Source organism: Ambystoma mexicanum, chromosome 6q (assembly GCF_040938575.1).
Source record: "Ambystoma mexicanum isolate Mex_15411 chromosome 6q, UKY_AmexF1_1, whole genome shotgun sequence".
Taxonomy (NCBI): Eukaryota; Metazoa; Chordata; class Amphibia; order Caudata; family Ambystomatidae; genus Ambystoma; species Ambystoma mexicanum.
The window spans coordinates 259,485,961-259,630,139 of NC_090937.1; positions in this window are offsets into that span (position 1 = coordinate 259,485,961).

The following is a 144,179-nucleotide window of genomic DNA, read 5'->3' on the forward strand; positions in this document are numbered from 1 at the left end:
AGACAGAGCAATCAAGTCTCCAGAGGACGAGGAGAGCAAAAGCACCTAATATAATTGAATCAAATAGCACTAAATATAAGGACAGAATGGACAAATTATGGTCTCCTCACACTGATGCAAGATCAAAAAACAAGGCCTATTTATAATGCCCCAGAGGAAGATAGCAATGTACCTTTGATCCCTTTAAATGTCTGTGGAAGAGATTGTTCAGCAAGATCAAATACAAGGACAGAGCCTTGGTTTAGGGCCCAACTGAAGACAGATGGTAGGCTAATTAGTCAAGTGGGCAGTTGTCTGACATTGTTCCCTGCACCTGGGTTTAGTTTTGCTTACATGCTGCTAACAAGTTGAATGTTCAAGGTTGGAGGAGAGTGCCAACCAACCAGGATGGCCTATTTAATGATGGACTACACATTGTTGCAGAAGCCAGTCTGCTGCTGCTATTCTGGTATTATCTGTATTTTAGGTAGTTAGAGGTGGTTCAATGCATACCTAATAGATACGGTGCAGCCAATTATGTTACTAATACCTAAATGAACTATCAGTATATATGTTCCCTTAACCAATCTCTCCACTCTATTGAGGTTTTTATTGTTTGCCACGTAGGATGACATCATAGCTGACGTGCATCGAGGTATAAAGCATTTTGTGTAATGCAAATACTCTGAGCTGAGATTTGTTATGCTCACCAGGTTTCGCTACTTTGTTGAACTGCTAATAAAGTAGTAATTTGCCATATTCTTTGAGTCTGTCCGTTTATTTATTTGGGCCTGATATCATTTATTTGGTAATCCCATTCAGCACTTGGAACGCTCCAGGTGCTACTGCACACCTGCGTCACAGAGGACTACTCAACATTTATGCACCAGGCCATACCAACATATTACAAGAATAATCTCACTAAAAAGTACAAACAACAGAGGGAGAGAATTCCACGGATACATCAAGACTTTATTGATGTTAAACTGTCTCTTTCTGACAACACCCTGGGTTGCAAATAGCTTTCACAGATAACCTGGCCGATTTGATCACTAACATTTCAGTAGACACCCAACACCTCACTATACTGGTTAATTTCAATCTCTGGCAGGAGAAGGTGGACAGCACAGCTAGAAAAGCATTTGCTGCAAACCTTGGTGTTTTGTACATCAATCAAGGTCACCCTGGTTCACTCGCAGTCCTCTTTCCTAAGTGAGACCACCTCTCCATCCCTTTCAAAAACCATTTCTGACAATGTCGATTGAAGCCCCACAGCATTAACCAGCCCTGCATAGAGATCTAATTGGGCATGCTCCTTGAAAATCTTGAAGCCTCCAAACCCATGCCCATCAACTGAAAACCATTTGTCAACATCGGATGAGCTACAAAAAGGCATTCCCACCAGGGTAGAAAACCCCTTCAATGTTATAGCTCTTTATTATTTGTACAAATGAAACCAGTCACCAAAGGTTTCACACCCAAACATAATCACCTCTCAAACAACTCCTGATCTACATATTGCCACGGTCAAAGTAAACAAAACATCTTGATACACATTCTGAAAACAGTTCGCTCAACATGGCCAGACAGAGTTAAGAATTATCCATAAATTCAAAAACCCTGCAGTCTGTATCACAGCCTGACTTTGATCTTAAGGACGGTGCAACTCCATTGCAACTCATGTTAAATCCAACATTTGATAAATCAAGGACCATCTTGTTAAAAAAGGATGAAAAACACTTATTTTTCCAGAAATAGAAACGGTGCAGAGGAAACCAGGTATTCCAACACTGACAGCCTTTTGTCCCTTCCAATTTCAGGACTTCTTAACCACAGTCAATGCAAGCAAACCAGCAAACTCTCCAGAAGAACCATGCCCCACCAGAATACTTCAATTCACTAATGAAACAACCCATATGTACACTCTCTTTCTCAGCCCTCCTCAATGTCTCCAATGAACAAAGCATCACCAGTTGCACTTTCAAAACAGCCTTTTTCATGCACAAAAACACATGACTGATCCACACAACCCAGAAACCTACTGACTAATTTCCAACACCCTTGACCCCTTGCTAAAATTCTTGAGATGTTTATTTACCAACAGCTATGGGAACAAGTTGAAAGTAGCAGCCTCCTGAACAAGACACATCACAGCTTTCTACCAAAGGGAGGAACTTAATCCACATTTTATGCATGGCAAAAACTAAAAAAAACAAAGTGGACACCAATTACTCATCCTACTAAATATCTCTGCTGCCTTCAATTTTATCAGCCACATAGTCCTGCTAAAATGATTACTGGCCATCAGATTAAAAGGAACTCCTTTACACTGGATCGCATATTTTCTCACTAACATGACTAAAAAAACAGATTGCATCCTTGAGATAATTTCCCTGTAAACACCTATGTTGAGTATCTAAGGATCCAGTCTTTCACCTCTTCTTTTCAATATATGCATGACCCTGCATCTGAATCATATCAATAACTCAGGCCTCCCATGCTTTATTTACACAGACCATACTCAAATCATCTACAAGCTCAAAATCAACATCAATCGCACAGTAACTTTTCATATGCTTCACAGAATGACGTCTCCATGATGACAGAACCTACTCAGGTCGATGCGATCTCTTCTTGATGAAGCACACTCACAAAGTGTCCAGGCCACTGGAATCATTGAGACAAGGCCTGCGACCAGGCCGTGTCAGGGGAGGGAGCGAGGAACAAAGAGAGGGTGGCAAGGAGGGAGGGAGAGAGAAAGGGATAGAGAACAGGACCCCCAACCAACATGTGGTGCCCAAGCGAGTGAGGGCAGGCCTCCTCCCCACCTTGCCTACATGGAGGGTAGTGTCTCTGATGCAGGAGAAGCTGGAACGAGGGCAGCCACTAGCAGACGCTGGTGTGGGCCTTAGGGAGCCCCACTGCAATCAGGAAGATTATGCCGCAAGGGAGGCCGGGCTGCGTAGGAAGGCCTGGCCAAACAACATCACCCTGTGGCATGCAGTGGGGTGCGTTGGCCAGCACCGCACTGGCTGTTGATGAAGCAACAGCCCAGGATACAGTGGCCATCATAACACTGGCTGCCATAGACAGAAACAACGTGTCTAGCTGGCAGTATCAGCTGGAGCCCTCGCATATTGTGAATAAGCCACTAGCCCACCAGGGAAGTGATGTAGCAAATAAAGACCTTTGGGAAGGTCTTGGTTATCCCTCTACCCACCAGGGATATCAATGAAATGTCAAAACTATGGGGTAAGACAGCTTCATATGGGTCTGTGTGTCAGGAACGCAGCAGCAGCATGGTGCAAGGAGGGAGCGGGGCTTACACAACTTTTTGAATTCTTCCCCAGGCCTTCTCCAGTCACACTCTCTGGAGACAGGTAGGTGATTTGCCAGGTTGAGTAACCAGTCTGGGGAGGGGGCAGGGTATTTAACGAGGTGTCTGAGAATGACTGAGTGTGGGTTAGTTGGGTGAGGGCAGGATGTGGGGAGGATATTCGAGAGATCAGAGGAGGTGAGAGCGACAGGAGTGCAGAGGCTGTTGGACAGAGGGGTTCAGTGAAGTGTTTGTCTGGGACAGTGGAGAGTGTGAGGAGTAGATATAGAGTAGGAGTAGCAGAGTTGCAGTGGCAGTAAGTGTAGAGGTAGTAGTATTTGGGAGTAGAGATAGCTGGTAGTGGGAGAACCAGAATACTGAATAAGAGAGCGAGAGGTAATAAGTAGTAGTAGTTGTAACATAAGACTAGAGGGAAGACAGGTAGTAGAGTGAGAGTGTTAATAATGGAGTAAGGAATAGTAGTAGAGGGAGAGTAGCAAGAGCGACCGGGAGTGGGGGAATAGGAGTGGTGGTGGGAGCAGAGAGAGAGAGAGAGAAGGAGAGATTATAACAGAAGAACAGCAAGAGGCAGATAAGTAGGAGGAAAAAGAAGATAACAGCAGAGGTAGATGTAGAGGGGTAGCTTGAGGTAAGATCGATAGTAAGAACAGGAGTATGAAGAGAGGTGAGATGAAAGGATGGAGGTGGAAAGGGGGAGTGAGAGATCAAACAGGGAGTAACGTGGTGGGTGGAGACCCAGTGTAGAGAGGGTCAGGTGAGACTGTATGTGCAAGGAGAGCAAGTGGCACAGAGCAGAAGAAAGCACCATCCCTATTTCCCTAGAACACAAAGCTGGATAATCCTGGGAAAGACTAGAAGGCTCCTAGGGAGCCGGCAATTTTGGGAAACCACCATCATCCTTAGGCAGAGTATCAGACAGATAGGTGTGTCCTTTGGCGAGCTACTAACATCCTGTTAGGGATTCCTGGTATAGGGAGGGTTAAGCCAAAGGAAATAGATAGGGAGTGATGGCGCTATCACCAATTCCCCTTATGAACCTGGCAGCCCCTAAAGGACCCTGTTAAGAACCTACAGTCAATCTGTCTGCACTACTCCAATAAACATCCTTGGACTTGCCTTAAGAGTCAACATGGTTATTTGATTCCAACACTCATGACTTGGACACTTCAAGCCTCCAAGCATCACAACACAGATATGCATATGACTTTCCCCACTATCCCTCTAACAGTGCCCTCTCATTCTTTTCTGCAAGACCACACACAGTGAGGCCACAGAATTGCAGACGTGTGCTAAACAAGACATTTCCACATCACATTACATTACCTCATGAATCCCAGCATTCTCACATCAGTAGCAAAGGTTTACCCATCAAGGATGCAATTCAATAGTTGTTAGATAGAACTTATGAGAATTGAGATGCACTACAGCTGAACAAGCCAGTAAATACTCGAAACTAAATCTGGGACAGAGCTGAACCTCTCAGGATATCAGAGTATTGTTCCTCTTTATTCCCATGTAACTATGGAGCCCTTGTTGTTTTCCAGTGCCACGCTGTGGTGCATATCCAATGCAGATATCCATATTTCCACCTAGCCAGCATTATCACTGGTGTGTTTTTTGAGTGGACCAGAAGATCTGCACCACATAAACACATTGCTGAACAATACTACTCTGTGGCTTGCGAGTCACATTTACACCTGACATAACTCCCTTGTCAACCTTATGCCAGCAATTACACTTAGGAATGCTGTCTATGGCAAAGTCCTGCACTATCAGAGTCTTTAGGATCTGGAGCATGGGACAATGACTGTCCCTTACTGTAAAGAACCGAGCATTTGACAGCTGAAGACTGAAGGCAACTGAAGAAACCTTACAGTGAGGAGTTGACATGAAGATTTGAAAGTTGGAGTCTGACAGAAGCAGGGGGATTGCCCGATGGCAAGATAACATCTATTTTGGTGTGCTGCTTTTGGTACAATCTCAACTACTTTTTGCTCAAAGCGTTACAACTGAGTTGTACACAAGACGGCCATGTAGAAATACACTGTGGGAGACCAGACCTCCCAGAACTTGCTGTAAAGTATACCTGCACATGCTTCTATAGACTATCTTTTTACGAAGGCAGAGCATCAGGATCAACTCCTGCCTAGCTAATGAGCCAATTTTTTATTTAAACCCTGGAATCCAAGGTAGACTATTAAAATATTTGGACCAAGACTTGTTTATTTATCATTGGGGTAACGCGGTGATCGCCAAATGGCAACATCACCAAATACATGTTTACTGCATGGTTTGCTGGATTTTCTAACAGGTAGATGGCAATGTTTAGGTAAGGGGGTGAGGGTGAAAGGGAGTGTTGTTGATCTGCCCCTGCTGTGGTAGAAAGAAAGTGCCAAAATCATCAAAAGAAACCTCAGCAAACCTTCATGGAACTGTGATCGTGGCTGCACATTTCTGAGTCTGTCTCAATGACAATCTTTGTAGCCTTCACCGACAGACTTGGTGTTTTTAAGTTAAATATCATACGGATTCAATTTATTTAGAAACAAAATGCTCTTTAATTATAAAATGTAACTTTTGCTGAACGGCTCCAATAGATTGTCAAACTGATTGGAAGATGCATTTGTTTCTAAAACAAGTAAAATACCTGTTGAAGGATTCAAATAAATTAGCATAATTGAACTCTGAATGTCCTTCTCATCTACTCCTAAACAATGATGCATCTAACTTAATTCTTAAGGTCATTTTAGGATTGACAATTGTTATAAATCTACGCAGGGTATGTGTTGAACAATCAAGTTAGCATCATGTATATTGATTCGTTCACAGGTTGTGCTGCGCTGCTACAATGATACAAAGCAATTAGTAAGCTTAAAATCGACTGTCTAAGAATAAAATAATTTAAAATGGTTCTGTAGAAGCACATTTATTTGGTGATTAAATCCCACCTGTGTACAAAATACGTATTAGTCATATAATGACATGGTCACTCCTTGATCAAAGGTTAAGCAATGACTAGATAATTTACACACCAACGCTAAGTTGGCATTAGGTTACTTCATGAGTAATAGAGCACTATATATACACAGAAAATAGTGAATCATAAGTAAAACCTTTTAAATGTTATTAATTAGAAATTCCTCAATTCGATCCAGCGAACAATAATTTGTCCCTAGTAACAGATGAGCTCACAATTTTCTGTAAACAGAGAAAAAAGCATGAACTCATTTTATTAAGCATTGTTAAACACCAAAGAATAGTTGGCATTGTTATACAAAGAATATTTGATAAATTAGTTATTTTCAGATTTGTTTCAGAAGTTTTGGTTGTGGCACCATAAGAACTTCTCCCAAGGTCCTGGATTCATGATATATTCCTTGGATGTGTCTTTTTGTGTCTTCTAGGCCCAGAAGTAGTGGGGTTCTGTCCGCTCCACCCCCACAGTGTTTAACCATTGACCTTCATTGGTTTGAATCCTGCTCTGCATCCATCCTTCATTGCCTGGCTGGCTCTCAAACCTGGAGCGCAAACTGTTCAAGAGACCCCCTCTGCCCTCTATTGTTTTCTGGTCTGATTGTTTCTTTAAATTCACAAAACGTTCTGGTAGCCCCTCTACCGAGAATGAACAGGGCCAAATAATCTGTTCTTTGGGAAGGTGGCAACTCAGGGGGGTCTACAACCACCTTTTTATCTCTGTACCTTTCACAGAGGAGAAATATCCATTTGCATATCAGTCTGGTCCCACCCACTTAGGCAGTCCAGCACAAAATGCTAGGAAATTCTCTTCTGAATCAGTCCCAGGCAGCTTTCAAAGCAGCAAGTTTAGGATATTTGGAAAGGCTTCATAACCTGAAGTGCAGTTAGAGTAGTGAGGGAAGGGAGAAGTTGTGAGTGACTGGACCAAGCCGGAGAATGAGATTTAGGGTTGATTTTGCTTACTCAGTACAGAGATATTCAGTGAAGGGTAAATCCGGTGGTCGGTTCACCTTAAACAGTACATAGCAGATAATATCAATCTCTTGAAGTGAGTGGACAAAGCATGTGCCATGGGTGATGTCTCGGAGGAGGAATGGGAGAAACTGGGTAATCCTCAGGACAAATTGTAGGAGAGGAAGGTTTGCCTGATATTGCTGGGATGCAGAGATTGAGGGATCACGGTCACAGACCATCCATTGCCATCTTTTGAATCAAGTGGAGACACGCCATTGGATGATACCTGTGAGAAGGAGTGGAAGGAGCCACAAAACATTGAGTGGAGCCTGTGAGAGAGTCACACTAACCTAATGGTGCTGGTAGAGAGCAGCAGAGACTATGGCTGTCTGGTGACACACCAGTCAGTGTCTGTCTTATAAAGCACGTGGATCAGACTCGTGCCATCAGGTAACACCTGAGAGGAGTGGGAAGAGCTTGTGAGAGAGGCATTTTCATATTATTTTGCTGAATGGGACTGGTAGAGATTTGGGAAGACATGTGATACACATGTATACGTATTAGTATCAACATGTCAGCAATAATATGAGTCAGAGGCAGGGAGGGATGTGATATGCTTGGTCTTTTGGCTCCTGTGGAAGAACTTTCTGTATGCAATGGGGAGGCCAGAATTACATGTGGTAAATTGGAGGTATCATCCAATTTACATGCCATCCCCCCCATCAGAGGATGGTTTGGGGATATATACGCTAGTACAAGAAAACACATGGGTATTACACCACAACAATGGACATTCACCAGGAGGCGATTGCACTTTCAGTTCCATCCACTATCTCATGGGGAAAAGGGGGAGGGTATGCAAATCTTATTTAAGAAAGATCAGGGAAAAGCAACAGATGGGGTACCTTAACAGTGGGAAGAGATTGAAAAAAACAGGTCTCTATCTCCCCCACCCCATTTACTAGTTTAGAACTTTATTGATGATGAGATTAATAATAGTGAAGACCAGCATTATGCTCCATGAGAGTCCAGATGCAAACAAGCATTGTTGTTGGGAAGCACTGATCTAGAGGAGGAAGAGGTGAACAATACCACACATGCAGGGGCTGCAGCATTAATTGAAAGTGTGCCCACAACCTGCATAGATTCTCTTTTAGGAGCGGCCTTCCTGATGCAGATTAGAAAGCAAATCCTATCATTGTGTGGCATCCCGAACACTGCCAGCACCAATACCAGGCAGCACCATCACACCAATGTGAACCCTGCACACTACAAAAGTCAAAATTGTGGCAGCACATTACAGAAAATAAACAGCAACTGAATCTGGCCACTTGCACAATCTGCCTGAAAAGGGTGTGCCGATGGAAGTCAGGGACCAATGGCAACTATTTGGTCCAATATGTACTGGCGACAAAGAGACATGGGAAGAAATCCAAAGATCTGAGGGCAACCCTTTCCATCCCATAAGACAAACAGTATACCTCTATCACCATCAATTCTGGATGTCCTCAAACGTCTAACTTTTAAACCTGAGGTCCTTTTTTTACCTGCTTCTACTTTTCTTCTTCGCTGTCCCCAACCCACATTTCCTTTCCCCGTGCTTCCCTCTCACCACTTCTGCTCAAATTCTAGGTGTACATTTCGAACCCTCACTGTCTTTTTGCTCTCACATTTCCTCAAACTCTTGCTCCTGTCACTTCCAGTTTTTTACCATTTGGGGGGCTTGTCGGTTTCTTAATTTCCATGCCACTAAACTCCTGATCACTTCTTTAGTCTTTTCTCACTTGTCTTCTCCAGAGTCTCCCACTGTGTCGTCTTGCCCCTCTACGTTCCATCTATTCTTCCTCCATTCGTACTCTTTGTTCTCTCTCTACCAGGGACTCTATCTCCACTGCCCTGCACCACCAGTGGTTGTCTTTAGATGGTTGCCTTCTTTTTAATTCCCTATGTCTTGTCTTCAAATACCTTCATGGACTCCCTATGCCTCGTCACTTGTTCCTTTCTGTTCTTCTCCGTGGGCTCTTCTCTCACAATTCCTCTTTCTCCTAACTGTTCCTTGCCCCCCTCCCGTTCCCCATCTCATTTCCGTTCTCTATCCCTGCTGACCCCTAATCACTGGAACTCTCGCGCTCTGTCTCTTCGGCCTTTACCCATTCTCCCTCTTTTAATATCCAGACTTAAAGGCCACCTGCTTTCTCTCTAATCTTTCGTCCTCGATTTCACTGGACTTTGATTTTGACTGAGTTTCACGTTTGTGTACTGTTTCATTCTATGCAAAGTGCTTAGGCGTTAGGCGCTATATAAATATAAATACAATACAAAAAAATACAAATATCACAATTACCAGTTCTTAGGAGTGCAATACCAATCTCTAACCCCTGTGCCCCATCGGTCTACAGCAGTGATCCCCCATTGCATTACATCGGTCTACAGCAGTGATCCCCCATTGCATTACATCGGTCTACAGCAGTGATCACCCATTGCATTAGTGTTAAGGAAGTGTCTGAGCATGAGCAAAAATATTTTGAGTTCCATTATAAATGATCTGCAATAAAAGCCCAAGTGAATAAATAAGTGAATAAACATTCCTACTTCTAAAAGTACTACTAAAACAAATCCACTACTGTACTACACTGTTACACTAATACGAAACTACTGCAATACTATAGCAAACAGTAAAAAAACAAAACACAGGGAAACTAGGAAAGTTTAAACTTTTTGTGTTTTTTGAGGAATACAAAGAGATGTAGAACACTTTGTTGGGGTCTTTTTAAAATGTATAAGAGGGCACACAAGGGGAAAGGCACAAGAGGAAAAGGTAACTTGTCTTCTTTTTGTACGTAGAAACTAAGACAACACACTCTCATATATTGAACAAACACTTAGAAAAAGAGGTGCAAATTGGCCACAAAATCACACTAAACACCAATAAAGAGCACATAAGACCAACACCAAATAGATACAACTCCTCCAAATGCTTAAAAACTGTGCTCCAAAGCCCAAGACTCCCTCCAAACAACCTCCAATTGTGAGCTGGCCCTGTGCACCAACTTCCCTCGCAGCCTAGCGAAACCCAAAAAGAATGGAAGTGAGCTGGGACTTGCATAAGTGTACACAATTCTTGGGCTCAGATTGGCTGGACAAACTTCAATAAACTGGACGATTCTGATTAGTTATACAAACCCAACTAATAAGCACATTATCTGTCACGTGATCTAAGGCTCTTGATTGAATAAGTAATCATTGCGAGAGACCCAGAAGCCCACTACAAATTTGTCCGGGTTCTTCAGCAACAAAAAACAATCCCATTCTCACAGGAATCGTAACTAAAAGAATTGTCATACTTGCATATTATTTGTTTATTAATATGAAGTTACATTGTTATTTTTGTAAATGGTTTGCATATATTTTATGTATTTTTATTTTTGATGTGTTTGCATTTTATTTACTTTATATTCAGTACGCTTTTTTGATAATGAAATGAAATGTTCATGTTCCAAAACTATGCGCAAATAAGCCAAACACTAGGTTTTTATAGAAACAGAAGTGGCATTGTAGACAGTTGTCAACAGAGTTCATCACAGAAAGTGACTTGATATGACCTGCCATGACACTTTGACAGAATACAGCTTTTGCAGGGGAACATTGTCACAAACATGCAAGCCTAAAAAGCAACTAAAAAGCAGATTAGATGTCTAGAAAAGAGTTGCAGCCGAGTAGCAGAGGGGTTTCAGTTAGAATCTGGGGTGCACCATGATTCAAGCCGCTGCCCACATTTGCTTACCCACAAATGGCCTGACCAGCAGATCAGTTCTAGTTCCTGCAGTGTGGTTTTGTTATCCTAATCCTTTCAGCTGATTGAAGCTCCTAAGCAATCTTGGAGCCGCAAATGTATAGAGGTTAGTATGGGAAGCATACGGGTTGCAAATGCACTCCAGCATGAGCCCTTAATGACATACTTTGCATTTTGGACTAACCCATGTAATGTCCAATGCTCCTGCAGGCACATAAATACCCCGCTAGTTGTTCCTCTTTAATGCTCTGTAATTCCCCCCCCCGCCTATTCTGTGTGCACTGCACAACCCGTTTCTGACTTTCCCTTCCAGCTTAAAATTTGCATCAGAGAATTTGCTCCTTACTGGTGGATGGATGGATACACAATGGTTCCACTCTACGCAGCTCTCTCTATATATATCCACACAATTGCTAACACTGAGATTACAGCAGATGATCTCAAAGAGTGCTCCATTAGCAACAAAGGGTACTGTGGGTTGATACTAGAATTATTTTTATTTGACTAAAAAATTAGATCATTGTGTTGTACTGCGGTGGTCACAAAAATGTCACACATGTTTCCAAACCTTGTATGAATCTTTTTTGAAACAGAGATTCTTTGCACAAGGATCCTTACAATGTCAAGTAGTATGTACAGGTCTGCTTTGTCAATGCTGTGACTCCACGCTCATTTGGCCTACTGAGAGGTCTACTTTGCCGATACTGTTAGCACTGACACATGTGGACCACTGTGAGACCTGTTTTGCCAATGCTGTTGACACGTACACATGCAGCCTGCTGGGAGACCTGCTTGACCAATGTGATGCAAACATAATTGTGAGGCATTCTTTCTCAGACATTATACCAACTTGTGTAAAATTGGTAAATATAAAAGCACTATTCAGTCAGTCCCTCTTTCTGCAGAAAAGCAACTCCTCTGCCCTTTCCTCTCTTTTATATTGTAAATATCCATAACTAGGTGAGGCGGTACCTTCCTGTCCCAGGAGAAACCCTGCAGGGTGCGGCTCGCAACTTGTGCATCCCACACAGCCCCTCCCTGCCATGGGAAGGATAGCCCTTAATATCTGGATAAATAAAGGATGGCAGTTTTTGCTCTGACTCCATCATTTAGCTGTGGCGCAGAACTTTGCAGGGATATCGGCCAGAGACCCTTACCAGGAAAGAAGCCTGAGTGAATACACGAACAATATCGCAGTGTTTTGGACTGTCCTTCCTATCCCCTCTACTCCTGCCAAAACCCCCTTTATGTCACTGCCAGCATGCTGCTCTTCTCGTTCCCGCATCCACGCCAACCTCTTTAGGCATAGGTATTGCACCTATGAGGATTACACGCTCCACTTTCTATCTTTTCTGTTCCTTGTTTTATTATGAAGAAACGCCTGCAGGGCTGCCCTACTCTGAAGATGCAGCCTCAAAACCTGCTGATTTATGGCATTAAGGGGCAAAAGGAATGCCATTTTGGCCTGGGTGGGAAGAGATGTTGGGCCTGTGGGAGACAGCAAGGTAGACCACTAGGAGGAAAGGGCAATGCCCGACAAATGCCTCAATTCCCGGCCCAAAACGGCCCTGCCCTTGACAAGTAGTATTCTTAGTTGGCCACAGAGCACAGCATGCTAGAGTCAGGTTTGAGGCCTCCCTCGGCCTGCCAAGCAGCTTACTAAGAAATGGCTGACTGAGGTCCCATATTTCAAGTAGCCCTTTCTCTGAACCAAAGGTGTTTGCCTCCTATAACTCTTAGCATGCAGCCTATGGTAATTGAGGAGAGTTTCCAGATTGCTCCCTCACACTCATCTGCCAACTGGCAGTCTGTTGGATTGCACACAGGATACATTGGGCCTCATCACGACTTGGGCGATAACGATAACGCTATTAGCGTGGGCGGTATTAGCCCTACCGCGAACTCTCTGGAGCTAATAGCGCCGAATCACGAGTTCGGCAGTAATGTAAGTCCCCATTCCCCACTGAGCCCATTCGGGAATGCCCCATTCCCCATTGGGCTCAATGGGGAATCTTCGCGCCGATACCGCCGGCGGATTTCTAGCCGGCGGTAATAGCGTGAATTTTTGGCAGATTTCCCCCCAGCTCAGAGCTGGGGTGAAATCCGCCGAAGCCCTGATTCGGCGGACCCTTAAATCTGGCAGTAATAGCACTACCACCGGATTTAAGGGTTACCACCGAAGTCGTGATGAGGCCCAGTGTATTGATTTGAGAGAGAGAAAGGGAGAGAGCGATTGAGAGTGGAAATGTGAACTAGTGAAAGAATCAGCCTTGTTTGAAAGAGGCCAGTGGTGGTAGTGCCGGGTTGCTTTTGCCTTTTAAGGCCTACTTCACCTTTCCCCTCACTAACCAACTCCCCTCTAAGATCTCCTACCTCCACTCACTACATACCCCCTCCCTACACCCACAGATGGCCAGCACAGGTCTATCCATTAGCACATTAACACTAACCAGACCATGACTAATCTATCCTCATTAGCCCTATCACACTCTTGCACATCAGCAGCTAAACGGACCCACACCATTGTAGTTCATCAGATCTTGGGCTCTTCCCTATAGATACCATACTTCCAAGTTTCTCCTCCAAAACCACAGAAAGCCGAATCGTGCACAGGAACTAGGTAGTTCCGACCTGCCCCCTTCACCCCCACAGGAATTGCATCTATCTCACCCACTGTCCCACTAATGTCCACCTACCACTTTGTCTTACAGAGCAAAGCACAGCGAGGCCACCAATAGTGGCAGAATGGTGATATGGAAGACAATTTACAATACTGTTAACACAGGCACATGTGTCCCACTGTTAGGCCTGCCTTAACAATACAGTTAACACATGTGCATGTGGAGTACTCTGAGACCTGCTGTGTCAATACTGTTGACACATGTGAGGCTGCTTTGTCAATTCTGTTAACACACATGCATGTGGCCTGCTGTGAGGCCTGTGTTGCCAATACACAATAAGGGGTGCCGATATAGCTCGCTGAGTCAAGGTAAGAGATCTGCTCAATCCGTTTCTATTGCATGTGATAGCATATCTTTCACTGTAAAAGTGCACTGCATCTAGCACTCCACTCGATACAAACCATTTGGTCCAGCTGTCACATAGTCCCTACCACATAGGCATGTATAATGCACGTAAAAGTGGAGCAAATCCCTTAACTGTAGACAGTTGCCCTAAGAGTTCATACACTTTTAATTCCTGCTGCATTCCTCTTGTAGCACTGCGCCCCATAGCATACAGCTGAGCCCTGCATTTGGTCCAGCTGTCAAAAAGATTCTATCATCTGTAATACACTTATTTCCTCTTCTCTATCCTCTCATCAGCTTCCAACATCTCCACACAAGAATGTTCTGTTTTCCTTCGAGTTCCTGAACTGCAATTTCTGTTGAATGCATGCCACTACTCCTCTCGCTTGTCTTTTCAGACTGGCTGCTTATATGCCCATGCTTCCTAAAGTGATTAGAGGCCTTGACATATGGCAGGTGACGCTATACAAATGTAACATGCCATACCATATCATATCTATTAGGGAGGAAACACCCATGGTCAACTGTTCCTATAAACGAGAGTGAACACCAACTCCTACAATTACCTCTATTATAACAGTGACAATGATAACATTCAGTTCAGAGTACATTGCAGTCCTATCAATATCCTTTCCTGGATTTGAAATGACATAAAACATATTGTTAACTACTACCAAGCGATTCCACGAGAAAACGGCCACTAACACATTCCTACATGTTAGCAGTGGACTCCCCCAGAAAACAATCCATAATTTCTTGACAAGGGGACTATTCTAGGAAACACATGCGTGCAGCCTCGACATGCAATTCTACAAAGTGGCTATTAATAGATTCAAAAACGAAAGACCATCCAATGCCTACCAAGAGACCATTACATTGAAAGAACAACATTCTGAAGTATGTACATGAATAGCACACAGCGGCAGACCATCTCTTCTTCCTCGTCTCCAGAGAAAGATCAGTTCCCTTGCATCTGAGCAGTCATGCCCCCGAAGCCACTCTTCCCCATATCGGGAGGTGATTGTCCTGACCTATATAAAAAAGGCAACACCTGTGTATGAGCGTGATACCAATAAAATATCATATATCACATGACTGGCCTGAGGGTCCCCAGAAGAACATCGCTGGAAATATAGGCCACAGAGATAAACTACTTACTGTTTTTCATCTGGGACATCTGCCATCAACACAGAGATTCAGGGTATCTCCTCTGCCTGGCACCTAGAGGAAGATCAGAACCCCAGTGGCATCCCAACCTCGCCCAACAATGGCACAATAGCGTAAAACAAGTGGATTGGCCTTCTCAGAGCCACATGGCCAGCTATAATGGTCTTAAAGCTTTTGGTACCAGGGTAGCCTCGCCCCAAGGTTGGCACTTGGTAGACCTCGAAGAGCTCGCCCTCCATTCTATTTTAACTATTCATCTATGTGCTGTGCCCTAGCAAACAACTACTGTGTTGTAGAATGCTTGCTCAGGGAGTACTTTAATTGGTTTGATGAGGACAGAAAGTGATCGATGCCACTGTTCCTTAGTTTGAGACTAGATTATGGTCCCACTGTCACCAGACAAAGATCCAGGCTGCAGTGTATGACGAACCAATTGTGAACAACAGTAAAAGCATTACACAGGCAAATCTCTTTTTAACTCTTGTCACATTTTGAACATTTCCAGCAATGAATTAGCGAGTAAGGTAGGTCCTGCAGATAGTGGCATTCAAGATTCTACCTATGTTATCAAGTATTAAGCCTCTCATTGTAAAGGATGTCAGTAGTTATAAGAGACATTTGTTGTTAAATTGTGGTTCCCAATGATTTGTCCACTGCTCCAAATCGATTAACAGAGCTCTTCTTAAAGCGTTGAGGGACCGCTTGATAGATTAAAATACATTGGCATTTTTCTAATTTGTTTTATTTAATGTGTTTCAGTTCAACGAACTTTTCACATCATACAAAAAGTAAATATCAACATTATACAGCATTATTCAAATTAAAATATACCAGTTAATCATTATAAAAACATGACATCATACATTAATATACAATTTACCATATACATTGTTTTTCTCTCACTCATCTCCTTTATCTAATAGTAGATAAGCTATTATCTGCATCTAGTCATTCATTTTTTTTCTCTCCCCTTTAACCACACATGATATATAGCTGTATGGACAAATTTCTTTTCGGAGTTCACACAATACCACCAGAATTCATCAATGTTTATACTGTCCAAGTTTTTAACATACTTTCCCAAAATACTCATATAGAGGGGGGCCATTTACTGAGCATTGTGTGAGGGCACGTTGAGGTGTTTCTATAACGTTCTTAAATTTGCACATACAGCAGATTCTTTCTTCACAGGGGATGTCCAATCCTGGACCTATATCACTTAGGACCGGTCATTTATTTACTCTTTGTAATAATATAAATCTCTGCAATGCGGGGTTATAGCATCATTTCACATAATCTTGCAGGAATTTAAATTTGTGGATGGTTTCTCTCCCTTGTTTCAACTTGGAGAGATGATCAAAGTTTGGCACGCAGTCCCAGGCCTCAAATGTTTTAGTAATATTTTTTTCCTGGGTGTAGATTCCTCCTCCGAGTTGGGGGTCAATTATATCTCTTTAAAGGAGGCCTGTACCAGTTTAGCAAATGGATCCTCGCTTTCGCGGGATGATAATGTTCACAACAAGTTCCAGGCTGGGCACTGGGGGTTGGTCCAAGATTTTATATATAGAAGACCTCTTCTTTTTAAGGCCATGGCAGGAAGAGAGATCAATCTGAATTCCAATCTAATTAACTCAATGGGGACACAAGTTGGAAGCCCCAATATTCTGTTCCAAAACGTCCCTTCCACAGCCACCAGCCATAATCTTGCATACAAATAGCCTCTAAGCCATACAACATGGTGGTACATATAACAATAGTGTCCCACAATAGCTGTAATCTGCATATCCCTGTACATGTTTAACAATCATAGATGTAAGTGCAATTGCTTTCCGTTCTTTATCAGCTATTATGCAAGCATAGTCCTCCTTGGTGTCTATTTCTAAGCCAAGATATTTATATTGAATCACCTTTCCTATGCTGAGGCCCATTACCTTTATCTTAGTTGTTTTCAAGGCTTTGTATGCAAAATGCCTTATCTTGGTTTTTTCCACGTTTTTTCCCGGTTTTATATTGCTCATTTTTATGGGATTAGCTTCCCTAACTTCTTTATCTATTATCTACCTGCCTCCAGGTGGCACGTATTTGCTTGACCCAGGTGTATGCATTAATGGGACATGTAACTTGTTCTGCAGTATTTGTGTATCCAGGTCTTAACTTATGCCAAATTCTTGAATCTTTAGAGGAAACCGCCAACACCAAATGCTGCCATTGGGCATTTTTCTTAGATGTTCGGCACCACTTAACCCAATGTTTGTATATGTTCATGATTTCCTTTATCTGCACCAATTTTAGCCTGGAGTCCAAAACCTCTTTTCTTACTCCACCGAGCCTCTGACGCATGTCTCTCTTAGCGTCCCTCTCGCACTATTACAGGGACTCTCGTGGGCATCCCCAGAGCTGTGTACATAGTTCTCTTTAATTGCCCCAAAGTTGACATCACTTTTTTCAGCCAAGTCTCCATGTCATCTGCAGTCATCAAGTCTAGCTCACTCAGCTCTTCAATATCCTCCGTCTTTAAATATCTACCCACGGCCTCAAGACTTTTTGCATTCCACATAAGCTGATTACGTTTGTTGTTTACCAGCACATCACCAATGTGATTGTGACTGTAGGTATCCCCCATGTTATTGAACTTTACTTTTAACATAGTTTGATCACTATTTTCGTTTTCTTTTAAAGGGAACTCACGAATGTATGGGATAACATTCCCACTCACTTATATAGAATCTATTGTTGCTGTTCTTCCCATGCCTTTCCATGTTTTTTTTTTCTTCCCAGGAATGTCTCCCGTTACTCTCCCATTCATCATATAGCAGCCCACCATGTAGGAGGTCACACCAGGCAATTCCCTGTTCATTTAGACTAGTTTGCTCAATTACAAATTTGCTCTGCGCATAAGTGGTTTCAGGGCTTTCTTTATTACAAACACAGCGTCCATTTAGAGCTCCTCCTATAATGACTAGTTCAGAGTCCTCATGCGCCTCAATTTCGCACAACAGGGTTGACACCCTTTCCATTATGCTGTCTGCTATTTCCACCCCTCAAGGATTATACATATTTATTATAACCCACCTTTCGTGCTTCCTGGAAGTGTAGCCTTTACTACTAGAATATTTACATCCATACCCCTTGAAGGGACTCTTTCAACCCTGATTGTATTTTTAACCCCAATTATTAAACCCCCACTGGGGCACCCTAATTTTCCATTTCTGGCTAGAGCTTGGAACAGCTGATAGCCATCAATAATAATTTCGTAAGGAAGCCAGCCTTCCTGAACAGGAACATTTCATTGGATATTAGTTCAGATAGCAGCATTGTGCAACAAATGGTTATGAGCCCTGGAATTCCAGGAGCAAATTGACCACTCTCACTTGGGCAGCATCCCATTAGGATTTGAGGGTCCTACTAGCCACTGAAGCATGCCAGTAACATTTTCTTGAAAAGTCTGAACGTTCTTTTTTCCCGCACCTCCTGCTTCGAGATTGTCAGCATGCTGTATTAAGTTGGCAATAGTTTGTGTGGTATTTTCTGAAATATTCTCATTCACGATCATGGCATCTATTTCACAACCCAACTCCTCAAATGTCTCCCTCTGTACATGGATCATTAACGTCTCCTCCACTAATTTAAAGTATATCCTGCTCATATCCCAAACATTTTAAGGGTTCAACATATTCAAAATCATTAGTGTCAAGAATCCTCAGAGGGAATATAGAGCGTAGTATAGTCAGGAACTCGGCTCTATTGATATCTTGCTTTCCTTTATTTGTATTCACCTGTTTCCTTCTTATTTTGAATTTTAACAAATCAACTCCCTCTGTCAACTGATTTGGAAGATGGATTCTCATAGGCTCCCTTGTAGGTTTCTTAAGTTTCTTGGGATGTGGTGTGAAAACAGAATCAAAATATCGAGGCTGAGTACCCCAAAAGGAAATACACCGAACACGGGTTACAAAGGAACATACAAAGTACTTTATTTTATACTGAATTCAGTTTCGAAGAACAGAGCAAAATCAGATAGCTATCGGCCCTCAGTGCAACACAGCAAACTCCAGCGTGGTTCAGTGTGTTCAGTGAGAGGCACTGTACATTAGAATTCATGGCTCTTTTATGCTATTTGCGAACACGATGTCCAACCCTACTTCGGGTTAATATTCCTCTAATACATTAGTGATCTAGGGTTCATGCCTAGTTCGCATATCCACATGTAACTGGTTTGCTTTTAATACATATATCAACAAGCCTACACGGCAACTGTGTGTTCTGGGATTTCCCATGTAGATATTCGCAAACATTAATACAATGTAGTTAAACAAGTGTTGTATGTTCAGTATTTGAATACATTGTTCTCAACATATGCTCGCGGATTATTTTCTTTGCACGAGTAATCCTTTACACACAAGTCAACGAAGGACAAGGTCTCAGTTCACGACCTCAACAAGTGGCCCGCAGGCAAGTTACATATTAGCTACATGCAGAGGTCAAGACGGCCATGTTGTATTTCGGAATGACATTGTCCACCATTTTAACTCACAGGGTGACTTTACAAAGCAAACCTAAAATGGCGGATGATCCTAAAATGGCGGCTTACATTGATTTTAAGGTCAGGACCTTGCAACACGGATTTCTTTGCAAGCGACTTGTTAGCAGCTTGGCGTAGGCCAATATACATATATTCATTGTAATAGGAGGCACGATGTACTTTCTCATTTGACAGTGGAGCCAACAGCTGTTTCTGTTCATATGGAGTTGTATCCCAGGTTACCTCCTGCACACTCAGAGATATCCACATTGTGGGCAACAGTATTACTCAATATGTCATTTGTTTGATCATCTTTAACCAGCCAACTTGTTAGGGTTCCGTGGGATCTCGCTTTTGCCCTTTTCTTTTTTTGCCGATTCTTCCTAATTCTTTTAGGTTGCCCATTATTTTGCTTTGATTGGTCAGCAGATGGCACCTCCCTTTCAAGTTCCATTAATTCCCTTTTTTCCATGTTTGTTCTTCTCCATTTTTATAGTCTTTTCTGCCTTTGCGTGAGGTATGTACTGTCCAGCTCATTTGACTCCTCCTCCTCCAGGATCATCGGATCAGTCACCGCTAACTTAGTTGATGGTGATATTTGTGGTTGATCTTGCGTTGGCGGATTTATCTGATCAACATTTAAAGGCTCCACTTCTGTGGTTACATTTTCGGCTCTTTATGCGTATCTCTCACATTTTTATCTTTATCTTCAATCACAAATTCTAGAATCTTTCTAGTCATTTTTAATAGCACTTTCATGGCAAATTGGAGCGTAGACACTTGCGCACACATTTCATTCCCGAGGCCCACTGACACCAAAGAGTTACTATTTTGTGTATCCTCCTCGCTTCAAACAGCATATTAGATGAACCCGAAAGTCTTTGTGTGGTTGCTGTGCTAATTGTTATTGGAAGTCAAAGGCCCATATTTTTCGGAGTCCCTGACGTGTGAATCTGTGCTTGGACTACGCGAAGGGTGTTCTGAGCCTCACATTTCTCAATTAATTTCTGAAGTGAGCAGTAAAGTTCAAGCCGCGAGTTATTATCGTTGATTTCTGCCAGTGCTGGATCTGACACATTTGCCTCAATACATCTAGCCTCAGAGCTTAGTTCCTCCTCCTGCTATGTTGTTGTTGCCAGCCTTTTTTGTGCTTTCTACCCTGCATGGGCTGGGAAGAACGATGTAATACAGCCCGGCCCCTGCTGTGCTCCCTTTGCTCTTCGCGGCGAGCTTGCCACCAGCAGGTCCACAAGCACTTTTTTGTTTCCTCCCATGCTTGAGGTCTTATTTTTCTTTTGCAGAAACCTATTTTGCATGTTATATGTGTTGGGTGTGGGCGTGTTTTTCCCTGCATTTCTGTGAGAAACAGCAGTTGTCAAATGTTTGTATAAGGCCGATCCCAAAATTAGAAATTGTAATGGGTATGCACCCTTTGTGGGTGGCTAGCTACCAACAAGTGAATGGGACTTTATTGAAATATTCTTACCAATCGCAAGCATCTCATCAGTCAGCAGACTGCAGGAGACTGTCGTTGGCCAGTCCATCGCGACTGTCATTGGCCAGTCCATCGCGCCAGCGCATTGCAACCTCTGCAGTAGATAAAGGTCCTCCTACTTTCAGGATTAAAGCTGCAGTACGTGAACAATGATCACTGCAGAGAGTAAGACTCCACCAGCTCTCTTTGTAGACTGCAGGAGACTGCAGGAGACTGTCATTGGCCAGTCCTTGGCATTTTAAGTATGAAGTCAAGGTAATTGGCACTAGGGCCTATGCAAATCATATCACTCACCTTTGGTTAAAATAAAAAGAGGTTGTACATTTAAAGAACAGCAGAGAGTTTTGGTGATTGATAGCTGAGCAGTACATTCCTCGCCAAGCCCTTAAACAATATCGATTCACAAGTAGAGTGATCATTTAACTAAAGTGTATAATAATTTGAACTAAATATTCACCTTGAAATATTGATTGTCAGTGGAACCCTGTGATTAATTCAGAGAGCGAACTTGGTTAAGATGTTGCAAATATTAGCTGTGAAACTCTCCAATAAAAGATCATGCTCAGATTGTATTTTCATGGCAATGTTCAAAGAGAATGGCAATACCACTACATGGTATTTTTGGAGGATTTTATAGTATCTTCAAAACATCATAAAAGAAGTGATCTAGGGTATTGAACATTGCACACAAACCCAACAGCACTCGGAAGAAAGTATCCCCTCGATCATTGATCTGGAGAAGGGACACTGTTATATCAACATGAGATGTCTCAGTACTCCAATGAGAGCGAAACCCTGATTTACGATCGCCCAGCATCAGGTATTCTTCGATATTTAGGCAGAGCTGTAAGGTGGCTATTCTTACAAGAATCTTCAGTAAAAAGGGGCAGTGTGTTATCGGCCTGTAATCTGTAGGAACATCAGGGTCCAATGTGGGTTTCTTCAAAAGATGAGTGACCCAGGACTTTTTTAAGTACAGGCGATATTAAACATTCCTGAAAAGAAGCGTTGATAAACTTTGTGATAAAGTAACTTCAGGAACAGGTGTATTCTTTGGTGACAAAAGAGGGGCATGGGACTCCCAAGCACGATGTGGGGGGAAGCCAAGACATTATTTTATAATATCTTGCACATAAATTGGTTTAAAAGAGAACGGCTATGTGTGAATAGATGGTTGTTAATCCATACTTGGACCAGATATAATAGGAATAATCAAATTATTGTGGGCATGGGTGTGGGAATTTTGGGCGAATAAAGCAATTTTATATGGTACACAAAGGAAAACCTGGTCTGTGCTTCAGCCCCTAATGGGCCACCCGGCCTATGCCTGCTAATTAGTTTGCTGCAAACGGATACAGTTGTTAGTATTGCATTTGGCATACAAAGTGAATGTGCCAAGGCATTCCTGGTGAACAGAGGGCTCTGTCAAGGCGGCGTGCTGGCTCCTCTGCTTTTTAACCTTTATAGAAGGTCTCTATAGAGTGTACTTTGCATTTCGATATTCCAGTGGCGGGGGTCAACACATCCCTCATTTTAGCTACACAGATGATATAGTCCTAATTGGTAGGGCCACATAGGTTCTTCTGTGTTTGCTTCACACTTGCCGCCTCTATCTGCAAATCATTATTACTCCATCTAATACAGAATTAGTGGGGAAAATCAGGGTTTCTGTGAATTTGGTGGTAATGGAAAGGGTTAAATGGTTCACATATTTGGGAGTTAGTTTCTCTGAAAATCTCTGGGGGTTTTAGTGATGTTAATAAACAAATGCCCTCTATTACCGAAGCTAATGTTGATATGGTACAATCGTCCAAACACATAGTTAAACCACCTGTAGGGATTATGCTCTGTGTCCATAAAGCTAAATCACAGGATATTGCTCTGTGTGTTTTCTAACTTTGGGGGTGGGAAAATATCTAGAGCCTTCAACAGGCAGAAATGGTTTTCTCAAAAAGAGTTCATAGTTCCCCTACATCTTCTCTGAAACTATGCTGTCAAAAAAAATGAAACTAAAATGTATCCGTGATGATCTAAGTGTTACGATATTGTTGTAGATATCCTTATAGACGAATATCTCTTTATTATTGCACCATACTTTTCTTCCGGATGTTTGATCTTGGGCTTGCAAGTGTGTTCTTTTTTGGCCCTAATCAATCGCTCTACGGACTTTGAATAGCGCCGAGTCACTGTAGAAGGTGACAGGCTTGAGACCAACATATTACTGCATATGAACTCTAAGGACTATCAATCCCAATCAGATAGCATTATCTCAAGATATGGCAAGATTGAAGTATTTCTATTATGGGCACCTGAAATAACTAATAAAAAACGGTTTAAAAGATTCAGATTGAATACCTGGCCCGTTGAAATACATTAATACGATGAAACAAAGTTGAAACAGCACTTGTGTTTTGTCCTTTCTGCCATAAGCTTAAAGAAACTTTGGCACATTTCATTTTATTTCATCTGAAATACCAACACATTCATTCAAAACCAATACTACTAATTCCAAAGAGCAAGGGCTTTAGGCCTTATCTGCCAACAACGTTTTATCTCCAGCTATTGAGCGACTAGGCATGGGCATGTGTCAGCTCTGTACATTTGGCTTCCACTCTCAGGATTAGGGACAACATCTTTTATATTCTGCTGCTGGTGGAGTTTTCAATGTTTATAGATGTCTAAGCACCTAATTATTTTCATTGTATACAGTGTTTATGAATGAATTGTAGGTGGCTACTGCTCTGCAATTATTTTCCTGTATTTTCCTGTGTTTTATATCTTATTGTGTGAGCTTTATGATCTTAATGAACTAGAATAAAAAAAATCAATTTGAATTGAATACTTTACTAATGTTTCCATCAAACGAGAGGCATGACTTCCAGCTCCCACATCCCGGACGTGTACTCAGGAACCATCTAGATGCTAGACCCACCCCCTCTGAACTGTAACAGCAGATTGATTGACATTCACTCTGCGCATTGACTTACCGTGCCTCTCCATATCAATCCAATTACTATTATTGCTGCTGCCATCAGTCTCTGTTGCTCTGTAGCAGTCTGCTTGTACTTTTAATAAACCACATGTTACTTTGTTACACAGAAATTCTTTGTTGTATGTACATGTTACATTGATGTTTTGTCTTTCGCCACAGACTTCCCTCCCTTTACCTCTGTGGGTCAGGCATGAATTTCCCTAAACTTCTTCTCCTCTACCATTTTTACTCTCTCAGGATCTAGAAAATGAACTGTGGGTTTAGCTGTAAGTGCACCCTCAATGCCTCATGCCCACACTACCCCCTCTTCTCTTCCCCCTTTTTTTGTGACCAAGATCTCTAATGCAACCATGGTGATTAGCAGTGAATGCCCTCTCACCACCCCTTTTCCCTCTATGCCCCTTCCTTCTTTTGTTAGGATCTGGAAGGCAGCCCTTACGTTTAGCTGTGAGTGTCCCCTGACAAGTGTCTACCTTTACGGTTTCCTCTTTGTCCAACCCGTTATCTTTATGGGGAACTAGAATGCAGACTTGGGCTTACCAGTGAATGTGAACTGAACCCTCTCCTCTATCTTCCATGTTCTGGATTGACTTCTGATTGAATGTAGCATGTTAAAAAAACTCCAATAAATATAAGATGTAGTGTGCGTCATTATATGATGTAAGAAGATTCAATCCAGCACTACAGCCAAGTCAATGCCTAGCCTGGGATACTGAATGAAAAACCCTTATTGATATATCTTTATGTCCAGGTTCAGATTCTGGATGACAACCCCTGTATAACACCCCTCTCTTAGAATCCCCCTGACCCCACTGAGCCAAGAAGTAGATCTGTTTTGCAAGTTTAAAAGGTTTATTTGAAAAAAAATTAAACAGTATATATATATATATATCACTTTTATAATGAATTAATAATTGAATATCACACTTAATCTGAGCAGTAATCAATAATGGATAGTCTGGCACTAGCACACTTCTTTATAATCAATGATGAGTGGGTATAGGATGGATAAGATAGCAACAATACTTTTATGGTTTCAAATAGATGCAATGTGGAATGAAATGCAGTACAGAAAATAACTTGATAGGATTTCAGCAAAAGACAATGTAATCACTTTCTTGGACAATTCACCCCCCCCCCACCTTTATGCAATGTAAGGAGATGAAGAGGAGAGCACTCAGTTCTTAGGAATGCAATCAAATAGAATTCAGTTCAATTCCCCCCCAGCAGCTTATAGAACAGATAAGAGTTTTGAAACACAGGCAAAAGCAGCTATCTTTTTACAAGTAAAGAAATCGGGCCAAATCGCAAATCGTGGCAAAATTCACAAGTGCGTGAATTGTGATTACGGCAAAAGTATAAGGAGACGCAAGTCAGTTCTACACTTGTTGCAAAGCTGAGATTCTAAGCTTCCCGAGGAAAGTTAAACCAAGTTTCTAGCCCAAACGGTTCCAAAGATATGAATGATTTTGTAAAGGTCGTTTTTCGAATTTAAAGTAACTCAAATTGACAGGTGACAGCTTTTAAAAATGACAGGTGACAGCTACGCGGCTGCAGAATTGACAAGTGACAGTTAGGAGGCATTTCTACTTAGATTAAATAGATTGAATTATATCACTGGAAACTAAGAGATTTGGTTTCACACCGTCCTAGCTGTACTCACAATGTATTTGGAAGGTCTAGGTCTCACGGATCGGGTCAAGATGGCTTCGGTTCTGGTTTCGCCCCAGACGAACTCTGCGCACAGCGTCTGGTCTCTGCTCTGCTGGTCTGGTCTGACACTGCTCCTGGCCCGGCTCCTGGATCTCTGGGTACAGCGTCTGTGCACAGCTCCTGGATCTTTCTGCACAGGGTTTCAGGCCAGAATCAACAGCTGAGCCCGACTGTGAATAGTCTGCAAATGATTTTTGGGCCTGCTGACAAATACTTTTGCTTGCAGTGGGCCTTCTTGGTTCAAAGTTCTGTAGTCTCTGTTTAGCTTGGAAGTCTAAGTGTAGGATCTCTGGATGTGAAGTCGTCGGTCAGCATGCTGCGCAGCAAATGGAATTGAATGTCCCTACCTGTCCCAGCAGTCTCTTTTTATGTGTTTTGAAAGTGGGTGTGTGCCTGGGCCTAGCTAAGCCTGCCCCTTTCTACTTGTCATTGGCCCAATTCTCCCCTCTCCCATGATTGGGGGAAGGAAATGTGAGTCAGAGTGATGCTGTAGGTTTTATGGGTCAGAGGATCCTCCCCTGGTCAGTTTGCCCACAAATCTATATTTGATTCATATACATATTGCACAGATACACAGTTGTTTAAAATTACATGCACCCATCACATATCACATGAGGTATACTCTGTTCAAACTCTGCTCTTCCTGGGGGCTTGCATTCAGAAATGGCAACATTTTGCGCTTTTTAACTGGTTTTGCAATATCGGACATTAACCCAAATTTACACACATGTGTGCAAGGAGTATGGACATTAATTGATGAAGTGTCAGATTTTTAACATGCAGACATTTGGAGTGAGACCCTATTTTCCGCTAGCAACCCCCCAGATCATACCACCAGGTCCTAAGACCTCTTAAAATGTGGGCAGAAAAATCACAAGAATTATGGTATCATTTAGATAATTTTGACAAGTCCGCACCATGCGTTATACATCTTTCTTAAAATCATATTCTGGCCAACAGGGGTGTGTCTTCCCAGGTCACGTGGTGGAGAAACCAGTCTATCCACTTTCTATAAGCTCTGCCTGTCCTCAGAGGGGCTGCCCCTCCCCGTTTCTGCCAAGAGGAAGCCCCTTTTACGACGCCCCCAATATAACTTCTGCCTGAGTCAAGGAAGGGCTTTGTTCAAAAGGAAGCCATTTACGATCCCCCCAATAAACCATCTGCCTGGGCCCAGGACAGGCCTTTGTTCAACTCCCTGTAGCTGCTCCACCCCTAATCTAATCAGAGAGGTGACAACTCCTTTTGGCAAGGGGAAGAGTGGCTGAGCAGGTTTTAACTCCTGTGGGGGTAAATGTCAGGCAGAATTCAGTTTCATTAAGCCAGGTTTCAGCTAAATGTCACTTTTTGTCCCCCAGTTTAAGTCTATTACGATTTTTACATACACATTAAATAATTACTTCCTTCAAGTCATTTCAGAGTATAGTTTTACATTGTATCCACCTCTTAGCAAGTCTTTCCTTGGTCTGGTTTTGTTTCATTTGTTCAGTTTTACACAAAAGTCTGATGGTTTTAAAACGCTGGCTTTCTGATAGTGGTGAGTACTGGTAATGCAACCATTTTTGGGATTTAAGAAAATGAATTCCCCACAGTTCTAGGTTGCTTTTGGCAATCAGCATTGCCATTCCCAATGGTTTCAGGCTACTGTGTGGGTAGCCCAATGGTGGTTTTAGGCAGTGCCCTCCTGTGCTCACAACCTAGGCAAAAAGGGGTGGCAGCCTATTCTTCATGCATTTCCCTGTGCATTTTCTGGGAAGTTCTGGCCATCATGATGTTTTCCATGCCAGTACTGCACAGTTTTCCTATTCTGGCGTACATGTGGGCTTTTTGGCCATCTTGGATTTTCTAAGCCCACAGCACCAAATGTTGCAGCATGATAGCTCAAACGTGGGTCAGGACACCCAACAATGAACAGCAGTGATCTATGAACTATGCATAAAATGTATACATTTATAAAAGAAATAATGGTGCCCTATAACATAAAGAAACATGTCTGGGGCAAAAATGCATGTTTTGCTAGTTTGCATGCCCACAGTGCATTGCTCAGTGGCACTTAAGTAGAGGTGTACTTCGAGGGATAGCTACTGGCTAGCACTGCGTGGCTTGTTAGCGGAAATGGCCTATTCTACTGTCATAGTTCAAGCAGAGGTTTTTTCGTACATTTATTAAACCCACTGATGGTGTTTGCTAAGCATTACTCAATGTGCAAAGATCAAGCATTTCTGACTGTACCACAGGGGAAGATATCTCTGTAAGGACAATTAAAACTGTACATAAAATATCACTGCCAAATAATACATGGCAACTTTTTAAAGCAAACATGATTAATGTTTGGTTATTTGCATATCCACAATGAATTGCTCAGTAGCTCTGAACAAATGGAGAAGTTCTGCGAATAGCTACTAAGTGGTTCAGTGGCATGTTAGCTGATGTCGCCTGTTGCAGTGTAACATTTTAGGTGGAAGGGTTTTGTGTCATGCAGTTTTTAAACCAACATGTAATTATTTGTTAAACATGCCCCAGTGGACTAACAACAAAGATGTCACACTATGGGCCTCATTACGAGTTTGGAGGCAGCCATGCCCTTAACAAGGGCATGGCTGCCTCCAAACTCGGGTCCCGGTCTGGGTTCCTTGAATGAGGAAATACCGGGCCATTCCATCCTAGGAGGACCCGGTAATTCCTCATTCAAAAAACCCATCCCCATTCCCATTTGAGCCCCCCTAAGGTTCAATAGGGAGGGAGCTAATAACGGGCCCATTAATAATGGGCCCGTTATTAGCTCCCTGGTCCCCTTGCGGGACCCGCACAGGACGTCTGGTCTGACCAGACGTTCAGAGCGGGTCCCGCAAGGGAACCTTGTAATAGGGCAGAATGCGTTTACCGGCACCGGCACCATTACCAGCGCCGTTAAACCCATTCCGCCCACCTCGTAATGAGGTCCTATATCTTACTAATGATAACGAATGAGGGTGAAATGTGTATGTGGTTTTGTATGATATATGCTTAGTGAACACACTTTGATAAATGGATGTTATGGTCAAATTGTCCTAATAAAAACCTGTCGAATTCAGTGCAAACAACTTGTTAAAGGGACATTGGGCCTCATTACGACCCAGGCGTTAACCATGGCGCTATTAGCGCCATGGTTGACGCCGGTACCTTACCGATTCCGCCATGGTGAATGGCGGAATTACCGCCCCATTCCAAGGTGGCCGGGCGGTAATTCCCCATTCACCATTGGCCCTTCCCCATTCCCATTTTTGCCCCCATAGGGCTCAATGGAAATGGGGAAGGCGGTAATTATGGTACCGCAAATTGCGGTACCATAATTACCTCCAAGGTCCATTTGCGGGTCCCGTCCCTAACGGCTGGTAAAACCAGCCGTTAAGGAAGGACCCGCAAAGGGACCTCGGAATTGGGCAGTAAGGGATTACCGGCACCAGTGCCCTTACTGATACCGGTAATCCCTTACCGCCCGGATCGTAATGAGGCCCATTATGTTAAGGTTGCTCAGGTAAACGTCAACGAATTTCAGTGAAAAACTATGTTGAAAGGACCATATGTTAAGTTGCTCTAATAAAAAATATGTGAAATAAAATTGAAACACTTTATGAATGGGATATTATGGTTGCAGAGCAAAATCAGAAAATCAAAGAAACGTGCCATTTATGGTGAGCTGCATGATAATCTCCCATCTGTCCTTTCACAATAAGGGCAGTACATTTTCCCCATTATTAGATACCACAAAACTGGCATGCAGATTCAGATATAATGTCTTGCAGCGCTTCTAAAATGTTATTTGTAGTGTGCTTTTTCTTCTCAAATGAACGGCTGCATAACGGCTCTATTGCTGGGGAAGAGCATTTTGGAAGCAAGGCCTTAGATTAAGAGATATCTTGGTCTGTAGGCTGTAATGACACCAAATGTGCTTTGATGCACATGTAATCTTCTGCTTGTGAGCTGGTCCACATATCCATACTTAAATGGACAGTATGGCTTTTGCTGAGCCCAGGGGCACGATGAACAGTTTTTCACAATCTTTAGTACAATTGTATAAAATTAATGGTTGAAAAAAAACGGCCTGTTTTTGCCTATAAACTCTCCAATCAACTGGTTGATTTGCAGAGTTACACTGAGGTTTTCTGTTCCATTTGCTAACATGCCACTTATAGTTTGCTAATGAAATGGTGTTCTGCCACCATTCTTCTCATTTTCAACCACAAATTTCAACTAACCACAACACTTTGTGCTGCTTGTTTGGCAGTTCAGTGCCATTGGGGGACATGGCAGAAGATTGTGCGTATGAAAAGTTGTGCTCAATTACCTTGACTGCTTTCCAGGGCTCACTTTCCAGTGATGTGGCACATTGAGTGTTTTTTTTGTTGTTGTCAGGAACCGTCGATGGGATTGTACAGGAGGGCGGAGTGACCTCTGACGGGCCCATAGGATCAGAGCTCACCCTCAAGTACTTTAGGATGAGATAACTGCACCTTGAGGTGGATGGGGTGCGGGATTCTCTTACTCCAACACCAATCAATAAGGACAACTCAATGGTTTGGCAAAAGGAAGTCCGTTTTATGACAAGTACAAAAAACAGGGAAAATGGAAATCAACAGTGATGTGATCGCCTGTCTCTCTTCAACTTCCCCAAACTTCATGCAAACAGTAACTTTTTTACCTAAAACTCATCATCATTGTCGTGTAACACTCAAAAGTTTGTCGTGCAATTCTATTGGTTGGAAAAGGTAACTTTAATATAGGTGCTATATCTGTATATGGTAACAAAGTGTGAGGATTGGATAACTCTTATTGGGTGGGCATCTACGCCCATCCCTCTACATCACTCGTGTCAGACATCACTAAAAGTACGACGTCTCATTGGTTCTACTAGCTATAGAACCCTAGATTATGTGGTCCATTGGGATTGGGTCGGTTACACCCCTAGGCATAAATCTCCACTTTAATTAGCAGCATGCAGAATGATCACCCAGATGCGGTATGCCCCAAGATTCACCCTGCCTCCCTTCCATCAATCAGTACTTTAAGGCTATGTGTCAATTAGTTGGCAGAGGATGGCCTCGAAACTGTAGCTTCTTATCATGAAAAGTTATGGCATCCTCTGGTTTTGGGTGACATCAGACGTTGGTACCTCTCCGCGCCTGGCTGGTCACGTATTAGTACACCATGAATCCACTTCATTTTCCTTCTATTTGCGTATTTGATTCTCCCTTTGGCCGTGCCACCTGCCTGGGCCTCCTTATCTCGCCCTTCATGGGGCAGACTGCTATGCTCTTAAGTTTCGATTCTTCAGAGTTGCCACTCTCCTCCCTTCCTTGGGTTGACCTTGAATTCCCAGGCATGAGCTCTTCTTGCTAAGTTTTTATTCCGCTCTTTCATCTGGCTTTGTGCTGGTATACAAATCCTGGCTTGTTTGACCCCTAACAACCTGGGTTAATTCTGCTTTTGTATAAAGTGGCTTTGCACTTATATAATGTTCTTTATTGAGGTAGATATATAGTTGGCCCTTGCCGCTCTATTCTTGTACTAAGCATAGCGAAGCAGTACTGTTTCCTTAGCTTCTTGCGTTCTAAGCCTATTTACAGGCATTAGCTTAGTTGCATATTTTCATCCCGCTTTATGGTCCTGTTTCTTTATATTTCAACATCGCCTCTTCTTCTAAGTCCATTACATCTTTATCCATAAAATTTCGTCTTAGCGTGTCATCGTTTGGTTGTCATTTCGTTCATCTGTACGTCTGTCCGTGCCCTTGTGCCATCATCATTCGCATTCAATTAAGGCCCTTTGGGTCTCTTCTGGGACAGTTTGCAAGTAGTCTTCTTTTCGTGTCAGCTGCTGGTACTGTTGTCTCAATGGATACCGCACTGCCCATGGTTGTCTGATTGTTGGCACTTCAACAGGTATTGCTCTTCTGATGGGCACTCAGCAGAGCCCTAGTGCGGCTCTCTACTGGTTTATTTGCTCATCATACATCACATATCTCGGTGTGTACGTTCTTGGTACTTCAAAATGGGTGGCTAGAGTGCAGGCCATATCTGGGACCTCCTCTACACTCCCCCCTCTGGTCGGTTCATCGACCACTTCTGCTTTCTCCTTTGGATTCGTCTTACTTGGTTCTTCTGTATCCATCTTGTCCTCTTCTGGGTTTGTACATGATGGTGTGAAGGAGTGCCTTTTTGGGGTCCATATTTTTATCACTCCTTTTAAGTTTCCTGCTGTTTTCACATGATCATCTTTATTCCATGTCAATAGTTGACATTGTCCATTTGGGCTACAATAGATCCATTTTCCTTCATAATTTCTACATTTCCTGGGGTACAGGAACTTTGTTCCTTCTGGCATAAACTCGCTGGCCTTCACAAAGTCTCTTATTTCATCGTCAGTCAGGTCTCGGGGCTTCAATTGTGGCTTGACATCGATCATGATCTTCATCCCAATGGTTTCTTTGCCGTTTTTTGGCATTGCGCTATTATTATCTTGATAACACAGAATCCCAGTAGTATCATCACTAGCAGGGCTCCCAGGAACTTGAATATGTCTGCCATCCATTGTGGAACCCATGAGAATAGTGATCCAAACCAGCTGTCATCATTAACCTCGTCAGTTTCGTCTATCATTTGGTTCTGCAGGTTTGTTAGCATACCTATGGCTTCTGTTAAAGTTCCACTTTCTTTGTCATGAGAAGGTATAAATGTGCAACATGATTCTGTGATTTTTGCAAAAACTCCTCCATTCCATCGCTGTGATCATGCCAAGTACATATCTGTTCTGGAGAGTCATTAGTCTAATTGCTCTTAACTCTTCCTTGATTGCATTGAATCCCTCTACTGTCGAGTTGATGGTCTGCAGTAATTCCCATCTGGTGATTTGCAACCATTTAGTGTTTGCTCCAACTTGGAATCTTGGCATGAGGATTGTTGCAAACACTGTTGAGGTGAGGCTGAACAGCCTGTGTTCATATGGGATTGCATGAAATGCTTCTTCTGATTTGGCAGAAAATGTTTTTTCTCTCTTCACTCGTGTTGTCAGTTCCACAGATCTCCTTTTCCTCAGGTGGGCATCTGCTTTTGGGAAACTGTCAATATTCAGGTCACCATTCGGGATCGCTAGTGCTGGAACGTGGACGTTTACTATTGTGCATATGCCTCCCCAGTTTTTCGGCAGTCTTATGTATGCTGTGGATCCACATGCCTAATAATGATCCATAATTACTGCGGTTCCCTGAGTCATTCCTGGAGCTACAAAAATTTGTCCGCAGTTCTGATTCTCTCCCATCTTCCTCGTGCCATTGTTCCTGAAGCACAATTTTGGGCTTTCCAGTGCCACTATCTGCAAGGGTCCTCCTCTGTCTTAGACCCATGTTAGTAATCGTGTGAGTTTTGGCCATAGAGTTTTGTACAACCTCTGTGAGTTTTCTATTGCCTCCTTGCAGGCTCCAAGGACCATCCAAGCTCGGCAGATCACCACTCCTTCTTCCCATCCGTTGGGGGAAAGCAATGTTCCCCAAAGCTGCATCTGGCCTCTGTTCTTCCAAATTTGAGCCTCTTCTGGGGTTTTTCCTTAGACGTTTAGTCTCGGGTTTATTTCCCATCTTATTCCTGCTCCTTTAACTTCAGGCTTTTCATACCTGATCACATGATTCCTAGTATGAGCTCTATTTCTCGTGTTAATGTCCTGGACATAGTCATCTTCATCGGGGTAATCTGTTTCAGTAGCCCATATCAATGAGGCATCCCTCCCCATAAACTGGCCTCTAGTGTTGCACATTGCTACGTGTGCCAGACAGTGTGCTGTCGGGACATCAATTTCTACTGCCACGAAGATCTTGGATTTTCCCACGCTGTATGGTAGAAGTGCACAAACAAAGCATTCTCCTTCTGATTTTCTTCTTCTGACTTCTTTCATGGGCTGGTACCAAATGTTTTTTCCTAGATGTGCTGTGCTGTCCATGTAGACGTTCAGTCACTGTTATCTTCATGCAGGCTTCTCTTGATCCTTAGTGTCTTTCTGTAGTTTGCTATAACTGCATCCCTAAATGCGTCTGTATGGCTTTTTCTTACTGGAGGACTCTCGGCATTCTGGTCCATGGAGCAGGTTTCTTTATCTGCATCGATGAGGTAGGTGGAGGTTTTGAAATTCTCTCCTTCTCTTCTTGCATTCTTTTTCTGCGTCTATAAGTGCCTTTATCAACCACCAGCCTGTCACTGGCCCAGTGCATGGCTGCATCGTAGGCCTGGTACTTGTCTCTTGTTTTGGAACTTGTGTGCTTGTCAATACAGTCTCTGCGGTTTTATTTTTCAGTTCCTCATGCCATTTCTTCGCTCTAGCTATAAATGGAAACAAATGATCTATTAACATTTGTGTCCTTGCAGTGAATTCTCCTACAGCCGCTTCTGTCTTCTTAAGGGCTTTTGTTAAGTCTTCTTTCGTTGGCCTTTCTCTCGATTCTTTTCAGTCTCTCTCATTATTTTCTGGGACTGATTGTTCTGTAGGCAGTCTCATGCTCTCTGTTGCCTTTGCTTGAGGTTCTGTGGCCATTGACACATGCTTGATTCGTGTGCATTCAGTGTGTGTGTGTGTGTAGTTGTCAGTGCTATGTTTTCATTCATTCCATGCTGCCCCTGTCTTCAGCTTTTCTCTTCATTCGTTACTTCAAGTGTGTATGTGTCACTGCTAACTATATTCATTCTCAGGTCATTTACCTTACCATCAGATTTTCTCGGGACTGGAGATACTATATAGGGTCTGGGTGCTTTTGTGGGTTTCATGCGTAGATCATCAGGTGGTTGCACTGAAATTGGACCGCTTCGTGCACCAAGAAAAAATGCAGTTCTGATCGTCAATGACAGCAAAATAATGATAAACACAATGCATAAATACATGATGGTACAGTAAGTGAGGCGGCAGCATTTTCTCCCAGAGAAGCGAGAGTGCCCCTCTGCTTGTGGGAAGACCAGGTTACTGTTCTGGGCCTCCATCTCGATCATTTATTAAACGTCAATGTTATTGTTCTTCCCACTTCAATATTGTTCTTGCACAGTTTATATCATAAATTGTCTGGTGCTTCACAAGTGTCCCCCCTCTTGCGGGTGACGATTGTCTCTTGATACAGGATATAGTTCCCTTGCTAGACTATGGAAAAATAGATTACATTAACACTTCAGTACATCACTTTTACTGTGCATGTTCGAAATACATGAGTTCTCAGTCCACCCCCCCCCCCCGAATCTGCTTCAGTCCTGAGGACATGCTGGATGCTGGTCCGTGTGGAAAAAAGGGAAGAAATGTCAACAATTACAACAATTAGGGTTCTTGATTCTGTTCCCTCGATCTGTCCCTCGGCGGAAAGTTTCACCGGAATCTCCTCATATAATCTCTCTGGAAGTTAGACAGCTCCACCTGCAACATTATACCATCTGAGCGACATTAGCTGGATCTCTGATAAAGGTGAGGACGTCAACCTTGACAGGTCTCCCCACCATCTCTGGAAAGTCAGCGACTAGGTGAAAGAGGACGTTATGTGCCAGCCTGCTGTCTTCTGGTGACAGGGACATTTGTCCTGCCTTACTGAGTTTCAGGATTACAGGCTCTTTTCTTGCTGGGAACAATGTTTGCACTGTCCTGATGCATGGATTGCGACCAAATAGCTGAGTTTGTTCCACAGCTGGTTCAAATGTTCAGTGTTCGCTGGATCTCTAATGAAAGTCAATGTGTCGGTATTCCTTCCGACAATAGATGGGCACTCTTCGATTATACGAAAGAAGTGTATTGATGAGTTCATCTAGAATTGCCTGTGGTGGAAGCATTTGTGTCCTTATCACTGTATTCGGGCAGTACATTGAAGGCTTCCGTAACGACGGTAAGTAGTTGCCAGATTAATTTCTTGTTGGCAGGATCTTGGATAAAGTCTGTGACACTGGTGACCCTCCCTACCAGCGATGGATATGATACCAATATTAAATGGAAGTAGTTAAGCACGTCCTTTGTGATGTCTCTACTGGGGGACACCATAAGTGCCGCCAAACAAAGTCTTGGTGCTGGATGATTCAGGATACTGTATTTCACTCTCACTATAAAAGTCCTTGATCAACGTTTGTTACAGTCTTTTCCTTAATAAATGCTTAAGTGTGACTTGGTTCAACAGTTTGTGTTAACAAACATGCTGTGGCTTACATGCACATTTTTCTTGTTTTGTGTTTTGTGTTTTGCTGCACCCTTTTCGCCATCACTGCAGCTGGTCTGAAATTACAGTAAGGCTGGATGTCATGCAGTTCAGATATCTTTGCATTTCGGATCCCAGGACCTCTCGTTGGCTGGGCATCACATTTAGCTCTGTCTCGAAGGGTTAGGGGAGTTTTCATTCTCCTTCCTGTGACTATCTTATGTGGCGTAAGATGATGGTCGGAGCCTGGTTGGTTCTGGAGAGCATACAATGCCAATGGAAGGCAGTGCAACCATCCCTTCTTTAGAGTAAGCTTCAACTTGGCTATCCTTTCCTTTAACAAGCCGTTCAGACTCTCACAAATACCATTACCTTCTGGATGATACACCGACGAGAACTTGTGCTTTATACCAAGCAATGAGCTAATCTGTTCAAAGACTGTATTTACAAAATTAGCCCCATTGTCTGATCTCATCACTTCACACACACCCCCATCTAGGGAACACTTTCCTCACTAGGAATTTGGCCGCACAGGTAGAGTCTGGGTGTGTACATGGACCTGCTTCTATCCATCTAGAGAATGGACACACCACTACAATTAAGTATCTGTACCCGTTGCATACTTGAATCATGTCGACGTAATCGACATGCAGATTCTGAAAGGCCCATTTGGCCGGGGGATGACTCCTCTCACTACTTTTAATATGTGCCCAGCAGTGAATTGCTGGCAGATTATGCAGTTCACTATAAAGAATGCAACATGCTCTGCTAAATTCGGTATAAACCAGTTTTCCGTGAGTGTTGCTGCTAGATTTTCTTTTGACATGTGTATAGGGTAGTGTAGCTGTTCCAATGCTATTTTTAGTAGGGCTACAGGCATTACTGGTTTACCAGTGCTGTCTTGCTGACACAATCCGTCAGAGAGGTTTAAACAACACCCTCGACATTTCCAAAGGTTCTTCTCATCCTGCGGTGCCTCCCTTTGAAGCTCCATTAGTTGTGTCTGTCCCAGATTGCTGTAGGCTTCAGGCGTGGTTCGTGCCACCATCATTCTCTCATGGGTGCATGCCACTTCCGCTTCCATGACCGTCTCACTTTCGGATGCCATACAATTGGCTTCCCTGTCTGCTGCGTGATTTCTGTGTAACACGAAATCTTTCCCTTTCGTGTGGGCGGTGCATTTTATGACCACTATGCCCACTGGGAGCTGTAGTGCCTTAATCAGGCTGTTCAATAAGGCTGCGTGCTGCACTGGCGTGCTTCTGCTTGGTGGTAGCCCCTCCTTTTCCAACGCACTAATCCTGCATGCACTATGGACGTCACATAGGCGGAGTCAGTGTACACCGTTACTTCCTGGTCTGCGTGATTCTCAATGGTGAGTATCAACGCCAATAATTCTGCAGCCTGTGCTGAATAGTGAGATGGTATTCGTGCACTGACAAGTACTCGAAATTCCCCGTTTGCTATGTGTTTCATTACAGCAACGCCTGTATATCTTTGTCTGTCTTCTTGTTTGATTCTCAAAGAACCGTCAATGAAAACGATCTCCACTCCCACCAGGGCATTTTGTTTCACCCTGGGGATTTCATCATAGAATTCTTCAAAGTTTGCACAGTCATGTATTGGCTCTCTTTCAGTGACTGTCTCAGCTATGAACGTGGCTGGGTTCACTCTTTTACATCAAATGATTTGATCAATGGATCAGATATGATCACTTCTGATCAAATCATTTCATTCAAATCATTTGATCTGATCCATCTCTGGGATGTCAATGTGTCCTTTGGTTTCTCTAATATGGCAAATAATGAGTGCTCGACGTATAACGTCATGGAACATCCCATTGCAATCGTTGTCGCCTTCTCTATGGCAAACGCTGCGGCAGCTAAACTTTGTACGCATGGGAATTGGCCTTTCATTACTGGGTCCATGGGTTTGTACCCCAACAAGCTTTTTTGAGTGAGTACTGCCGTCATAACGCTGCCGTCTCTGTGTGAAAACAGGTAGAATTCCTCTGCGTAATTGGGAATACCGAGAACTGGAGCCGTACAAATTGCTCTCTTGAGTTCTGCAAACCCTTTTCCATCGCTTCAGACCATTCAATATTTTCCTTTGTCACCTGGGCCTTCTTTAGGGCCTGGAGCAAGGGCTTGGTATATGAGCTGTAATTGAAAATCCATGCTCTAACATAGTTGCACAGGCCTAGAAAGCTCTGCATTTGCTTTATCGCGTGTGGTTTAGCCGTGTTCAATATGGCTTCAGCCCTTTCTGGGGTCACCTTCTTGCCTTCATGGGAGATCAGCTGGCCTATGTATAGCACCTCCTGTTGACAATATTGTAGTTTTTCCTTGTCAATCTTATAACCTTTCTCAGCCAGTATAGTCAATAGCTGAACAGAATCACGGCTGCATTGCTCCTCTGTAGTACTGCAGATTAAGATATCGTCCACATACTGCAAGACAACACTCTCTAATGCAATATTGCTTAGGTCCATCTCTCGGAATCTTTTGAAAATGGACCGGGACTCACAGTACCCCTTTGGCAACCTTGTGCTTTTCAGACACATTTGTCTGAACGTAAATGACATCAGATCTTGTGAGTCACGGTGCAACAGGATTGAGAAAAAGGTGTTTTTCAAGTCAATCACCTTGAAATATTTTGCCTCGATGGGTATATTACATAGTATTGTAGACGGGTTAGGGACTAGAGGGAACTCGGCCTCAACAATATCGATTAATGCTCTTAAATCTTGGATTAAACGCCAAGATCCTCCCTTTGATTTCTTGACAGGATAAATCACTGTATTACATGGTGACTCTGACGTCACTAGGATGCCCTGGTCCATCATGGCGGAAATTGTCTTTGCGATCCCTTCATCTGCCTCTCTGGACATGGGATATTGTCGGGCTCTCTGTAAAATTGCTCCTGGTTTCAGTTTAATTTTCACTTCTCCCGCCCCCTTCAGGAGGCCTACGTCATAGGGTCCTGTAGTCCATACTCAGACAGGCACCTGGGCCATGTCATCATCAAAGTATTCTGGACGTATCAGAGCCAACATCATTCTCTGAGGCACTTCTCTTTTGATCATTTTTACCCAAAAGATGAGACTCACTTCCACCCTTGTCTCTTCTGAGTCTGGTTGTTCTTCAAACAGATTGTCATCGGTGACGTCCGTCACTCGATACCCTTCTTCAATGGCGATAATCGCGCACCATTGTCTGCCTTCATCATCGTAGCCTTCGACCAATGCTACTTTCCCTCGCACTGCTGCAGCATGTATCATCAAGGGAAACACTTGCCCCTCCTCTTCATGCATAGGTATTCTTGGTCTGAATAAAAGCTCATCAGGGGTTCTCAAGACCTTGTCTGCAAGTCCTGGAAATCCTGCCATAAGTACACGTATGCCATATGCGAAAATTTCTGGCTCCAGCGGTATAGTTCTCATGGCTATGTGTCCAGAATACGGTCTAATCATTTTGCACACATTTGAATAATGCATTCCTGGAGTGGAGCATACTATGCCCTCCTCCGTGAACGAGATTGTCATGTTTAATTTTGTCATTAAGTCTCGACCCAAAATGTTTACTGGGGTCTGACGCGAATACAACAAAGGTACATTAATTTCGCAAACTCCTACAGAGACTGGGAGTGCGTCTGTAAAGGGAACTTGACTGTGAGCTTGTGTAAAACTCTGAGTATCTATGGCCTTGCCGGACAAGGAAAACTTGCCTTCACGTATGCACGAGCGTGTTGCACCCGTGTCAGCTAAGAAGGAATATTCTTTACCCCCTATGACGACATTCACCCTAGGTTCCCTATTAGGGTCTGGTGTCACTGATAGCATAGAGCACATCAGGGTTCCCAGTGAATTGTCCTAGTTTATATATAAGTTTGGTCCACTGTACACTTGTGGATTTTCTCCATTCTGAGGGTTTCCTCCCCTTCCGGAGTTTGTGCCCTGAAAAGTTTGTTGTGGTGCCTGTTGGAATTTTCCTTGTGGCAAATTTCCCATGTTCGGTGGTTGAACCCCTTGTTGCGCACCTTGCCGCATGCCTGGAGTTTGCTGCTGCACCGTGTGATTCTGCGCACCACCCTGTTGTTGGATCGCAGGTGGAAATGCCCTGTCATTCCACACAGCCAACATACTGGTGGTGGTCAGAATATTTGTCCATTTGACATATCTGGGTTGCCCATTTGCACATTTTGAAAGCCTCCTTGATTACTTTGGAAACCTCCTTGGTTCCTCTGCCATCATCTTCCTCTAAATCCTCTTCCCTTCGGGTACAGTCCTACGTTACCCTGGTTGTTCTGCTGTGGATTAGCCACCTGTTGCATATTCTGTTCAGCTGGGTCAGTTAGCATGGCTCCTTCAAGCGCATACTTTCATAATTTCTTTGTACCAGTTTCGCTTCCTCACCCTTTCGAGTTGCCTCATTTTTTCGATTCTTTTCTTGCAACAATCTACAGTAATGTGCGATAGTGAACTGTATTTCAGCCCAAGGTTTAGCCTCAACTCCTACCAATTTCTTGAGCTGTTTCTGCACTGGTTCTGGCAACCCTTGGCACAATATGTGGTAAAACACGGTATAGATTTCATCCAAGATTCATGCGTTTCGAGTATCCACGCGTCTTGGAAATTCTGGATATAAATTAATGGATCTTCTGACGCCTTCATTTTTTGAGTCATTATAGCTCCCATATCGGAAGTGTCTGGGTAAAGCACTTGCAACGCTTTCCATACTGCTGCTCTGCAATTGTTAAATGGCGCTCCATTGTGTGCAGTGTTGATTGTGGTTACACCAGGGTACCCTGCCCATGTCCACACATCGTCTGCTCTCTCACCAAGTATGGCAATTAGGAGTCCTTTAATGTCCCCTATTGCGAGCGTGACTCCCCCCGTCATTTTTTCTAACTCTTGTCCCGGCTCCCGATGTCAGCATTGGAAGCTTATTTTTCAGGTTTTCTCTATCCATGTGTGGCCATGGAATATATTGTGGCATTGCTCCCCCCTTTTCTAGTAGCGGAAACTGGAATGCGCAGCCCTCTTTCTCTTCTCTCATAGTTCTCCTGTCTATCGCAGGGGTAATATTTCCGCATCGCCTACTACCTGGCAATGTTCTTAGTCTGTCTACATAGGGCGGTGACGACACCCCCCTCTGACCATGAGGTGCTCCTTCATGCTGGTCAGACTGTGTGGCAGACTCTGAGGTCCCCGGTGCAGACTTGCTAGCGTTGGACAATCACACCCCTTTTTCCCTTTGGAGCCGCTTTTCGCGCAGTCTCCCTTCTTCATTTGTCTTGCATTCCATCTCCTCTCCGGAGTCGGACATTGATCGTTCCCAATTCACACAACTCCTTGTGTCATCATCATTTTTACTGATTTCTTATCTGTCCAGGGACAGTTTCCTGCTCCCACTACTTCGGCTGACATCCTCAGTGTCATACAGCTGAGTGCTTTCCAAGCACTCGTCTTCCCCTTCTCCTTGGGATATTTGCTCCAGCCCCATTTCATCATATATTTTATCGATCATTTCCCCGATGCTTCTGGTGTCGGAGTCGTCTTCAATATTTGCCCTGGTTGTGCCTGGTACTGAGTCGTACGCAGGAAAGAATTCTTCAATGTCTTCCCAGTCTACAACGGGATCAGGTTTTTAACTTATCTCCCCAAATATTCCAGATTACGTTTCCTCACCTCTTCTCTGACCTTATCTTCTTCCCTTCTCCTTTCATTTCTACGTTCATCTGCCCTTCGAACCTCCTCATCCCTTCATCTCCTTGTCCTTTTCTCACGTACCGTTTACTCTTCTTCTAACCTTTGCTGTTTCTGCCTGTCGTGGTCATTGGCTGCTCTCTGTTTGCGATCGAGCTGTTTTTCTTGCTCTTTGCGATATAGCTGTTCTCGCCTCAGCCTATATTTCCTTCTTATCCTTTCATCCCTTAACTCCTTTTCTTTCTCCTTTCTCTGTGCCTCATCTACCCTCTCTTTAGTTCTAACGTCATCACTTCCTTTTCCATCTAGCTTCAATAATATTTATCCTCCCATCCATTCATCTTTTGCGGATGCTATCTCATCAGCTCTGTCTTCACTTCCTTTCCATTTCTTTCCCTCTCTCTCCTTATCGAGAGATGCACTTGTCTGTGCCTGATCCTTCCTTTCATCGTCGCGTTTCTCCTTGTCCCTCAGAACTGCGGAGGTAGGATTCTGGACCTGATCCTTCCCTTGATTTTCGTCACTACTCTATGTAGGTGGCTCATATGTGGGGTTGCTGTACCCTGTAGCTGCTTTAAGCTCCCTTAATGTGTAGAGTCCCTCAGGCTTACTTCCCTCGGTTTCTGTTTCTGGTGGGGCAGGTGGTGCGGTAGGCATCTCACCCCCCTCCGTGCATACATTTAATATCCAGTCTGTAGGTGGCTCTTCCTCATTCGACTGTTCGAACATTTTCAAAAGTTCTAGAACAGCAAGGCATTTCTCTAGCTTCTTGCCTGTATATGTGGCATGCAAGTAAGTCATCATATGCTGTAAGATGGCTTTAGATAAGGACCCATTTTGTGGCCACGGCATGAACATCTTGTGGGCGGTACCCTTAACCCACTCGGTGCTATATTTCTTAAGCTTGGGTGCATGCTTCGGCAGTTGCTTACATAAGTGTGCTAATGGTGTAATTTCTTCCAGGCTTAAATCTGTTCTATTTTCCTTATATACAACACTTTTCAATGCTCTCATGCAACTTTACACTGTCAAAAATATGAGCGAGCACCAAACACTGCAAGCTCCAATCCAATTTTCCCGTCAAAACTTTTATATCAGCAATTTACTCAAAACACCAATTCGCTCTTGACTAAAGAATAATGTAAAATCCTAATCAGTTCTAAACAACAAACAACAAAATTCCTTACACGTGACACACAACAGAACACGTACGACAGACACTTGACAGACTAGACAGAAACCAGCTGGACACAAATACCTCTGCCTCTAATTTGTACCCCGACATGGAGTTTAAACAAACTCCATTCAAAACGTCTTTAAACGTGGTGGTAGCCTAGTCGTCCCCTATTATGTGGGGCTCTGAGTTCACATTTCTTCTGACCGCTATATTAAAGCGCAGTAATAAGGCGTATCCTCTCTCTTTCTCAGGTGTCCGCCCTGGTATCCTCTCTTTTCTCGGGTGTCTACCCCGGTATTCTCTCTCTTCTCGGGTGTCTACCCCGGTATTCGCTATTTATTTATTCAATTATTCTTGAGTCATTATCCCCTTATATATACAGTCTTCTCTACTTCTGACTATTTTGTTTTCTCCACCTCCCTCCGTTACCTTTTCCCTTACTTGTTCTAATGCCTATGGCATTAGCCAAAGCATTACATTTTTTTGTTTCACTCATCGCTCGCATCGTTCCTCTCTGGACCCTCGGAATCACCGCCTCCATTACCGCCTGCTTCAGTCTTTATCCTGATCCGCTGCCCGTAGGAATGGAAGGGTTATGCTTTTAAAACGGGTCCCTTCAGGCCCACTGCAGTTTTGGATCCGTTTAAACTATCATTGTCCACGGGAAGCTTCACAGTCTACTCAGCCAAATGGCGAAGGACCCGTGATATTGCCGAAGACCTAGAGTTACTTTTGTCGACGGTCAATAGGTGTCTTATTTTAATCTATAATCAATAATTGATGGTCAAAACCATCCTCTGCTACCAAGTGTACAGGAGGGCGGAGTGACCTCTGACGGGCCCATAGGATCAGAACTCACCCTCAAGTACTTTAGGACGAGATAACTGCACCTTGAGGTGGATGGGGTGTGGGATTCTCTTACTCCAACACTAATCAATAAGGACAACTCAATGGTTTGGCAAAAGGAAGTCCGTTTAATGACAAGTACAAAAAACGGGGAAACATGGAAATCGACAGTGATGTGATCGCCCGTCTCGCTTCAACTTCCCCGAACTTCATGCAAACAGTAACTTTTATACCTAAAACTCGCCATCATTGACATGTAACACTCAAAACTTTGTCGTGCAATTCTATTGGTTGGAAAAGGTATCTTTAATATAGGTGCTATATCTGTATATGGTAACAGAGTATGAGGATTGGATAACTCTTATCGGGTGGGCATCTACACCCATCCCTCTACATCACTCGTGTCAGACGTCACTAAAAGTACAACATCTCATTGGTTCTACTAGCTATATGACCCTAGATTATTTGGTCCATTGTGATTGGGTTGGTTACACCCCTAGGCATAAATCTCCACTTTAATTAGCAGCATGCAGAATGATCACCCAGATGTGGTATGCCCCAAGATTCACCCTGCCTCCCTTCCATCAATCAGTACTTTAAGACTATGTGTCAATTAGTTGGCAGAGGATGGCCTCGAAACTGTAGCTTCTTATCATGAAAAGTTATGGCATCCTCTGGTTTTGGGTGACATCAGGCGTTGGTACCTCTCCATGCCTGGCTGGTCACGTGTTAGTACACCGTGAATCTGCTTCATTTTACTTCTATTTGTGTATTTGATTCTCCCTTCGGCCTTGCCACCTGCCTGGGCCTCCTTATCTCGACCTTCACGGGGCATGCTGCTATGCTCTTAAGTTTTGATTCTTCGGAGTTCCAGCTCTCCTCCCTTCCTTGGGTTTACCTCAAATTCCCAGGCATGAGCTCTTCTTGCTAAGTTTCGATTCCGCTCTTTCGTCTGGCTTTGTGCTGGTATACGAATCCTGGCTTGTTTGACCCCTAGCAACCTGGGTTAATTCTGCTTTTGTATGAAGTGGCTTTGCAATTATATAATGTGCTTTATTGAGGTAGATATATAGTTGGTGCTTGCCGCTCTATTATTCTACTAAGCATAGCAAGCAGTACTGTTTCCTTAGCTTCTTGCGTTCCAAGCCTATTTACAGGCGTTAGCTTAGTCGCATATTTTCATCCCGCCTTATTGTCATGTTTCTTTATATTTCAACATCGCCTCTTCTTCTAAGTCCATTACATCTTTATACATAACATTTTGTGTTTGCGTGTCCTCTTTTGGTTGTCATTTTGTTCATCTGTACGTCTGTCCGGGCCCTTGTGTCGTCATCATTCGCCTTCCATTAAGGCCCTTTGGGTCTCTTCTGGGACAGTTTGCAAGTAGTCTTCATTTCATGTCAGCTGCTGGTACGGTTGTCTCAATGAATACTGCAGTGCCCATGGTTGTCGGATTATTGGCACTTCAACAGGTACTGCTCTTCTGATGGGCACTGGGCAGAGCCCTAGTGCGGCTCTCTGCTGGTTTATTTGCTCATCATGCGTCACATATCTTGGTGTGTACGTTCCTGGTAGTTCAAAATGGGTGGCTGGAGTGCAGGCCATATCTGGGACCTCCTCTACAGGATCATCATCTGCAGAGTCTATATCTGAGTCCATTCCTTATGTATGTGTCTTAGATCACCTGTTTCTTCTTTTCCAAGTGGTCACTGCTCATTTGAGGAACGCTCTGGTTCAGATTATCCCTCCCTCTCTGCTATGGCGTCAGACGTTGCCACCTTTTGTTTGCAATGTATCATCAGTAGGACCTCCTTCTCTGGTCGTGAAATGTCTTGCAGCATTGGCCGGTACAGCCCTTTCATTTACAAATGCTTCAATTACTGCAGAAAGGCCATGGTCATTTACTACACTTTCACGAACATGTGAAACGCATTTGGTTTGCATGGTGGCCCTCCAGCAACTTCTGTATGCATCTGTTCTGCCTTCTGCAACATTCTATTTCCCTTCTACTTGCCAAGAGATGATTATTTTCTCAGTCAAGGTATTCCTAACTGTATTTTTTATACAGTTCTCTCTCACAGAAAAGTATCTCCCTAAAAATGGTTAGTTTTGGCTTGGCTCTCCCACAGACTCACAGAGAACAGCTGATTCCTGGAAAATTGGGGGAAGGAAATCAGCTGCCTGCTACAGAAGTTAATTAATCCTTTGACTGAAAAATGCTTGTTTCTAGAACAAGAGGAATATGCAATAAAATATGAAATATTCTGCTCCAAAACTGGACGATATTATTCACATACTAATGACTTGCACACAAACCTATCTTTTGTCTAAAACAATACAATCCACGAAAAGCTAACAAAAGACAAAATCATAACAATCAAATTAAATGGATAAATAAAATGAATTTGTAGAAAACACTTGAAGAACGCACAACTTGAAGGAGATTAAACAAAATTCTATTTACTTTTAAATTTTAAATATTCTGAAATTAAGTGTACTGCATCAGCGAAAAATGACACTGAGTATGTACCTTGCTGACAGACTACTGGCTCAATGAACCAGGCCCTGATTTATTTTATTTTATATTAAAACAAAGTAAAAATAAATGTATACCAAAATTATCCAATTTTTTCAAAACAAAAATATTTAGCTACAAAAATGAAGTTAAGATGTTCAATTAGATGGGGATTTAAAGTAAGTATGGCTTTGGAATGAAGCACACAGTGCTTAGAAGCCTGTCACTCTGCTCTATAGCGGCCTGTCTCTACAGTCAACTCACTATTGCATCATTCTCTAAGCTACCAGTATTCCAGAATTCGGTATTACCATAGACAATCACTCATGCTGAGTTGAGATACTGAATACTGGTATCTATATGAATGGCTCGAATTCCATTTTAAAGCTTTCAAACAATTTTGAGCTTTGTATCCAAATAGTTTGAATCTTCCAAGCTGATTGAAATCCCCATTGTGTAGATACTCTTCAATGTGACTCAAATTGGCTCGCCCATCCCTACTCACTTGATGTAATATTCCTCACCATTGACCACACCTTTGACTCCTCATTTCACCAGATCAAGCAATTCCTCCCATCACTCATGTCCATGGCGTGGTGATCATACGCTATATTACGTGCCTCGTCACCATCATATCACTATAAGAATGAATCCGTCTCCCTGCCCACCCCCCTCCTCACACCCTGATTTTTATTATCAGGAATACCTGACTGAACCAAAAGCCACTTTTTAATGTAGAGTCCGCATCCCGTTTCCTTTTGAGATTCTAAAAAAACATAAAAAACGAAACAAATGAAATAACTAAATACAAATATAAATTGTGCTGCCAACAAATAAAATGTGGTTTTCTACGATGTCATCATTCTAACCTGTGATAAATGTCTAGTGACGAGTTGGCATGAATGCGATAATGTTATTTAACTAAGAGACTACATCACCCCGGAATCAGGCTGTGTAGATTGGTTAGCAGTCAAATAAAGAGTTGCACTCAAAACCCTCGGCTTCACACACAACACCTAAATGCTGTATCAATCGTTTCCCTCAAAGCAACCTAACAACGTCTCTCTGATACACATCTGCTGGAGAATGAAAGCATTTCCTGACCAAGGAAAATGCCCTGCAGGAAAGAGGTGTTTGGTTCACGTCCCACATGTCTGGAACAATCTATCGCTGGATTTAAGGTAACAGGAAGAGATACTGCTAACTAGAAAAAGCATGAAAGAAGGATTTTCAAACTAGTCTTCCCAGAGTAGCTTGCGTCCCACGAAGGGACGTGTCCCAGACAGTAGCAGTACGCATCTGTTATCTGTTTTTTTAACTCATTTTCTGTCTGTTCTTACTGAGTTAATTATCTCACTCCTGGAATTCTAGGATGTGCCTGAATGCACACTAGCTCAACCCCAACTTTTACCGCTAACTGTACCCCATTTCCCCACACATGTTCTCCACGTTCCCCGTGGCCTTGAAGGGACACAGTGCAGTAAAGAAGAGAAGAAAGAAAGACATTAAGTATGAAATAAATACACAAGACTTCAGAGTACAAAAGGGTATTGCCCTAATTAATGTTTATGGTACCTATGAGAAAAAGAGTAGTGCATCAAAGATGGGGTGCTTCACTGCTCAAAAATCTGTTTAATTAGTATCATGGATCCAGGACAGTGATCTGGTTGGCCAGCACAGAATCTCCAAACCACTGTGAAGTCAAAAAAGATACCAGGGAATCCACGCTGTCACATGTACGGCATAACTACACCCACTGAGATAGTTTTGCCCACTTTCTTTGGATAACGTTGCCATCTAACATTAGAACAGGTGAGGGGCAATGATATGCATTAAGGGGTATACCACCTTCTCTCTTAGGGACCTGATAAATGACGTGGCGTGATATGCTTTCACCTATCCCTTTCACCAGAGAAATAGGAAACCGTATTGTCATAGCCTACGCACTGGACCAACGTGAGTCATATCTTGACTCCTTTCCTCTCAAGCAAGTGAAGGCCTTTTCTTCAATCATACACTGGAACCAGTTTGTTCTCAGTTCAGAGTGTGGTTCATTGGTCGCAGGTTGTAGGTGGTTTAGACTACTGTCCAGAAAACGTGCCACATCTCTCTGTGCTATGGTCTATGAGATTGCAGTAGAGTTATGATTATATGATATATATGATTGGTTATTTTTAACACGCTTAATACCCAGAGGTTTCTAAGTGCGAACCCGGGGATCAAACCTGTGTTGCTCTGTGTCATCTTGCTTCCAAGGCAAGCACATTGCCCCTGAGCAATCTCCCCGAAACGCCAGGTTCTGCTACAGGACAATTGGTCTGTAATTGGCCAGTTAATGGCATTAAATGGTCATGGTTCATCCTCTTGATATTTATGACTAATAGGGGACTCATTTTTTTAATTAAGCGATGGGTACCTGTAGCATTTACACTTTTGTGTAAACAGATCCCCTCTGCCTAACGTGTGCATTGCATAGTGCACAAGCGGAAGTTACAATGCTTGTATGCCACCCTTTTGCACTCCACCGTGCAAACTGCATAAACACGGCCTGTCATGTATGCATGGCCGGCATCGTTTACAGTAGATTCCCATGGAGTCCAACTGCTGTTTGCTGGATTAATAAGCTGGGGGGCTCCCCATTTGCGCCCCCTCCTCTCCACCATACAAATGAACGAAAATGGGCCAAGACGTAACGTAAGGCTTTTACGCCTTTCATTTATGTTACGGCCAGCTCAAAATGAGCTCCTGGGTGATTTGTGGTGTCCTGCATGCAAGCTGAAATTTCGGCGAGTTTGGTGTTAGTGGAAAAGCGTCTGGCATTTTGGAACACCGTATGTTTCAGCACTCTGACAAATCCTGAGTCTCAGACCTCAAATTCCTGCACACCACTTGTTTGATTGGCGAAGGGCTCTTCCAAACAAAAGCATCACCTCGTGTGATTTTAGTGCACGCAGTAATCTGGCATACAGTGGTCTGGCATACAGTGGTCTGGCATTTGATATGGAGTCCTTTGGGGCTTCTAGGCGGGCAATAACTGATGGGACAGCATTATTCTGAATTCATGGAAGACATTATGTGACCCTTCCCCTCATTGGATGCTGGGCGCACGCGGTTATGCTCTTTACTGGATATGCAGCATGTATGGTTTACCACAAACCTCAGGATGGCTGCCTTAGCTTTTGTCCATCTGTTGGGTCAAATGTCAGCTAAGACAGTACTGTCTCTTTCCGGTGGGAGTTGAAGATTCGTTATTACTTATATTGAGTGCTTCACTTGCCTATGATTAAAGCAATAGTGTAAGGAGCAGTGTTTCTAAGAGCACAATGCACTCTACCCATGTGCATGAGCTCGCAATAAGTGCTTTCTTATAACACATGCGCAGAGTGCACTGTGATTGCTGGGGGAGGTGGGATCAGCTCTTGACTTCCCTTGAGCACTGGAGTGCTGAATTAAGTAGCCTGAGACTGTGCCGCAAACAACCTGCCTATCCCAGACAACAAAGTGTCACGGGGGGGGGGGTGAGATTTCCACCATCTGAAAGGCATGGAGCAGCGAAGAGTGTGGGGCTGTCCCTACATGCGGAGCCGCACAGGACAGTCACAGGTGGGGACCATGAAAGGGAGTATATTTCAGATAAGTTTAAAACATACTTCATTTGACATGTGAATGTGAGAGTAGAGGGTCAGGTGAGTGTCTGTGTGTGTGTTTGCCTGTGTGTGTGATGAGGAGATGTGCAGGTGTCTGCATGTGTGTCATTGCCGGAACAGTGAGGCTGTTTGCAAGTGTATGCATGTGTGAGTGTGTGCATGGGCACGCGGGGTGCCCGGGGCAAGGTATATGTACTTGTTTATGGCACCAGCATCATGCACGTATTTTACAGTGACAATGCACCAGCGTCATGAACGTCATTTAAATGTACAATGATTGCATGCATTTGGGACGCCAGTGTCTTGAACACAATTAGAAGTTGCAACGATGACTTGTATTAGGGACAAGAATTGCTGTATGATTGGATGCTGGAGATCTCTCGCGCTGGAGCCAAGTGTGCCTTTTCAGGTTTTGCAAAGGGGGCCACCGCTCCCCAAAAAGACCCCTTAAACATGCAGGTCCAAGTGAGATTTTCAAAAAACAACTTGCACACGCCTCTTCTAATAAATTCAACTGCTGGTCGGTAAATCGTGGTGTTATAAAGTGCCTTCTCGTATTCGTTACTCTTCGCCTTGTAACCTGACAGCTCTTGAATACTAATAATACAACTGTTATAGTTTGTCTAACATAACAATTTAACTTGATAATTTGCCAACACATGTTTTGGGTTACCCCTCTTACCCAGGCAAGATGTTCTGTTCTGAGGTCACTCCTTTCATTTTGATACATTGGTGTTATAAGCTGAAAACAATAACAATTCCTACAGGCGAGTATGGACTCCCTTTTTACACCCACTGTGGGCGCATGGTTCGCCTCTCTGGCTCTTAAGCCTCACTTGGGGATAGTGTTTAGTGCACAATGGTTCCCACTGTATGCGAATGCTCATCCGCTTCGTCCAATTGGGTAATGACTTTACTTTGCACAGTAGCATTTAACTGTTGCTCCTCATATATACTGTGCAGTTCAACACAAATTAGTCTTGCCCTGAAGAGAGAGAAAGCTCGAAATATGAATTGAAAGGTCATCGATTTGCCAATGGGATGTTGGACAAACTATCAAAGTATCAAAAAAACATCATTGGTATTCATGAACTGTCCATCAGGTTACAAAGTAAAGAGTAAAGAGTAAAATATTGCAGGTTATGACACCAAGATGTACCACAATTTAGATTTTTTTTAGAAGAATTATACACACAGTGCAGTGATGGCTTAAATTTGGGAAACCAGCACCACAAATGTAATTAAAAGTGGCGGTGATGGCATATATTGGGGGTACAAGCATCAGGAAGGTAATGTAATGTCAGTCAGTAGTAACTTTATTACGGCTCACGGCCGTAAAATACACATGTAGCACAATTAAAATACAGTTACTAAAAAAAAACAATATTACAATGTTTGTTCAAATTAATTATGTCTTATAAGAAAACAACGTAACTATTAATATAAAAGAACATACGATGCTTGCTTAGTTTTGACCCAATTACCCCAACATCAAATTCATAATTACGGAATCCAGGCATGGCGAAATGAATTTCCTCTTTGCAAATAAATATATTCGCTCGGTCAAAAATGTTATTCCACCCAACATAGTTAATTATTCTTCTAAAATAAATATATTTGCTAAATAAAATGCAAAGGCATAATTATGATGTCAATCAGCAATAAACACATATATACTCTATAAAACAGTAAGAAAGTAAAAGAAAGGAGAAAAACATTCCATGGCCGGGTATAGGTTTCCAGATGCACCCCATGGCTCATCGTTGCTGCCTTCGGATGGCAGAGTATCTATGCTATGGATTTATGAAAGCTGCCTTCCCAAACATTAACGGGGACCTTCATGGATGTATTGCGTGGTAATTCAAGGAAGATGCTTTGATCTAATAATCCATGCCCTGTGCGAATAAGCAGAGACAGTAGAGATCACCAGGTCACAATGGGTGGATTTGCTGATTGTAAGGGCATCTCTGATGTTTCACATTGAGCAAAACTGCAACATGTGTTTCAGGTGACGTGCCCGCACACCTTTGTAAAGTGGTCAAATAAAAAGAAATGTAGCGATGACCCATTGAAGGGATCAGCAGCACGAATGCTACTTGAGGTGCCAAAGACCGCATACCGTGGGACTAGCAGCAGCAGGAAGTAGCATACAATTGCAATGAGGACATGTATTGTGGGCACCAGCATCACAAACATAACTTAAAGCGCCAATTATAACATTTTGGTGTCACCATCGTAATGAACATAATTTAAAGTGAAAATGATAACATAAATAGGGAAACCATTGTCATGAACATAATGTAAAGTGCCATTCATGACAAATATTGGGGTAATAGCACCAAACACATAATTTGAAGTAGAAATGTTGACATATATTTGGAAAACCGGCATCATTATTGTGATTTGGAGTGGTGATATTGGCATGTGTTGGGACCCCAGCATCATGAACTTTGTTCAAAGTGACAATGATGGCATATAGTGAGGACATCAGTGCCAGAAAAGGTTTCCACAGAGGCAATGATAACATGCAGTGTATATAAACATTTTTATACTGGCAATGGGGAGATATTGAGCAGACACCAACATCCTGAAAGTGTTTTAAATTGGCAATGATGACATATATTCGGGACACCGGGGACATGAATGTTATCTAAAGTGGCAATGATAACAGACAACATAACATATAGTGTGGTTTTGGGTGTCCTCACCCACGTTTGAGCTATCATGCTGCAACATTTGGTGCTGTGGGCTTAGAAAATCCAAGATGGCCAAAAAGCCCACATGTACGCCAGAATAGGAAAACTGTGCAGTACTGGCATGGAAAACATCATGATGGCCAGAACTTCCCAGAAAATGCACAGGGAAATGCATGAAGAATAGGCTGCCACCCATTTTTGCCTAGGTTGTGAGCACAGGAGGGCACTGCCTAAAACCACCATTGGGCTACCCACACCGTAGCCTGAAACCATTGGGAATGGCAATGCTGATTGCCAAAAGCAACCTAGAACTGTGGGGAATTCATTTTCTTAAATCCCAAAAATGGTTGCATTACCAGTACTCACCACTATCGGAAAGCCGGCGTTTTAAAACCACCAGACTTTGAACAAACTGAACAAATGAAACAAAACCAGACCAAGGAAAGACTTGCTAAGAGGTGGATACAATGTAAAACTATACTCTGAAATGACTTGAAGGAAGTAATTATTTAATCTGTATGTAAAAATCGTAAGTGATTTAAACTGGGGAACAAAAAGTGACATTTAGCTGAAACCTGGCTTAATGAAACTGAATTCTGCCTGACATCTACCCCCACAGGAGTTAAAACCTGCTCAGCCACTCTTCCCCTTGCCAAAAGGAGTTGTCACCTCTCTGATTAGATTAGGGGTGGAGCAGCTACAGGGAGTTGAACAAAGGCCTGTCCTGGGCCCAGGCAGATGGTTTATTAGGGTGGTCGTAAATGGCTTGCTTTTGAACAAAGCCCTTCCTTGACTCAGGCAGATGGTTTATAGGGGAGGTCGTAAAGTGGCTTCCTCTTGGCCGAAATGGGGAGGGGCAGCCCCTCTGTGGACAGGCTGAGCTTAAAGAAAGTGGATAGACTGGTTTCTCCACCATGTGACCTGGGAAGACACACCCCTGTAGGCAAGAATATGATTTTAAAAAAAGATGTATAACTCATGGTGCGGACTTGTCAAAATTATCTAAATGATACCATAATTCTTGTGATTTTTCTGCCCACATTTTAAGAGGTTTTCGGACCTGGTGGTATGATCTAGGGGGTTGCTAGCGGAAAATAGGGTTTCACTCCAAATGTCTGCATGTTAAAAATCTGACACTTCATCAATTAATGTCCATACTCCTTGCGCACATGTGTGTAAATTTGGGTAAATGTCCGATATTGCAAAACCAGTTAAAAAGTGCAAAATGTTGCCATTTCTGAATGCAAGCCCCCAGGAAGAGCAGAGTTTGAACAGAGTATACCTCATGTGATATGTGATGGGTGCATGTAATTTTAAACAACTGTGTATCTGTGCAATATGTATTTGAATCAAATATAGATTTGTGGGCAAACTGACCAGAGGGGGATCCTCTGACCCATAAAACCTACAGCATCACTCTGACTCACATTTCCTTCCCCCAATCATGGGAGAGGGGAGAATTGGGCAAATAACAAGTAGAGAGGGGCAGGCTTTGCTAGGCCCAGGCACACACCCATTTTCAAAACACATAAAAAGAGACTGCTGGGACAGGTAGAGAGATTCAAATCCAGTTGCTGCAACGCGCTCTGCCGGACCACACAACATCCAGAAGGTACCAGATCCAACACTTAGACTTTAAAACTCCAAAGAACTTGATTCAGAACTCAAAGCAAGGGCCTAAACCCACAAACTGAGAACTCTTCTCAGCAGGCCTCAGCATCCAGCAAACCTAACAGCGGTAGCAGCATCCAGGAGCCGTGCAGATCAGCGCTGTGTCCAGAGAAAGCTGTGCAGAAAGATCCAGGAGCTGTGCACAGACGCTGTACCCAGAGATCCAGGAGCCGGGCCAAGAGCAGTGTCAGACCAGACCAGCAGAGCAGAGACCAGGCGCTGTGCGCAGAGACCGTCCAGGGCGAAACCAGAACCGAAGCCATCTTGACCCGATCCGTGAGACCTACACCTTCCAAATACATTGTGAATACAGCTAGGACGGTGTGAAACCAAATCTCTTAGTTTCCAGTGATATAATTCAATCTATTTAATCTAAGTAGAACTGCCTCCTAACTGTCACTTGTCAATTCTGCAGCCGCATAGCTGTCACCTGTCATTTTTAAAAGCTGTCACCTGTCAATTTGAGTTACTTTAAATTTGAAAAATGACCTTTACAAAATCGTTCATATCTTTGGAACCGTTTGGGCTAGAAACTTGGTACTTCTTGTACTTTTGCCGTAATCGTGATTCACGCATTCACGAATTTTGCCGCGATTCGCGATTTGGTTAAAAATCCAGCCACGTGTGAAAACAGCAGCTTCCTTGCTTTCCTTTGCCAAAAAATCGTTTAACCTGCTAGTTACTCCTAGAGCATTGTTAAAGGGAGCCTGAGCTCATCCCAAGTATCTTTCACTCACCCTGAACCTCCTAAAGGGAATTAAAAGCATTTTCAGCATATTCCTCACTTCATTGCCAGCACATATAAAAGCATTTTGGGCCTGTGTTTCAACTTCTATCCGTAGTCTAAGCTTGCTGGGGTGAACTGAATTACATTTGATTGCATGTCTGAGAACTGTGTGCTACTCTTCATTTCCTTACATTGCATAAGGGGGGGAGTGGATTGCCAGAGAAAAGTGATTACATTGTTTTGTTGAAATCATATTGAGTATTTTCTGTACTGCATTTTCATTCAACATTGCATCCATCTGAACTTATATAAAGCATTCTCTACCACCTTATTCTTCTGTTCCTATTCACAAGTGTGCTACCTCATCCTTATACTACTCCTGGGTAACCAAATCAGTTTACTAGTAGGACATTATTCACTGTTGATCACTGCTCATGTTTTAAGTGTGATATTAATTATTAATTCATTATAAAAGTGTGATATATATATATACTGTTAATTTTTTTTTTCAAATTTTCAAATAAACCTTTTAAACTTGCAAAACAGAACTACTTCTTGGCTCAGTGGGGTCAGGGGGATTCTAAGAGAGGGGTGTTATATAGGGGTAGTCATCCAGAACTCATGAACTGGACATAAAGATATATCAATAAGGGTTTCCATTCAGTATCCCAGTCTAGGCATTGACTTAGCTGTAGTGTTGAATTGAATCTTCTTACAAAGTGGGGGCTTGAGCCGGACGTCTGGGTTAGATCTGTCACTTGTGCAGCTTAATACAGTGTGCTAACTGACAGGATACATACATCCGGTCTGATCACCATGCTGTTTTACGCTGTAAAGCACTCTTCAAAGGGACACTCTAAGGAAAAGGTCTGTTTTGCAAAAATAAAATACTAATTTCTGTAAGTCAGGACAGAGATCAATCTCTAGAATGACGACCTTGGTAGACATGAAAATAGCGAGGGAGCACCGCTTACATAAGCTATTTGTGAGAGGTGAGTGGACTCACCAGGACCAAACGGTTTGGTTGCAGGCCATCTCGCAACAGGTCACTGAAACAGGGTCAGACATATGGAGAGATCAGGGTCCATTACATGTGACCCTGAGTGAATTATATATGGCTCCTAAAGCCAAAGATGAACACAATAAGATTGCCAGGATAGCGGCATACCTGTACCTATATATGGGAGACATGCAGGATAAATGTACTGAAAGCCAAGATCTGGCAAATAAGCGACAGATGGCGTTAGAGAAGGTCCAATTTGACCTGGTCTCTTCTGAGCAGAGGCCGCAGAGGAGCCAGGAGTTAGAAAATGATAGTAGGCAGTATATCATTAAAATAAAAGAGGATATGGACATCCTGCAACAGGAAAAGGCTGACCAGGATACCAGATTTCTGGCCTTGCATAAGGAGTACCAAGAAGGTCTGGACTCCCTACTACAGAGCCAGAAAAAGCTGGAGCAACAATTAGATTTCAATAGGGTATGTGCTGAGCAGGTAGTCACCCTGCAAAGCCACCTAGATAGGGAAAAGGCAGAAAGCAATAAATTAATTCTGAAAGACCTGGATACCCAGGCAGAGTTTGATCAGGAGCGCCAGAGAGCTGGTGCCTTCCAAAGGCAAAGGGACGACCTGGCGGCACAGATGCAGACTCTTAGTCAGGAAAGGGACACCTTAGGCCAGGAAGTCTGCCATTTAAAAAGGAAAATGGAAGAAAATCACCTGGCCCTCCAGGGACTGGGTGACCTCCAAAAAGAACACCAGAACTTGTTAGAGCACACCAGGAGGGTGGAGGAGTCTCTGGCAAGAAAGGAGCAGGCCAGTAGGGAAGGGACTCAGGAGGTAACCCTCCTGCAGCAAAGACTGGCTCAGTACTCCAGGACCAATCAGGAGGCACAGACAGAAAATGAGGCTCTCTGTCAGCACAATGACAGGTAGCGATGCAGGAGAGACTGATAGAGTCTAGTAAGGCCTTAACTGAGGAACTGAAAGCGCAGGCTCTTGCATTGCAACAGGGAGCAGGGGCGGATAGAGACCAGGTTCGCTGGGAAAGGGAGACTCCTCAGCATAACCTCAGGAGCCCTAGTACCTGAGGTCTTCATATCTCTCACCCCCATGTTCCCTTGCGCACATGAGCTCAGGGCCACGGGGTTGGCAGATTACTATCCAACCAGAGGTATGGGGCCCATAGGTCAGTACCTCCCAGGAATGGAGGGGCGGGCATCCGGGTATGGGTAACCAAGCACAGTGCAATTTAGTGGGGAACCCCAGGAGAATAGGCCCATTAAGGGAATCCTGAAAACTTCTGCCAAGTTAGGTGAGTGGGGGGGGTACCCATCAAATCCTGGCAACAAGGAGGAATCTGAAGACTCCTCTGAACGGCTCAGGACACAGGAGACCAGGTCCCCACATTCTGCCAGCCATTCCCAGGCTCACAGAATCTGGGAAAACCTGGAAGATCAGACAGGAACCTCTGGGAGCAGTGCCTCTGAGTCAGAGGATGAATGGACCAGGGTTACCCGAACCAAAAAGGCCAATAAGGCAAAAAGGGCCTTGCTCAAGGACCCATTGAAGCAAATAAAGGCAATAAGGAGTGTCATCACGCCTTATCATAAGAACGCCAAGTATTCCGTTTGGGAACACTTGGAGCTCTATGAGCAAATGATGGAGACTTTCCATTTGAAGGACAGCAGTAGCTGCATCCAGTACGTCAAATGGACATTCTCCCCAGAATACTCCAGTTTCTTTGCGGGGCTGGAGGACCAAAATCATTTAAGATGGTCCACCTATAAGGCGGACATCTTGAAACATTTTTCTGTTCACAGAAATCCTCAAGAGGCTCGCAAGGCAGCCTACAATTTGCAATGTGGGGAGGATCAGGCCCCACAAGAGTTTGTGCAAGAATCAAAGCGTGCTTTTGCACAGACCACCAGAAGGGTGCGCACAGACAGCAAAGAGTTTGTCAATACATTTTTCCATGCTCTCCCTAAATATATAATGACCCAGCTCGTGAGAGATTTTCATGAGAAAAGATCTTTAGACTGGGTCATTGAACAGGCTACCCGGATCTATGAGGTGCAGAAGCCTATCGAAAATAAAAATAACGCGCCGAAAAACCCCAAAACCAACAGCACCCCTGCTGCTGCCAAGGTGGCAGAGGTAAAGGTTGCCCCCGTTTTAGATTTGGAGATGGGGGGGCCTAAAAACCTGCCTGCACCAAATAATTCACAGCCCAGAAGGCCCTCGGGCCAGTCACAGACAGGGAGTCGAGGAGGTAGTCCCACAAATGGGGTCCCCCGCACCCCTGACTATGTAAGTCCCCGCTACAAGGGAAACCGACCAATCCTGGGTTATGTGTGGACTCCTCCAGCCCAAGGGGGGGTATCCAGCCAAGCACCTGACCCTGGGAACTTCCCTCCTAACTTCCTCCAGGAGGGCAGAAATTCTCCAAATCCTGGGCAGAACTTTTTCCCCAGGTATCCACCCAATTTCCAGCCCCAAAATCATCCATCCTTCTTTCCCCAATTCCCTGAGCCCAGACAACCTAATCCGGGAGAGGGGAGGCCAAGGGTGGAGGGGTACCAAAATCTTCCCAACCAGGGGTACTACCAGAGAAGGCATAGCTACCCTTCCCGGGATCAGCCCAGGGGAGAAAATAGAGCCCCGTATCAGCCTGAGTGGGTTTCGCGCCAGGTCCAAAATATGGCACGAGATCTGGGTCACATACTGAGGGCTCAACAGAACCCTCAGATGAGCATGCCACCACAGAATGCCCCAAACCCGGGACCTGGTGCTCCAGAACAATGACGGGGGCAGCACCCCGATAACCCACCGGTTCCCAGTGAGGAGGCACAAGGGGAAGAGGGGTGTAAAGCCTTGGAGGAAGCTTCCTTCCCAACTTGTAAACAGCCCCTGGAAAACCAGGAACCGGAAACAAAATCTCCTGCCCCCGAATGCCTGCCTCCCAAGGAGCAGAGGGGGGGTAGGAGAAATAAAGGACCCAAACAGACCCACTTTGTGGAGGAAGTACAGGTCTTCCAATTTGAGGGAGAGGGATCCTCAGAAGATCCCGGGAAAAGGATCTTCACCTTCAGAGATGGGGGAACTCCTTCCAAAGAAAAATGGGTCCCAAGGGATTCCAATCCAGACTGGGGACATATGGAGACTGAGCTACCGCCGCCCATCATCTCAGCAATGTCCAAAACCAGAAAGTTAGCCCACCAGTTGTCCAAAAATGTGCATTATCTGTGCCCCCTTGAGGAGAAGGAGGGAAGATACTATGCCCCGGTACAAGTACAGGGGCAGGGTACAATTTTGGCACTGGTAGACACTGGATCCCAAGCTACCCTTATGTCCAAAAGGGCCTTTGAGGAACTAAATGCCGGAAGGGGGGAGAATTACCGTATTCCTCTCACCTCTCTTCCTGGACAACTGCAGAACTTTGACGGGAAGTAAATTCCCGTCGAGGGGACTGCAGACTTGGACATTAAAATTGGGCGACACAAGGTGAAACACCCGGTCATAGTAGTGACTCCAGAGGGCACCCCTTGTTTACTAGGGAATGACTTCCTGAGAAGGTTGTCACCCCTAATAGATTGTGTAAACAAGGTCCTCTGGACCCAGACTAGCCGACCAATAAAATTAAAACAGAGTGTCAACCATGTTAGTTTAAACGGCACCTGCCACATGGTTGAACAAAAATCTGACCAAGTAGAATTTCACTTCAGGAACAACCAAACTCCAGACGTGACAGTAATAGCAGTAGGGCAACAGACTGGTGATGGGGGGTCCTCTCTATTTCTGAAAATCAACCTTCCTTCCAGTTTAAGGTGGTATTCCACACTGGAAGGAAACACCCTGAAATTCTTTACTAATCCACAATCAGAAACTCCCACTCATATCGTCCAGAAAGATGTGAAATCAGCTCAGAGCCTGGCTGATATTCAGCAAATTGGAGAGCAGTTGTTCATCCCTGTCCAGTTAAATGATGGGAAGGACTCTGTTCTCGCTCGAGTGTGCGTGAACCACGATAAGAGCTTCATCAGCGAAGCCATGTTCCGCCAACTCCCAAAAGATCCAGCCATTCCCACATTCAAACTGATAGACAAATGGGGAATGGACCTGGAAGCACCTAATTCCAAACATCTCCTGCCAAGCAGGTGTATGCTCAAAATCTCCATTGGCAACAAGAGCATAGTCCATAATTGTTGTGTCGTGCGAGACGTCACTGCCGCCTATTACTTAGGCAGTGACATTCTCAATCGCTTTGCCATTAGTTTGGACCTAATAAACTTCAAAGCTTGGTCCCGATTAGCGGATAATCCCATGGGCTTTGATGATCCAGAAAAAGCATTTAGGTCAGCTCAATTGCTACCTTATGCAGTTGAAATTCAGATTAAAGAGGAAGTCACCATCCCAGAAAGGACCCGACAATTCTCCCTGGAAGTGAAAGTTAAAAGAGGACAACATTTGAAAAACCCTGATGCTTACATACATCTAAACGCTTCTCTCCAACAGCAAGGGTTGGGGCTAAACCCAACTCCATTAGTCAATATAGAACATGACACCATCCCAATAGAGGTGGATAACAGCGACTTAAAGAGTATTACTCTAGCCGCAGGCACCATTATTGGAATGGCGGTTGATGACCGACATTTCTCCATTGATTTAGGAAATGAACTGTTAGAACCAATCCCCAAGGACTGTTTTGACAGTGACAGTGAGGACAATACAACACCAGACAGGATTTTTACCAGGCATGGGGGGAACTTCCTGGTGTACACTTCCTGCCCCTATGGTAAGGAAGATGTGACTTGTGACTTCAGATGGGATGAGGTGATTTTCCAGGTCCATGAGGGCTGCCTTTCCCACCTGAGGCCTCCAGTCCAAATCAGCACTCTGACCAGGGACTTCTCCACCCAGCTGGAGGAGGCCGCTGAGATAGCCAAACCAGAAGTCTTTCCAGGCTTCAGGCAGATGGTGGAAGAGAGAGTCAAACTAGCTGATGCCTGTGTGACTCTGGAACAGAAGCAAAAGTTGAAACAAGTTTTCTTGGATTTCCAAGATCTCTTTGCAGTAGACTCATATGACTGTGGTTGCACCGACATCCACACCGCAACAATTCCCACGGACCCTGGAATGACTCCACTGTTTGTGAAGCAATATCGTTTGCCTCTCGCATCCATGGAGTCCCTTACTAAAATAATTAAGAACCTTGAGTCCCGGGGAATAATTTGTCCAATACACAGCACCTTCAATAATCCGGTGCTGGGAATATTGAAGCCAAACGGCCAGTGGAGACTCTGCGCCGACCTCAGGGAGCTCAACAAACGGGTCCATACTTCCCAATGGCCTCTGCCCTACATTGACCAAGGGCTGGCCCAGATCCAGGTGTCACAGGTATTCACTGCAATAGACCTGACCAATGGATACTGGACTGTGCCTGTCAGTAGGGAGGACCAATACAAGCTGGCTTTTACCTTTGGGGGCCAGCAGTACACATGGACCCGGACTCCCTTCGGATACCTCAACTCCGGCAATGAATTCAACATTTTCCTACATAAGGCCATGCCCAACCTGGGTGCGAGGGGTAACCTGGCTTATGTAGATGATGTCCTCATCAAAAGTTCATCTGTGGAGGAACACATAGCGGAGATCCGTTATGTTCTGACCCAGTTGAGGGCCGCCGGAGCAAAACTTTCCTTTCAGAAAGCACAGTGGTTTAGAACCCGTGTTAATTTCTTGGGGCATGAGATTACTCCTCGGGGTCTCTGTCCCCAGGAAAAGAAAGTGGAAGCACTTCAGAAACTGAAAGACCCCACAACTCTGCGGGAACTAAGGAGCCTCCTTGGACTGACTAATTACAGCAGAAAGTTCATTGAAGGTTACGCAGAGATCACCAGACCCCTGATTCATCTCCTGAAGGGGGGGGTCAAGCGGGAATGGGGTCCAGAACTAGCCGAGGCAGTAAGACAACTCAAAAGAAGCCTCTCACAAGCTCCTTGCCTAGCTTGCCCTGTCAGAAACAAGGAGTTCTTCCTGGAGACAGGGTTCTCTAATACGTGCTTGACGGCAGTATTATACCAAAAGCATGACAAGATCAATAAAGTAATCTCCTATGCAAGCAAAACTTTATCCTCTGTGGAGGAAAAATTCAATGATTGTGAGAAGGCACTCCTGGCAACGGTGTGGGCATTGAAGAATTACCGCCCATTTATCCAGGGGGAACACATCATAGTGGAGACTCCACACCAGCCTCTGCAATATCTCCAAAGTGACAGAATCCGGGCCGGAAATGTGAATAATTCCCAAATTACTTCCTGGATTCTGTCAATGCAAGGCTTTCCTGTGGAGGTCAGATATGGCCAAAACAAGAAGAGTCCTCTCGCGCAAGGTCTGGCTGACTTGCATGATTGTGCCAGAGAAAACTGTCTCGAGGACGAAAGTCTAAAAATCAAGGACGACATGGAGGCATAACTTAATTCCCCACACAAAGTCTTTGAAGAAGACAAGTGTGAGGGAATGCCCACTGTCTATGTGGATGGATGCTCTTACCATGTTGACAACGACGGGGAGAAAGAACTGGTGGCTGGCGTAGGGAATGCATGGGTGAAGGAGTTCCGAGAACCCTCCGCTGGATACAAAATTGGTCCCTGAAGTAGTCAGGTGGCAGAATTGATGGATGTGCATCAGGCCATCCTCACTGCTGTCCAGCATCAACTCCACAAACTGGTCATAATCACATATTCGGATTATGTACGGAACGGGTTCGTCGAGCACCTGGTTAATTGGAAAACCAGAGGCATGTTATGTGCTAATAACAAACCCTTGAAACATGGGAAGTTAATCCAAAACATTGATGATCTGGTCACATCGAATGGGATGACCATCTACTGGAAAAAGATCAAGGGTCATTCCAAAGTAGAGGGACCGGACAAAAATGGAAATGACTTAGCTGATCAGCTGGCCGAAACCGGGGCCATCCAAGGGGATCTAATCGAAATAGAGTCCCTGTTGGGGGAAATCCAGGTCACTGCTATCACTAGGTCCCAGACAAATGCTCACAATGATCTTTCAACTGCCCAATGGAGCAAGGAGACCCCTGATGCTGATTTGATTACAGATCAGAAGGGGGATCCAATTATTGGTAAGTTTTACCAACACCTTGAGGACCCTGAGAACCTTCCCCTGACGGATACTGATTACATTGGGAAAGAGGACCTAAGAGTGTTGATGAAATGTCCAAAAATGTTCCGGATCCAAGACGGTTTGTTGGTAAGGAAATCCAAAGCTGGCATGATCAGTGGGTGGTTCCTACCTCATTCCGAATCCTGATGCTAAGTCACGCCCATGATGCGGCCACCGCCGGTCATAGGGGGTTTCACACAACATTGGAAATCTTAAGAGAGGTTGCATACTGGCCACACATGGGGCAGGACCTCGACCAATACTTGAAGGGGTGTCTTGTTTGTGCACAATTTCAGCCATCATCCCTCACGCACCGTGCACCCCTCCAAAAGAGGGGGATGACACTGCCATGGTCAGATTTGCAAATCGACTTTGTAGGCCCTGTAATCCGCTCGTCCAGAGGAAACAAGTACATGTTGACTGTTACATGCCTGTTTACCAAGTGGGTGGAATGTCTCCCAGCCCCAAACTGCAAGGCAGAAACAGCAGCTGCCCTGATGATTAACCACATCTTTTCCCGTTTTGGTCTACCTCAAAGGATTGAGTCAGACAGAGGTAGCCACTTCACAAGTGAAGTAATGACAAAGATGTGGGAGATACTGGGGGTTAAAAGGAAGCTACACATTGCTTACAGGCCAGCTTCTTCTGGAGCAGTGGAGAGATATAACCGAACCATTGTGAGCATCTTAAAAATGTTTGTGGCAGATTCTGGGCCAAGTTGGGATATCCGATTACCTCTGGTCCTAATGGCCATCAGATCTACCCCTTCATCTGCAACCAAAATGTCACCATTTGAGTTGATGACTGGACGCAAGATGGTGCTTCCCCAGCATTTGCTCTACAGAACCCAAGAGAAAACGTTGATAAATGCCTCCACAACTCATGAGTATGTGGAGAATTTAAGGAAACACCTTCAACATGCTTTTGCCTATGCTCAGCGGAATCTAGAAAGATTAGCCGAGAGTATGAAGACCCACTATGACCTGAAAACTTCCAGGAAGGAATATCAGGTGGGGGATCGGGTCTATTTATACAACTTCCAAAGAAACCAAGCAAAACAGCGAAAATTCTTGCCTACATGGAAGGGACCCTTTGAGATTATAGACAAGATCTCCCCTGTGGCCTACAAGATCCGCATCCCCAAGGCGGTTTGGCAGAGGGGGAAGACAAGTGGGTCCACATAAACCAGTTGAAGTGTTGCCATCCCAGGCACACTTTGCAGCAACTGGAGGAGTCCTCTGTAATCCCAGAGGGTACCGCTCCGGAGTAATTCAATTCCAACCCTAAAATATCCTACATATAACCTATCAAATTCTGTTTTTCTCAGGTTTATGTGTTCCTGTCGCTTAATTTAAAAAAATGTGCATGTTCATATCTGTGGAGTTCTAAAATAGATATGCCACCCCACTGTATCAATGGTGGGGGATAAATGTCCATGAATAGGTATTACCGCTTTTCCTTTGTCGTCCTAGGAGAAAGAAAACCTGGAGACTGGCCAGGGAGGACGATCCAGAGACTGGGAGCAGAGACCCAAGGGGCCCGGGGTACCGCCCAATATTCCCATCAGGACCGGCGAGGAGAACCGATCGATCAGTACCTGATGGAGGAAAAGATGCTGAACTGTGCCATTTGCAGAATTGGAAGAAGATTATGCGTACATACCAGTGCGTGGGTCATAACCTTCTGTGCACCTGACTCCCCATCGACTCAAATTCAAAGTTCAGTCATGTGGGGGGGCTTGTTGGGTGTCCTGACCCACGTTTGAGCCATCATGCTGCAACATTTGGTGCTGTGGGCTTAGAAAATCCAAGATGGCCAAAAAGCCCACATGTACGCCAGAATAGGAAAACTGTGCAGTACTGGCATGGAAAACATCATGATGGCCAGAACTTCCCAGAAAATGCACAGGGAAATGCATGAAGAATAGGCTGCCACCCATTTTTGCCTAGGTTGTGAGCACAGGAGGGCACTGCCTAAAACCACCATTGGGCTACCCACACCGTAGCCTGAAACCATTGGGAATGGCAATGCTGATTGCCAAAAGCAACCTAGAACTGTGGGGAATTCATTTTCTTAAATCCCAAAAATGGTTGCATTACCAGTACTCACCACTATCGGAAAGCCGGCGTTTTAAAACCACCAGACTTTGAACAAACTGAACAAATGAAACAAAACCAGACCAAGGAAAGACTTGCTAAGAGGTGGATACAATGTAAAACTATACTCTGAAATGACTTGAAGGAAGTAATTATTTAATCTGTATGTAAAAATCGTAAGTGATTTAAACTGGGGAACAAAAAGTGACATTTAGCTGAAACCTGTCTTAATGAAACTGAATTCTGCCTGACATCTACCCCCACAGGAGTTAAAACCTGCTCAGCCACTCTTCCCCTTGCCAAAAGGAGTTGTCACCTCTCTGATTAGATTAGGGGTGGAGCAGCTACAGGGAGTTGAACAAAGGCCTGTCCTGGGCCCAGGCAGATGGTTTATTAGGGTGGTCGTAAATGGCTTCCTTTTGAACAAAGCCCTTCCTTGACTCAGGCAGATGGTTTATAGGGGAGGTCATAAAGTGGCTTCCTCTTGGCAGAAATGGGGAGGGGCAGCCCCTCTGTGGACAGGCTGAGCTTAAAGAAAGTGGATAGACTGGTTTCTCCACCATGTGACCTGGGAAGACACACCCCTGTAGGCAAGAATATGATTTTAAAAAAAGATGTATAACTCATGGTGCGGACTTGTCAAAATGATCTAAATGATACCATAATTCTTGTGATTTTTCTGCCCACATTTTAAGAGGTTTTCGGACCTGGTGGTATGATCTAGGGGGTTGCTAGCGGAAAATAGGGTTTCACTCCAAATGTCTGCATGTTAAAAATCTGACACTTCATCAATTAATGTCCATACTCCTTGCGCACATGTGTGTAAATTTGGGTAAATGTCCGATATTGCAAAACCAGTTAAAAAGTGCAAAATGTTGCCATTTCTGAATGCAAGCCCCCAGGAAGAGCAGAGTTTGAACAGAGTATACCTCATGTGATATGTGATGGGTGCATGTAATTTTAAACAACTGTGTATCTGTGCAATATGTATTTGAATCAAATATAGATTTGTGGGCAAACTGACCAGGGGGGATCCTCTGACCCATAAAACCTACAGCATCACTCTGACTCACATTTCCTTCCGCCAATCATGGGAGAGGGGAGAATTGGGCCAATGACAAGTAGAGAGGGGCAGGCTTTGCTAGGCCCAGGCACACACCCATTTTCAAAACACATAAAAAGAGACTGCTGGGACAGGTAGAGAGATTCAAATCCAGTTGCTGCAACGCGCTCTGCCGGACCACACAACATCCAGAAGGTACCAGATCCAACACTTAGACTTTAAAACTCCAAAGAACTTGATTCAGAACTCAAAGCAAGGGCCTAAACCCACAAACTGAGAATTCTTCTCAGCAGGCCTCAGCATCCAGCAAACCTAACAGTGTTAGCAGCATCCAGGAGCCGTGCAGATCAGCGCTGTGTCCAGAGAAAGCGGTGCAGAAAGATCCAGGTGCACAGACGCTGTACCCAGAGATCCAGGAGCCGGGCCAGGAGCAGTGTCAGACCAGACCAGGAGAGCAGAGACCAGACGCTGTGCGCAGAGACCGTCCGGGGTGAAACCAGAACCAAAGCCATCTTGACCCGATCCGTGAGACCTAGACCGTCCAAATACATTGCGAGTACAGCTAGGACGGTGTGAAACCAAATCTCTTAGTTTCCAGTGATATAATTCAATCTATTTAATCTAAGTAGAACTGCCTCCTAACTGTCACTTGTCAATTCTGCAGCCGCATAGCTGTCACCTGTCATTTTTAAAAGCTGTCACCTGTCAATTTGAGTTACTTTAAATTTGAAAAATGACCTTTACAAAATCGTTCATATCTTTGGAACCGTTTGGGCTAGAAACTTGGTTTAACTTTCCTCTGAAAGCTTAGAATCTTGGCTTTTCAACGAACCTAGAACTGACTTGCTACTTCTTATACTTTTGCCGTAATCGTGATTCACGCATTCACGAATTTTGCCGCGATTCGCGATTTGGTTAAAAATCCAGCCACGTGTGAAAACAGCAGCTTCCTTGCTTTCCTTTGCCAAAAATTTGTTTAACCTGCTAGTAACTCCTAGAGCATTGTTAAAGGGAGCCTGAGCTCATCCCAATTATCTTCCACTCACCCTGAACCTCCTAAAGGGAATTAAAACCATTTTCAACATATTCCTCACTTCATTGCCAGCACATATAAAAGCATTTTGGGCCTGTGTTTCAACTTCTATCCGTAGTCTAAGCTTGCTGGGGTGAACTGAATTACATTTGATTGCATGTCTGAGAACTGTGTGCTACTCTTCATTTCCTTACATTGCATAAGGGGGGGTGGATTGCCAGAGAAAAGTGATTACATTGTTTTGTTGAAATCATATTGAGTATTTTCTGTACTGCATTTTCATTCAACATTGCATCCATCTGAACTTATATAAAGCATTCTCTACCACCTTATTCTTCTGTTCCTATTCACAAGTGTGCTACCTCATCCTTATACTACTCCTGGGTAACCAAATCAGTTTACTAGTAGGACATTATTCACTGTTGATCACTGCTCATGTTTTAAGTGTGATATTAATTATTAATTCATTATAAAAGTGATATATATATATATACTGTTATTTTTTTTTCAAATAAACCTTTTAAACTTGCAAAACAGAACTACTTCTTGGCTCAGTGGGGTCAGGGGGATTCTAAGAGAGGGGTGTTATATAGGGTTAGTCATCCAGAACTCATGAACTGGACATAAAGATATATCAATAAGGGTTTCCATTCAGTATCCCAGACTAGGCATTGATTTAGCTGTAGTGTTGAATTGAATTTTCTGACAGTGGGCATCAACATCATGAAAGTATAGCAATGATGAGATGCAGTGTGGGCACAGGCATCACCCCCTGTGTTTTAGAGTAACAGTGCTGGCATATATTGGGGGCAGAGGCATCATGAAAATGTGCATCAAAATGCTTCTGTGTGCTGTTGGGGACCTGGCACCTATTTTTTCCCCATATGCTACCCTATAGAACTGATTGCAAATTGTATGGTGTTTTAATGCATGTTTAACAAACAATATGCAGTAGGATTAAACCATTTCAATGCATTGTAAAATGTTTCTCGGGAGGAGAAGCAATATGAACCACCTTACGTTGGTTTGGGCTCTTCCCATGTATGCAGTCCCGTGAACACATGCTTAGGAAATATGTATGACCCGCTAATGAAACATATCACCGCCGCCACTGGCATGAACCTCAGCCAGAGAACTGTGAAGCAGTGGTGCTCACCCTGATCATAGACTGCGATCCATGCAGGTGGCCACCATCAGGTGCTAGCTCAAACTTGGTTACCTTATCCCTTCAGTAGAAGGGCAGTTGACTTGTGCATACCCTCCTGGTGTGGGTTGTAAGTCATGGCAAAGCTTACTTACCGAGCAAGGAGCCACACGCCTGAGTTAATGTCTTTGTCATTGCCACTGAGGTTCATTCTGTCTTTCAGCTGCTTTCGCTCCCAGGGTCTAGTCCTATTTCTGTATGTGGAGAGACCTGGTCTCCAGCATTGTCCTTTCTCGAATTCTAGCTTTTCATATCAGTAAATGATCTTCGTGTGTTCTCTTTCATCGCTTTGGATAGTGCGATTCCCTTCCGGGAGGTATTCCTTAAAGGGATTTCACATGCTTCTTTGAACAGCACAGGCTGCACATCTTGTTTTAAGGCAACCCAACATAGAGTGTGGACTGCCTCGCTAAAACTTATTTTGAATAGGTCTTATTCATTTTTTGAGTCATAGTAGTATATGGTTTACTCTTTGTGGAGACCAGCGTTCTTCTGTGATTGCCGTCTAAACAGAGGTTAGCGAGAGCCCTTCGCATTTGCAGTCCATCAGTTCTTATACCAGCAGGTAAACAATAACATGTATCCATTCCTAATGCTTTGAAGCTGGATTAATAGCTCATAATGTCTTCTTCTGAATGGAAGCATCTTTCTTAAGGTAATCTCTGCATAGTTGCTAACATGGCCCATTCCAATATGTAGGTGCTTATCCAGTCTTGTTTCTTCTTTGTATTCTGGGATTTGTAGTTCTGCTTTTCCCGTCATAAAAGTCAGACTACAGGTCCCAGAATGCAAAGGAAAAAGGGTATTAGCATACATGACCTAAGCACATTTGACCTAAACATGTGATTAAATGTTTTGACATTTTTTATGGTCAAATTGAATTAAATATATAAATGAGGTGGGTAAAGATATAGATTAGGTTGAGAGGAAGTGGGGGGTTGTGGTGGGGTCTCCCCCTTCATTTTAGACTGAAAAAAGGTCAATTAAATTCGATCACATGTGATTAGGTCAAATGTTTTAGATCAAATAGACACACACCGCAGAAAGCAGGATTGGAGAAGCACCCACAGATTGGAAAGGGTCATGTTGGCAACTATGTCTCTGCCAGTTGCAGTTGTTTCTCACCATTTGCAGGAAAATACCAGGATATTCGGTCTGTTAAAGTAAACAAGTAAGGAAGACGTGTAATTAATTTTTAATTGATCTCCAGACAGAGTGGCGCTCAACATGAGACTGCATCAGCTTTAACAAAACATTCAGTACTTGCCATGGATCCCATGTTTTTTCAATAGCAGAGTCAATTGGCGATGGGTAATGCAAGTTCGCAGCTTTTCCCCAAGGCATGGAGAAATGGGGGTCATGTCCACTAAATGTGTCCTCTTCATATGCACGTTGCCTTTGGTTGCCAAGGAAACTTGCATGCAAGATAGATCTGACATGAGCCTCTGGTAAGGATGTGAGCACATGTTGGCGTTGCTGCTACACTGCTTTCCTAACCAATCATGTCACAGCAAGGTGGCCCAGAGTCATCCTCTCTGCAAGAGAGTTAAGGGGAAATGGCCCCTTCTCTTTTCTCACTAAAATTCGGTTAATCACAGTCATGGAGAATATGAACATTGGTGTAACCTGTCCCTCCTCTGTGTAGTCGTGGTGTGACACCTTAGACACTCTTCCGCAGATGACACCTACCCTCCTCCAATCTTAGCCATCACATAACAGTTTTGGACCAACACAGAGAATGTAGCCCAATGTGGGCAGGCATACTTCACAGACACTTTGCGCCCTATTCATGGAATTTTTTGCACTGTTCAAAGTGACTTTGCACTGCTACAAAGTGACTGTGCACTGCCGACACAAACCCTGATTCATGGAACTGTGAAAAATGTATTATGTTTCCAGTGCCAAGTCAGGGCAAAGTCATTTTGTATCGCAAAAAATACTGGGCCCTGACTTTGCACTGCACAAATACACTTTGCAAAGTTGCATGAATCAGGTTTTGTGTCGGCAGTGCAAAGTCCGTTTTTTTCAACAGTGCAAAGTCACTTTGAACCGTGCAAAACAATCCATGAATCCGGCCCTTTATAGTGTGAGTGATAATGGCCCTCATTACGACCCTGGCGGAAAGGTGAAAACGATGGCGGAAATGCAATTCCGCCATCGAATAGCGCTCGTTGCGACTATGACCCGTCACCGGAAAGTACGAAGCCATTAGCGACACCGTAGTGAACGCCAACGCTAACTGCACCAAGCACGCGCGCGCGCGCCATGCCAAACCGCAAACACCACCATGGCGCAAGGGTACGCCAATTCCGACCCTAGCGGACATGTACCTAACGCCATCAGGCATGGCGTAATGTACCATCCCGCCATGGCGAGAAGTACGGCATCGCGAATCAACCGTAAACGGCCCCACTGAGTGCCTGTACACCGCTCCCTGCCCACAAAGTACAACTCCCCGTAGGTGCAATGAAGTCACAATGCAACCATTGAAATGCACAAGTCACCCCTGCATGGCAACGAACAAAAGAAACACAAGAGGGGCCAATGGGAGCTGCAGGGCACAGATGGCACGAATACAGAAGCCATCCAAATGGACATGACCACAGTCCCCCACCAAGAAACGCACGCAAACACAGACACCTGTGACCAGCAATATTCCGAAAAACACATCATTCCACCAGTCCACCTGGCTGACCGGCAACTGTTACCCAAAACCCAATCCCCCGCCCCTGAGCATGACAACATTCAAACAGTCATATTGGCAGCCCCCATCCCTGACCTCACTGTGCTACGTAGGCAAACGCGCCCAGCACAGTACCACGCAACTAAACCCCGAAGCTGGAACCCAATGCAGATCTCCTCACAATACATCGCCCTCCAAATAGGCATATGCCACATCACTTGCAAAGAAAAAAGCTACACGGGCCAAATCAGAATCGAAATTTAATGCACATCAAAGTCACCAAGCCCATACAGCCATCAGGCCATGAACTACAAAACACAAATCACCATTGTGGGCTGCATCCGCAAGAAATGACCAGCCACTACCTGAGTGTCGCCCTGTTCCCCCATGGTACACAGAGCCACATTCACGTACGAAAAGGCAACATGGAAGCGCACAGAACCGCAGGGCCGACCCAATGGGGAGGCACTAGTCCAGCTGAAAGGCCGAAATGTTGCTCCGAGCCACCAGTACTGCGTAAGGGCATGTGGGCCACTGGCGATCGTCCCATAAGATCGTAATGCTGCTCCACCGATTAACACGAAGCAGCAGGTGTCGGGAGTAAAATCCATCTGCAGGAGTGGCATACAGATGGCAGTGGCAAAAGGGGAGGAGATACCTGTCAACCAAAAGAAAAGAACAAGAACAGAATGGCCATCAGAACTGCATTCGAACAACTCACTTCAATGATCACACGAAATCCACAGCCATATGCATGCTAGCCCACTCCAAAGGATCATCACCACCCCAAAGCCACTTGCGACTCATAACCATCTATATCGAGGTGTAAACACCATCACGAACGAGTGTACCTGTGCATGCGTCTGTCAAAACAGAATCCATCAGATGGGAATGTTAACGTGCATGGACACAAGTGTCTGAGGGCGCGTCGAGACAGGGAGGGCTCAACAAGGCCAGATAGACGATGGTCCCACTATGGCAGCCCTGCATCACATAGCGTAGGGGAGGCGGATAGATCCCAAGAAGCCCTGTACATGGCAAACTCTGTATCAAATCACCTGCCCATGCATCCATTCATCATTCCCTCATCCCGGGATCAAAATGCCTGAATAATTACTCACATGACATTAGAAACATCCATTGAGTCTGTGCGTAATGCAGCCTGCTAAATCCACAGTGCCCCAGCCCGTAAATCCAGTGTTGTGAAGTAACATGTATTTGGGAATGGCCGGCCTCATCGCCCACGTAGCTATTGCGCATCCCAAACTATTCATATCAATCATTGCTCCCTCGCCATGGGCCCTGTCTCAAGGACATAGAACAATAGAACGTTATATTTGCAGTCAGACCTGTGGGCATCTCCTCGCCGTTAGCTGGAAACCGAAAGCGCCGCCCTTCGAATTCCTCATTTGCAACATCACGTCGAGAAGGCATCTGTGGCCGTTTGAGATCACTAATTATTCCATCGAGTGCGGCTGTGTGTGAAAATGGCAACTGCCCTCACCCACAAATGGGAAGCCACGCCCGTCGTTGCAACTCGGTACAGTGATGCATGAGGGCCCACCGTTACTCGAGTACTACGTTCCACTGACCCTTCACAAGTCCGTTCGCGACTGCACAGATAGTATGGGAAACAATGGGACCACAGCAGAATGAACATATCAACCAATCTTACACGCCCATCGGGTACAAATACATGATTGCAATAGCAAGATACCATTACCCGATTTGCAGCGTTGTGCGCGGGACGTGCTCGGCCAAAGGGGAGAGCAGTTTGCACAGGTGGAATCAATCACCACAGGTGGAGGCCATACAGCCTGGAAACACATAAATTGCACACCCAGTCTCCTCCCACAACCACAGCGAAATGCTACCGGCAGGACTCGCGATGTTGGCCCTGGGGGACCTGATAGCACTGCAAGTGCTCCGACTCCAAGAAGAAGACGAACAACAACTACAACCAGCCGCACGGAGGAGACGCAGGAGGAGGAGGAGGCCAAGGCAGGGCCAGCAAGGCCCAGCAGCACAGCCACTACCACCACGCAGGCAGCCCGCAATCCCACGCCTCCGAGCACATCCGTTCAACCTCACTGATGAGCAGATCCACACCCTCTACCGTCTGGACCGGGACACCATAGCCGCCATTGTGGACATGACACAGGCTGACCTAGTCAGCATGATAGATAGCCCAACCGCCATCCCACCCCTACTGAAGGTGGTGTCTGTACTCCACTTCCTGGCCACAGGCACCTACCAGCACACAGTCGGACAGTTGCATGGCATTTCTCAGCCACTGTTCTCACGGACACTATTCCAAGTGCTCAATGCCCTCCTGCAGCACGCAGACGACTACATCTCTCTACCACGCTCGGAGCAGGAAATAACCAACACAAAAGTGGGATTCCATGCACTTGCCGGCATACCGGGTTGCATTGGTGCCATCGACTGCACCCATGTTGAATTGGTCGTCCCACATGCCATGGAGGCCCAGTACCGCAACCGAAAACAATTTCATTCCTTGAATGTACAAATGGTGTGTGACTCCAACAGGATCTTTACGCATTGTTGTGCCCGATTCCCAGGATCAACCCATGATTCCATGGTCTTGAGGAACTCTACAATACCACGCTACATGGAGCGACACGCAGGGAACAGATCCTGGCTACTCGGTGAGTCTCATTACATGCATGATGATGTGGGGTATGTGATTTGGCAATGTACTGGCAGGAAGGGGGGGGGTGTGCGTACGTATCAATGGCATTCCACATCATACGTTTCTCGTCCACATACAGGTGATGCTGGATATCCACTGAAGAGATGGCTCCTCACACCAGTCCGGAACCCACGGGACCAGCATGAGGAGGACTACAACCATGCCCACTCACGTACCCGTGTAGTCATTGAGCAGGCATTCTGTGTGTGTCTGGAACATGCACAATATGGACTGTACGCCTATGATGGCCTAGTACACAAAGATCAATGTCCACACATCTCATTGGTTGATCGTGCACTGTTTATGGCATATGTGATATAATGTTGAACACCCTATCGACCCGCCACCCAAGTGAGCCCAACACACCCCCTCCACCCTCCTACCTCCCACCCGAACACCAGTGTCCAAAGATGCTCATTGTCAGTGGGCTGTCGCTATTGCAAGCCCCCTCTGCGGGTATCAGGGGCACCCCTGCCTGTGGAGCGCAGGTTCCTTCCAGATCTACGTTGGGGGCTGCCCTGGACGGAACTTGCAACGGATGATGTGTCTGCCTGCTCACGTCCATGCATGTCCCTAAGGGTTTGCGAGAGCTCAGTGAGCACACGGCGCACTGCGGCAAGTTCGGCACATACGTCTTTGGACGTCGCATGCAGTTCCCCCCTCAGGCTCTCGGTGCTTCTCTCAATTTGTGCCCTTAGCGTCTCTGTGCCTCTCTCCATTTCTGCCCTAAGTGTCTCAGTTGATGTTTCTATGTCTGCCTTGGTGCCCCCACATTCATCGGCATGGTCCTTGAGGAGTGTGGCCAGTTGCTGCTGTTGTTCGATCAACTGGTCGAGGGACTGTTGCCTCTGCTGGGCCATGGCCATTTGCGGGGGTGTCGCAGAGGGGCTGTTGACCTCATGTTGCCTTGCCACAGGGCTTGGGGGGGATGGCCAGTCGTCGTCTTGTGGGTGCCCCTGCGTGGTATCCTCATGTTGTACGGGATGGGACAGACAGGGGGATTGGGACAGGTCATGGATGGATCTGACTTCGGCATCCCCGTTTTCTGTGTCGGAGCATGCTGCCATCAATGGGGTGTCGCCTATGGTGCTGCTGCCACCTGAGGCAGTGCCTTCTGTGGCATCCGTTGGGGGGACCTGTGGTGGTGGTGTTGTGGGCATGCTGGCTGCTGGGGTGCCTGTTGATGTTCCCTCCTCTGTGCTGCCACCTGATTTGTGCTGCTGCCGTGTCTTGATGCGTGCAGCTGAGGTGGAGGGTCTCTGGCCGTTGGTCTTGGCCCTCTTTGCAGGTGTGCTGGTAGGGGTGTCCTGTGGCTCGTCGTTTGGATCGGACCCTGTGGTGGAGTAAAGGAGGGCGAGGGTTATTGATGGGTCTGTGGAAATTGGAATGGCATTGTATCACATGCATTGGGGTGGTACCTGAGGGTGATTTGGGTCGGGGCCTTGGAGGTGCTTTGATTTGTGTGTGGAGTGAGGGTGCAGTTGTTTGGCAGCCTGCAGTTAGGGTGTGCCTGCTGCACGTGTAGTGCGTGTTTTAGGGGTTTTTAATTATTTATGTATTTATTGTGGGTTTTAACGTGCGCTATCAGGCCGATGTGTGTGGACGTTCTCCTGGACATGTGTTTCTGTTGCACTATGTGGACGCATGGTACTTCACATGGATGGACTGTGTGGATTTGGCATTGTTTTGTCTGGTCCACCTACCTGATTCTTCGGATGTCTGCACTCCTTTCTCCATCCCTCCGACTCCCTCTATGCTCTCCATTCCGATGGTGGAGGCACAGATTTCTTCCCAGGGGGTCAACTTGATGGGTGATTCAGGACCTCCCCCGGTGGCTGTGGCAATGTTGCGGTTGGCAGAGAGTATGCTGCGGACGCGTATCCGCAGGTCGTCCCATCGCTTGCGGCATTGCTGTGGGGTGCGGGGTGCGGTCCCCACCGCACTTACCCGCTGTGCCACCAGAGCCCATATGGCCTTCTTGTTTGCAAGTGCCGTCCTGGTCATTTGCGTGGAGAAGACGACGGCAGCATTCTCCTGGAGGGTCTCTGTTAGCACGGTGAGTTCCTCACGGGAGAAGTGGACCTGCCGCTTGCGGTCGCACGCTTTCTTCGCTACTTTTCCCATTTTTCTTGGTTTCGCTAGGGTGGTTGACGGGTTGGGGTGTGTTTCAGGGTGGTGATTTTAGTGGTTGTGTGGTTTTAGTGTTTTTATAGGTGTACGCCGGGATGTTTCCCGTTCCGGGCCCATGTTTTGACTTCCGTTTCCGTATATTTCCGGTCACCGTACTTTCCGGTAGGCGCACACTGCGGTGACCGCTGAGAGGGGTGGCGGTATTGCACCTAGGGCGCCGTACGGCGGCGGTGTGGGCCGTTTTGGGGTCATTTCCGCCATCGCGGACTTTGCACTTCCGCCGTGGCGTGGTGCTCGTGCCCGATGGGTCGGAATGGGCCGCACTTTGCTCCTTCGTGCAATGGCGGAAACGCTATTTACGCTGTGGCGCTCCGGTCAGTCGATTTCCGCAAGGGTCGTAATGAGGGCCAATGTCTTTTATGCAACCACCAATGCTTGTAATCACTTGGATGGCACTCAACACACACCAGCAGCGTGTTGCAAATGACTTCTTTCAATAGTTTGGAGATGTACATATAAAAGCTTACACACCATTTTATAAGTTCGATCGGTTCATAGAGATATTATTTTACAGTTAAACTGATCAATCGTTTCCTTTTTGGAAGAGACTGCAATTTCCAAGCGAGTGCATATTTACAACTCCTGAAACCTGTCCCAGATTGCCAAACAATTAATTGCATAAATAAATAATAGCTTGTGATTCTGAATTAATGTGTGAACACGGAAGGCGGCGAATCTCCTCTGTAGCCTGCGCTACCTAGGGAAATGCGCCTACACATTTTAATGAGGCTTCGGGCAGATCTGGCTGTGGGATTGGACGCACTATTTCTCTCGGAAGGGCACGTAATTGTGGGAAGTAAACAAGCCTCCCTGCCGGCTTGGCCGACAGCTGTCAGTCAAAGGGCCTCGCAGCTAGCCTACTGTGTCAGCCGACAGCTACTCCGCACTTTCCCAGGCATCTCTGAGCAGGGCATCCTTGCTCTGTTTTCAGATAAACAGATCCGATTTCTTCACAAACAGACCGCTGCAGCCCTTTTGATAACAATGTAATAATTCAAAACAAATGATTCCAGGCTTTGATGATAGCACTTTTATGGGTCAGGGAGAAACCCTCCCACCAACATCTGTTTGATTTTATCTACTTGAACTCTATCCCCCAGCCGAAGATTTATAAGCTGAAATCGTCCCAGCCTATTAAAGCCAGGCCAATGTTCGAGCTCCAACGCTGAGAATGAAAGGGGCAGGCAGCAGCCGTCCCTACCTTTTGAAATCTTGCGGTGAGAAATAGTTGTGGAGAGGCCTGGCCGGCGCATTGCTCGGCACCGGGCATTCCACGACCCGATAGGCAATCCAGGCTGTTCCATTATAGCAGCAGGGGCGCGCTGTTTGCAATAGGCGACTTATGCGGGAAATACAGCTTGGGACATGCAGATGTTGTTTACATTTGAAGCCTGTTTTCTTTGCGACAGAATCCCCCCACTTTGAGGAAAGGAAATGCGCTCCAGATTGTCCTTTCCTCGCCTCTAATGTTGTATACATAGCAAATAAGGAACATGGCAGTAGGTTTATTGAAATCACGTGTGGCTCATTAGCACCATCAACAAACTTCAGCTTCAATTGAGGGAGCAAATGCTTGTATACAATGTTCTGTGCTTTGCTAATTGCATGGAACAATCCGCGCACACACACCCTATGACAGGGTTGCCGAGGGCAAGAGTCCCGCTCCCAGGACATTGATAAATGCATCGGGAGACAGAAAACATGAACGCTAAGGACAGTTAGACCAAGACAGATGCCTGTGTGTGCCTTTGCTTGCAGTTTGCCCTTCTCATCCAGGGCACCTTTATTCTGTCTGGGCCTGTACAATGCGGAGACATTTGCATGTGGGGGCATGTAGAAAAAATATTCTTCTAACGGAAAAAGGGAAACTACATGTTCAAGGAAATAAAGTATTTTTGTCTAAAAACAAAAACATGGACCGATGAAAGATGATCTGATAACAAGCGGCCGGATAACAACACTGCTCACGACTACAATTCAACTCTCAAAATGGATGCACAGTGGAAAGGCGAAGCATGCGCCAATATGCAATCAGACATATCTTTACACTGATTCTGCATGGACTATTTATTTCAACATTTGTGTAACGTCCAGAGCCACAGGTCCATTTGTACATTCCATCCAGAAGCACTATGCTCCAAATACCGGAATGGTAGGGCATAGGTTTAGACATGGAGATCATAAAGGAAACTGTCAGTGGCCTTGGTAGAAAACTCTGGCCAGGAAGCATAGAGTCATGGTGTCCGACTCATGGAATTATTTGCGCATAAAAAGTGGGACTTGCGTGCGAAAACACATTAAAACATGCACGAGCACCCGTTTGACGAATCATGGAACACATTGCGTTTGGCTTACCGTAGACTTGCGCTGAATCCGCGTCTGTCCAACACGTCACTGCGACACCGCGAACGCCTTGCATGAGACTCTCAGCAAAGGGGCATACCGTCTTGCGCAGTCACCTAAATAGGGGCGGGACACGTGGAATGGGGAACAACAAGCATAAATGTGGACGTTACGTGGGACGTCCCACGGTAAAATACTCACAACGCCCACAGGCAGGCTTACAACACGTATTCATGGAATCAAACAGGGTTCACCCCCGCACAGGAAAAGACACCAAATCCGGAAACCCGTCCGCAAAGCGAAAGCTGGCGTAAGAGTCACCACGCACAAGCACAATGCATAAACAGACACGCAAAACACAAACGCGCATATACAGCGATGATGAATGTGCCATTTTTCCACCGATGAAACAGAACCCAATGCCTCTGTGTAAGATACTTTCACACACTGCATTCCTTGCAAGCCCATAGAAAGTGGAAGCAGGAGTCACATATGTGTCTGGATCCTAAGGCACAAACAAGGACTGTACCAACACGAGACAAGCCTATGGGCCTGATCACGACTTTGGCGGTAACGCCGGAGGTATTACCACCAGTGGTATTAGCCCTACTGCCAAACTCCCCGGCGCTATTAGCGCCGGATCACGAGTTCGGCGGTAATGTAATTCCTCATTCCCCATTGAGCCCATTCGGGAATGCCCCATTCTCCATTGGGCTCAATGGGGAAAATTCGCGCTCTTACCGCGAGCGGATTTCCCCCCGGCGGTAATAGCGCACATTTTCGGTGGATTTCCCCCCATCCAAGAGCTGGGGTGAAATCCGCCGAAGTCCTGATTTGGCAGACCCTTAAATCCGGTGGTAATAGCGTGACTGCTGGATTTAAGGGTTACCGCCAAAGTCGTGATGAGGCCCTATATGGGCCCAGCTGGAACCTACAGTGGTTGCCCTCGGATGCCACACAAAGCAATACACTGTCACATAAATGCACAATAGACACAAAAAGAAAAAAGAATAAAAAATGGCCATGGTGGACCAGGGGGTTTGGAGGGGCACCGAGGAAGGTGGAGGGACAAGGTGCACCTCAACACCCACATGTGTTGATGTCGAGGAAAAAAACAAAAAGCCTCCATGGGTCTGTGGTCCGCATGGCTATCATGGATCGGGAGAGCTGTCACTGCTGTCGCCACCGTCTGGTGTGGCAATTGAAGGTGTCAGTGGTAAGGGAGGTAGACCGCGTATAGCCCTGGCCTAGTCTTCCATGCCAGGGGATCAGCAACATGATGGCAAGGATGTCTGCATGCAACACCTCATGGGATGCACATAGTTCCGCTTGCACCACATCACAGGATGCACGCAGTTCTGCTTGCAACACCTCACAGAATGCACAGAGTTCCACAGAGATGGTGTGCGTCAACTGTTGCATTTGTTGTTCTGACCGTGTACTGCATGCTGCCTCAAGTGCAGTCAGTGTCACTCTGAGTGACCTAGCCTCTTCCCTCAGGGCAGCCCTGTGGGTCCGACCCTCTGCACCCATGGCTGCGTGCAGAGACCCCATTTGGAGCATGTGTGAGCGGCATGTGGACCGCAATGCCTGTTGCTGGAGCTCAATCTGTCTTTCAGGGGAGAGAATGGAATTGGCCACCCTATCCATGCCCTGAGCCAAAATCTCATATGAAGCCCCCTGTTGCAGGGCAACCGAATACATGGATTGCTCCAACACATTATCGCCTGCTGGCACACGGCCACCGCGTTGGCGGGCCCCACGCCTGCTTGGCCCAAGGGAACGTAGCCTTTGATGTGCTGGTGCTGTCTGTGGCTGCAGGACTGCATACCTCCCTTGAACAGCTGTCCCAGGAACAGGAGCCAATACTGTGGAGCGTGGCCCTGCACCCGTAACCACCACAGACTGATGTCCCAGCACTGACTGGTCCTGTGAGGGGTCTTCCCCCTTTAGATGTCTGGGATAGGCCAGCGCCCACAGTTGATGCACTCTCCTGTGACTGCAGCGAGGAATCCATGTCCAATTCACCACCAGAGCCATAGGCTTCATCAGAGGGGGACCCAGAGTGAGTCACGGCCAGGATGGCCTGTAGCACCTGTGGATTTTCATGAGCTACCACACCACATCCTACACTGGTGCCTGGTTGTGGCCCACTCTCCTGTACATCCTCCACCTACTTCTCTGCATCCAGTGCCTCATCACCTGCACATGGATAGAACAATACATAGCCATCACAATGTAGTCACAATGTAGTCATGGAACACATCAACCTGCCATGTCATTGATGTCACAAACTCTGGCACGCACGTCGTGGCAATGGAAGGGAAGGGTATCATGTAAGCAGACATGGATGTGCGTCAAAGGGTACAACACCACATGTAGTGCATGGTGCATAGCACCTACTGCACACACAAGCACCAGACTGGCATAATTGAGTCACCAGCATAACGCAAATATACAGATGTCACTAGCATGGCCATGCCTGAACTGACAAACAGCATTTGAGGGAAGGTGATGATTACTGCCACATAGCCAGGTACAATGCTTGTGACATGACATGGAAATCACAATTACAAAAAACACAAGTGTCACACGGTGTTACGATGCTAGGGTGTTGGAATGCAGTGAAGGCAGGCACACCGATTCCATGACTCCAGGTCACATTGACATCACTGGTGTTGGAAGTGTGAGGGGCCAGGGCAGTACTGGAGAACGTGCTCCATGTTGAACATAACTACATAACCAGAAAAGGCAAAGATTTGGGCAATTGCATGAATCAGGTGTCAAGCGTCATCATTGGGTTGTAGGGCTACAGGAAATACACCCCAAGTGCGGGTGGTGCCTGGGAGCCAGTGCCATCATCACAGTCCTAGGGAAATTCCTGGCCACAAAACAAAAGGAGCATTCACACATTCCAGGCCTGGGTGAGTTGCAGAGGGAATAGAGTAGAAGCACAGGAACATTGTAATAGCAGTAGGCCAGCATAGCAATGACCAGTCGCCTGGAGAGAATGAGCTGCTGGGGGAAGGAGCTGAAAGGAAGAATACCTCTGAGGAGGAACAGCTGGCAGGGTGACCTCCCTGAGACATTAAGATATGTGTCAAGAGAAGGCGAGTGTGCATAGGAAGATCATGTAACGCTCACCTGACTCCCACGGAGACGCTAACCAGGTCTGGGCTGCTGCGGCCTCTTCTAAGGTGATGCGCAGGACTCGGAACACCGACTGGGCCAGACCCCCAAACCTCGCCTGTCTGATGCGTAGGAAGATCTTTCTGTAGATGGGGAAAAGGATTTTAATCACCTGCGGAGTGACGAGTCGAACCCCTCCTTTCCCCTTTTACTCAATCTTCAAACCACTTCTGAACCTTCCATTAATTCTCACCTTAAGATTTGAAATGACGAGCTCTCCATCCTGCTTCTGGTGCAGGGGTGCGGTAGAATCCAGTTACTTCACTGGTTATCGGACGGGCATTCAGGTCCAGTTGCTTCACTGGTTTTTTGGATGAATAAGGCGCTTTCGTAAGTATATGACTTATCAAGTTCAAGGGTTGTTCTCCCTTCCTGTTTGGCCTATATTTTCAATGGACTGCTTTTAGTCTTTTAGCGCAGGTGCAGAGCGAAGATTCCACGTAGAGAAGACAATTCGCTGTGGATAATTCAGGTGAGCTTATGTTGGGGTGGTTTTTCTAATGTCTGTATGTTCACCCACTAATGCGTGTGTTCCTTTTTCCCCATAGGGGCCTGGGCGCAGTACTGCCAAAAGGAGTGCCGACCCGAGATGAGGAAGGATTCTCCCCCACCAATTGCCAGGTAAGCCTTCTGGCAAATCAGTTTTTTCCCAATGTTTTCTCTGGCTCACCTTTTGTTCTTCTCTTGTCCTTCCTAGGTGCTGGAATGTAGCGGAACGTGCGGATGGTCGTAGGAGTTCGGAATTCCTTGTGGACAGGTGAGTTGAGCGCAGCGCTGCAACGAGCAACGCGAGGAATCCAAAAATAATGTCTTTTCCTTTAGGATCGTCGGCGTGTTGGCTCCGGATCCCATGCAATATCAGGTAATGTCCTTTATTCACCTTCTCTTCCTCTCTTCTTCCTTTTAGGTGTTCCAGGACTGAAGCGGGCGTGGCTGGAGTCAGGATGCAGGAGCAGACACGGTGAGCGTCCAGCTGCTAGGAGCAGAGCAATGCGAAGCGTGAGCTGCTGTCTGGGCGTGGCTTAAATAGCCTCCAAAGAAGTCCCAGGTATGTATCCTTCCCCAACCAGGTATGTATCCTTCCCTGACCACGCCCGAGTGGCAAAATAGTCCCACAGGTAAAGTAGTTCCTTTCCGGCCTCAAAGTGGTCTGGATCTGGCAGGATGGTCTGCATCAGGTAAGTCCACCAAAAGCACTCCCTTTATGTGCCTGGCGCCTACGGCGCCACGACTGATGTCCAAAATGAGCCTGGCGCCTATGGCGCCAGGACTGTGTCCAAAGGGCCCCTATTTGGGGTTTCTGGACCTTCCCTTGGGTACCTGATGTGTGCTTCCGGGGCTGCCGGTCTTGGACTGGCTCTCCGGGAGTATGCATCATGACAGCACTCCCCCCCAAGGCCCCTCCCAAGATCATTCTCTCCGGGGGTCTCGGTTTGTTTGGGAAATTCCGGTGGAACCTTTTGACTAACCGAGGTGCGTGTACATGGTCACTAGGCTCCCAGGATCTTTCTTGAGGCCCGTATCCTTTCCAATCTATTAAATAGTACAATTTGGACTTTGACACCTTGGACTCCAAAATGTTCTTCACCTCAAACTCGGGTTCTCCATTTATTTGGATAGGTTCTGGTGGCTTGATTAGTCGGGTTCCAGGTTGCACCGGTTTCAAAAGTGATACATGAAAAACAGGATGAATACGCATAGTAGCTGGTAGGTCGAGTTTGACGGCCACTGGGTTGATGATGGCCGTAACTGAGTAGGGCCCCACATATCTTGGGTTAAAATTTTGAGGTCCCTTGAGCGATAAGTGTCTGGTAGCTAACCATACTTGGTCTCCTACTTGGTATTGAGGTGCTTCACTTCGATGTAGATCAGCATTCTGCTTGTACTTTTTCTTGGCTTGCAGTAAATGCGCAGTTGCTTCCTTGAAGGCTTGAGTTATTGTAGAATGTAGATGGTTTACGGCGGGCATTTCGAGGCTTTGAGGTAAATCAAGGTCTGAGGTCCGAGGATGATGTCCATATATGGTATAAAAAGGGCTTTGCCCAGTTCCCGAGTGTATCGAATTATTGTATGCGTATTCAGCAATCCAAAGGATATCTTTCCAATTACTTTCGGATTGATGCAACATACACCGTAGATATTGTTCAAGGGTCTGATTTGTTCTCTCAGTTTGACCATCGGTCTGAGGATGGTGACTGGTCGACAATCTTACGTCAATCTGTGCCAGCTGACAGCACTTTCTCCAAAAATGGGAAATTAATTGGCTTCCTCGGTCAGAGACTAGTATGGATGGGAATCCATGTAAACAAACAATGTTTTCCAGAAATTCCTTAGCTAGGACTGAGTCTGAAGGCAAGCCTTTTAATGGAATGAAGTGGGCCATTTTAGAAAATAAATCCACTATAACAAGGATAGAGTTATATCCACAGCAAGGAGGCAGGTCCGTAATAAAATCCAGTGACAAGGTGTGCCAAGGTGCTGGTGGAATGTCTAAGGGTTGAAGAAGACCAGCTGGTCTCCTCTTTTGTCCTTTGTTTTGGGTGCAAATACCACATGACATCACAAAAGATTTAATGTCCTTTCGCCAAGAGGGCCACCAGAATTGTCGTTTTACCTTTTCTTCCGTTTTGGCAATCCCTGGGTGTCCTTCTATCAGGGTATCATGAAAACGAGAAATAACTAGTTCTTGTAGTTCTTTGTGTGGCAAAAATAGGCGCCCTTGGAAGTAAGGTAGGTCATCCTTAACAGTAAAGTTAGATCCCTTTAAAATCCAATCTTGCAAGGCTGTAGGGTCCAGGAGTTGCTTAATTCTAGTTTGAATGTCCTCCAGAGTTTGTAAGGTAATCATACCCAGAATTTTCTGTTCGGGAATTATTGGTACTGGTTCTGCGCTTGTATCTATTTCACCCATTCCTATTCGGGAAAGGGCATCAGCTTTACCGTTCTTGCTGCCAGGACGATAGGTGATTACAAAATTGAATTCAGCAAAGAACAAAGCCCATCGGAGCTGACATGATGACTGAGCTTTGGCAGTTTTCAAATATTGCAAGTTCCGGTGGTCTGTGATCACCGTGATGGTATGTCTAGCGCCAAGAAGGTAGTGCCTCCAAACCTTAAAAGTGGATTTAATGGCCAATAACTCCTTATTGGTGATTGCATAGTTAATTTCAGATGCTAAGAATTTTCTGGACCAAAAGGCTACGGGGTGTAGTTGATTAGATTCGGGATCTCTTTGAGACAGAACAGCTCCCATGGCTAAACTGGATGCATCGGTCTCAAGTATGTATGGAAGATCCGGGCACGGGTGTTTCAGTACTGGTGCGGAGGTAAATTTGGCTTTCAGCTCCTGAAAAGCCTGTTCGGCTTCCCCAGACCATTCGAAGCGTTTATTTTTCTTCAACAGTGCAGTGGTGGGTTGAACGATCCGCGAAAATTCCGGGATAAATCTACGGTAAAAGTTGGCAAAGCCAAGCATGCTTTGTACGCCTTTCACAGAGCTAGGCGATGGCCATTGGAGGATGGCATCCACTTTTCGTGAATCCATTCGGACTCCTTTAGGTGTCAGGATGAAACCAAGAAACTCGACTTCTGTGGTATGGAAAACACACTTTTCAATTTTCGCAAATAGTTTGTGTTGGCGCAGTTTCTCTAGAACTGCCTTAACATGTCTTATATGTTCAGATTCCGAAGAGGAGTATATCAGAATGTCATCGATATATACGACGACACAAACATCTAGGAGTTCTCGAAGGACATCGTTCATGAAGTTTTGGAAGGCAGCAGGGGCGTTGCACAATCCGAAAGGCATTACTTGGTACTCGAATAGTCCATATTTGGTAAGGAAGGCGGTCTTCCATTCCTCGCCTTCTTTTATTCGCACCAGATTGTAAGCCCCCCGGAGATCTAACTTGATATATATGCAGGCCTCCTTTACTTGGTCAAGAAGTGTGGGGATCATGGGCAGAGGGTAACGGTTTTTAACAGTTATCTGGTTCAATGCGCGATAGTCGATACAAGTTCTGAGGTCGCCTTCTTTTTTTGGCATGAATAACAGGGCCAAGGATGCAGGAGACTTTGATGGGCGAATGAAACCATTGGCTAGGTACTGATCTAAATATTGTCGCAAATGAAGATTTTCAGGTTCCGTAAGAGCATAAATTCTGCTACACGGGGCCTGCGCACCCGGCATCAGATCGATTTGGCAATCGTATGACCTGTGAGGGGGTAGCGTGTTGGCCTGTTCCTTCTGGAAGACGTCTTGAAACTCCATGTACTCCGGCGGTAGCTGTAAAGTGACAGGGGTTACTGTAGCCAGGCCTATCTTTGGATAACAGGTTTGTGCGCAATCAGGAAAGGTTATCCTCTTCGCTCGCCAATCAATTCGAGGATTGTGTGTTTCTAACCAAGGGATTCCTAGAATTACTTGAAACTGCGGGGCCTTGATTACATCAAACACAACAGCCTCCCGATGCCCCGTCCTGACCTACTAGTGTCACCTCTGCAGTGGAATGTGTTACTGGCCCAGAGGTAATTTCGGATCCATCGACTGTGGTGATGACTTCTTTAGTGGTTTTTGGACGAAGAGGGAGGTTGATCCTAGAAGCCAATTCATGATCCACATAGTTCCCAATAGCTCCACTGTCGATGTATGCCTTTACAGCATGCAACTGTCCAGGCTGTTCCGGATTCACAAGGATCATTGGCATGATGAAGTGCGAGGTCTGAGAGTCAGTTTTCAGGCTCGACAAGTGGACCTCTACGCTTGTCGGGCGTGGTCTTTTCCCGAATCCGGTTCCTTATGATTCTTATCCGCGGCTCCTACCGTTTTCTTGGGTGGCTTCACCGGGCAATCTCGTAAAAAGTGTCCAGAAGCCCCACAATAAAGACACAATTGCATCTGTCGTCTTCTTTCACGTTCCTTTTGAGATACCGGTCCTTTAACCCCTCCAATTTGCATAGGTACGGTAACATCGGCATTCTTGGGGTTAACGTGGGTCTTGACTAACATGCGAGTCTCAAACTTGGACCGATCTTCTTTTCTATTTTGAAGCCTATGGTCTAATTGGACCACTAAGTCTATAGATTCCATACAGTCTTGGGGTGGATTTACAACTTAGGCTAGAACATCTTTAAGTTCCCCACGTAGACCTCGATGAAATAACGTGATTCTCTTATTCTCTGGCCACCCAGTCTCCACTATCAACCTATTGAAGGTTGCGATATAGGTTAATAGATCCTGGTTACCTTGTCGTAAGGACAGAAGTTCGTTGTCCAGGGCCTGTCCCTGAGAGTGCCAAGCAAATAATCTTTCCATGCGTGTCTGAAAACCTTGAAAGTCTCGGAGTATCGGGTCGTCTTGAGTGACCAGTGGAACCGACCAATCTGCAGCGCAGCTGCTGAGATATGATAATACGAAGGCTACTTTGGTCTGGTCGTTAGGATAGGCCCCCGGTCTGCAAAGGAAGTGTAATCGGCATTGATTCATGAATACAGCAAATCTTCTGGGGTCCCCCGCAAAAGGTTCAGGTGGGGCCAATGGCATATTTCCCGGTAGATTAATTTGCACAGGGTTGCTTGAAACCATTGGGGCGGGAATACCCCCCGAACCTGGTAGAGGAGTTTGTCCAGCTTGACCTTGCAACAACTGCCTGGCAAGGTCATCAGTTTGTTCCTTAGATACAATTAGTTCTCTCCTGAGAGCGTTTGTCTCCTGACATGCGGAATGCACTTCGGCCCGTAATTCCCCCAATAGGTGGGCCAGCTGATCGGTTTCAGAAGTCTCCATAGCGTCCGGGTGGGAAATTGTAGGAAGGCTTTGCGTTCTGTAACGCTCACCTGACTCCCACGGAGACGCTGAACAGGTCTGGGCTGCTGCGGCCTCTTCTAAGGTGATGCGCAGGACTCGGAACACCGACTGGGCCGGACCCCCAAACCTCGCCTGTCTGATGCCTAGGAAGATCTTTCTGTAGATGGGGAAAAGGATTTTAATCACCTGCGGAGTGACAAGTCGAACCCCTCCTTTCCCCTTTTACTCTCTCTTCAAACCACTTCTGAACCTTCCATTAATTCTCACCTTAAGATTTGAAATGACGAGCTCTCCATCCTGCTTCTGGTGCAGGGGTGCGGTAGAATCCAGTTACTTCACTGGTTATCGGACGGGCATTCAGGTCCATTTGCTTCACTGGTTTTTTGGATGAATAAGGCGCTTTCGTAAGTATATGACTTATCAAGTTCAAGGGTTGTTCTCCCTTCCTGTTTGGCCTTTATTTTCAATGGACTACTTTTAGTCTTTTAGCGCAGGTGCAGAGCGAAGATTCCACGTAGAGAAGACAATTTGCTGTGGATAATTCAGGTGAGCTTATGTTGGGGTGGTTTTTCTAATGTCTGTATGTTCACCCACTAATGCGTGTGTTCCTTTTTCCCCATAGGGGCCGGGGCGCGGTACTGCCAAAAGGCGTGCCGACCCGAGATGAGGAAGGATTCTCCCCCACCAAAAGCCAGGTAAGCCTTCTGGCAAATCAGTTTTTTCCCAATGTTTTCTCTGGCTCACCTTTTGTTCTTCTCTTTTCCTTCCTAGGTGCTGGAATGTAGCGGAACGTGCGGATGGTCGTAGGAGTTCGGAATTCCTTGTGGACAGGTGAGTTGAGCGCAGCGCTGCAACGAGCAACGCGAGGAATCCAAAAATAATGTCTTTTCCTTTAGGATCGTCGGCGTGTTGGCTCCGGATGCCATGCAATATCAGGTAATGTCCTTTATTCACCTTCTCTTCCTCTCTTCTTCCTTTTAGGTGTTCCAGGACTGAAGCGGGCGTGGCTGGAGTCAGGATGCAGGAGCAGACACGGTGAGCGTCCAGCTGCTAGGAGCAGAGCAACGCGAAGCGTGAGCTGCTGTCTGGGTGTGGCTTAAATAGCCTCCAAAGAAGTCCCAGGTATGTATCCTTCCCCAACCAGGTATGTATCCTTCCCTGACCACGCCCGAGTGGCAAAATAGTCCCACAGGTAAAGTAGTTCCTTTCCGGCCTCAAAGAGGTCTGGATCTGGCAGCATGGTCTGCATCAGGTAAGTCCACCAAAAGCACTCCCTTTATGAGCCTGGCGCCTATGGTGCCACGACTGATGTCCAAAATGAGCCTGGTGCCAAAGGCGCCAGGACTGTGTCCAAAGGGCCCCTATTTGGGGTTGCTGGACCTTCCCTTGGGTACCAGATGTGTGCTTCCGGGGCTGCCGGTCTTGGACTGGCTCTCTGGGAGTATGCATCATGACAGATCATCACCGGCAATACACAATAACAGGTTGTCGCTGGAAGAGTGCCAAGAGAGGCTGGACAGAGTGACATGGAAGGAGTGAGCACGAGTGGTGCATGAGTATTGTCCCGGTGTGCAGCACATTGTCCGTATGCAGGCTACATGACAACCAGCATGTACCGGTCCACCATGACATGGTTAACCCATGGCAGTCACACAAACGCAGGCATGACTGCAAGACAATCACAACACTTCATCTAATCAACACACACATGTCCCGGACGCACATGCATCATCACTCACCGGACATCTCGTCATAATTTGGCAGGTATCCCACGCCTTGGATCTGCTCCACATCAATCATATCACTGACAATCTCCTCATGTGGAGTGAGTTCATTGCCCTCTGGCTGTGTCCAACCTCCAGTCACCAGAGTAAATGCATAGGCGGCACCCAGCTTATCCTGGGCTTGGTGTCGGAGGTTATTCCAATGCTTCACTAACTCAGGAGCTGTGCGCATCTCATGGCCCAAGGCATTTATTTGATCTGTGATGCGCTGCCAGTGGGCCATATGCTGAGAAGGCATATGTGTGCTCCCTGGCACACAAGCATGTCACGTTCATGCTCCAACACGTAGTCCACAAGGATGTTGAGTTCCTCATCACAGAAGCTCCTCTTCCTCGACTTGTGGGTCTCCTGTGCCATGCCTCAGGTTTGAGGCAGTCCCTCTACTGCACGCTTTTGCTTCTTGCAAGTTCGTGCAGAGCCAGAGTGGCTGGGACCACATGGTTCAGTAGGCGCTGGAGTACTGGTGGACTGGCCACGGCATCAGACACTGATGGTACGACAGTAGGCTGGCTTGCAGGTATCTATACCTGTGTGCTGGTGCCAGTAGCTTGCACCACATGTCTCTTGGCCTTAAGGCCAAGGGCATCTGCCCCTGAGTCCCTCTGGTCCTGGGCCGGGACCACTACAGTCCTGGCTGGGTGACCCTGAGCCTGGGTGGTGGTACCACAGCTGCCCCTGCAGCTTCCACACCCTAGCTGCTGTGGATGGCAGATGACACTGCTGGTCCAGGATCCCGGGTGCTGGGGACATCAGCAACAGCTGTATCTCCCTGACCCTGTTGGGTGGGGGGCATAGCTCTCCCTGCACAGGCCTGGGCACCTCGGACACCTGTGATGCCTCACCCACCTCGGCCACCTCCGCCAGCTGGCCTACCTCGGCCATCCGTGCCTGCTCGGCCACCTCTGCCACCTCTGCCAGCTCAGCCACCTTTGCCTCCCTTCCCAATTGTTGCCCTCCCAGACAGGGCACTGATGTATTAGCACAATGGGAGGTGCAGCTATCAATTGTCCTGGGCAATTTCAGTAAGGGGGCAGGGTATGTGATGAAAAACGTACCACTGTGCTCCAGATAGGCTCAATATAACACCTGGGAGAAAAAATAACGGGTCGCGTAATGCATGGGCACCCCAAAAACTAAAATAAATGTGCACGCGACCCCCTTTGTAACCCACGTGTGAAGTAGAAACATTACACAGTACACTGTGGCACCCAGCAACACAAAAAATGCATATGTGAGGAACACGTAGGTTACTATGACCTTGAAAATGGGGTACACAACACACAGGGGCAACTACAGGTTGGAAAATAGCATATGCGACTCACCATCTGCCTCTTTGGAAACAAAAATTACATGCCCGTGTGCGCAGAGGCAACTCCCCCTCCAAAATAAGAAGTACACACTGTTGCAGTAGTGAACAATTCACCTGTGACCCCAAAATACTCTGAAGTCCGCGCGCCCTTCCACCATGAAATGCACGTACATTGCAATGTTGTCCTAACCCGATACTGAACGGCAACGGCCAACATACTGCGCGTGTCACATAACTTATGCGCTTAGGTCCTTTCCTCTGATTCTACGCTAACACGCTGTTTCCGCACGTGCAGAGTCACTCTGTTTCTGGCTGGCCACGCGTGTAACACGGAAGACCCACGCTCCTGCCTACCAGCCAATTTACCTGCCTCTGAGTGCCCCGAGCTGCCTCCTACGAGCCATCTGCTGCTGCCAGCCCACACTATGTGCCTGCTGCCCACGTGCCCTGCATTTTGATGCCTACTCTAAAGCAATTGCCAGTGTTCCTGTTGTCGTGACCACCTCTACTGATCCAGAATCCAGAAGACTCCCGACGTGCCATACCATCGCTCTGCAGCCCAGCCCCAGGATCACCTTGCCCACCCACACCTGCCTCTGGCGTTGCCATGTCTGGCCCATCTCCATCTGAGGCAAGTGGCAACCTGCTGGCAGTGGGGCAGAGGGCTGCCAGCTTCTCAGCCAGGGAAGTTGGCATCCTGGTGGAGCAAGTCCTGGGGCATCAAGATGCCCTCTTCCATGGACCATCGCAATTTGGCAATGAAGGACGGAGGAAGATCTGGGCAGACATCGTGGGTGCCATCAACACAGAGGGGGTGGCACCCCGTGACTACCATCATGTCCACAAGCACTGGGAAGACTTCAATTCCAGGACCCTCAATGGGGCTGGTTGACCAACGACAAGAAGCGGGTCCTAGAGCGCTTCTACCCAGCGCTGTACGTCCAGGTCTTGGAGTTGTTGCTCCATCTGGAGTCGACTGGTAAGTGTCCATGTGTTCTTGTCCACCATACTGCATGTGCATGTTGACGTGTGGCTGGAGTGTGCAGCTTGGATTTATGCCTGGCATGCCTCTTGTACAGATGTCTGTGTGCATGTCGCTGACTCTGCTGCATGTGAGTCCATTGAAGCATGTGCCACATCAATGGTGTCTGTGTTGCAATGCGTGATTTGCATACCTGTGTCTGGACTTGGGCATGTGAGAGGTGTGACACATGAGTGCTTATGTCAACATCATGGACATGCATGGTGCACATGTGCATGTGTCTGAGTAGTGAGTGTGTGACCGGGATGTATGTTACTAGAGTTTTTGTTTGTGTGATTGCCTCACGCTGCCAATTTGACCTTGAGTGCACTCTGACGTGATAGCTTCATGGCCTGCTTCATGACTGTCAGATGATGTGTGTGAATGAGATGTGTTTGACCCATGATGTGTGTGAGCTGGAAGCACAATTTAGAGGTGCTGCCAGTGCCTTGGTCAAGGATGTGAATGTCTGTTGTGAATGCCAGACATGATTGTGCATGTGTGTGAATAGCACTTCCCTGTGTGTAGTGGACGGTGATGATGGTTTTGACCACTGACAGTGCCACTGATGTACATTAGCATTGTGACAAACACAAGTGTTCAGTACCCTGATGTTTGTGTACTATGTTTCCCTATCCACAGTGACGATGGAAGAAGAGGGCAGAGAAGGCGCTGTGGAGCACGGCAGCAGGGATACCTCCACCAGGCGTAGAAGCATGGCCCAGTCATCCAACCAGGTACTGTCATCTTCCGGGAGCGAGGAGACTGGTGCTGCATCACAGTCAATGGCCGCAGCTGCTGAGAATAGGTCCAAGAGGGTGAAGGTGGTGGAGGACTCCTCAGCAGTGGGAGGGACAAGTGAGCCCACAAAGGGGCAAGACACTGCGGAAGACAGTGGGGAGGCATCCAGGTTGCCGGGGGAGGGAGAGGAGGAGGAAGCCACATCAGCCCAGCCCATGGGGCTCGGCGGGGGTGATGACTTAGGTGTGACTGGTGCAGTCGAGGATCAGGAGCCGGAGGCAGTGCAGGTCGTTGTGGATGTGCCTGTGCCTAATCTTGTCCCTGGGACTGCGACTACACCTGTATGCACCTGCGGGCATGCCTCAATCCAGACCCATCCGCAGGTGGCGGATGCATGCACACAAACGGATACAACAATACCTGCGGATGAAGCAATTCATGACAGGGTGGAACCGTTGCTAGCCGATATCACAAGGCTTACAGGCACCATTTGTGATGATGTGCAGGCTTCCAGTCGGGGGCTTGCACATCATCACGATGAGGTCTGTCGCCTCATTAACTGGCGATCTCAGTTCCTGGTCATGAATTGGGTACGTCTGCTGGACACTGCTGGGACCCCCTCCACGTCTGCATCCTCTGTGCGCCAGTCATCCTCCCTGCCGTCTTCCAGCCCAGATACCACCAGGGCCCCCTGTGCACCTGTCCAAACCCCAGTGGCCAGTCTGGTGGAGATCACATCCCTGCCAGAATTGGGAGTCGAAGGAGGATAAGCAGAGGTGGTCACCACAGAGATCCATCCGGCGACAGGACATGTAGCAATGGAGGAAAAGCAGGCACCAAGCAGCAGGGCACGTGCACGACAGCACCGGGTGTTGTCATCATCCCGGAGGCTGTCCTTGAGGTGCAGGCACCGGGCAACTCGGCAGCGGCAGGCTCAGCGTAGGAGGCGACAGGACTCAGGGCTTACAATGGAAGAGAGGCAGGTATCGGCCATCGGGCAGGAGGAAAATGTGGGCCTTTCGACAAGGATGTTTTCTGTGTTGGAGAGTTTTGGACAGCAGATCGGAGCAGAGCGGTAGCGGGCACGGGTGGCTAGACTCACCATCGCCAGGGTGGAGAATACACTATGTCGGGCAGGTCGGCAGGTGGAGGTCCTCGAGGAGACTTGCAGGGAGTTTCGGAGTAGCATGATGTATTTCCTGCAAGCCCTCGAGGGGAGAGCTGAGGCCCGCCTAGGGGATTGGAGGCAGTGTTCGCTGATGCCCTGGCAGAGACTTTGACTAGTCCGCTGCCATTGTATATAGTTCTTTAGGTGTAGGTTTCATTTATTTATTTTTTGATTTGGGGTTATTGGACTTTGCTCCACTTTTTGTACATAGTTCTTTTTTGATTTTCTACTTCTGGATTTTTGCAAATAGTTTGGGACAATGGACCCTGGTTGTTTGTATATAGTTATCTTTTCCACTATATTTTTATGTTCACCATCAAGTAATGGTTTTCTTTTCATTTGTGTTTTCATTTGGACCTACATTCATGGACATGGACCACATCTTTGATTTCATTTTTAGTTTGTTCACATCCAATGTTTTTGCTTTTTGACAGTTTCATTTATTGACTAATTTCATGGTGCTTTAATTTCATTTTTTATATGAGTATGACTTAAATACTGTTTTTAATATATGTTTTTTCATGGTAAATAAAAGTGGTGTCTGGTCGGATGGTTTAGCCCAAGTTTCATTCTTGCTTACTCTGTTCTATGTCCATGATGCTGGACTATGTTGTCATGTGTGTGCACACATGCATGCATGTGTCATGTTTGACTTCCAATGGCATGTGGCATGTTGTGGTGCGGATGAACAATGGATGGGTGTTAAGGTGCAGCGTGTGGTGGCATTTCATTTCACATCTGCTGCATTTATGTCTATCGGTCCACAGTGTGTTGGTCGGTACCATGAGTCGGGGCCTGCCTGCAGTTTGCCGTCACAGGTGTGGGGGGAACATGAGTCGGGGGCTGCCTGCAGGTTGCCGTCACAGGTATGGGGGGGACTTGAGGCGGGGCCTGCCTGCAGGTTGCCGTGACGGGGGCTGAGGATGTCCCATGAGAAGGGGCCTCCCTGTGGGGTATGGACACGGGTGATGATGGGACCATGTGGTTTGGGCTTCCTGCGGTAGGGTCATGGGTGATGGGGGGAGATACCATGTGGTGTGGACTGCCTGTGGGGTATGGTCACGGGTGATGAGGGCTCCCATGTGGTGTGGGCTGCTTGTAGGTATGGTCACGGGTGATGGGCGGTCCCATGTGGCGTGGACTGCCTGCGGGGTATTGTCACGGGTGATGGGGGGATCCCATGTGGTGTGGGCTGCCTGTGGATATGGTCACGGGTGATGGAGGTCCCGTGTGGTGTGGGCTGCCTGTGGTCTATGGTCACGGGTGATGGGGGGATCCCATGTGGTGTGGGCTGCCTGCGGGTATGGTCACGGGTGATGGGGGGTCCGATGTGGTGTGGGCTGCCTGTGGGGTATGGTCCTGGGTGATAGGGGGTCCCATGTGGTGTGGGCTGCCTGTGGGTATGGTCATGGGTGATGGGGGTCCCATGTGGTGTGGTCTGCCTGTGGGGTATGGTCACAGGGGGTGGGGGGCCATGTGGTGTAGGCTGCCTGCATGGTGTGTTCCCGGCTGATTGCTGCACGCGCTGGCCTTTCCACGTGATTTGGCTGGTGCGACCGGGGTACGCGATTACGCTGGGATGCGGAAGGGGTATGCGAATAAGTACACTAAAGCGCTGGGGATCACTCCGTTTGTGATAGTGCGCAGTACAAATAACCTTTAACATCAACATCAACTACAAAAAATATTGTCAGGATATCTCTGTAATCTGATATACATTTCATGCAAGAATGGATCACCAGTGTGTACAGGCCAATATTACTAAATAACTGTGAATGAAAGTACATGTTCAAGGCCAAATGATAATGATGTGTTATTATATAGCACTTAAGCTTAAGCTCTTTATATAGAACAAATATACATACAATATGACACAATTTGTGTTGGTACACATTTATCAACCTCAGAAGGATGAAAGGCTCAGTTAGCCTTGCCGGGATTCAAACCTGCAAACTGCAAATCACACACACATCACAGCAGTGAGCACTCACCCTACTGAGCTATCTTTCCGGCTATAGCAATCTTAAAGGCTATAGTAAAATGAGCAATTACATGTCGGAATGTTCTCAAAGCCAGAAAGCAAATTACACCTGCCCCCGATTCGTGCACTAAAGACAGCACCTGGTGCAACAATATACAAAATGCACTCCTCAACAAAATAACCACTCTGCAAACTAAAATTAACGCTAAACAAAACTCTCACCACACTCCCCTCTTAAGCAAAACACTGCCACCTAAAACAACCACCCCTGACTCTCCCTTGCCATTCAGCTTCACGCCGCTCACCACCCTTGAGGTTGAAAAAATCATCTGCAACTTAAAACCCTCCAACTGCCAAGGGGACTCCTGTCCAGCACCGATCATTAAGGAATCGGCCCATGACCTCGCTCCCTTCATTACAACCTTTATCAACTCCTCATTTCAATCAGGAGTGGTCCCTAACAATTTGAAGGATGTGTGCGTCATCCCTCTTCTAAAAAAAACAACCTTAGATCCTGAGGGCCCAACCAACTATAGGCCCATCACGACGGTCCCGTTTCTCCTAAAAATCTTAGACAGAGCAGCATATCTACAGATACAGAACTATCTGGAAACTAACAATCTTTTAGGCACTAGACAATCCGGCTTTAGACCTAAGCATGGCACGGAGAGAGCCCTGCTAGACCTCAAAACCCAAATTGAGGATCTAAAAGACAAAGGTAAACTAGCCCTGCTACTACTATTAGACTTATCCGCTGCCTTCGACTGGGTCAACCACCAAAGCCTTTGCCATCATCTGAAAACCGCAGCTCACTTCTCTGACAATGCCACTAATTGAATTAAATCATTCCTGGACAACAGACAAACAAGGGTATTCTCCCCTACCTCCTCTGCCGACCCTGCGCCAGTCCCTTGTGGGGTCCACCAAGGATCGTGTGTATCCCTGACCCTCTACAAGGTTTTCACTAAACCCTTGTTTGATGTGCTTGACTATCAGGGTGTCACCTATACCAACTATGCCGATGACACCCAGATACTCATCCCCATCACGGGCGACTACACGGTAGACTCAAAATCCTTAAATGACATATACCATGTCATTCAAACCTGGAATGCACAACATGAGCTCTGTCTTAATGACGATAAGACAGAGCTCCTCATCCTAGGTACACAGCAACAACTCAACAAGTTCAACCCCATGTTCAACTCCTTTAATATAGACAGAAACTCCATAAAAGTCTCCAAAGATACTAACACCCTCAGAATCTACCTGGACTCCACTCTCTCCCTCCATAGACAACCAAATGCAGTTGCAGCCGCCTCTCCCTACACATGCAAGCTGATCACAGCATGTCACCCTTTTCTCTCTTCTCTGAACTGCATGCCCTGACTAGGACTTTGGTCATGTCCAAACTTGACTACTGTAATGCACTGTACCAAGACACTAACCAATGTAACCTTGAGAAACTCCAGATCATACAAAATAACTTCATCAGAGCAGCCCTCCACATCCCTAGATCAGCCCACATCTCTGAAACTAGGAAGAACCTTCACTGGCTGTCAATCACCCAAAGGATTTCACTAAAATCTCTTGCCCTGACTTACAAATGCATGAATAACCAGGCCCCTATCTATCTATCTTCACGGTCCACTCAGTATATCCAACCTCGCTCACTTAGGTCCGCCCATAGCCAGAGCCTACTGATCCCTAGATACAAGCTCCAAACAGCGGGTGGGGCCAGTTTCCCAGTTCTGGCAGCCAAACTGTGGAACTCTGTGCCTCTCACTATCAGAAACACGCCCTCCCTGAACCTATTCAAACACAAAGCCAAACACTGGCGAGTCACCTCAGATGACCAAGTGACACTCTGAATAACCCGATTACTTATGTATTATTTGTCTAACTTGCAATGTAATCGTATTCCAATGTTCAACTTAAATGTCCCTTGTAATGTCTCACTGTTTTGTAACCACTGCTTTCTAAGATATGCGCCCGGTAGCCTCCGGGTCTGGTTTGCGCTATAGAAATAATATAAATACAAATACAAATACACTCTGTAGTGGATACCATTAAATTGTTAACTGAGATTTAACAGCAGGCCAGTTCATCTGCAGGTCTGGATCTACTTTTCAGACTTCAGAGGTTGGCAAAATACATAACATTAGGAGGTTCAAAACTGTCTATTAAAGAATTTAGAGAAGCGCAATGGAGAGCAGCGCACTCACACAGCATCCTGTACTCATACATGCAAACAAACATCCTGAACAGCATGCCTGGGAAAGAGGAAAGATAGACACATTACAACAAAGCATTAATTGGGGCACTATGAAATCAAGGGCCACTTTGTGTGCTATGGTCAAACATTTCTACACTGTAGACAAGCATTTAGGCACAAGGATTTTGACAAATGATGAGGACAACGATCTGGAATGTCCTGTGATGATCATAACGGAGACAATGGCTGAACAAAACAGGCTATAAGTGCAACTTGTGAAAAGCCAATTACATTGTCCGAAATGAAAGCGTTTTGTACTCTAAATGTTTGCTGGAAATGTTTGTCTGCATTGTGAATTTGAGGCATTTAAGAACAGACAAAATCAGTGACTCACCCCTTGAAGTGTGACTGAAATAAACCTTTAATGAGTCTAGCAATTATTGCATAGATATCCAGAAAGACAAATGATTTGCTATTCCTAATCTTTCTTATTTAGGGTCACTTCTCAAAGTGTTACACTTGTGCAGCCAACTGATTTTTTTAAAGAGGCCTGAACAAGAAAGCCATCCACTCCAGAAACAAAGAGCCACATGACACTTGCCACAGCCCAGGAACTACAATTTATAAAAAAATAAAATAAAACGAAAATATAGGGGTAGCAAGGGAGACCACAGGGGTAGCAAGGGAGATCTCAGGGGTCGCAGGTGCGTCTCCTGGCGACCCACAAAAGACATCCCGGGAACACTTTTACCACATTAAAAATGTCTCGCCATTATTTGGGGGTCAAACTATTTGACTCATCAATGAACCTCCCCAGTTACAACGTGCTCAAATCTGTCAACCTCGTTCAAGAAACTACAAGGTGCTGCAATGTCTCTATTTCATTCCATGGACAGAATCTACAGATCTTTTATACCACCCACAATCCTTGGAGCCAAGATTTCCTTTGTTGGATACAAATTCAAACGAAAACATGAAATTTGTTTTCAGTAAAAACGACTAAGAAACTTAATCAAATACCAAGGTTGCATAGTATATGTTCTACCATCACATTTGTATTGATGAAACAGGTTATAGTCTTTTATCTCATCCTGAATTTTGGATCCAATCTTTTCTCCATAGCTTTATATTTACAGCCTCGGGTTTGCTCTTCCGTTGCACCTAAATTCATAAGAATATTCTGACACGCATATTTTCTGTCCCTAAAGACCCTTTCATTATCCTCGGCCAATGAAGTCCTTAATGTTTGAAAGTGCATCGAGGTGCCTGTTGCCTGCTGGACACACTGCTGGTTATGCTGAAATAAACGTTTGGAGAGTCGATTTATTGAAGATCTGTGACCCTGCTCCCTTGTGACCTGGTTTTCTATAAAGTCGGCGTGGAAGTACACCAAAGTGCCTGTTGCCTGTTACCTGGGAGCGGGAAGTGGGGTGTGGGATATGGCAGCAGGTTTTCCATTTATTCGTGAACGTCTTTTTAACTTGACAGCTTGATTCTGGTCATTTCAAAGGTGATATTGATATTGATATTTTATATCTATCGTGCTTGTACGTACACGAGTGTTTCAGAGCGCGACAAGGCAAGGGAGGGGGACAGGGGAGAACAAAACAGCGAACTTACTAGGCCCAGTGACATTGAAAATGCACAAATGCACGGGAGAGGGGGATGGGAAAAGTGCATGGAAGGGGGAGAAGTGGAAAGTGCGAAGCAGAGGAGAAACAGATAAATAACAAACAGTTTTAGTGCAGCCAGCAATTTGCAAGTGCTGGGTTTAAGGCAGCAGACAGGGTAGGTCTGATAAGTGCAGGAAGAAAAAAGGGGGGGTCGTATGGGTACAGATACAGACCCCAGTGCAAGGGGTAGCCCGGAGGCAGTGCGGGAGGGTGGCAGGGTGAGCAGGTACCTGGGCCCGGGGGACAGAGGTTGGCCAGGTGCACAGTGCCAAGAGAGAACAGATCAGCTGGGGAGAGGGGGAGCGAAGGCAGAAGAAAAGAGGAAGGTCTTGAGGTGCTTCCAGAACTGGAGATGGTTCCCCTCAAGTTTTAGAGTGGCAGGGGGGCCCCAGCCAAAGACAGAGATCTACCCCCAGCTCGTTTCTTTGAAAAACGACTGACCCTGATGCGACTGAACAATCGTATACGGTTGCTGAGTTGCTTATGAACGTGTTTCTTTAAACCAGTAGACAAATATACAGTGTGAATGTACGTTTGAATATCTTTGAAGAATACTGAACATATTTCTCAACAGTTATACTGTAGAAATACTGCTGTCTTTATACAGTATGGTCCTAATGTCTCTGGTTGCTAATAGGCCTTTTTAAAGCACGTACTGGTTGCCGGATAAGTGTGAGTGGCGTATTTTGCAGGAGAATGAGAAAAAGAAATGGCGTTGCTTAAAAGGGACGCTGTGCCTGGTATGTTTGCTGCGTCAAACACGCATAGAGCGAGTTTGGCAAGTTCAGCGGCTATACCGTTACCGCAAACCTGTGGAAATGAGAAGGCGCTACTGGAATTTGCCCAGATATACTCGTACAACCTCAAAATAAATCACAAAAACAAAACAGCAAAAGCAGAAAACAGTGATTCTTCCCAATCTTTATTTGCTGAAGACAGGGAAAAAATGGGTGGTCATGTTGATTTAAATCTCAAACCTCCAGAGGTGCAAGGTAATCTTGACATAGGCTATAGCTTCAATAGGTTGTTTATCGGTACGCCAGAAATCTTTCAAAATGACGAGATAACTCTGTTGGGGCTATCCACGCATAACGAGGAAAATGAAGATTACTCTTATGCGAACGGCAAAACGTATGGCCTCTGCGCTATGTTGGGGATGCATAGTGTGCTTATTTTACAAGAGCTGTGTAAACAAACAGACGTTTTAAATGGTGTTCTAAAGATGGTGGGTTGGTTACCTGATAAATTAAGTGAATTAATGTGTGATCTCATGACAAAAAACAACACGCAAATTGCAAATACACAATGAACCGTAGTCAAGAAAAGGGCAAGTTAGCGGAAAAAAAATGGCACTTTTTTACCAGTTGGAGAAGTAATTGATATTATTGAAACAGCGAAAAATTAAGGGTCTAAAGGTGGTAAAACTAAGGCAGGTAGTACTATAGAAAAAGTTAGTAATGAAATGCTAGACCCTGAAATCCTGGAGGCAGGTCAAGCAGATGATCTCCAATTTAAAGTTAACTTAACTAAAAAATAAGAAAACATTTTTTTACAGAAAAAAGCCATCAAGAATTTGAATAAATCATCAAGAACATTTCTGAGGGATAAGGGACTATGTAATATGATAGAGGAGGATTATCAGGAGAAGGTGATGTACAAGCAACTGATTGTGGATGTAGTAAGGGCAACAGTAGCTATTCAGTCTTTTAATGGTAATTCTAAGCCCAAAAACACTACAATACACCAGGCCACACAAAGTGAATATCAGGAGGGAGAAAATATTTTATCAGACATTTTGAAAAATAAAAAAGACTCAGGTCAGCTGGAAATGCTATTAAAGTCTATAGAATATATGAACGATAATTTTGATATCTTCAAGAACCCGGCTGCTCCCTCCAGAACAGTTACTCCAGTGTAAGCCGACTGCAAGAACTGGCCCTACGATACAACACTGGTTAACGGAGCCCAAAATAAAGTGGATGCAAGTCATCGGTTAGTGACTGCAATAGAGGGTTCAGCACCAATCTAAAGAAGGGCAAGAATACACTCTGTGAATACAGGGCTAGGATATCAGGATAAGGTGCGGGGTCTAATGCCTGTTTCCAGTACAGAAACAACCACTGTTACAAAATTGCAGGAGGGAAACAAATCAATTGCATAGAGTAATAGACAGGAAAACGTAGAGGGGATGATTTTGAGTGATGCAGAAAACAATGGTCAGTCAACTTCGAAACTGGATGAAGAAGCAGTGAAACAGATAATTGAAAATATGCTGGTTGAGAAAAGATCCACGAGCGAGAAAATGTATGCAGAGATAAATGGTAAAAAGCAAGAAGGCATAACGCAGGATGGGGATCAGTAGGGGAATATGCAAGTAGAAGTAAGGTGAATAGAGACTATGATCTCAGAAAGCCAGTATATCCTGAGTATCCAAGTTTGATACTGAGCTATCTATTTGATGATGGAGGTCCTTTGTTCCTGAATAGACCGTATATCCTGTCCTTATTTGCCGAGATTCCCGAATTAAGCTTAATATCAACCATTGATATTTTGTTGGTGGATTATATACACCAACAAAGACATGGCTATGTCTGTTTGGTTATACCTTCTGCTCTGGTAAGGTCCCTGTTGATGAATGAGCCGGCGGCATTGCAGAGCAGAGGTTTCGACATCTTGAACATTAGTCTATTGCCATGCCAAACTGAAAGGAGCTATGAAAATGTCAAGGTTGGATTAGAACAAATTCAATCTGTGAAAATAGAGCATTCGACTGAAGAAAGATCAAGGGGAACTGACATACAAGATTGGCGATGGTTAGCCATGTCTTTACGAGATTCAGTCACCCAGCTAAAACACTAAGAAAACCCCTTTAGCTCCACAGGGACTTTCAGTTTACTTAGTTGGAAATATTGTGGCAGCTTACAACTAGTAAAACATGAAAAACTAATGAAAGATCTTTCATGCTTTGATTTTATCCTGTTAAAAGAGACCTGGGCGAGAGGTGATCTATTGTGGGATGGTTTTGACACACTAAGCATGTTTGCAACTGGGGGCCATAGAGGCAGACCTAAAGCAGGCTTATTTATGGTATATCGCCAAGGGAAAAGGATTAAGAAAAGGGGGGAATGGAAAATATCTAACTCCATTTTGAGAGACATGTTTGCTGTAGAAGGACCTGGAGGTATTCTCCCCTTGATGATAGGTAACATTTATTGGAATCCGCTGGACCATACAGACAGACAGCTAGAGGTCAACTTACTATCCTGGGGGAATTTAATGGATTAGTGGCTATACAAAAATCAAGGGGGGCATATAGTTTTAGCCGGAGATCTAAATGCAGATTGTAATGTAGATCCTGTTGTAAGTGAGGAATTGATGTCTGATGTAGGGGTCACTGTACAAAAGGGAAGAAATAGCAAACATTGAGGGTCATTGTGGATAACATTTGCTAAGCCATGGGGTTTAGAGGTAGTGGCTAATAAACTACCAACGTGGAAAGCAAGGGGAACATCATCAATGATTGATTATATCTTTACATCATGCCAATTAAGCAACTGTATGAGGAAATTTGAATTGATAGTTTCCACAAACAGTGAACACTCAATGCTTACGGTGTATTTTGAGTGTCTGCTGCCTAGAGAAAATCTAATTTACTTTGATGAAGGTGTTATGGTGAACTCAAGAGGTAGTAGGGTCAAATGGATGCAGCAGAAAATTACAAAATGCATGTCAACCATGATACATGACTATGACTCATCTGTGCTGGAAAATAGAGTAACAAGGTACTCGGTTATACTTTTTTCCTCATATTTGAAGGAATAAAATGAAAAGATAAAAGATGTTAAACGTTAGGTCCGACCATTAAACAGCTTCATAGACATACATCTGATATCATGGCTCATACTCATAATCGAAAAAGTGCTAATGCGAAAAGAAGTAAGACTGCTTAAAAAAGCAGCGGGAGATGAGGAAGAAACATTACCTAAGACTAAACTAGTAAGACAACAATTTAAGAATTGGCTGATATTGTATAAAGGGAAGCTGTATCAGCGTGTTGGTGAAGAGATGTTGAATTCTCTGAAGGGTCATAACTTGTCAAATTTTTGGGATCTCGTTAACAGTCTGGAGACTACACAAATACAAATGGTAATTAATGCAATCGAGGAATGAGTATGGTGCGATCATTTTGGTAATCTATATAAAGGACATTTTCTGTGGAATATGATGTGCAATAAGGAGCAATCCAATTGGACTCTAGAGAATACAGTAGAGCATGTTGCCAGACTGATGCAAGTGAGCAGTCGCCCAAAATACAATACAACACTCCCCAATAAGAGTCAATAACCGACACACCCCGGTCGGAAATGAGACCAAGACCAAGTGCGGGAGAAGTTAAGAGATAAAGTTTATCTAAGTAAAATAGGGCATACAGAGGACTCTGTACACTCAGCGCTCTGCCAAACAATAGAAAAACATTCATATTTATTACAAAATCACGTCATCGATGATGTAGAATCTAGGGGGCACATGAGTTGTGGGGATTGAGATCAGTGAGGACTGGACATTATGTATTCTTTAGGCCCGGTGCTTCAGGTTTGGGGGAGGTCCACGTGGTGCCAGCGCGGGCTGCACAGGTCTGCTGGGCTCTTCTGGGTGGAGCGCAGGGTCAGATGATGTCCGAGCTGTTACAATTTACGTTACTTAACAATGCCTTTTGGCCACACATACTCTGACATTTATTGGCATTTCGCTAACCATTTAGTATATCTCACACTCATAAGTTAAATACACTTAAAAGGGTTACTTCACAAATCAGATGCTTTATCTTGGGGTTACATTCTAGGGCTATCTGCATTAATTCCTTTGTTAGATCTATTAGGGGACAGCTCAATAATGTGTTAGTACAAGAGAGGATATATTATCACTTGGAATTTGAACATTCAGGGTGAGCTGGGGTGGTACTTGGTCGAAGGGCACACAACTGGCACATCAAACAGAATTTGGGGTCAGGGGGTTGGGTGTAGTGTTTCTGAACCTGGGGGTCTGCTAGTACTGATTCAGAGTTATGGAGATGATGTTTTTTTCCAAGCCGGCGCTGTGGTCCAGTTCACTTGCAAGGTAGTGATGTAAAAGGAAGATGAAAGATACAGTGTTTGGAGTGTTACTTTTTACACTCAAGCATCCGTGAGAATGGGCTCACTGTAATGGCGGCACTGGGGAGGAGGAGATGGGTGTAGTTGGCTAATTGTGAGCAGACCCAGGGGGAGAGGTGCAGACTTGCAGGCCGGCGCTTCTGCAAGGCCTACCAGAACCAATTACAAAATGGAGTCGGTGATTGTACAAAATGGTGTCGGGAGTCAGTCCTCTTATGGGTGTTGCACGTGTATGTGTCACCCCAAAGCTGTCGAGAACATTGGCCAGTGGCACATGGTCAGCCGCGGAAGGAGCATAGTGTGCATATGGGGATAAGAAGTAAGGGGAGGGGGGGTCAAAAAGACCTTTCCTCCCTTACACTGATCATGAGATCCGAAAATTCCAGGACTACAGGCCCTAACAATTTGTCGAATAAGATTTTGAAACACAACATACCTTTTTGGGTGAGAGTCTTACACATTCTGTTTGCTGATGTACTGAATACAAAGACCATGGAAAATTATCATTTGTTCTACCTGTCTTCAAAAAAGGTTGTTGATTAAGCTATAGGCCATTGTTATAGTGGATTCAGATTCCACAATCTTTGCCTCTCTTGTATTACTACATATCCAGACATGGATCGATGAAAATCACATCTTAGACAATAAACAAATAGTATTCAAAAGGGAATGGGAACTGATTGTGGTGGTCTGATAATTCGATGTTTACAGAAGACAGCTTTGCTGAAGGATAACATGCCAGTATTTGTAGTATCTATGGATCTCACTATGGCCTTTGACATGGTGGATAGGCTGATACTATGGCAAGGTTAATGGATTTGGGAATGCCACAGGGTCTGTTGGACATAATTATTGCTCTTTCATCTAGTACGAAAATGTGAGTACGCCCGAATTCAGAGGGACTTATGTCTAAGGAAATTGAAATTGCAAATGGGCTAAAACAGGGCTGGGTGCTGGCAAAGCTTTGGAGGAAAAAGGTATGGTTACTTCCAAGATAGGTGGAATCAGTGTGGGATGGATCTCTTACGCTGACGATTTCCTGCTGTTAGATAGTACAAAGCTGGGACTTCAGCGTTTGATAAATGAATATGGGATATTTGAGGGTGAATTAAAGTTAAAAATAAACTCTACCAAGACAGTTATCATTTGTCTGGGAAGAAGTAACAAGTGCCAAGCGAAGTTTTCATGGTGCTTTGAAGGTAAACACAGAAAAACTCAAATTTTCCTACAATATCTAGGTTATTCCTTTACTGGAACTGTCTCGATAACGATGGCCAAAAATTGTCTCAAGTTAAAGGCAGAGATAGCCGTAAGGCAAATGCGCATTTTTGAAAGGAAATACGGAACATTTTCCATGTTACCTGTGAGAGAGTTCTATAGGTTGAAAGTTTTGCCTAGATTGTTGTACAGTCTTGAATTTTCTGCATATTACTTTATGGACTATCCCAAAGTAGTGGAAGGGATTGTGTGGAGAGGGGTGTTGTTCTTTCTACCAAACAGTGTTCCTATGGAACCTATTAGATATGAATTTGAGTTACAGCCATTGAAATCATGTGTGCTATGGAAAAGAGCATCCTTATGGAGGAAGTGTTTAACAGCTAAAAAGGAAGAATTATATGCAATAGAAGGAGCTGGATGAATCTCTGTAGTCTTCATGACAGAATTAAAAATAGAGGTAGAAGACTTGTTATTAAGTCTGGGAGTGCCTTTATCTACCCTGTTAGATAATCCGGATAAGGTAAAAAACATTTTGAAAGGAAATGATTGGTCTGATAATAAGGTACACATCTCACGATCTAGAATCTACTGTCAAGCAGGTTCTTTTTGGAAATTCTATCTGGAAATTGAAGGATACCTAAGTAAGTATCCAAGCAGGTTGATAAGGAACACAACGATGCGTTTCAGGATGAACATCATGAAGACTCAAGAGATACTAAACGTTAGAAATAGGAATAGTGGTGAAGAAAACTGTTGTCATTTTTGCAATGTGGAAGATGAAAAATAAACTCTCCAACATGTTTTAATTGTTTGTCCGGTACTCCCCTCGCAGAGAATTCAATTTTTCTCACATTTTGTATATTCCATTTCCCTGTTAATAGAGAGTTCCTATGGCATCAAATGTTGCACGGAAATATCATCTCAATAAAAATCAGATTAGTTGTTTTTGTGAAAAACATCTGTGATCTGTCGTGATGAAAATGTGTTGCTACGAAGAACCGTTTCGCCCAATATAAACTGAATAACAAGTTATGAAAGGTCCATCAGATTCATGGATTTTTATTAATGATGAATCGTTATATAAGATATGTTATTTTGGGGATTTTGATGAAATTTAAAATGTGAATTGGAAATTTGTGGAGACTAGGAGTGTTGTGAGATCATAGCTGTCTGTTTTAAATCAATAGGTTTATGACGAATTGAGCTGAAATATATATGTAACATTGTGTGTATTTTATGATTGCATACGGATTTAGTCTTCCTGTCTTGGTTCATATTACTTTCTTCCTTTTTATGTTTGTTGCCTTTCTGTTTTCTCTTTTTGTAAAGGTTTAAACAAACCAAATACAAATACAAAAGAAACATCTTTGAAACGCAGAAGGTATCCACAGCTATGCATTTCCTATAAAGTGATAGGGTTCTCCATACTACCATTGCATAGAGCAAGAGGAGCCCTGGCTCCCGACGAATAACCTGAATTGGAACACCTTTAGGAAGGGACAACACTTTCTTCCAGAACATGTCCTCCAAGATCAGCCATATTCTGAATGGAAGTGTAAATGATGCTTCCACTCCATAGGTCAATGTTGACACAACATTCATTTTGTAAAGATTCAAGATGGGGAGCAAGGAGTAACGGCTATACCACCGCAATATAGCGTAAGCCCTTGACCAGCCAGACCTTAGACCTTTGCTCTTAAGACCTTCTCTCTCGGAGCGTCTGTCAAGCTAGTGTTCAGACATATACCCAAATAGGTGAAGGTCTTCACCTTCTGTAAGGGCTCTTGATTTAACCACCATTTAAAGTCCCTCTTTCGTTTGCCCTGATATGACTGAAAAATTAAAATTCGATATTTTGCTGCATTTATTCTCAAACCATTCCCTTCAACATATTCTTGCAGTAAGTTGAGCTGGTGCTGCAAACCAATCTGTGTCTGGTCCAAAAGGACCAGCTCATCCCCGTACAGCACCAGCCCACAGCCATTCCATTCAAGCTTGGTGTGTAGGTCTTGCTCTTCCCAAAGTATCGCCCAGAGCTGAAATAAACAGATTGAGAGGGCTGGTGCCAGTGCGCATCCCTGCTTCAGGCCCTTAGGAGTTCTTATCGGTCTTGATAGGCGACAAGCCAAATTCAATCTAACTCTCAAAAGGCCTGAATGGCTTGCAGCAAATTGATAGGGAAACCCCAATTCAACATTTTGTTCCACAGGACCTTTTAAATTTATGCTGTCAAAAGCTAAATATAACTTTGAATGATTCTTGTGTGTTCAACTTTTCATAATGTTTAATAAAAACACATTCAGTCTCATGAAAACTCCTTTGATGAATCCAGACTGATGGATATTATACCGGTTTGCAGATTTATCCATTTCCATTTTCATGTATCAACAATCTAACAGTCAACTATCTTCCTGATCAACCCCAAAATGGCAATAGGGCGATCATTTGTTGGATCCACCCTGTTGCCCTTTTTGAAGACCGGGAAAATAATGTCAATTTTCCAAGTCTGAGTAACCTCCCTCAAATGCATTATCTGATCAAACAAGACAAGTAGAACATTGGCCCCTAGTTTGAGTCCTCTGTCAACATGACTTTCGTCAGCCAGTCTGGGCACAGTGTTTGGGAATTACTCGCCTTCTTTATGAGGGCCATACTATCCTCCTTCTCAAATAGAATATCCCACTCATTATTTCATATTTCCCACATCTATTTCGCCAACCTTATTAGAGGCACTATATACATTATCAAAGTGGTCAGTCCATGCCTCTTCTGGCTCATCACTTATCTGTGGAGCTGTTTGTTGGATGTTTTTACTATTTATATGTTGCCAAACTTCCCCAGTATGTTTCTTGCAAATTAGTTTTAACATGTTCTCCACATAATGCTGGATCATCAAAGCCTTATGTCACCACAGTGGTTTATAGTCAATGCAGCGAAATCGATGCATCGACATATCAACGCATCGAAAAAGATGCATCGACTATAAAATCGACAGACCATCTTTTACAAGTAAAATTGCCTTTCTATAGAAACCAGTTCATCGAAAATATAAATGGACTGGTTTCAATAGAAATGCACGTTTAGATGTAAAAGATAGCATTTTTAGTAACGTTCAAATGTTACATGGATCTGTCCAGTGCTGAAATTTCGGCACTGGCCAGCTCTGTGTAATGTTTTCATGTTTTTTTGTATATTGGGGGCGCGGGGGTTTCCCCCCAACCCTCAGACCCAACCCCCCTTACCGTAGCCCCAACCCTAACCTCAAACCCTAACCCAAACCTTAACCCTAATCTAACCCTTAATCTTACCCTCGCCCCAACCCTAACCCCTAACACAAACCCTAACCCTAATGTAAACCTTTATCTAACCCTAGCCCTAACCCTAACCCTAACCCCTAACCCTAATGTAACCCTTAATCTAACCCTAGCCCCAACCCTAACCTCAAACCCTAAGCCAAACCCTAACCCTAATCTAACCCTAGCCCCAACCCTAGCCCTAAACCTAATCTAACCCACAGTAACTAATTTCGATGGATCCATCGAATTATATTCAACAAAATGGACATTTGATGGAATGGCAGTTCGTTGCTTATAATTCAATGGTATGGTGTTAGATCCATTAGTATTTGATGGATTGACCAGATACCCACCACAGCCAATTCTTGTATGATTGTTTTCTCTTTTTTAAGCGGTATAGCATCTCTAAATCTGGTAGAGCTTTGAGTTGTATAATATCAGTTCTAATCAGTTTCCTTCTCTCAACTAGCTCTCGATCAAACACATGACTATCTTTAAAGGACTGTTTACCCACCTTTGTATAATGTTCAGTGAAGTCTAACAAGATCGGGGAATAATTAAGTATTCTTTGTCCATCCTGGCCATTCCAGTTTGTTATCCCATTGCTGTATCTGAGCTTCAGTAACCTTACGTCCTTGGATTTCATCCTCAGGCTATTCTGTCCTTCTGAAATTTCTACTTGCACTCCATAGTGGACCGCCTTACCTTTCTTCAAGCTTCCCAAATTAATTTTTTAAGATGTGATGATCCCTACTTGAGGAAGGGATTGCCTTAATGCTCTGTACTAATGGCAATAAATTACTTGAGGTAAACATATGATCCAGAATAATCCATATAATACAGATTCTTGGACTGCATTTCCCATGACCAAGTTGGCTGTCCCGGGTGTCACCCTTGATCTGCCCATTTAGTAGATGAAGATCCCTCATGTTAGCTTCTCGTAAGCTTTTTATCCCTCTTTTCACTGAGGGCTTAGATAAAGGGCATTCCTCATCCAACACCTGAATCTTTTTGTCCAAACAAGTCATATTTGAGTCACTGCAAATCAAGATGATAGGGTTAATCATAGCTGCATTACACTCATCAGTCATTTCCATAACACAATCTACAAACTCCCCGTCCCCTATGGCCGGTGGGTTCCAGTACAAATTGAACACTACATACAGGTTTCCACATGTTAGTCTCATTGTATCACTTCGTATAACGGTCTTCCGAATGTAAGGGTTAGGGTTTCACACCTCAGCAACTACTAAGCCAAGGTCTAGAGTAGACCTGACACAGGCCTTCCTCTAGAGCCTTTAACAGCAGGGTACAAATAGATGGAATACCCACGCAGGATTGAGGGAAGGCACAGTCGGTCTCTTGTAGGTAAAGGATATCAAAGTCTTAAAACTTAAATTGCTCCTGTCTGAACAAATGGATGAAGCCCTGCTTATTCCAGGATCATATTTCTAAGCCCTTGGGAGGTACTGCATCATTCAGTTAATCCCCTTTCTTCTTAACCACATGAGCCTCCGCCAACCAAGCCCAAGACCCCTCCTGTGCATATTGACCCTCTGTGCCCTGCTGCAATATAACTTTCTTTCCCAGAGTTCCTCTCCAAACAATGTGACACTAAAGGGGATTCTCTTATTATTAAAGAAGCCTGTCATGCCATTAGTTTCTACTTCCACCTCTAAGACCTCATATTTCCCCTTTTTGATCTTTCTATTGTCTTAACGTGTATTTAGTGTTGCATTCTCTTTGCTCTAGCTTGACCTTTTACACTCTCTAAACCTTTGTAAGTGACCATCATTAAGACAAATCCCAAAGGTAACAAGCATGGTTCACCCTTAAATAACACATGATTAATTACAGAAGAATCCAAATGGAGCAGTACACAGTCAAGCTCATGGTCAAGCTAATGGTCGGTTACAAATTCCACCTGTTTTATATGAGATGAGCCAATTGCTCTCAACTTGTGAATATGGTGAAACAACTTCAAAACGTTACTTCGTGCATAATCAATCCATCATCCGTATGCCCCAATCTTTCTAGCAAAATACATGTTTCCAAATTGACCTTGGTCTCCCTAGGTTTAAGAGGGCCTCTAACATCAGAACCTGTCGAAGATGCCCACCCCTGATTATCTTTATGCTCCAACTTGTATTTTGAAATTGATATTTATCTTTTTTGCTTCATTGTTAAGAAATATGGGATTGGCCTATCAAAAGCAGCCATAGCCGATTTTCCTGCATCTGGCTCATGCTAACACTTTCTGTAATTTCAACATTATGGGCTCCACAAGCTAGTTTGAGTTGATAGGTCCATGAGTTTGTTCATAAGATCCTCTTGGGTACTGCTTCCTTGCAGCTGATCATGAGACAGCTCATTCGCACCCTGTTGCCTCAACCCAGCTTCTTGTCAGCTTTTAAATTGCTTATTTTCACCAGCTTTCATCTTAACAGGTGTTGGTGAGGTGAGAGAAATTTCTAAACTATGCACAAATTTTCTCGAGTTGTTGGAAATGGGCTTTTTAGTCTGGCCCAAGTTAGGCTTCTTCTGCCGCACCCTGGCACCGTTTTTCTTTTTCTTTTTCCCTGAAAATGTACCATGCTCTCCGCGGGTAGTCATATGATCTTCATCTTCTGTATTTGGATGCTAAATTTACATGCTCTTCCTCCGTCGAGGAATTCACCAAAATAATTTTCTTCTCCATCAGAAAATATGTCAATGGTTGCTAGAACAGGAGCTACCTCACAGGCCTCCACCCCATTACATTACTGACTTCCAGACCCTCTGCTATTACGGGGGCAGGCCTAGCTAGTCATCTATGGCTGACCTTCCACCAGATCATTAGATTCCAAAGTTACTCTATTATCTTGCGAGTTTACATCAACCAGGTCACTACAAGGGGCCTTTCCCCTGTTTCTTTTTGTTGAGAGAATTGAGTTCACACAGGTCCTTTCATTTCCCATTTCAGTTAGTAGCAGGTCTACCACCTAATGAAACAATGCCTGCACATGCTCAGAGTCTTTATCCAGCTTTCCTTGTGCTGCCATGATGAACCCCTCAGTAAATATAATCTTGGAGTGTATTATCGCTAACAGTGCAGCATGTTAGCTACTAACTTTTGCTACTTACCACGTACCAGCCTTGTTGAATAAAGTGATGGTCACACCTTTGCTAAAGAAACATGGGCCAAATTACAAAATGTGTAGTAATTTGAGACCGATAACAAACGTGCCCTTTTTGTTAAAAATAATAGATAAGTTGGCAACTACCAGCTCCACAAATATGTGGAAAATGCAAAATTCTTCACCCCATGCAATCGGGTTTTAGGCCTTTTCACAGCACAGAAAGCACGCTGCTGGATCTGTAGGCAGAAATGCTTGACATCATGGATAGGAGTAAATCGGGGCTTCTGATTTCGTTAGACCTGTCAGCAGCCTTCGATCTCATTGATCACAAGAAACTGCTTTCAAGGCTTGCGGACCACTGAGGTTGCTCTAGTTGAGTGATCAACTGGGTTGACTTCTTCCTCCAGGACAGAAAGTCAAGAGTAGTCTGCGGCAACGCTTTCTCTAAGCTGGAGCTGATTAACTGCAGTGTACCGCAGGGACCATGCCTCTCGCCGGTCCTGTTTAATTTCTTCTGTCACACCCTATGTGACCTTTTGGATTCTTTGGGAGTGCAATTTTCGAACTATGCAGATGACAACCAGCTTATCATGCAACTGAGTGGGGAATATGAAAAAGATCTGGAGAGCGTGGAACATATTTATAAATCCATCCAAATTTGGATGACAACAAATGGACTCTGTCTTAACCCTGCCAATAACGAGTTCTTGATCTTTTGGTCCAGCAGTCGTGTGCCAAATTGACCACATAGTATGATGGCTTTACTGTAAACGGACAACCTTTAAAAACAGCATCTAATGTGAAAGCCCTAGGAGTCACCCTGGAGCTATCTCTTGGCACAGAATCTCAATACCACCGGAGATTGCTTAGACTGGTACAGCCTTATGTCTCCTTGACAAATTGTACCACGCTCGTTCGAGCGGTAATAATACCCAGGTTTGACTACTGCAGTGCACTTCTGGGCGGAGAAGGCAAGAGCTGCATCAAAAAGCTTCAGACATTGCAAAATGATGCAGTCCAGATCATTAAAGGCACCGCAAGAAGCAACCTGGTATTTGGACACAGGAGGGAGTAACACTGGTTGCCAGTTGAAGCCAGGGTACAGTTTAAGATGAGAACCATTGTGCATAAATGCCTATACAGTCCTTCTCCAGAATACCTGAAAGAGCACCTGACTCTGTAGAAACATCTTAGAGTACACGGTCTAAGGACATAATGTGCCTGACCCAACCCAGATGCAAACGAGTCAGAGGCAATGGACGCTCTTTCACAGCTCAGGCAGAGTTGATTTGGAACAAGCTCCCCATTGACAATCGCATGGAAGAAAACAGTACCACTTTTGGAAAACGTCTTTAAGACGTTTTTGTTTGTCTAGACTGTGAGTTATTCTTGTTTGACTACATGTTGCGCCCTGATGCCTGCGGGCTCCGGCGCCTTATAAATAAGCATAAACATAAACAATTCCTGCACATCCACAGAGTCTTTATCCAAGCTTCCTTGTACAGCCGTGATGAACCGCTCAGTAAATATCCTCTTGGAGTGTAACATCTCTAACAGTGCAGCATGGCCCTCATGATTATCATTTATGGTCTCATACATCATTAGGAATGGTGCAAGTGTAATAGTCAGTGCTGAAATTATGTTGAAATCATCTCTACCGAAGGGTTTATAAGACTCCTGACTAAGGCCTTTAGGTGTATTTCATGACGCTTCTGGAATAAGTATTCTGTTGATGAGGATGAATAGATCGAACCTCTCGCATTTCTCCCACTGCCCCCCAAACACCTTCCTGGAAGATCCAACCCTGGGTCCTCTACCTCAACCGCTCCATGAGTTAGTACTCAAGATGGTTTTCTAAGAGAAGTTCTTGTGGCAGCAGAAAACTGGGCCCTGGGGCTATCATCCGCTCCCCCAGCGGCCTCCACAGCAACATCAGGTTTCCTTACACCCACCGGCTCCTTCTCATTTCATTCATTTGCCACCATATAAGTAATGGAGTAATGTCCTGTGTTAATATGACAGCCAATTTGGACTCTATCAACACATAATCATTCAATTTTCAGACCTCTTTGTGTAATCAATTGGATATTTGCCCACACATTGACTGTCCATGGCCCTGCTAATCCCTATGGCCATTGCCACCAATTCCTGCCTCTGCCCGCCCAACACACCTCCTCGTGGGAACTCTTTGAGCTTGCTTTACTCAAGCCTTATCATCAAGCTTTCCATTCAAAGTGCCTGCCGGTGTTTGTTCAAAGCAGTCTTCTGAGAATTAAGGAATTAATTGGTGTTGTAAACATGCTTCTGGTATGATAAAAATGTCTTCACAAGACTTCCTTCAACCACTCAATTTATAAGCACTCTGCGTGTCCTTCACTGAAGTCCTGTTAAAAACAAGCATTGGAAAGCCAACCTTTTTGGCTTGTGCATATGTTGTAAGCTTTTGCCGGCACTGCTATTAGAAGGCCATTTTGCAACTGCTAACAACAATGAGTAGTTAATACCACTATAGCTGTGCCTGGTTAGTGCCTTTCCCATGCCTTCACAAAAGCCCAAACAGTTGGCATTGCCAATGCTTGGTTTGTTTACTTAGACCTGGATTGACAGAGTATAATACTCTAATAAATATACCCTTTGCCAGACCTACTTCATATGTCAGTGGGCTGCCCAGGACACAACGGCCAAGATGCCCAGGCAGCATCCCTGCCCTCCTCCTCTGCCAAACTTTAGGTAGCTAATCATAGACATGGCTCGCTCCCTCCTGCTAAGGCCCCATGTATCTGTATGAGTTCCCCTCTCTGTATCTTCATTGCGAGGGGCAAGTGGGCCACATTCTTTGCATACTCTCTGGACAATAACCATAAGAGTTAATACAGTCTGACATAGATGGGTTCATCCCAAAACCTTTCTATGCTTCTGTAGTCATTCTAAAGGAAAACCCATTATATATTGATTGGGGTATATTCGTTATAAAGAAATATTTGCAAGTTAGCAATTGGGTGTGCATTTTCTGCAAATACTCTGCTTACAGCTTTGTTCCTTTGGAGACTTTCAATCAAACCCAGGAACAACATCCTTCTGGTTGCGCAGGAATGCTCACCATTCATGTCCCTGAAGATGGACAAACAGTCTTGTGGCATGGCAAGCAGGACCGTCAGTTTTAGTTTCTCCACTCTGGTCTCTCCACACCGTGCATTTCCTGCATTGATTAAAAGGTACTGCCAGGGATTCAGGATAGTCAACACATTGTGGTTATCCCTCAAAATCTGCAACTAGTAAAGATTGTGCAGATTTAGGATCCAAGGACTAGATGTGTCTTCTGTCTCTGCATGCTACTGTGGATCTAAGTCTCCCAGGTGGGCAGTTTCTAGAGAGCTACAGCCCGCCACCCCCCCCTTACCCCCCTAATTGCTGGAAGTGTGCACAAGGCAAAGCACCGAGAGGGAAGATGAAAACTATGTTGCCAAATATACATTCTCAAAATCCAACTCAGAAAAGTTGTCTTGGAAAGGATGATCTTGGTGTAGCTTATCTTTCCCCCTCTCAACGTTGCTGGTTGGAATCAGAATATACAATTCTGTGGTGATACATAATTTAGATTTTGGGAAGTGTGGCTTGCAGTTTATTAGGCTGACCACATACCCCTGAAGCTCCTTGAGTCGCTCCATGAGATGGCTGACAAAAGCCATATGCAGAGTGCAGGGGGCCTTTAACAGGTAATGTGGAGACATATTGGGCCTGATTCAAGGAATGTTTGCGCTGTGCAAAGTGACCTTTTACCGGTGCAAAGTGACTTTGCACTTCCAACAAACACCTTGATTCATGGAGCAGTGCAAAGTGTAGTGTATTTTTGCAGTGCAACGTTACTTTGCACTGCAAAAATACACTTTGCACTGCTCCATGCCTCAGGGTATTTGTTGGCAGCACAGTCACTTTGCACCGGTAAAAGGTCACTTTGCACAGTGCAAAGAATTCCATGAATCAGGCCTTTAATACTTTGACATCAGGTCATAATCAGCCAAGTACTCAGATACAAGACAAATGATCTATGGAGACTGATCCTGCTGCCTACCATGGGCTTCTGACAGCTGCTCATTAATGGTAAAGTGTCATTAATGAACTGCAAGGGAGCTCTGGAGCCCGAGGAGAGAAATAACATACTACACCACATCCAGTCAATAGTCACCATGTTCCTGAATTTGTTCAGCAGACACTCATGAAAGGAATAGCATTAAGGATGGGCAATTAGAATGAAGAGGGGCAGAAGAACTAAGTGAACGAGGGATCTGAGGAAGATGTCAGAACTGTTTGCAGATGTCAAAGTGACAAACACAGCCACAATCTAGGGTATATGTGTATAGGGGACATTGGGCCTCATTATGACCTTGCCGATATACTGGGGTAAACCCGCCAGGATACTGGCAAAGGATATTACCGTTTCCAGCATTCGGTCCGGCGGCATTGCCGGACTGGATGTTTTTAATCCCCATTCATGAAGTCCCAGAAATACTATTGCTGGTAGTGACAGCTTTCTTTGCCGGTAGGGCGCCTGCCTTACCTTTTAGCTGGAGGTAATTCGGGTGCCCCATGGGCAACCCTGTAGTGGACATGAATACCGGCACTTTAATACCGGACCGGCTGACTCCGAATGAGGCAAATGCTGATAACACTGTAAGCCCTCAACAGGGCATTTGAAATATGTGTGTAAGTTTGTGGGGATAAGGGGTGTGCCAGATTTAAAGTGGCATGCTGGCATATAGTGTGGGCACCGAAATGTGTACAGTGGCAGAGGAAGCATACATGCAATATAGGGCAATTCTGCCATTACTTGTGGACACAAGCTAAGCATCAGGGACATGCACTTTACAGTGGCTGGGCTGGCATATATGGTGGCCACCAAAATAAATGCGTTTAGCAGTTAGAATGCTGGCATTTTTTTGTGGAGGCTGCATCACGAAAGTATTTTACAATGGTGATGATTACAATACACTGTGTGGGCATCATTATAATTGTGTTTTACAATGGGATTGTTGGCATATATTTTCAGCGAAGGATCATGAAAGTGTTTTTATTGTAGGCTCAGCATCATGGATGTGTTTTGCAGTGTCAATGTTAGAAGATGCCGTGTGCCCAACATCTTATAGGTCTTTGAAAAGGATGGATACTGAAGGATATTTGGGGTTCAGCATCATGAAAGTGCTATACAATTCTCCTTCATACTGTTGGTGACCTGGTGTCTATTTTATCATGTGATACTGTTAGAAATGATTGTAAATTATATGGATTTTTATCCTATTTTTCACAAATATGGTAGTGTTTGTTACATGCACTATTTCTGCCCAATAATTAAACAAATGTCCACAGTGGGATTGGAACTCCCCCTGCATAACCTTTCACATTACTGAGGGCTCCCCTTCCGTGCTCTGGCACTCACGTTGATTTGTGAGGGAACAAATGTTTTGCTGAAAATATTCACGGGCTGTCACTCACCTTGAATCATTTAGAATGCTGGTGCCCCCTTGCGAAACCCCCACCCCTCGACAACCGGGTCCCTAAAGTTACACCAGCCAATGGCCACTGGTTAATGCTGCTTGGCCCACAGCTCAGGCTGGAGGGGGAATGCTGCATGCACGTGCTTACATTTCATTAACCAGGCTTCCTGCCACACCCATAAAGTGAATGTGCAGTGTCCATCCAATTCAGACATGCAAAACCACCATAACAATGACAACTGCCATTTCCCAACAGATTTACACAAATTAAGCCTGTGTTTTTTTCAGTATCAGGAAAACTAGTAGCAGTTCGCAAGCATCACTTGAATGGGCATGGTTTGAAATGTCCAGCAGTCACAAGATGGCGCGCTTCAGCGCATTGCTTAGTTCAGCAGTCACAAGATAGCGCGCTTCAGCGCATTGCTTAGTTCAGCAGTCACAAGATGGCGCGCTTCAGCACATTGCTTAGTTCAGCAGTCATAAGATGGCACGCTTCAGTGCATTGCTAAGTTCAAACACCTATGCTGTAAATCTCCATGCTCTGAGGCGTTTGATTTTACGAGCAGATATGGTCGGCATTTACGCCATTCTGCTTTCCTTGAAATTACGTTATGCTACATCTACAGTAATGTGAAGGAGGATCAATGTGCTTCATCTCACATTCTACCACCACCTTAATTATGTATACAATTTTGAATCTCCTATCCTCTTGTACCGTGCTCTGCTCCAGCTAGTGTTAAATGTGCCTGCATGCCAGTACATGTATACATATAAGACGTACCTACATACACAATGACTAACAACATAATAGGTATACAGCCACACAATGTTTTAACACAACACATCTAGGCATTTTCAGAAATTATAGTTTCCTATACTGTAGAACTATTCATACTATAGAACTATTCACCCTTTATAGTTCACATTCACAACTAAGGACTCGTACAATCGCATTTTTTTCAAAACATAGGTTACTTGTGGTAGTTCTGATGCTGAACAAAGTCCAGACGCTTCTTTTGAAAACGACATTCCAGAAATGCCCATTTGTTTTCTTGGCTCGCAGGACGGAGGAAAGACAAATATTGTCAGATGGAAAAAGAAGAAAGGCATAACAGGTGTGCCACTTTCAGAAGAGGAACACTTTCCCTCATGCTGACAACTGCAGGCCCGCCGCGGCCTTCAGCATCGGTGCAGCCCGCAGGAATAGCTCGGTTAGGAGTCCATTTGCTCGGTGGTTACTGAAAGACATGCGACTGGCACCCCACAAGGCACATTTTTCGAAGTGCGCTCTAAATGTGAAATTCAAGACCTGTAACAAAAAGCCACTGCCAAAGCCACCGAGGGCATACTGCGTCACAGACATTTGCATTTGATACTACAAATATAAAATGCGATACTAGAACCGAGGCCGGCTCACCCTTCATCCTGTGAAATGGGAGAGAGGTTGGTTGGGGCCTTATTGTTGCCAGGGCCACTGAACGCCTCTTGAAGCGAGTAGGGTCACCAGATGTCCCGGTTTTGCAGGAACCGATATTGGGTGCTCTGTCCCCCTTTCTCAACATTATGTTTCCATTGGAAAATGCAGTGGTCCCGGTTTTTTGTAGTAAGTATTCATAGCTGGCAGGAGGAAAGCAAAATAAAAATTACCCCTGCTATCTGCACAGGGAGTATTCATTCTATTAACGAGTAGGAGGCGAGCATTATGCTTCAACTTCTTTTATTACTACTTCTCAGCAGTTCAACAAACTTACATATAAACTCTGAAGTGTCCAACAGTAACGTTTCTTTCTCCAAACTATAAAACCCATAGGGCCTCATTACAAGTGAGGCGGTAAGGGGTTAACGGCAGGGGTGTTGCTAGGTCTGGAAAAGACCCGAGGCTATGCTGATGTCGGAACTGTCAGGGCTGGGGGCTAGCTAGCCTTTTGGTTGTAGCTCCTGAGATTCTATCTGGGGGCTACAACCTAAAGACCAGGGGCTATAGTCCCCTTAGCCCCCCCTAGCAATGCCTCTGGTTAACGGCCTCGTACCGCCTCATTGCGAGGTCCCCTCGCAGGACCCGCTCTGGACGTCTGGTCAGACCAGATGTCCTTTGCGGGTCCCGCGAGGGGACCAGCATGCTAACAATGGGCCCGTCATGAACGGGCCCATTGTTAGCATGCTCCCCATTCCCATTGAGCCCTATGGGGGCTCAATGGGAATGGGGATGGTCCGGGTTCCCTGAATGGAGAATTACCGGGCCCTCCAAAGTCGGATGGCTCGGTATTTCCCCAACTGTGCGAAGACTTTCGAACTTGTCAACTTAACCGCCAATAACCTCCCAGCCTCTCAAGCCACTCTGCTCCTCATTCTTGCTCTCAGCTATTCTCTGTTCTTCCCCTATGAAAACATACAACAGAAGATTTTAGGGTGGTGTCCATGTAGTACCCTAATTTACACATTTATAACACATTCTTAGACAATACATGATTGGGTAGGAATTTAACTAGTCTTTAATAGAATTAATACTCCCTGCGCAGATAGGAGGGGTAATCTTTATTCTATTACAAGACTGGAGGTGAGCATTATGCTTGTTCAAAGCTTTCTCAACAATGTTCCTGCTAAACTTTCTGTTGGTTTAAAATAAAACTCTTTAAATGTACGATCACTCGACCAGTCTGCTGCTAGCATGATCCTTCTTAACGGTACTCCTGCCATAATGGCTCTGGAGGCCATTGCTCCTCTCACGGAATGTGCTCCATACACACCAACATCCACACCTGCTGCTTGCATTACCTCCTTGACCTATCTCGCGATGGTAGCTGATGTAACCAGGTGAAAAGGCTTCCGACGCACAATTAATAGCTGAGTGGTACTCACTGACCTGCTCTCTGCTGTCCTGCCTTCTTACTCTTTAATGCATCTTGCTACGCACCATTTAGTATTACTCTGGAAATAGGAGTAGTGGACGGTAGTCGTCCCTGTCTTAGTCCTCCTAGCTAGAGAAGGTTACTCCTTCCGGTCCGAAGGACCGCCTGTTTATTTCCAGAGCTCTAACGTCCAACACTCGCTTGCATGAAATCAGGCATAACAGCATCGCCAGTTTGCCTGACAACTGCTTCAGAGAAAGGTATCTATCTGATGGCCACTAATTAATGCAGTACTGCTATCACATCCCACATTGTACTATACCTGGGCTCTGGGGGTTCTTTGTACTTTGCTCCTCTGATGAGCCTCACTACCGCCGGGTGTTCCCCAGCTGGGACGCCTTCAATTGGCAGGTGCCCTGCTGAGATCGCTGACCTGTACACTCCTATCGTATGAAAAGCTCTCCCGTTCTGCAATAATTGCACTAGAAAATTCAATATCTCCACTACGGTGCTGAAACTGGATGAACACTTCTCCCTCGACACCAGCTTGTCCACTTGGCCCAAGCCGCGTCGTAGCTCCTCCTAGTGGATGGAGCCCAGGATTCAGCGATAAGCTGTGCAGCTTGCACCAAAATTCCTGGCAGCGCCCAGCTTCTCCTGATATCCTGCATGCAGCGAGCGGGAGTGTCCCTCTCGCTCTCAGAGGATGACACGACCCAGCTGGGTCCGTGAGCAGTTGCTCTCCTTCGGGGAGGACTCTCGGTAGATCTGGTGATAGCTCCAGCAACGTTGGGAACCACACTTGCGACTTCCACAATGGTACTACTAAAATCAATTCCGCTTTCTCCCTCCGACATTTCGCTAGACCTCTGGTCAACATCACGAAGGGAGGAACTGCATAGTGTAGTCCCCTGACAAATTCTGCAGGAAGGCATCGGTCCCTTGTGCTCCCAGATCCAGCCTCCAGCTGAAGTACTCGCTCGTCTGGGCATTGAGCCGGGACGCAAAGAGGTCCATGTGCACTGGCCCCCATCTCGTGTTCATAATCTGAAACACTGTTGGATTCAGTCTCCTTTCGCTGGAGTCTGTTAGATATTGTGAATTCCAATCTGCCACTATGTTCAGTGTTCTGGGCATGTATTCTGCCATCACCGACATCTCGGATTGTAGGCAGAAATGCCAAAGATCTTTCGCCAGCTCCGCTAGCATCTTGGACTTCATCCCTCCTAGATGATTTATGTATCAGACTGCTGATATGTTGTCCATTTTCAGCAGAACGCACAACTTCACTTTTCCCTTTGTGAATGCCTTGATCGCAATTGATCCTGCTAGGAGCTCCAGGCAGTTTATGTGAAGGCGAAGCTCTGCTTCTCTCCACTTGCCTCCGGTCTGCAAATTCCCACATCTGGCTCCCCAGCCCTTCCGGCTGGCGTCTGATTCTTTTATCAGGTCTGGTCGGTCTCCGAATATGGCGTGCCCATTCCAGGCGCCCATATTCTTTAACCACCATTACAGCTCAGTAATGGATTCTTGATCCAGTGGCACTTGCTGATGATACCTCAAGGCTTGCTGCAAGTTCTTTATCTTCAACCTCTGAAGCGCTCGATAGTGTAGGAAACCTGGGAATATGGCTTGAATGGATGCCGCCAGCAATCCCACTATCCTTGCCACAGCTCTGACCGAGACTCGCTGTTTGTCTAAACACGCTCTGATCTCCCTTTTGATATCCTCTATCTTCCTAGCTGGAAGCTCTAATGTAGCTTTCCTGGTGTCTAATACAAACTCTAGGAAATCTAATCTCTGCACTGGCGTGGTATCTGACTTCTCTAGATTCACAAGGAACCCCAGTGATCCCATTAACTCCTGTACCCATCTTTTATGGTACACTAGCGCCTCTCGATCCTCTGCCAGGAGTAAGAGATTGTCTAGGTAGATGAACAGCCTGATACCCTTCTCCCAGATCGCTGCTGCTACGGGCTTCATAAATTTCGTGAACGCCCAGGGCACTGATGCAAGCCCGAATGGCATTGTCTTGAATTGCCAGAGTTGTCCGTGCCAGCGAAAAGCTAGGAACGTTCTGTACTCCTTGAGTAGTAAGGTACGCGTCCTTCAAGTCTAGCCGTGTCAACCAGTCTCCCTCTCTCCGTGAGTCTCGGAGCTGATGGATGCCCTCCATCTTGAAATGTCGGTACACAATCCACCCATTCAACTCTTTGAGATTTATAACTGGACGGACCTTCTCTTTTGTGTGTACTAGAAACATGTTGCTTACAAACCTCGGGGCTGCTACGCATCTCTCTTTAGCTCCTTTCCGATCTAACCGTGCTAGCTTGCTGTCTAGGCATTCCTGTTCTGCTTGTGCTAATCTCTGCTTATGTGGCCTGTTCGGCTGGACTGTGGGGTCTATGAAATCTAGCCGCAAACCTCTGATGGTTTGCAATATCCAAGCATCGCTGGAAAGCATGCGTCAATTTTCTAAAAATATGGGTGTCCTCCCCCTTACTGGAGGATACTGTGTTGTTCTCACCTGGTGTAAATCCTTGTCCTCGTCCTGATCCTCTGGGCCTGCAGCCTCTCAGGAATCGTCCTCTGGATGGGAAGAAGGTGTCCTGCTGTTTATTTTCTGAAGTATTGTGCTCTGGGATTAGGGGTTCTCCTGCCTCCCTCACTGCAACTGGCTGCACTACCCCTGAAGCGGCCGGTCCCACCAAAAACTCTGTTTGGAAAGATTTTTCAGATAGATGCTTGTGTTTTTTCTAGAGAGGTGTAGGTTCCGACGAATTGGCCCATCTCCTTCCCAAAGGTTTCTCCAAAGAGGGGTCGTTGCGCTCCTTCGCCAGCATTGTAAAACACAAGATCAGTGAGCTTTGGATCTATTTTTAGTAGCAGGCCCCTTCTTCTCTCTGAAGCGATTGCACAGTTCGCGTCCTCTAGGAGGCACACTGCTCTCTGTGCCCAGCCGGTCAGAGCGTCAGGGTCTACTTCCTCCCCCATATCTTTTGCTCTCTCCGCTTGGTCCATGATCTTAGCGAGGGGCCCTGTTAAGCCCAACACCTTCTCCTGACAGCTCCTCCATGATCGGTCAATACCCTTGCAGGGGTCCTTGCTGGTTTTAGACATGAATGTCAGCATCTTTGGATCTAGTTTGGGGGTCTCTGCTACCTTTCCTGGGAGGTCTATATGCGGACATTCCGCTCACAGGCATTGTCTCACCTCTTTATCGTACGCCTTGCGAAGTCTCATTGTAATATATTGGGCCACTCGGGGGGATGGTTGCCACTCTGTGGACCTTGGGTTCTGGATACTATCCGGATCAAACATATATCCACTTGCTCCTCCTGAAGATGCTTCACCTTGCGCACTCTTTTACGTCCAATGGGCTTTGCCCATTCTTCCTCATAGACCTCTTCCCCTTCTTGCGAGGAAAGGTCTCCTGTCGGGTCTTCTTCCGAGCCTGGGTCATCTCCTGTGTTATCTTCCCCTGGAGTGGGGGTCGTGAGGTCTGGCACTGCCTGACGCTGAAGGTAAGCTTCTTTAATCTTTGCAAAATTGTCGGCTACCTCTGGGGCCTTTTCTTCCGCCCGTCCGAGGAGCCCTGGGGGTCATCAGAGGCTTTCCTCTTATGGGCCAGTTTACTCCCCTTATGACCTCCTTTTGAGGGTTCTGTGGGCGTGCACATCATCTCCTTGGTGCTTTTACTGGATTGCAAGAGCATAGCCTTTAGTGTCTCCAGTCTTTCTTGGAGGGGCCTGCCCCTTCTGCCACAGCATCAACTAGGGAGCTTCCCAGCACTTCTTTGAAGCTGGCAGCGAGGTTCAGGGGTTGTTCTTCCTCTCTCCACTCAAACTCGGACATTTTCTGCTCTGTGCTCTGTGCCTGAGTACCTGAACCAGGTGTCTTAGCATGCCCACTGCTCCTAGAGTGATGATCTATACTTATTCTCTATGTTCCTTATTTTATGATTATTATTTATGTATTTATATTTTTTGTGGCTGCACCAGTCGGATTAATGGCTTTTTGCCTTCAGTAGGCTGCTGCGAAGGAACTCGCTTCTTGCACATTGATCTCTGTCCACCAGCTGCACGTGGAGTCTATGATGCTCTCAGGAGGTATCCCTTGTGCTGTCTGTAGCCCGCTCGTGAGCTGCTGCTCCTTAGCAGCTGATCACTTCTCGAGCGGTCCTTAATGCGCACGCGACCGTATCTGATCGCAACTTCATTTTAATATATATGGCCGTTAGATGAGGAGATTCACCCTGCGTCCGGTGTCTCCTATAACTGTTGTCACTGTGTCGCGATGCCTGCGCATATGCGCTGACACGCGAGCGCTCTGGCCCCGCCTCCCCGAGGGTGGGGACTGGAGTGCTGCAAACGCTTACCCTCTGGCTCTGCGGAGGGTCCCCGGGACACCTGTTCGCGTTCCACGAGGCTGGGCAGAGCCCTTGATGTGCTGCAATTGCAACACGGGGCCGCCCGCCTCGCGGGTAAGAATAAAGTAGCTTACTTGCAATGTGCGTCCTCGCGCCAAAGTCTACTCTCCTAATGAACGTCCATAAATGCATGCGCAGGTGTTATACTGTGCCGCCTCAAAGCGCGCTTTCGCTGACATATACAATATCATATTTGATAATCTATGCACACTTATTCAGTACTTCCTATACACGTAAATCCATGCCTCACAACTTTCCAGTAAATCTAAATAGCTGACATACGGAGAGGAATGAAATAGTACTTATCTGCTTGAAGAGCAGTAAAAGAAGAGGAGGAGCCCAAGGACAGGAAGTGGGTCATGACTGGCTGAAAGGAGATGGACTGCAGAGACTATAGGTTTTGTAGTTTGGAGAAAGAAAAGTTACTGTTGGACACTTTTCAGAGATTATATATATAAGTTTGTTGAACTGCTGAGGAGTTGTAATAAAAGAAGTTGAAGCATAATGCTCGCCTCCAGTCTTGTCATAGAATCTTGCATAGATGAAATGCTGCATTTTCCAATTTAAGACAGTGTGGTAAATGAATTATAATATGTGTTAATTTGAACGGTGACGTTTAACCCCCCTTCTCCTGCAAACACTACTGAATTGTACTGCCTGGACAGCCACTTTCAAGAGTTAGTCCTACTTTTATGTTACTTGCCCTGTACCGGTTTTTTACTTTGTTAATCTGGTCACCCTAAGGGAGTAGTCAAACTGGTCTTCTTGATTTAATTGTTACCTTTTACAATTAAAAGGTGTGATTAGTGCACAATAAAGACTGACAAATACATGGATGTGCTATTCTCCTTTAAATAGCCTTAGCTTTCCTGCATGGGATGAGGACAAATTGGTTAGACAACATCAGGGCTCATTTCCCATGAGCCGTAACATAAATGCAAGACGTAAAAGCCTTATCTAAGGCTTGTATGCCTTGCACGCATGTCACACCTCATTTTCATTCTTGTGTCGGGTGAAAAGGAGGGCTGGCACTCATCTTGCATTTCAGCGCTCCCTTCTTCTTTGCCAGAATTTGCAGCAGCAAGCATTTTCATGCCGACACAAATGCGGGTATCCCTATCGAGTCCACCAGCTTTAAGAGCGAGCAAAAAGCAGGCGGACTCCACAGGTATCCATGGTAATGCCATGCATATTTCAGGTCAAAAGGTGGCATACATGGCTGCCTTTGGCCCTCACCTTTTAAACCCCGCCATGCACGTGATGAACACTGGGCGGCGGGGAACCGCCTAGATGTAAGTCTTCACGTAACGGGTCCCTGCCATCGAATTCCGGGCTCATGGAAAATAAGCCCCATTGTGCACGAGGCTCACTACGGGCTGCATTATAACGCCCGACCCGGTGCAAGACCCACAATACACCAGTGCTTTGCTGTAAAGAAAGCACATTATGTTGGCAGAACATTTCTGAAATTCTCAACGGTTACGCAGAGCGATCATGGATGACGCATTGTTTGGTGGTAAACTATTAGTTGAATAGATGCAAATATAACAATCAAGACTCCATCGTTGTTTTTTGGAAAACCAAAAAAAGAAAGGACGCGTCATTTGCTGCAAGGTCGCCTTGTTCTTATGCAAGAAAGGAGTGTCTTAGTTGCTTACATGTAAAAACGTACAGGTTATAAATTAGGGCCAGCACACTAGTGGACCAAGCGAGGAGGTTCCAGCAGCACAACTAGTGAACACCCAGAAGAAAATTCTACATTTAAAGCTTTCCCTCAGTTCTCTGAGTATGCCCGCAGAATAAATAGTGAAATAGGCCGCTATACTAAGCACAAACCTGCCATTTTTATAGAATCGGATGTCAGAAAATATCTTGCAACCTTTGACATGGATTGCTGCTTCTTCATTATTATACATGTGGCATTGAGTGTGGTGGACCTACTGTGGTATCAGCCAGGTGCCAAGTGACTGCACTTTCCATGTGGAGTGACCAGAATGTTTTAACTTTTCCGCTCCCTTGGCCAAATGAACAATACAGATTGATGCTGCGTGAAGCCGAAACCTAACCATTACCAGGGCTGAGCTCCGGACCTGACCGTCGTTTCCCTCTGGTTACGAACTGTTAGTCTGACCAGTCATCGGCACTGATGTGGTGACATAAATGGCTCGAGTGGCCCTGGCTAGTGCCGAGACAGCTAGACCAGTAAAGCCTCCCTCTAGCTAGGTCATGCCTGTTGCCGTATATGATGTGCTCATCTGGGGTGATGCAAGGAAAGGTGCTTCCTTTAGCAACTGCGCATAATCAGGAGGCCCAACAGCAAGTCATCCAGAAAAGACGTCTTCACCCTCCAAATATCATTAACTAAGTGAAAAACAGGTCCTACATCACCTTCTCCCGAACCTTCTCTCTCTCTCTAGGATCGCAAACTCCCTTCAGTCTAGTCCTTCTTGGCCCATTTCAATGGAAACATTGCCAAGGCCCAAAATTATCTAAATGAGATCAAGTACGATTTGCTGGGGTGGAGTCAAAGATGTCTTTTCCGATACCAGGATGGGTGTCTGTGAGGACTCCTCCAAAAAATGGAAAAGCTGGAGTATGGGATAGTGCCACTCTTAGATTTGTTGGACAGGTTTTGGACAAGATTGAGAAGAGATCAAGGAGCAACACCCTTCATATTTAAGGTGTGCAGGGGAGGTGTGACGGTGAAGATGTCTCCCCCTTTGTAAATAAAATGTGTTCTCATCTGCACAACTTGCCAGCATCTATTGTTCTCAACATATAGTGTGCTCCTACAGTGAATGCCGTGGCCTCTCACACAATTCCAACAGGCATAATGTTTTAACTACTCTTCTGCATCCTAAAATGGTTGAGCCATTACAGCCACATTAAACAAGACTTCTCTGCTACAACTATGGATACTATTTCTTACCATCCATTGTGTGCTGAAGGCCAGTGACATCCAATCAGGTCTCTTTAGCCTGGTAATAATGAGGTCCACCTACATGTCTCCATCATATGAACACCCAAGCCATCATCAACCCTATCACACATAATCACATACACCTGGGGGATACTCTGGCTGCTGCTTCTTTGATTGCCACTCGGACCCCACTGCAAATGGTAAGTACTCCTAACACTAGATGAGGATGCTGATGATGATGGGTGGGACTTCAGAGCCAGTTGTCTCTAGTGGCTGGTGCCAGATGGCATGGTGAGTTGGTCATGTTGCTGCTAAGATGGGTATGGATATAACCGTAAACTACGTTGATTCTGTGATGATTGGGTCCCTTGAGTTTCTTGTGGGTCAATTCAATGGAGGAAACAGCTAATGGTGTTTCATGATAACTGTTATCAGAACCTTTGCTACTACACAGACCTGTCCTCCATATTACAATCCCATGATTCTCTCTGCCTACACAATGTGACTGAATCCTCTTTGAGACTCTGGAGCCGCCTATACCCCGCCTTTCTGTGTGCCATTGTTCTTTTGGCCAGGGGAGGCATTCCCCAAGCAACTCCCATTCCTCCTTCTCTCAGACCCTCTTTCCGGTCGCACATATATATTAATCTGTAGTAAACTGTTGTCACCTGACTGGAATGCACCAGGAGATTGCAGTGAAGCGGGTGTCTGAGGAGGCAGAGACGGGACCTGGTGGTCAGGGGGCAGCTGAATGGCATTGCAGCAAAGGAAGGTCTCGGAAGTTGCATGGCAGTTTTGGCAGATGTTGGTGATGCTGTGGGCGAAGGTCCAGAAAGTGAAACATCAGTCATAAACATTAGGCGCATACCGGCTACCCTGACAAGCCCAATGCCATTCCCCTCATGCAGCACACTGCAGGGCAAGGCTTTGCTGGGGTGTGTTATGTTCAGTGGCAAAGACATGCACAGAGAAAGGCACGAAGAAAATAAAAGTTACAATAATCAAGGCCCATGTGGGCAGCCATCTTGGACCACCATATTGGAAATGCGTGTTTATAAAGGAACTCTCTGCATCCTGGTGGAATTGGTGAGTCAGCACAGCAGACGAGCACGAAGAAACAAAGGGAACAGCAAATAAGTTGGGGTTCCATGGGAGGTAGAGACATTCTCCAGGGACATTGCTCTGGATACATCACGTGAGTGTAAGCAAGTTCAGTCACTAACCATAGCTGTATTTGTAGACATTTAAAAGAACCACTCGAGATTAACCATGCCTGTATACCTCTAGAGTGAGGCTGCATGCTACAAAGTAATATTGCATGTTTGTGTGACAACAGACTACAGAAGTATAGTGTTGAGAACATATTCTTTTTCCATCCTTATGCAGTGATAGTTGAAGGGACTTTAGGGTAAAGGTTATGCTTTATTTTTACTCAGAAACCTTTAGTAAACTCACCCTGTTTTTAGTGTAAAATCTAAAACTCATAGAAGTAGGCGACTATAACTCACAACCTGCGCCATGCACTGCTCAAACCAACATACAGGGCATCACAGATGGCACAACAAATGGCCTCATCGAATTTAAATGATTTTGAAGCATAAACTTATCAATAAGATCCTGTCAACAGATGTTTTTTCCCACTGAATTTCAAAGGTTTTAATAACTGATTTTTTTAAATTCTTTTTTTTTAACCTTTGTTTTCAAACTGACGGTTACATGTCAACAGCATCAACATTCATCACAGTGCAGTATGCAAACAGCGGTATATGACAAGATATGCATCATGTGCCGTCCCAACCGTGGACATGCAGTGCTGAGCTACCCATCTCCGTCACTTTCTTCAACACTTATTTCAGCCAAGTGTCTCTGTAGAGGAGCCCAGATGTCCTTATGCCTGAAAATACCGGGAATTCCCTTTATAGAACTATCTTCACATTCATAAGTATAAATCATTTCCTTGAGCCACATGTGAATCGTGGGGGCCTTCTTTGCCTTGCAGCATTTGAGGATGTTCTGCCCCGGCTACAGAGAACAGTCTATAATCGAGACTTTCCCTATATCTCCGTATATCTCCTAATAAATATGTGAACGGAGTGACTGGTATGTGCATGCCCAGTATGTCCGTGAGTTTGGCACTCGCTTCTTCTCAGAATTCTTTAATGGGGTGTACAACCAGAACATGTGAATCGTATTTGCCTCTGGGGCTCTGCATTTGGGACAACAGTTCTGTCCGGACAGTTCATATTTTGCTATCTTGCTTGGTGTTATATGTAAGTGATTTAGGATTTAGAACTGTATGAGCCTGAAGTTGGCACACAGAGAGATAGCCTTGGTGAAATGACAGTAGCTCGCCCCTTGCGCATCCTCTATAACCAAATGCATGTCTTTCTCCCATTTGGACTTCATTGTATTCTGCGTGGGGCTATGCAATTGGGCCGCATTTTAAAATGTAGATATGCCTCCCCTGAATTCATCTTGTTGCATAATAGTTGAAAGGAACAGATGTGTATTCGGGGCAGCTGGAAAGGATGGCCATTTGCGCTTGCAGGCCACCTTCATACAGTGATATTGCAATGCTGTGGTGAGATTGGCTCCTACCTTCTCGTGCACCTTCTCTAGATGTACAAATCTCCCATCAGATAACAAGTCACCCACCCGCATCACCATTCCTGGGTCCAACCTTTTCTGCAATGTAGTGTCTAACGAGAGTTCCAGATCTGGGTGATGCCATTGGGGTGTGTGCGGCCAATATGGATCGATACATCCCACTTTCCTGAACAGCTCCCACCCATGCGCGCATTGTGCAAGATACAGGATCTACTTCCTCCTTGCTTTGTTTATGTTTACCAAACATCAAGGACTGCAAGTTCATAGGGGCCGCTACACATTTTTCTGCTTGAATATGTGCATAGTGCTCTGAGTTGGGGAACCAATATTTAGCAAAGTGCGCTTGCGCCACATGCTAATACGATAGGAAGTCCGGGGCGGGCAGGCCGCCAGTATCATAGTGTTCACATATTTTAGGCCTACTGATTCTAACCATTCCTCCTCCAGATGAAAGCGGAAGCTGCTTTTGAAGTTTATCAAAAAAGGGGTGTCCGGGCCAGATCGTGATGTTACAGAAAAGATACAACAGTTTGGGCAATATAACCATTTTGAACAAGGCTATGTGGCCGTATAGTGAAATCGGTAATTTGTTCCAGACCCCTAGTTTTGACTCAAGGAGTATCAGGTAGGGTGCATAGTTTGAGCCATATAAGGTTTGTCTGTGGCCATTATAATGCCTAGATATCTGCCAGAGTTCGGGGACCCTCATAACCGTGCGGTGGCATCCGATTTTGTCATTCCCGCTGTAAGGGGGATGATCTCGGATTTGGAGTGATTAATTTTGTATCCTGAGAACTTTGCAAACGTCTGAATTTCTTGTGTTACTGGGGGTAGGTTTCGTTCGGGGTCTCTTAGGTATAACATGGTGTTGTCAGCATACAAAGAAATAAGCTGAGGGGGACCTTAATCCGTATACCTCGCCACAAGTGTTTGTGTTTTAGGCATGCTGCCATACCTTCAATAGTGAGAGCAAATATGAGATGGGACAAGGGACAGCCCTGGCGCGTTCCACGGTGCAGTGAGAATTCAGGCAATATTGTTTTTTGTTCTGACTCTAGCCTTTGGGTCTCTGTATAATACTTGGATGAATCTCAGAAAACCTGGCCCAAATCCAAACCTACGTAAAATGGCATACATGTACCCCCAGGAGACCGAGTCAAAGGCCTTTTTGGCATCAGGGGCGACATCGATAGTTTGGGCCTAAGGGTCTAGTTGTGACGTTATGGCGAAGAATCTATGCGCATTTTGGGCTGTGGAGTGTGTAGGGACAAAACCGGACTGGTAAGGATGTATTAATGTATGGTGCAATATATTCCTCAGTATGCATTTTCCTCTTGCAGTTTTGTATGGGGGGACGTGTCCAGTAGAAAAGGGGCCTGTGTGTTCCTCTTGCACAGTTCTATGACTGTGCAAGTGGAACAGATTCATAAAACGAATGAGTTTTTTTATCGTATTTTATTTATTTATTTATTTGTTTAGTATTTATAATGCTCCTATACAGCAAAGGGTATTTCAAGGCGCAACAACACAAAAGGGTGGGTACAACAGGGATGAAGGATAACAAAACGGTCCTACTAGACCTTGTCATTCACATCGTGCAAGTGCAGTAGCAAGAATGGCAGGGGAGTGGAGTACGGGGGGTGCCAGACAGAGCGGAATGCGTTAATGCTAGGATGGGAAGGAAGGAGGGAGCATGCAAGTGCAGGGGGGAGAACGAGTGGGATGCCACTAATATACCACAAACTGTTTGAAGACTACTTGGAGCACTCCATCACTACCCCACCAGGTGGTGCAAGAAGTGCTCTCTGTTATATTTGCATTAAAAAACCCTCATAAAGATGAGACAGGAAAATGTTTCTCCATTGATTTGACAATTGATTAATTTTCTTTCCAATAAATTATAAGAGACTCCGTGAAGTATTTACTGTTTTTACATATACACATTAAAAAAAGAGTATTTGTAATACTCCATGCAAAATGAGTAATAGTGAACACAGTGAAGTTTTGTAAACTTTCGCCCAAACGAACAGATTTGAGTACATTTTGAATCACCAAAGTATTGGCCGAGTCTCATGTGTTACACATTCAAAAACTTTATTTGTGATTCTGGCAAAGAGATTCAATCAAGTTTGAAATAAAATGGTTTAAATAGGACATGCATGGTTCACATTTCTGATCACCCTTATATGGAAAGGCTGAGGCAGGAGGTTGCTAGAGCAGCTGAGGAGTGGTATATCATTAAAATATGCTTTATTTGAAGGAGTGGTAGACATTATATCGGATTTAGTTGAGGGCGAGGGAGAACATTAAAGCAGGTTTTATTTGAGGTAGAGGTAGAAAACTGAAATAGGTTAAATAGACTTTTTGTGACTAGTGGGGCAGGAGATACTCAGAGAATACACCTTGCAACGCATTCACGCGTGCGACTTTTCTATTAGTGTGATGAAGTTCCATATTGGAGGCTGGGAGGTGTTAGTGGGTCGTCCTCAAGGGCCAGAAGACGGAGCCCATTTCCACTTGGAATATATAGATTATAGACCAATCTATTCCGTCCATCGCTAGCCTCATGGGTGTTACCCATGCTACAGACCCTATCCATCCCTGGCAGGTGAGATCTGGGAAGATGACAACCATGAGGGAAACCCTCATTAAGTTAAGTTACTTGTGAATCAAGGGAAGCACCCCAGCGAACTAGAAAGTCAGAGCTATACACAAAGGAGGTCACCAAATAGTCTCAAAGATATACAGAAGAGTTTTCCTGCCACACTGGCTAAGTAAGAGTCAGGTAGGGGCCCATCTTTCTCATAGGGAAATCCTAACCCTAGTCATTCCTTCTAACACCAGTGACTGTCATCTGTGTGTCTGGTTCTTGATTTCAACTCAATTCATCAAGAACTCAAATATTCTAAGGGCCTCATCACGAGTCTGGCGGTAACCCTTAAATGTGGCAGTAGCGCTATTACCGCCGCTTTTAAGGGTCCGCCAGATCATGGCCTTGGCGGATTGCCCCCCAGCTCTGAGCTGGGTGGAAATCCGCTGCAAATTTGCCAATTTTTGGTGCTATTACCGCCAGTGGGAAATCTGCTGGCGGTAATAGCGCAAATTTTCCCAAATGGGGAATGAGGAATTCCCGAATGGGCCCAATGGGGAATGGGTTCTAACCGCTCCGCCAAACCCGTCATCTGGCGCTGATAGCGCTGGGGGGTTTGGCTGTAGGGCTAATAGCGCCAGCAGTAATAGCGCCGGCGTCACCGCCCAACTCATGATGAGGCCCTAAATGTTGAAAGCAAACACATTGAATCACATATGACACAGACAATAGGACGTAGTTCTTGGACAACCTAAGGCAACACAAATCCAGGAAGGTGTTTCTGATTCACACACAAATGGAAATAATCTTTTTGTTTCACAAACATGCAGGGATACTAGAAGGGGCCCTTTTTTTGGTGGGGGTAAAAGGATAGATATGGTAAACAGATGGAAGTCACACAATGCCTAGTATGGCGAAAAAAACAAAGGCAAATTAAATTAGAAATGCACAAATGAAAAGGATTTTATTTTTGCTTTTTGAAACTATTTGAGTTAAAAAGTGTAAAATCTGGGAAAATCTTCTTTTGTTTATAGTATTCAAGGTAGGAAAAGGACACAAACGTATTTGTTTGTATGATGGAAATGCGCAGGTAAAAAACGAAAGATGCCAAAGAGTGCCTAACAAACACAAGGGCGCACTTAAGGACTAACATGCACTAAAAACTCATAAAATAAGACCACAGACTACACCTGAATTCCTCTAAACCACAAGATGTGAGTCTGTCTTGTGCAATCCCACTCCTCCAGCCGAACAAAACCCACAAAAGGAAAGTGAAAGTGAGCATGGCCTTTTTTAGGGTCACCAAGCTTCCTCCCACAGAGCACAGCTCCAATTGGCCCATTTAGTGGTTCTGATTGGCCTCTGACAACAAACCCACCCTTGTGGGTCTGCTGAATCCCCCTTCCCCCCAGGATTCCATTCGGCGCCCTAGACCGGCCAGCCAGAAGATTATTCAACCTTACTCTATCAGCAAACAACGGCCAAAAAAATCGAAACACTCCTATGACACACAACTGGAACGCCAGAGCTAACACTTAGGCACACCCACAGGAGTATATAGAGTCACTGTACATAGGTGATGTCACAGCAACAGAAAATGGCTTACGCTTCTGCCAGAGATGAGGACAACAAAATGCCTCTTCGAGTGTTTGCTCAAATGTTAGACTTCTACTCACTCCTTCAAGCTTGGCGCATCTCAGTAACTGCCGCTTGCCTCATTCGATTAGTGCGTTATGCTCTTATACATGCAGAAGTAAACAAACAAATATGCGACACATGATGTATAGATACTAGCAAGGGAATTTTTGACACACCATACTTATGGCTCTTTGCCATTCCATTTTCCTGGCTCTTGGACTATCTTTCTTTTGATCGCAGCTGCATACAAATCTTTTGTAATTAAAACTTCTGTAGGTATAAAATCAACATGCTTGTCATTGTTTCTATCGCCCACCGGCAGGCAACCCGCCCTCTGGATAATTTATTTATTTATTTATTTATTTATTCGCATTTGTTTAGCGCACAAGCAGCCCAGTGGGCATCGTGGCGCTTGTTACAGGAAAAGAAAATGACTTATTTTACATACATTACAGTCATTACTTGCTTGCACGAGAAGAAAACAGAGGATATGCAGATGACTAGTTGTACATACAATGAAATGAATTTCTTAGTTGCAAGAGAAGAGAAATGTCTATAGGGGGGAAGAGGAGGGAGGAGGGGAGGAGGAGAGAGTAAACAACATGAGGAGAGGGAGTTAGTTAAACAAGATGGTTTTCAGCTTTTTTCGGAAGGCAAAGAGAGAGGTTTCTGCTCTCAGTGTGCTAGGTAAGATGTCCTATTGTATAATCCGCCAGGCCACAGCAGAACGGGGTTTTGTGATTGGGCCAGAGAATTACACAGCCACAGCCTTTGCCACAGAACTAATCAAGCTCATTTGTCTTTCAGGTATTCACCGAGCCCATCAATTAAGCACTTAATGGCTATAATACTTATCAGATTTCATTAAACTCTCCTAAGTGTCTCCTTTGGTGAAGGGCAATTCAGGGCTGATGCGCGAAGGGTGCAAGGAGGTTGTTGCTGTGTACATTTTCCTTAAGATCGTGGAGCCCGCGGATTAGGTCCTGTAAATCAGTCTGCTTGCTAGCTAGAGATTAAGGCGAATTCTGCAAAGGACTAAAAGTTGACTGAGAGCATTAAGAAGGATTAATGTTTAGCTGTGGGGAAGCTGAAGTACTAGGTTAGCATGTTTACGCAGTGCTGTAGATCACAATTAATCCAAAATTAGTATAAAAGATCAACAGCAACTGCTCTTGCATGCCAGCTTGGCTTAGTGCTAAAATCGAGACTTGCTTTGGGGGCAATCTGTGTGCAAACTTGCTGTGCGCCTGGCCTAATGGGTTTAAAGCTTACAGAGCGTACCATGCATTTCAAATGTTTAGCTTGCTTGCCCTTTTGCCTGGAGAAAATAAACGTGCAAATTAGCACTCTGCAGGTCGCTGCTGCTCTTATCCCTGTCGCGCTGCCATCAAGGTGTGCGAGGCTCTCGTGCTCTGAATTGGGACTAATGCGGCGTGTTTATTCAGGTGGAAGGAAGACAATTAAAAACATGACTTCCAAAGAATGCAAGTGCCTCGATATTTATTTGTTGGAAATTAGCTCTCGAAGGAGCATATGCAGTCGTGGGTCTCAAGTTGCCCTATGCCAGATGTGAGGAGTTCAACGAGTCCTTGCTGTTTCCACTGTGTTCAAATACTTTTACTGTTCCATCAGATGTGGCAGAGCAGAACTATAATGAACAGAATGCAGCTACTTAACATGACTGAGTTCGCTACTTACGCCTGATAATGTGTGGGGTGTAATCAAAGGCCTCAGACCAACGGACCTGAAGGGCCCACTGGGAAACTGACCTGTCAGCACTTATAAACACAAATGTTCACACCAGAAATTGACCTATTTCTGCAACTAACACAAAGTGGGACCATGTGAAAAGGCCTACCTTGCATTGCATAAGGAAAAGCAGCATTTTAATTCACAAAGATAAGAAGAAATTCAAAGCTCCCTTTCACATGAAAACAGGATTTTTAAACGCTGACAAAAAACGGCTTTGCATGTGTGTTTGCAAGTTTATTTATTTTAATTTTTGCATTTGTAGAGCGCACTACAGCCCTCAGGCATTGAGGCGCTATGATCGTGAGAAGGCTTAATTCAGGGTTACAGGAAAGTGGCCAACAAGAACAATTCTTAGTACAGGTTACTCAGTGGCATTCAAGGCATATCTATAGGCATATAGATAAAGGAACAAGTTAAAGCATGACATGAGAAAATATTCCCCCCTGCCAACATAAAGATGTCAGGGAAAAGACATGGGACCCGATTCATAGAACCTGGCGCAGAAAAGGCACAAGGGGCGCGCGCCGAGAAGGAGTCTGGCTGGCGCAGAGAAATCTTTGCACAGCATGCGTATTCATGGATTTCCTGAGGCGTCAGTAGTCGCGGAGCAAGTAACAGCAAGCTGTGCGAGTAACGCCCCCAACACGCCCCCACGCACAGTAAAAAGCAAGTGAAATGCCTAACATGGCGCAATCCTCTGCGCCATCCCTGGGCCAGCATACAGCCCCCTTAGCGAAATCGTGTGAAAACACCCTACAATCCCCAGTCGCACCCCAGTGTAATCGTGCAAAAACACCATGCGATCCCTGTTCGCACCCCAGCGTAATCGTGCGAATACACCTCGCAATCCCTGCCCGGAGTCCAGTGTAATCGTGTGAAAATAACCCACGATCCCCGTCCGCACCCAGCGTAAACGTGTGAAAACACCACACGATCCCCGTCCACAGCCCAGCGTAATTGCGCGAAAACACCATGCGATCCCCAGCCGCATCACAGCGTAATTGTGTGAAAACACCATGCAATCCCCGTCCGCACCCCAGCGTAATCGCGTGAAAACCCTTCACAATCCCCGGCCGCACCCCGCAATCCCTGTTCGCACCCCCTAGAAAACACGTGCCCTCCCACGCAAGGACTGGCCCAACACCAGCCAAATGGTGCACCAACACTCTCTCATTCCACGGAATGCAACCCCCTCCAGACGGGACACCCCCACCCCAACTCCCATCACCCGTGATGCCACACTGCAGGCAGCTGCCTCCACATGGGAAACCCCAGCCCCCATCACTCATGACCCCACCCTGCAGACAGCCCCGTCCACATGGGATGTCCCCACCCCAGCCCCCATCACCCGTGATGCCACCCTGCAGGCAGCCCCCTCCATATGGGACACCCCAGCACCCATCAACCATGACCACACCCTGCAGGCAGCCCCCTCCACATGGGACACCCCAGCCCCCATCACCCCTGACCCCACACCGCAGGCAGGCCCCTACACATGGGACACCCCCAGTCCAGGCCCCCTCACCCATGATGCCATCCTGCAGGCAGCCCCCTACACATGGGATACCCCATCCCCGATCACCCGTGATGCCACCCTGCAGGCAACCCTCTCCACACGGGACACCCGAGCCCCCATCACCCGTGACCCCACACTGCAGACAGCCCCCTCCACATGGGACACCCCAAACCCCATCACCCATGATCCCACCCTGCAGGTAGCCACCTCCACATGGGATACCCCCACCCCAGCCCTCATCACCGTGACTTCACCTTGCAGGCAGCCCCCTCCAAATGGGATATCCCCACCCCAGCCCCCATCACCCGTGATGCCATCCTGCAGGTAGCCATCTCCACATGGCAAACCCCAGCCCCCATCACCCATGACCCCTCTCTGCAGGCAGCCCCCTCCACATTACACACACCCACACCAGCCCCCATACCCCGTGATGCAACCCTGCAGGCAGTCGCCTCCACATGGGACATCACCTGCATGATGAACCCTGACATAGAGACACATCATCACTCCATCCATTGTGTGTTGTGCACCTTGTCTGTCGTGTGTTGACACCAGCCAGAATATCCACCAGAACATGTATCCTGCAAACGAAAAAGAATGCATACACCCGGGCCACATCCATGAGTGTGTCAGCTGGGCAAAGAGAATAGCTGTCCACAACCATCTCCCAACATACACATGTAACAACTGAATCTCAAAGTGAGTGCCTGCTGGCCATGTGACAATGTCAGGGCATCAATACGTAGGGACACATTGTTCACCAATTACAGAATACGAACCACCCTCAGTGTGTGTCACATGAACAAACACTGGCCAGGTGTCCCACAGCCTGACCTTCATTGAGCTCCTAAGCCTAGAAGAGAATCCCTAATAAACACATCACTGATATGCACATGTGTGAAGGACATGGCAATCAGACAGTGCACCAGGCACGAGATGGCTGCAATGGGCAGCCAATGTGTAAATACCATGAAATGCCAATAGTGTATCCCAGTGCAAGAGGTTGACCAACACTAGAGACGATAACTGCAAAAACACATGCTGGTGAAGGGGAAAGCACCACCTGTATGTTACAAAACAAATAAAAAATTAAAGGAAACTTACACCTGCAGAACTATGTACAAAAGCAATTGAGTAATGTCCATGATCCGAGCTCCAAATAATAAGGAAAAATGAAAGGAAACGTATATGTACAAAACTATGTACACAGGCAGCGGGCTAGTCCTCCTTGTCACCAATGTCACTCAATGTCTCGGCCAGGGCATAATCGAAGACTGCGTCCACTTCCCCTAGGTGGGCCTCCGCTCTCTCCTCGAGGGCTTGCAGGGACTCTAGCATGGACCTCTCCATCCCCTCCGACTCCCTGCAAGTATCCCCGAGGATGTCAGCCCGCCTCTCTGCCCGACGCAGTGCAATCTCCGCCCTTGCGATGGTGACTCTCGCCTCCAGAGCCTGCTGCCTCTCTGCCTGGATTTGCTGCCCATATCACGTGAACACAGAAGACACCCTTGTTCAGAGGTCCACATTTGCGTCCTGTCTGATGCCTGATACCTGCCTCCTTGAGATGAAATGCCCTGAGTACAATAGCCTCCTACTTCGATCCTACTGCTGCCAAATCACCCGGTGCCTGCTTTGTGAGGACACCCTCCGGGATGATGACATCACCCGGGGGTGTTGGCCCGTACCCTGCTCGTGGGTGCCTGCTTTCACTCCATTGCCATTGGTCCTGTTGTTCCCTGGATTGGCATGGTGAGCACCTCAGCTGATCCACTGTTGACTCCCAACTCATGCAGGGATGTTAGCTCCACCAGACTTGCTGACATGGGTGGGACTGGTGCATAGAGGGCCCTGGTGGTATCTGGGCTGAAAGGTGCCCAGGAGGACGACTGGCGCACAGGGTAGCAAGACGAGGAGGGGTTTGCATAAGTGGCCAGCCCACACATCCAATTCGAGACCAGAAATGCTACTAGCCCGTTCAGGAGATGCCAGACGTCATTGTGATGATGTGCAAGCACACAAGTACAAGCCTGCACTTCATCACGAATGGTGCCAGTATGCTTCCCCATACCGACTAGTAGGGGTACCATTCTGTCCCGAAATGGCAAAATGTGCAGGCAATGGAGTGTCAGTCTGGGTGGAAACAACCGACACCTGCGGATGGGTCCAGCCTGGGGCATGCCGGCAGGTGCATACTGCTGCAGCCGCTGAACCAGGGCCAGGATTTTGCAGCAGTCACACCCACCTCACCACCCCCGCTGGGCCACATGGACTGGGCTAATACAGCCCCTTCCTCCTACTCCTCCCCACCAACCTGGGTGCCTCCCCAGCATCTTCTGCAATGGAGGGCCCCTCTGCGTGCTCACCTGTCCCTCCCGCTGCCGAGGAGTCCACATCCAACTTCGCCCTCTTGGACCTCCCCTCAGCAGCTGTGGCTGATGATTGAAACATGACATCAGTTTCCTCGCTCTCCGAAGATGGGGCGTGACTGGGCCTTGCATCTCTGCCCTGTGGAGGCATCCCTGCTGCCTTGCTCCACATCACCTTCTCCGGCCTCTTCTTCCAATGCAACTGTGGATAAGGAGACATAAAACACAAACATCAGGGTACTGCACCAATGTGTGCTTGACACCAAAAATATGCGCAGGAAGTACACTGCTAAAGGTTACAACCATCATCACCCTCCACAACACACAGGTTCATGCAATGTACATACATACATGTCTGTCCTTCACAACAGACAATCACCTCCGTGGACATGGCACTGTCACAACCTATCAATTGCGCATGCTAAACACACATGCGTCATGGGCTATACACATGTCATGGACACACATCACCTGAGAGAACTCAAGCAGTGCACTGATCTACCACATCAAAGTATCCTCAACAGCAATCATTACATCCATCCAGGAGTGATGGCCAGTCACACAGTCACATCTTAGACACATACACATGAACACTATGCATACACATGATGCTGACAACACCACCCCTCTGTCACACCTCTCACACAGGCACGTCTCAGACAAATGTGACAAACCACGTGCATGTTGTGAAATGCTGCAGTACAACACACAATGCAAAAGTAAGACCATTGAAATTACACATGGTTCATAGAACACACGTAGAACACTGCCTGGGACATGCACACAGACATCCGTACAAGAGGCATACTTTCTGTAAGGCCAAGGAGCACACTCCGAACATACATCAACATGCACATGCACTGTGGAGGCCAGCAACACATGGACACTCACCGGACGACTCCAGACGTAGCTGTAAATCGCTGATCTGGGTGTGCAGCGCCTGGTAGAATTTCTCCAGGACCCGCATGTCGGTGGTGTTAATCCGGCCCCTCTGCCCCCCTGTTTGGCACCAGCCTGGAGGATGTGCAGGGCCTTGCTGTGGGTCCTGGATTTGAGGCCCTCCCAGCGTTTGTGCATGTGGTGGTAGTCACGGGGTGCCACCCCCTCCATGTTGATGGCGCCCACGATCTGGTCGCAGATCAGCTTCCGTCCTTCCTCGTCGACTTGCGTTGGTCTGTGGAAGAGGGCATCATAATGCCCCAGGACATGCTCAACCAGGATGTCAACTTCCCTGGCTGTGAAGTTGACAGCCCTCTACCCCGCTGCCAAGCGGTTGCCACTAACCTCGAAAGATGTTGGTTGAGACACGGTAACCCCCGAGGCAGGTGTGGGTGGGCAAGGTAGTCCTGGGGCTGGGCTGTGGAGCGGTGGTGATGGAAAGGCACATTGGGAGCCTTCGGGATCAGCTGAGGTGGTCACAGGGCCAAGGACAGGAGCACTGGCAATAGCTTGATAGCAGGCACTCAAATTGCAGGGCAGGCGGGCAGCAGGAACACACAGTGGGCAGGCAGCAGAAGATGGCTCGTAGGAGGCAGCTCAGGGCAGTAGGAGGCAGATAAAAAGGCTTGCAGGAAGGAGCGTGAGTCTTCCGTGTTTCTCACCTGGGAAGCCGGAAACAGAGTAACGGTTACTCTGCGCATGCAAAATTAGGACATACACGTGAAATTAGAGGAAAGGGCCTAATCACGTAAGTTACGTGACATGCGCTGGCCGTTGGGCGTTGGCATTCACATTCCGGTTAAAGGAGTGCAGAGGAGAACATTATACCGCACATGCGAGTTGGAGCGGATGGACGTGTGGACTTCAGTGATTTTTGGGGTGCCAGGCAATTTTTTCACTACTGTGACAGTGTGAACATCTTATTTTGGTGGGGTATTTGTTATCCTCAGGAATAAAAAGAATACACGCACATGCCCATGTATTATATTTTTTTCTGAGGCTAATGGTGAGTCACGTATGCATTATTCATACTGTGGGTGCCCCTGTGTATCGCGTAACCCCATTATTACCATTACAGTGGCTTCCATGGCTTTGCATATGCATTTCTGTGTTGCTGGGTGCCACAGTGTATCGTGTAATGCTTTTTCTTTTCACAGGAGCTACTGAGGGGTCACGTACATGCATCTTTGATATTTTGGGTGCCTGTGCGTTATGCGCCCTGTTAATTTTTTCACCAGGGGTAATATTGAGCCTTGCAGGAGCACATTAGTACGTTTTACATCACGTACCCTGCCCCGTCACTCCTATTGCCCAGGACAATTGCTTGTTGGGCCCCCAATTGTACAATTCCATCTGTAGCATGGTCCCAAGAGGGAAAGGTGGCAGAGGTGGCTGAGGTGGCCAGGGTCGGGCACGTGCAGAGAGGGCTGTGTACCACCCCCAAAAGGGTCAGGGAGCTGCAGGTGATGCTGCTCTCCCCACCAGCCATGGTCAGGGAGCTGCGGGGGCAGCTCCTGTCCAAAACATCCAGGGCCAGGGAGCTACAGCAGTATCTGTTGTCGTCCCCCCAGGTACACGCAGGGGCAGATGATGGCCATGTGTCCAAGGGGAAGGGATGTCCCTGCAAAACACCTGACCCCAGCACCCTGGGTCAGGGATCTGCAGGGTCATCTGCTCTCCCAAGCACCCAGGTTGAGGCACCTGCAGATGCAACTGCTGCTCCCACCTGCCAGGGTCAGGGAGATACAGCAGCAGCAGTATCTGTGGTCCAGCCCCTAATGTCCTGAGTGGTCCCAGCCACACAGGGTCTGCATCACCTTTCAAAAGGTAGAAGTGTGCAGAACAGAGAAAGGCTCAATCCCAAAGCACAGCAAAGGAGACCGCCACGGAGGACGAGGAGCTTCAATGATGATGAACTCAAGATCCTCGTGGACTACGTGCGTGACCACCACCATGACATGTGCACACGCCAGGGAGAACACATACGCCTGCTCAGCATATGGTCCATTGGCAAAGAGTCACGGATTGCATCAACGCCTTGGGGAATGAGAGGTGCACCGCTCATTAGGTCATGGAGCAGTGAAATGACCTCCACCGTTGAACCAAATCGAAGCTGGGTGCTAACCTTGCCTCTGCTCTGGTGACTGGAGGTGGGTCACCACAGGAGCAGGATCTCACGCCACATGAAGCGGCCATGAGAGAGTTTATAAATGTGGATCAGGTCCAAGGCGTGGGAGGCCTGCCATATTATAAGCAAAGGTCCGGTGAGTGATGAAGCGTGTGCATCCTGAATATGTGTATGTAGATTAAATAAATGTGTATGATGATTGTGTAGCACTTCTGCCTGCATTTGTATGACTGCCATGAGTGAACCGTGTCATGGTGTACTGACCCGTGCTTAATATACTGCAGAGTGCATACAACCTGTGTCCTGCACATCGGTTGAACATGGCTTTGGGACAGTATTCATCCACAACTGTCAGACACTAAAAGACATTTCCGGCATGCCAACACAACGTGGCATCTGGCTATGTACATCAGTGATGTTAGTGACTCAGCTATGCCAGTCAAGTGCTTGTGTCTGAAGCATGTGCACTGCATGTAGTGGGAATTCCATCCACACATGTCCATAGGTGGTTTCAGGCTACCCATACCTTCCATGAACACTGTCAGCGGGCGGGACATTGTGCAATGAGTGACATAGCATTTTACTACACTGTGCAAATCCCTGCCGAAGCTATGGCACTGAGTCCCTTGCATGGAGTCTTCCATGTTGAC